The sequence below is a fragment of the Engystomops pustulosus genome, chromosome 9 (assembly GCF_040894005.1).
Source record: "Engystomops pustulosus chromosome 9, aEngPut4.maternal, whole genome shotgun sequence".
NCBI classification, from domain to species: Eukaryota; Metazoa; Chordata; class Amphibia; order Anura; family Leptodactylidae; genus Engystomops; species Engystomops pustulosus.
The window spans coordinates 77,664,092-77,808,270 of record NC_092419.1 but is presented as its reverse complement, the minus strand read 5'-3'; the positions used below and the strand labels follow the sequence as shown (position 1 = coordinate 77,808,270).

General features: G+C 43.6%; 2 protein-coding genes across 6 annotated transcripts in view; both read right to left on the bottom strand.

Annotated features, from left to right (window-relative positions):
* The window catches only part of LOC140077178 (serine protease 23-like), a 22,358-nt gene extending 6,801 nt beyond the window's left edge, over positions 1 to 15,557 (bottom strand). For all 4 annotated transcript variants that reach the window (XM_072124130.1, XM_072124131.1, XM_072124132.1 and 1 more), the window contains exon 1: positions 15,500 to 15,557. The gene's annotated coding sequence lies outside the window, so the exon portion shown is untranslated. The remainder of the gene's footprint in view (positions 1 to 15,499) is intronic.
* Positions 15,558 to 24,679: 9,122 nt separating this feature from the next.
* SLC7A3 (solute carrier family 7 member 3) lies at positions 24,680 to 88,204 on the bottom strand. Of its 2 annotated transcripts, none has more exons than XM_072125575.1 (12): positions 88,058 to 88,204; positions 54,551 to 54,936; positions 47,993 to 48,151; positions 43,969 to 44,137; positions 43,082 to 43,194; positions 41,398 to 41,620; positions 39,541 to 39,680; positions 37,028 to 37,130; positions 35,881 to 36,086; positions 35,607 to 35,773; positions 35,306 to 35,414; positions 24,680 to 29,877 (listed from the first exon to the last, which is right to left on the bottom strand). In XM_072125575.1, the coding sequence occupies exons 1-12, from the start codon at positions 88,180 to 88,182 to the stop codon at positions 29,765 to 29,767; spliced, it is 2,013 nt and encodes a 670-aa protein (XP_071981676.1). In that variant the 5' UTR covers positions 88,183 to 88,204; the 3' UTR covers positions 24,680 to 29,764. The 2 variants fall into 2 exon arrangements, with proteins under 2 accessions (XP_071981676.1, XP_071981677.1); XM_072125576.1 differs by having other exon boundaries at positions 88,000 to 88,152.
* Positions 88,205 to 144,179: the final 55,975 nt, after the last annotated feature.

The following is a 144,179-nucleotide window of genomic DNA, read 5'->3' as shown; positions in this document are numbered from 1 at the left end:
AGCCTGCACTTGCATCCAGGCTGGTGATCAATCCCTGTAGTTCCCTCTCCAAGTGCATCCCCAGCATTTTCCTATTTTGTCAAGATTCGTTTGGGCACGTTTTCCACTGTTCCTGTTGGTTCCAATAAAGAACTGTAAGTTCTGCTCCCTGCTACTACGGCTGTCACCAACACAGGCACCCTATCCACTACACAGAGACTCATACTCCAGACCCCAAAGGGTTGCCCCAGGGAGAACCACTATAATAGTCTCTCCCTCATCATTTCTTGCCAACACCACCTGCAGGAGACCTGCCAGGCTGTAGGACAGCCCTCCGGTCCCCATACCAAGCACCGTGACACTAGCTTGCCTAGGGCGCTACCGCCAGCCACTCAGGTACTGCGGGCCCCAGCTGTCTCCAAGCCCCAAGAGAAAAAGGCTAGGCCCCGGTGGGGGATGTTGCATAAACATGAACACAGCACCTAAAAGTGCCACCCACCTCTCCACCCGGCGATCGCAACTCCCGTGACAAGTATGGGGGGTGCCAATCATCTCTATGGCAACCCTGAGGTCCAATGAAGGATCCCAGAGCTGCCTTACATGACTGCCTTCTGGGTTAGACCCGGCAGTGCAGATGTCAGCATATACATTTGCATAGGCTGACTGGCATAATACACTACCATACATCAGTATAACAGTGTATTCATTTGAACAAGTGTTCAGATGATGACTTGTTTAAGTCCCGGGGGGGGGGGGGGGGACAAAAAAAGTGTAAAAAAAGAAAAAAAGGTTTAATAAAAATGTATTTTTATACAAAATAAAAGTCCCCTAAATCCCAAACACAATAAAATGTGAAAATCACCACACAAACAGCACATATTGGGTATTGCCATGTCCGTAATAACCCGTACAATAAAATAAAATCATTACTGAACCAGTATGGTGAACGCCTTAAAAAATAAATGAAAAATACAACAACCATTATGATTTTAGCTCATGCAACCAAACAAAAAACACCATAAAAAGTGAACAAAAAACGGTACATTTACTCCTGCACTACACCAATAAAAAGTACAACTCGTCAATAAATCAATAAATTACTCTTACCGGTAATGTTGTTTCCTCGAGTCACGACGGCACCACCAGAGAGAGACTGGGATCCGCTCTCCAAGGACAAGAAACCTGAGCTACTCCTCCTCATTTTGGTTACAGAGATTTTTTGGAAGAGCCGTTTAGTTAGTAGATAGAACATATATACATATTTATTCGGCATATATACATATCTTCTTAATGTCCTCTTTTTTTTTTTTCTGCGACACCAGTTAAGCGAACCTCACATAAAAAATAACACCCGTGTGGGAATACCAGGTGCCGTTGTGACTCGAGGAAACAACATTACCTGTAAGGGTAATTTATTAATTTCCCCTTCATCACGACGGCACCACCAGAGAGAATTACAGAAAAAAACAAGACTGTTAGTGGGGGACAACTGAGAATATGACCTTTCTTCCAAAAGATAGGGAAGAGGACCCCATCACATCCACCCTATAGTGATTTAGGAAAGTGTGAAGGGTAGACCAGGTAGCAGCCTGGCAAATCTGTTCCAATGTAGCATCCCTAAACTCAGCCCATGATGTAGCTAGGGCTCTAGTAGAATGGGGACGGATGGCATCCGGGACAGGAACTTCTGAAATTTCATAGGCCATTTGAATAGTGACTTTAATCCATCTAGCAATGGCTGTGGAAGATGCCTTAATCCCCTTATTCTTTCCTGAAAAAAACCCCAAAAAGACTGTCCGATTTTCTCCACATAGAAGTAGCATCTAAATATTGGACAATACTTCTTCTAATACCAAGACAATTAAAGGACCTTTCCTTCTCTGTTTTGGGATTATTGCAAAATGAGGGAAGGTTAATGTCCTGAGACCTATGAAAGTCGGATACTACTTTAGGCAAGAAACCCAGGTTTGGTTTAAGGATAACTCTGTCATCTAAGATCCTACAATATGGTGGTCTGTATCACAGAGCCGCTATCTCGCCAACTCTTCTAGCCAAGTGATGGCTGTAAGGAAAACTTTTTTTTTAACAAAAGTTTTTATTCATATCAAAAAGGAAGAAATTTTTACAAAAGTTTCAGATCACAATATATAAAACAAGAAGAGAAATTTTCATCTTTTTTATAAACATTCTAGGTCATCGTGTAAACATTTTCATCATGTAAACATTTTCATAATAAGCGTAGTACATATACATAAAGATTACCATTTCAGATACCAATTATCCAAAAGGGTGGCATCAATTTTGTGCCATTCCCTATGGATCCCTCCTATCAAGAACCTAGTGAGGTATTCAAATTTCTATGAAAGGAGAGAGTTAGGTATGTACTACATTTATGTTTATCACTTCTTCCTATGAAAAAAAAAGTAGTTCTAGAGGCAGAGGCAACTGGCTATTTTTTGCCATGGCCAACTGGCTCTAGCTATAGTACTCTATGTATTTAATTTTTCTGGAGGGCCACCTACCCGGTCCTCTGTCTTAAAAATTTTTTGGGAGTGCCACATACAGGTACTCTATGTATTTAATTTTTCTGGAGGGCCACCTACCCGGTCCTCTGTTTTAAAATTTTTTTGGGAGTGCCACATACAGGTACTCTATCTATTTAATTTTTCTGGCAGGCCATCTACGCGGTGCTCTGTTTTGAAAACATTTTTGGACTGCCACATACAGGCACTATCCAAATTTAATTGTCTCCATAGCAGCCTCACTCGGTCACTCTGTCATTGCCATGCTGTTGCCCATAATTTTGGCATAATGGTGCAATTAAGCAGCCTCAGAGGCATCCATGCATGCTGCCCCTGCTGTTTCCTGTCAATTTCCGTGGTGTTTCCATCATTTTCTGAGGTTTCCAGGTTTTTGGCCAAGCTTCCCTGTGCAGAGCCTTGGTCCCCTTGAAAAATGCTTGAGTCTCCCATTGACTTCAATGGGATTCGTTATTCGAAATGAGCACTCGAGCATTGGAAAAAGTTTGACTCGAGTAATGAGCACTCGAGCATTTTAGTGCTCGCTCATCTCTATATTTCACCAATTTCAAACATTTGCTAAGGGTCTTGCAGTGTGGGACGTTGTTTGTTTGGATGGTGTACTTAAAACGTATTTGATCATGATGATTAGAGAAAAATTACTATAAAAAGTGTTGCAATATCTCTGGTACCTGCTTTCTAGAGTTAAAAGGGTTAACAAAAGGGTGGGGGCTGGGCATCTGCGTTTTGCTGTGTATAGAGCTGACATGAAAGTGGCCTTCAAGTATAGATAACACAGGTTTTCTCCATATTGAGATGTTGGAGCATGGCCCAAACTTTACAGAAAGCAAAGAACACTGGTATAGGCTTACCATCCCCGCCGGGCACTCCAAGTCTCCCCTGATCATCCGCTTCTCGAGATACAACTGTACAATTTAAGTTATCATGCAGTAATATCAATGCCCCCGCTTTCCCATTCACAGCCCAGTACCTGTCCCACCCAGAGCTTATTCAGCCGTTGCATATCCTCCTCTCCCACATGCATCTCCTGTAGAAGCGCCACATCCATCTTTAATTTTTGGAAATGCCTCAACACCATGATTCTCTTATGTTGGGAACGAAGTCCCTTTACATTCCAAGAGACGACTCCCAAACAAGTGCTTTATAAGTCGGCTCATCCTTGAGGTTCCCCAGGTGCAATAGGGGTAGCAGAGATCACCTGAAGCACCCTTTAACAAGAACCAGTTTAACAGAAACCCCCCTTTCCCTTCCCCCTTCCCCCCAACTGTGGTTTTTGTGTCTTTTTCTGTGTTCTCCTTTGCCCTAACTCCTCCCTCACACCATAGCTGTTAAAGACCATAGCTGTGAAAAGATTAATATCAATAAATAATTGAAAATCGTCTGTAACTTTACTAGGGCAGAAATTTAGCCCCTTCGATAGTGAAGATTCCTCATCATGGTTAAGGATGTATTTCGATTTAAAAAATTTTACAGTATTAGTAGTACGTTTGTTTGCATGTGGGTTTAGACCTCTCTGGACTTGTTTCCCCTCTGTAGCTTGCTTTTTCTTTTTAGTTCTCCCTCCCCTATATCCTCTAGTTCTTTTTGTGGTGTGTTGAGTGGTATGAAATACTCCATAAACTTTGTTTTTGCTTTGTGAGTATAGTCTCTGCATACTGACCGGGTCTGCATGGGTGTGGGAGGTCTGGTTGGGCCAATCTCTAAAAAAGATAGATGTGATAAACTGCTAGCTGGAGAAATTAATGGAATGGTTTCTGCTGAAATATTGGCCCCTTTGGTGGAAAAACAGAAATCGGATACATGTTGGGAACCAGCCTGATTGGAAGCTAAGATGTATCTTGGCTGTGAGAATAGAAAGTGTTGTGCGTTGTAAGCCAGGTGGTATTGGGACTGATGGTTATGGATGGAATGGGGCAAGGAGATCGTGTTAAAGGAGGTGTCTATTCCGGTATCATTCCGGTTCATGAATTACACTGTGTGTATTTAACCTGGCACAGTACCTTCTTTTGGACTAGAGTCCGAAATTCGGTAATCATCGCCTCTCTGTTTTCTCCTGGACTTTCAACCAAGAGGGTGGAGAAGTGAGAAAATCCAGTGAGATGCCAGTGTATTGCCTGCAACACCCACTTGCTTCCTGATATCTCTGACCAAGCTTGGAAGAAATGGGTTAGTCTCCCCCCTACGGGGAGCTTGGTGTCATAATGGGCTTGGTCCCTGACGATTGGGCTCTCTGGATTGATTAATTAAGAGCCCTCTGCTTCAATTAAAGCGTCTTGAATTTTGATTCTTCTCTGGGACCTTGCCTTCCAAAAGGAACAAAAGGGCCTGTACTGGCTGCTTACGGAGGGGAATGATTTTACTCTATCTCCTGCTTTCTCTAACAGTTCCTCTAACACTTGACCAAACAACAATTTTCCATCACGTGGGGTTCCACACAGTCTATTTCTTGAGCCTGGTCAGTTTTTTAGCCAGAGGGCTCTTCTAACTTAGACAAGGCCGATGAACGAGCCGTGAGTCTTATGCATCAATAGAAGCGTCTGCTAGAAAGGCAGCCCCTTTATGCACATTTAAAATAGACAAGGCTAAAGCGTCTCTAGGAATTTTATTCTGGATGTCAGTTTCTAGTTGGTTTAGCCAAAATAACATAGAGCGGGCCACGCATGTCGCCGCAATATTAGGTTTAAAGGCTGAAGTAGCCGAGTCCCTTGATCTCTTAAGGAAACTTTCCATCTTATTATCCATGGGATCCCTAATGGAACCCATATCCTCAAAAGGAGGAGATGATTTACGAATTACTTTGGCTACGGATGCATCCACCTTTAGGGCAGAACCCCATGTACACGAAATGTCTGAGTCGAAAGGGTATTTCCTTTTGACAGATCTGGGGATGTATGATTTTTTCGTCTGGTGCCTGGCATTCCTTCTGTATCAAAGACACCATAGTTTCATGAAGAGGAAAGGACAGTTTACATCTTTCTTTTAGACCCTCAAACATGATATCCTGGACAGATCTAGGTTCTCTACTATCTTCAATATCCATAGTAACTCTGATAAGCTTAAGAAGGTGATCAGAGTCATCCATACTAAACAGTGGGCGTCCTGCATGTTCCGTTTCGGAGGTCAAAGAGCCTGATTCACTAACCAAGGCTACACATTTCTCCTCCGATCCTGACCTCTCTGTAGCATATAGTGCAGCAGAGGTACCTGGCTGCTCCTGCATGAGAGGGAATGGGTTAGGAATTAACGCTTCCTTAGCCCTTTGAACCTCTTCCCTAACCACATTTCTTAATGACTCCATCCAAATGGAAGACTCTTTAGTTAAGATTTTTGCCAATGCAGCTATTACAAGTGGTTTTTTCTTAACCGGTGGGAAGTTTATGACCATAAATTCTGCATTCTCTATCGTCTGTCTTACAAGTCACCTTTTTAGACCACTCTTCTCCCTAAGATATGCAAACAACAACCTCATTAACCACTGTATAAAAATAAACATACATATAACTCACCACCCTGCAGTATAGTTACCCAGACTGGAGTCCTGGGTGTTTCAGCGAGGTGGCGTTTGTTTGCCATACTGCAACAGCTGATTTCAGGACAGCATTCTGCAGTCCATTCTTCCAGTTTAAATTTCCCGCCAGGAATCAGTGGTCATGTCCACGACTTACTCCCGGTCAGGACGCACAGCGGTCTTTTTTACATCATTAAACAGACTCTGTATCGGACCAACTCAGGGGGAGGGCTAGTGAACCCTGAGCTCAACCCAGTTTTTTCCTTCTCCGTGTGCTTCTTCAGAGGCTGGAGACCCGATACCGGAAGTGACCATATGTATCACTTCCGTCCGTGACCTGCGACTGACATACTCCATCTTCTGGCAACCGCCAGCTCTATAGGAACCACCTGCCTCGACTTCGGGGACGATCGTTAGATAGAAGGAGGGAGGCAGCCATCCGGAAAATGCCAATCCCCACACCAGAGGATTACACTGACGGCGTCCCACACGCTTTCTAGAAAAAAGGGTTAGTGAGACACCACAGGGGCACCTTTATCACGGTGTGCCCAGGCCTCCTTCCAAGGACAGGAAACCAAAACTGAGGAGGAGTAGGAGGAGCCTCTTTTTATGCTCAGTTTACCTGTCCTTGGAGGGCAGATGCCAGTCTCTCTCTGGTGGTGCCGTCATGATGAAGGGGAAAATAAGTCCTAAAACAGCTTAATCAACAAAATAATAGAAATGGTACGCCACCTTGTAGATGCCAATGCAAAATAAAGGGATTTTTCTCTCCAAATTAGTTTGGTAGAACAAGTCAAACATAAAAAAGCTGTATAAATGGGATATCACCATAACCGTACTGACCCATAGAACATAAGTGGCATGTTAGCTATAGTATTTGGTGTATAAAACACCAAAAAACCCCTATAAAAATCAATTACAAAATAGATTTTTTGCACCCCACCCCCCACAAAAAAAGCTAATAAAGGTTAAAGAATGGAGTATTGCGTCTCCAAATATAGTGTTACGACAATCCTTGAAGGGATCTGATTTTTAAAATAGGTCCACTCTTTGGAGGTTTTTAGTGCCCTACTATCTTGGAGGCAGGGGAGGACTGGGAATTTAAACTGGGCTTGGTAAAAAATGTAAAAGTGGCCCTTTTCTGTGGGTGGGGTCAAAACAAGTAGGTGTGACCATGTGATGTGGGTGGGGTTACTAAACTCCACACAAGCTGTTTATAAATGGTCTAAATCAACAGGTGCAGCATAGCAAAGGAGACTCATATTGCCTCCCTTATACAGGAATAAGGCTTCTTTTTTAAAAGAGCACAACTTAATACTGACTTATACATACAAAGAAAAAAACAACAATACTTTCTCCGTTAAACAAGAATATAACTACTATAATCAAATGAACAGAAGGAAAAAGAGTGGGGAGTCCAGCATCCAACACAAATAGTTCCAAAGGGAAAAACAGCTGTTAAAACATATCCAAAAATGTATTCTTCATATTAAAAGAGAAAATCCATGATGCAATAACATGAACGCAGAAAGATGGTAAAAAGCATAGGGCAGACCAAAATATACAGCTGTATCGCGTGGAAGAGACGTTGGTCAGTCTGGGAATTAAATTGTCTGGCACTAACATACAAGAAGATGGGGAGTAGGAAGGTTCTCACCAGGCTGACCTTCTCTCGGTATGTCAGCTTCCAGTGCCCCCAGCTCCACACATTCTGCTCACACACGACCAGAGCCTCGCTCTTCTCCATGTTCACGGCTGAGTTAGACATCTTGGAGAAAGCTGCTATCTCCTACTGTAGAGCCACACAGTCAGTTCTAGAGGACATGTCACATCATCTGCATAGGCACAGAACTTTACTGTCTCAACTTTACTCGCAAAGGACACTTCAGTCCTGTAAATTCCTTATTGCCAAGCAACTTTCTTAAAAAGGGGTCTAAACTAAAGACATATAACAAAGGGGCTGAGAGGACCTGTAAAGTGGAGGAATGCCATACTCCAACAGCACTTGGTACAAGTAGCCATGGTGGACTCAATGGCTTTACTCTGGTCTTGGCCGACAATCTATGTCCCAACATGATGCTGCTTGACATAGGCCACCGCTTCTCTCACCAACAGTAATGAGTCCTCTATAGTCCGACCTTTCACACCACTTGTCTGGTTATAAATAGAGATGAGTGAGCATACTCGTCTGAGCTTGATGCTCGGACAAGTATTTTGCCAGCTCGAGAAAATTGGCATCTCGCAGTGTTTAGATTTTTGGTGGCCAGAAACAGAGCCAATCACAAGCCAGGAGACTCTGCAGTACACCCAGCATCACGTGGTACACTTACATGTCAATAGCAGTGGTTGGGTGGCCTGATCAGGTGACCCTGGAATATACTATCCCCTGCCCGCACTGCTCGGATCATTCGCTGTCTGGATGCCGTTAGGGATAGAGCTGCTGCTTGTCAGGGATAGCGTTAGGGTGTTCTAGTAGATTACTGTTAGGCAGGAGTGATTCTAGAAGAACCTTACTGTTTAGCAGGAGTGATTCTACAAGAACCCAACAGCCCTTGTTAGGGCTACATTAGCGATTTTCAAAAGTTAAAGTGACAGACTCAGTCACAGCACAAAATCCTTTTGTGTGCTGTCAGTGTAGGTTAGAAACTAGCCATAGCAATCATCTTCTGTGGTTGCTGTCTGATTTCTTCTGCACGTTTTGTTCTATAAAAAAAAAAACACAAAAAAAACAAAAAAAAAAATACACTTTATATTTCTGTTTTGTCTATAAAATAAACTTTCATTTTGAAAATGTTGAACCCGAGGGCTAAGGGTAGAGGACGAGGGCATGGGCATCCAATTACTGCAGGGGTCAGAGGCCGTGGTCCTGGGCCGGGTGAGACACCACCTGCTGATGAGGGAGCAGGGGAACGCCGCACAGCTATACTCCTTAGCTTCATGTCTAAAGTTACTGGGACTCGTGGTAGAGCACTGTTGAGGCCAGAACAGTGCGAACAGGTGATGTCGTGGATTGCGGACAATGCTTCAAGTAATTTGTCCACCAGGCAGTCAGTCACTTACCCAAGTGAGCACTCCTCCAGCTCCTCAACCTCCTTCCCCCCAGTCTGCCGCCTCCCAGGACAATTTGGCATTTGAGCCTGCATACTCTGAGGAACTGTTTTCTGGACCCTTCCCAGAGTCACAAACCACTTTTCAGGTTGCTGCTGATCTCTTTCCCGATGCCCAGGTTTTCCAACGGTTGCAGTCTGTGGGTGCTGATGACATTGTTGACGTAGTGGAAGAAGTGTGTAAAGAGGTGTCCAACAATGAGGAGACACGGTTGTCAGACAGTGGTGAAGTAGTTGTCAGGGCAGGAAGTCCGAGGGGGGAGCAGACTGAGGGATCGGAGGATGATGAGGTGACAGACCCAAGCTTCTGAGACGGAAGCGAGTCCTATACGAGAACAATGGAACCAAGGCCTTTCACCTCCAGCCGGGCACATCACTGCTCCTTCCCCTGTGTCATTTGCTGCCTCTGCTAGTCAGCCCCCTGCCCAGGACCCCGGCACAAACACCTCCCGCTCAAAAAACCACACCTTCGCCTTCACGATCCTCCACAGCGTCCACCAATGTCTCCATGCGCAGCATTCAGCTGTCCCCAGAAGCCAGAGCGCAAGAGGAAATACAGTTGCACCCACCCACACGCCCAAGCCGTCAACATCCACATCTCCACACGCCCCTCGTTATTCGCTCCCCAGCCACCACTACTTTTCCCGTTGTGCCGTCCCAGCCCTGCACCATCACTTGTTAGACAACATCATCTGTGCCGGGCAGGGCCACTATATGTTGCTGATGGCACATTGGGTTAACTTGGTGGATACTGGGACCGAGTCTGACTCTGGGGCCGCTCATATACTGCCGACACCAAGGATTGTGGGGCCTACCTCGGTCACGGTCTCTCAGGCCTACTATGCCTTCTCCTCCTCCCACCCTTCCTCCACCTCCTCCTCTGAATTACCATCCGTGGGCATGGCGCCATCAGTTGGTAGCTCTAGGCGCAGCAGCAGTGCCATCGCTAAGCGACAGCAGGCGGTGCTCAAAGTGCTGAGCCTAGGCGATAAAAGGCACACCACCCAAGAGCTATAACAGGGCATCACGGCCAGACCGATCTGTGGCTGGCACCGCTGATCCTGAAGCCAGGCATGGTTGTGTGTGACAACGGCCGTAACCTGGTGGCGGCTCTGCAACTCGGCAGACTGCCACATGTGCCATGCCTGGCCCATGTGTTAAATCTGATAGTTCAGCGGTTCCTCAAGACATACCCCAATCTATCTGATTTACTCACAAAAGTGCGCCGCATCTCTGCGCATTTCAGAAAGTCCAGCACAGATGCTGCCACTCTCAGGGCAGCGCAGCGCCTCCTCCAACTGGAGAGTCAAGCCAGTGAGGGGAGTGAATTGTTGCGCGTTGGAACTCTGGCGCACATGGCAGATTTCATGTTAGGCTGCCTATCCCGACAAACACTGTGACCTGTCCCCAGTCTCGGCAGAGTAGGGGTGATCTTTACAGAAAGATGCTGAGGGAGTACGTAGCTGACCATACCAACCTCCTAAATGATCACACAGCTCCCTACAACTACTGGGTTTCAAAGCTGGACATCTGGCCCGAACTGGCGCTGTACGCTTTAGAGGTTCTTGCCTGCCCTGCCACTAGCGTGTTGTCAGAGCGGGTCTTCAGTGCAGCTGGTGGCAATATCACCAATAAGCGTACACGCCTGTGGACTGACAGCGCTGACAGGCTGACCCTTATCAAGGTGAATCAAGCATGGATTTCTCATGATTTCCATTCTCCACCAGGTGAAAGCAGCTCAACCTGAATAATTCTCATGTATGCACTCCTCCTCCTCATTCTCCTCCTTTTTGTACACTAAAGCAGAGGCAACTGGCTATTTTTTGCCAGGGCTCTAGCTATAGTACTCTATGTATTTAATTTTTCTGGAGAGCCACTTACCCGGTCCTCTGTTTTAACCCCTTCCCACGCGGCCCTTTTTCATTTTTGCGTTTACAGTTTTCACTCCCCACATTCAAAAATCTGTAACTTTTTTATTTTTCCATGTACAGAGCTGTGTGATGGCTTATTTTCTGCGCAACAAATTACACTTAAAAATGGTAGTATTTAATATTCCATGTCGTGTACTGGGAAGCAGGAAAAAAATTCCAAATGCAGTGAAATTTACAATGTTATCATTTTTAGGACTGTAAGACCTTTTGATCACTTTTTATAGAATTTTTAAATTTTTTTTAAATGGTAAAAAAGTGCCATTTTCGACTTTGGGTGCAATTTTCCGTTACAGGGTTTTTTTATTATAATTTTTTTTTAAACTTTTTTTTTATTTTTACAATTTTTCAGACTCCCTAGGGTACTTTAACCCTAGGGTGTCTGTACGATCCTATCATATACTGCCATACTACAGTATAGCAGTATATGGGGATTTTACTTCTCATACATTACAATGTGTTGATAGCACATTGTAATGTATGGGTTAACCCGAAGTAGCTTAGGGTCTTCGTGAGACCCAAGGCTACCATGGCGATGGATCGCCGCTCCCCGATGACGTCACGGGGAGCGACGATCCTCAGAAAGATGGTGGCGCCGATCGCAGCAAAGACTTACCAGCTATGGAGAGGGCTTGGCCCGCGAGCCGTCTCCATGCACCGGGACCCGGCATGTGACGTACTATTACGTCACATGTCGGTAAGGGGTTAAAAAAATTTTGGGAGTGCCACATAAAGGTACTTTATGTATTTAATTTTTCTGGAGGGTCACCTACCTGCTCCTCTGTTTTGAAAACTTCTTTGGACTGCCACATACACGCACTATCCAAATTTAATTGTCTCCATAGCAGCCTCCACACGTCGTCTTTATAGGAGCCTCCACACGTTGTCTCCATTGCTACCTCCACACGTCATCTCTATAGCTGCCTCCATACATCGTCCCCTTAGCAAACGAGCTGTGTCAGGCAAACTTACCGATATTACTTCAGCGCTACTTGCGCATCTGTTTACGTTCCCCTCCCCCGCCATAACCAGGCCAAATACTTATAAAAACAGTACTACACTTGATCTTATACAAAAGGTTCTTAGAAGTGCTGTTTGTAGCCCCCGCCTATTTTGAAGATTATATTTTTTTCAAAGTAAACGCTTCTGGCCCCCAGGCCCATTTTGGGTGGGGAGTAGCCGAGAGGCAGGGGCTTGGACAGGTGAGAGCTTGCCTGGCAGCGGACCGCCAGCTCCATCACAAGATCCAACTAACATCGTTTTAACTGCAGCTCCTAATCTAAAGTAACTTAAAGTAACCTGGGATTGAAAATCTTTCCCACTAAATTCATTAGGTATGTGTGTCTCATTATCCCTCTCTACTACTGGATCCTTATCATCACAGTTAAAAAAGTATTTTCTTATGGTGAGATCTCTAATAAATTTGTTAACATAACACATACCTAATGAATTTAGTGGGAAAGATTTTCAATCCCAGGTTACTTTAAATTTGCTGCAGTCCTTGGATAGCGATAATTTAAGAGTGGGGAATATGACACAATATCACATCAAAAACCCGTCTTTCTACCCGACAAAAGAGAGAACAGAATGGCTCTTAAAGAGATTTCAGGTTGGGAAGACGTGGTGATCAGGATGTCGGACAAAGGGGGCTCAGTTGTGGTCATGAACAAAGGTGATTACATAGACCAGATGAGCCTCCTTTTGTCCGACACCATAACATACCGTGAATTAGGAGGGGATCCTACTGAAGTTTTCTCTGCAAAATTGTTGGAATTATGCAGGGAAGGTGTAGCTTTGGGGGTTCTTAAAGATAAACAAATAGAACGTCTCATCCCCACAAATGCTACCATTCCAATTCTGCATGGTCTCCCGAAGACGCATAAAGAAATACATCCCCCACCCATGAGACCGATCGTGGCGGGTATCGGATCCATCAATGAGAACCTCTGTGGATGGTTAGACCACCACCTTCAACCCTTAGTACAAAGAATCCCAGGTTTTTTGAAAGATAGCGGGGAGGTACTTGGAGCTATGCATAACAAAATATGGAAAAAAGAATTCTCATGGCTCAGTTGCGATGTGGTAGCTCTCTACCCATCAATTCTGCATAATGTAGCCTTGAAAGCATTGCATTACCATTTAATACACCACAGCATATATGATAACAACCTTTGCACTTTCTTAATGGAGACATGCGATTTTTTGTTGAGACACAATTTTTTCATGTTCGATTCCCAAATTTTTTTTTGCAGACCAGGGGTGTAAGTATGGGGGCCAAGTTTGCCCCATCCCTGGCAAACTTGGTTCTTGCTTGGTGGGAGGAAACTGCCATTTTTGGTCATAATAACCCATTTGTTGCCTGCGTGGAGTGGTATGGCAGATACATCGACGACCTGCTCATTATATGGGGAGCCGATGTGTCTGCCATACCACTCTTCGTGGATTACTTGAACAGCAACGAATGTGGGTTACAATTTACCCATTGTGTTGATCCCAAAACTATGGTGTTCCTTGATCTGAGCCTGGAAGGCACACCGAGAAATATCATTAAAACAAGTACTTACAGGAAACCTACGGCGGGTAATACTATTCTGTTGGCCAATAGCCAACATACAGTCAAATCAATCCCTGTGGGAGAAATGACAAGAGCCCGACGTAATTGTTGTACAGGCAGTCCCCGGGTTACATACAAGATAGGGTCTGTAGGTTTGTTCTTAAGTTGAGTTTGTATGTAAGTCGGATCTGTATATTTTATCATTGTAATCCAAGCCAGAACTTTTTTGTGACAATTGCATTTTAAAAATGTTGGGTTGTCATAAGAATCAATATTAACACTTAGGCTTCATTACAGACACATTTTATAATTGTTATAGCTGATCATTGTAGCCTAGGACTAAAGTACAATAAATTACCAATATCCAGAGGTCCGTTTGTAACTAGGGGTCGTATGTAAGTCGAGTGTTCTTAAGTAGGGGACCGTCTGTACAGATCTGGATTATGAGGATGAGGTGAGGAAGATTTCGGGTAGATTAAAAAAGAGAGGGTACAAAGATTGGATGCTCAAAAGAGCTAAAAGTATTACAGACAAAAAATCGAGAGAGGCATTGCTGCCCACAAATCGGAATACGGGTAATAGGAATATAACATCAAAAACAGACAGTAACAAAAAACCAACATTGGTACTTAATTATAGTCCCCAATTCCAAACCATTAAAAATATTGTTCTGAAACATTTACCTCTCCTCAATGAGAATCCGATTTTAGAGCAAATACTGAAGGGGGGATGTGGAATAGTATCCCGTAGAAATAAAACCATAGGGAACACTCTATCCCCCTCCCTGATAACAAGTTCATCCAACAATACAAATAAAACATGGTTGAACACAACTGGATTTTTTAAATGTGGCACTTTCCCTTGTAAAACATGTTTCATCATATTCACCATAGATAGTTTCCTAAATTGCAACAGTACCAATGTAATATATACTGTGTATTGTGATGAATGCCATTTACAGTATATAGGCCAAACAAGCAGAAAGTTCAAGACTAGACTCTTGGAACATCTAAAAGATATCAAAAACCCAGCAGGGAAAAATTTGTCAGGGATATCTAGACACTTTGTGATGGTACATGAGGGGAAAAACTGCCAGTCTGAGAGCACATGCATTTGAGAAGATCAGGCTACCTATACGAGGGGGCAATATAAGCACTTTATTAAAAAACAGGGAAGCCTATTGGCAATTTAAGCTCAAAACAATGTTTCCATCAGGGATGAACTATAAGAACGAATTTATGTACCACTACTGAATGTGCTGAGTGTCATCTGCTAGATAGTGTTGTGTTATGCCTTTCTATGTGTTTAATAGCCAAAACTCAGTTTTTGGGTTTTTTCTCCCTTTTTTAATTTTTTTTTTCTTAGGTGTGTAGTAACAAGTGTGTACAAGGATGTGTTACCCGGATCGAGTGCCCAGCAGGGTACCGGACACTTCCGTACACACTTTTTAGGGATGGAAAGAAATCCATTGCATATCCCACACAACTTGCTTAATGCATGTTTACATGTTTAACGTTTACACATTTGTGTGTTAACATATGTCAACACGTAAAAAAAGCTTACATGTTAACAGTTTGCATGTTTACATATGTTTACACGTTTAATGTTTACACGTTTAATGTTTACATGTTTACATATTAATGCATGTTTACGGTCACTACTTATGTGGTTTTATATTTACTCATTGTTTTTTTTTTTTAAATATCATATTTTAATATTTGTGTCTTACTCTTTGTATTTAGTTACTGGGCTAATCGGTATCCATCGATCGACCGACCAACCGATGGTACCTCGTGGATAATATTATTAACACAAAGTGTTCCCCAACGTCCGTGAGATATGCCAGGCTGGTTGGTCCTCGATGCACCGGTATATATACTTACCTTTATGAATTCAAGGCGCCACGGAATGTCTTGCTATTGAATGTATTCCGGCTGTTCACCGGTTGCTGTACCAGGTGACAAGTCACATGACCGCAGATACCAGATCAGCGTGGAGTTCCCTTGGCAACAGCTGAAAGGAACCACGGAACACAAAGAAAAACATTGTCTCTGTATTATTTAAGTTTAAATTTTATAACAAACATGATTATTATGTATAATTCTTGCACCTATAATGCCTTGCAATGGAATTTTGTACTAAGTTTTGCAAAGATTGACATATTTTATTGTTATCACATGTGATTGGTGGAATCTGAAGGGGGAGGAGTGGCCGATGGGTTATTTAACAAACAGGTTGACCACACTCATGATTAAGAGCACTTGTATGTGCTAGAAACGCGTTGACAATTATACCATGCCACCTGTATTTTATCTGATGGATGCCCTGAAAATCGAATAAAGGCGATTTTAATCTGCACCTAGCTGGATCCGGAAATTTTTTTTTGTGGACTACATCGCCCAGCAGCGAGGTGGATACGTGCTAGCGGACTAAGTTGCCGCATGATCCATGTGAGCTGGAGGACTTTTTGTATAGGGTAGGGTGGCACTATTCCATGGTCATGTTTTTGTGTGAAGACATACTTTTCATCAAGGCATAAATCTGACATGAAAGGTAAGGTGGTGCTCTGGTTCCAAAAAATGTGGTTGAGTCCCAATAGTAATATCAAAAAACATGTGAAAGGTTTTACATTGGGAAGACTATAAGGAAACTGAACGTCAGATTTAGAGAACATCTCAGGTCAATAAAGACAGGAAATGGTGCTCCGAGACTAATAGAGCACGTTAGGAAGGACCACAACTCAGACCCACGAGTCCTCAAAATAATGGGGATAGAACGAGTCCCCGTCATGAGAAAAGGAGGGGACAGACAGCGTATACTCCTGCAAAAAGAGGGTAGATGGATCTTAAAGACAGGAGCTCTGGGACCCGCAGGCCTAAATGATAAATTAGACATGAGTGTCTTCCTATAGGCTACACTATAATGATGGAATATCACATACCTGACTTCATATCTTTCAAAATAATAGTACCTCCTCTTTTCTGCTTTAAACTGTATTTGAGACAATCCATGGGGAGGACAACCATGGAGGTATATTTACCTCCAATTGGCTAAGTCCGGTCCCATGGTAACACCATATTACCGGTATTTTAACAGTTTACATGTTGTGGCTAGACGTGAATCTAAAAGCTCCCATTCCATCTTCTGCCCTTCCGTCTCTCTTTTGTTTCTCCCTTCCCCTCCCAGCATCTACAACCAGATCGTATACATTTATGCCCATAAGATAGCAGCACAACTCACCGTCAAAACCCCATATACAGCAGTCATAACACTAGACATGTTGTGATAGACACACCTCCCGTGATGACGTGCCTTGAAGGGGCATGACGGGCCCAACCTCCCTCCCCCTGGTTGGCGTTACGCGACATCATACATCGTACGCCGCCGCCATCTTGCGGATGGCAAGGCGGCCCCACACGCCTCCCGTTTACACGAGCCAGCAGGGACAAGTTCTCAAAAAAATAGCATACATCTTAAACAGATCCATGGCTATTGAGACAGCGATACATAGAGGCATTGTGGCAGTTGTAGAAAGTATAAGTTATACAGTATGTCATTTAGCCTATTACTGAGGACCAATACACCAATAGGAGTCTGATAAGGGAAGGGAAGAGGAGGAGCTAGAAGTTTAAAAAGCCATTGTCTTGAAGTGTGTTAACAAACAAGTCAGATGAAGCGCTGTTAGCGCGAAACAGCTGTCATGTGTTTGGTTGTCTCGTGAGTCTACTTGTGTCCTCCCCTACCCCTGCCATTTGGTCAACTGTTTTTAAGAGAATTTTTGTGAGTATGCATTAATAAAGCAACATTTTAAAGGAAGAAGATTGGTGAGTGCCGTTTCCACTGTTTTTTTATATTACTTTTTGTATATATACTGCTGTCTCCATAGCTGCCTCAACACGTTAGCAGCCTCCACACTTCTTCTCCTTAGCAGCCTCCAGACACCGTCTCCATAGCTGCCTCCAAAATTTGTCTTCATAGCTGCCTCCACATGTCGTCCACTTAACAAACGAGCTGTGTCAGGCTTATTTTTCGGGTGTTTCACCAGATACGTTATGGAACTTGGTCACTATTTCGCCACCATACTGTGTTATTGACTAAATATACTGTCAACCTTTTGTTCACATAGGAAATCATTTCAGCGCTTCTTGCTCACCTCTTTTGATTCCTCTCTGCCGTCATAACCAGGCCAAATACTGATACATACAGTGCTACATGTTATCCTCGCCTAAAGGAATTTTTTAAATTGGTTTGAAGCCTGAGTCCATTTGGGGTATGTCGCCATGCCACTCTCTAGCCTGCCGCTGCCTCCGCATTCCGTCCCCTATAGTGTCAGGGTCAATTATTGGGTGTGTTAGATGCTATCTCGCCTCATTCGGTCACTCTGTCATAGCCATGCTGTTGCCCATAATTTTGGCATAATGGTGCGATTAAGCAGCCCCTGCCATTTCAGTGGTGTTTCCATCATTTTCTGAGGTTTCCAGGTGTTTGGCCAAGCTTTCCTGTGCAGAGCCTTGGTCCCCTTGAATAAATGCTCTAGTCTCCCATTTGCTTCAATGGGGTTCGTTATTTGCAACGAGCACTCGAGCATCGAAAAAGTTCGACTTGAGTAACGAGCACTCGAGCATTTTAGTGCTCGCTTATCTCTATGTGGAACCCATGGGACATGTACTGGGCAACGATCTCATAGGAAAACTGCCTAGGTACTTGTGCAATAGAATTTTGTCAGGCTTTAGATATTAGGGGTAATTCCCCTCCACATTCCCCATTCCCTCCCGAATGTGTGTGTCCTGTGTCTATGTTGTTTAGTGTCTTGGTACGGGTAGTATGTCCAAAACAGATGCTTGTAAATTCTATCATGTTTAGAAGGGAACGGACTTATCCTCTTTTGGTTCAAATGTCTGTAATACATTTATTTTAGCTGCCGATTGCTACAAATCTGGAGCTTTATGGCCGAAATCCCGGTAAAAGTTGTGTATTTGTACCTTTTATGTACGAAAATTAATACAAATACAGTTAAAGAAAAAAGATGGCTGAAGACAACCTCATTAAAATGTACAAATACCTGGAACGGCAGAACAGGGATCTTTCATACCAACTTACATACCCTCCTCCTCTTTTTAAATTTGTGGGGTCGGACTCTCTTAGCTGAAAGGATGCATTCACGCAAATGTATTGTTTGATACATCCTGTATTTACAGCCGTAAACACAGGACATATGAAAAACATGACACCTGTATGACACTGTAAGCAAGTTGCATCTGTATAAAATATATGATGACAAATAATTTTCCTGCCCAAAATTTGCTTACCTGGTCAGCCAAACACAAACAGATGGATATTGAAAAAAAGAGGGCAGTTGTTTCTGATCAAACTTTTTATAAAATGAGAAATAAACATTAAACAACACCCCAACGCCCCTCAACCCAGTCCCCAAACAAAAATATTATAAATCAAAAAGTTCCCTGGTAAAGAGCCTGGCAGAACCCTGGCTCTAGGAGGGTGTGTGTGGAGGACCCTTGTAAAATGTTTGTCTACATGTTAAGGTAAACCTAGCTGACAGATCAAATCCTGTAATTTCTACTTGTCTTATTTTCCTAAAAAGTACTGTAATAGACAATGAAATTAAGATGGCACCGGCATCCTGGACTGCACCTAAAACTTTGAGGTTGAGTAATTCCAGGAAATCCCTATGGAGATGTGAGCGTGCGAAAGCAGAAAACTCTCCAATCAAGAGACTGCACGAACTGGGAGGCCCGATATGTTATGCTTTGTACACTCCTCCTCTTTTACTTTTTTCCTATTTTCTTTTATATAGACTGGTGAAACCAATAAACTTGCGCAGTGCTGACTTACCCGGCGCGGTTGACATGAGCAAGACTTGAATCAGCAGTTGTCTATTCCGCCAGAATAGTGGACAAATAGGACAGGTGTCAGGTTCGCTGGGGAGAATGCTGGGACTTCTGATTCTTCTGATGGTGCTAGCGGCGTTCTCCGACCTCCAGCGCATATCCGCGCAAACTCCACCTCTCGTCCGCTACCAGCGGTCTCTGGCGTGCGCCCTGGCAGCGGCTGCTAAGACCTTTCTAGGAGTTGTGTTCTGAACTGCTGGGACTTGTGGTACCTCTGCATGGTGCCTGCTATTGTGCTTGGTTATTCTGCACCATGAGGGATTAATTCCCAGAAATTGTCCAGCTCCTATCAGGTTCTGGCTGCATAAATTGCTGCTTCACTAGTCACCTGTGCCAGTGTTTGAAATCCCGTTTGAAATCTCTGCATTAGGTTTGACTTGCTCTGTGTCTGAATTGTTGTGATCTCGGCTAGTTTTTTACATCGACTCTTTGCTTACTGATTTTGCTCTTGACGTACCCTCTCGTTGTGACTCCAGCTAGTTAACCACTCTTTTGTGTTTTATGTTTGTCATTCTGTTCGTGTTTTCCCTTCCCACACTTATCCAGTGTATTTCAAGTCTTCAAGTAGTCGCCCCACGGTTTAGCGTGGGGGGCTATAGGAAGGGACAGAGGTTGGGGCAAGCTTACAGCACACTATCCCCTGTCTTCTGTGTCACCCAACCTTAACAACAGGTGTCTGGGACCTTCACAGGAATTAGGAGAACAGTGAGATTGTTAAGGTAGACCTTCTGATAAGACTCTGTAACTGACATGCAGTGAGCTAGGTCTCTGTAAATGGTGATCAGTGAGTTTGAAGGTCAGTCTTTAGGCCGGTGAGCAGCTGCAATGGTAAGGGTCTCGGGCAAATTATGCTGCGGTTTTGGAAGAGAAAGTACATCCTCTCAGAGGGAGCCATTGGCGCGCTAGCGATAGTTCAGAACAGGGAAGGGAAAGATGTAAGTAGACAGTTGGTTGTTGAGTTAAGTAGGACTGTTGGAAAAGTGCAAAGTTGACATAATGGAACATAAGTGCTGGTAGCATTGTGGTGAAAAGAAAAGTAGTAGTGAAAGTTTGAAGGTTTTGGGATGTGTCGAAGGATATAATGATTGCACGAGTGAGAAAACTTGATTAGATTTGAAAACCGACACTTAGAGCCTCTGGCTTTGACGGATGGACCAGGACAGAGTGACAGAAATCCTTCGGAGTGCCCATTAATGAAAGAGACAGGCGATAAGGGACATTTCAAAGTTTTTGAACTGGAAAGAAATTTTATTATATTTTCCTCCCAGGAAAAAAGATGGTGTCTATAATCCAGACCAGCACCATGTTAAACCCCACCCCTGTACCTGGTGGTTAGAGAAGATGACACGCCCTACCATCCTTCGATGGTGGCCATCTTAGAACCGTTTATTGCCTATGACTCTACTCTATTGGCAGCCATTGCTATAATTGCTATAAAAAAAGTGTTGCAATGTCTCTGGTACCTGCTTTCTCCAGTTTAAAGGGTAAAACAAGGGAGCTCCAAATCTGGGCAGCTTGGATTGGAATGCTGTGTCTGTTATCTTGTAGCTCACAGGCAGTGGTAACCTTGTAAAATGTTTACAAAAGTTTGGGGCCTCTATGCTGGGTCCAATGTTTTAGCTGACAGCCTAAAAGGCTTGACGGATTCTGCTAGCGATGCAAGAATACAGCCCTGCATGCCACGTAAAGTCCCCCTATGTACTCCACAAACAGAGTTAGATGCCAAGCAAGGAAAGGCCCCTGGCCCTATGACAGAACCTTTGACTTTTGTTTCCTTTGTGACTAAACACCAACACTTCATTTAAGTGTACCTGGCTTTTGTCTAACTTTATAGATGGCACGGAACGCTGGGCTAAAGATAGTTAAGGGAAAATCCCATATGTCTAGTTGAGAGGGTCAGGAGTTGTCTGGTCTGAAAGGCGTCTTCACTACTCCCAAATGCGCTGTGATCCGAGATTATCAATAAATGCTACCCTTATTATGATGTATCATTTCTGAACCTGTTTGTGCGCCGCAACAGACAACTCCTGACCCTCTGCATGTGCATGATCATGACCTTCTTGGCAACAGTGTCTCGATATTCACTGTCTGAAGGCAGCACCTCTACACTCACCTACGTGCAACCAAACGTTAACTTGTGTTGTGCCTAACATAGCACAACCACATCTGGTGAGCCTCAGTACAATTGTCTATATTTATCACCTCCACCCATGTTCGAATAAGAATACTACTCTAGAAGCGCTATTCCGTCTCCCCTTGTTTGCCTTTCTATCCTCTAGTTGAGATAAAGCAGAGACGTAAGCAGTTAGAAGAGAACGGCTTACAGCTTTTGGACACATGAGGTATGACCTAACAGTGTAGTGTACATCTAGTGCCCTTTGCCAGCTGTTTTGTAAAGGGTTGTTACCAAAGGTGTTAACGAACTGGTGACATCTCTGCCAGACTGACGTACAGAGGGACCAACAAGAAATGGAGACCAGGATTTCACAGACCACTGCCAAAGCGAGACAGAGAAGTTCCCCTCCCGTGAGGGGCCAGACCCAAGTGGGCGTGCTTCAACTTGCAGGAAGGAGGCATTACTGAAGTGACTGAAGTGAGTGGCCAGTCACGTGTCAGCAAGCACAACTTTCCCAAGACAGAGTTAGCTCTTTTTATTGTAGAATTGATGTGGGACTCCTCCCCTGATAGCCCGGTGAGGATGAACCCATTCCCGGTCAAGAAAAAGACCCAAAAAGAACAGCCGGATACATGTAGGATGGTCCATGACCTCCAAGCTGTCAATGAGTATACTGAAGCCATTACCAGTGGTTCCTAACCCTCACACATCACTGGCAGCCATCCCCAAGAGTGCCGCATTCACTATTGATTTGGCAATTGCCTTACTCCTTGTGCCCCTAAATGGAGATTAGCATTACCCATTTGCCTTTACCTATCTAGTATTCCAGTATACCTGGTGCAGTTTCCCACAAGGGGGAGGGGTAAAACTTGCCCAGCCAGTACCCTAAGGCCCTAGGAGGTGGCAGACTAGCCCCTTACTGGAAGATGTCCTTTTACAGTATACAGATTACCTACTGTTTCTGTGCCTCTATTATACAGGTTTGCCAGGATGCATCTATTGACCTTATGTGTTTTCTGTTCCAGAAGGGTTGCAATGCTTCCGGAGACAAACTCCAGTATTGCCAGGAGAAGGTGGTCATCCTAGGCCACTGCTTCTCAGCCACAGGCAGACACCTGAAAGAGGAAAGAAATATGGCAGTCCAGAACATGCCCCTGTCCCAATGCCCTAAGCCTCTTCCCGTGTTTCTAGGACAGGCCAGCTACTGCAGGCCAGGGATAAGGTCTTCTGCCTCAAGCCTGATGCTGCCCCTTTCTGACTGAATTACCTCTTGCCCTTAGTCAGGAGGCAATTGATGCATTCCACAGCCTTAAGCTGGCAAAACCTGTCGCCCTGGTCCTAGGCACACCCCCCTGAACCAAACCCTTTGTTTTGTTTTTCACGGAGTATCTAGGCCATGCTACAGGTGTCCTAATCCAGGAACGTGGTGGCCTCCCCAGTGGCCCACTATTAAGCCCAATTAGACTCAGTTTTGAGAGGATCCCCTCATGTGTCAGTAGCTGCAGCCAGCAATCTTCTCAGCAAGGCCATTGAGTCTATCCTAGATCCAAGAACACTCAGTTACTGTGCAAACCCCACGTGACTTGCACAGTGTCCTCACCCAATTACAGCCCAAGCATCTGACTCAAGTGTGCACTCCTGAAGACAGACGGTTTTACACTGGATATGCAGTGGTCAGTGGCGCACATGAGGTAATAAAAGCAGAACCACTCCCTCCACACAGGTCAGCCCAGTTTGTCTTAGAGGTGTAGTTGACAATCAGCACTTTTTTTGCACTTGCACTTTAATTGTTGTTTCCATTTTTGCCTCGTTACATTGACAGCTGTGGGGTTTTTTTTGGCAGACAGGCATTTATTTATTGCGTACATGTGTATTTATTTGTATTGTGTTTTTGTGGTCAACAATATTGATACAGAATAGGAATTTCTCTCTTGCACCTTGTATACGCCTTTATACCTATTGTTAGGGGTGGTGGGTGGATTGGAGCCACTGTGCTTCGTCCATCCAGTGTGTTTTTTGTGTACTTATGTACTTTTAATTGATTTTAACCCTTGTGTAGTTGTAAATTTATGAATTAATAAAGATTATTTTGTACCTCATTTTCGGTCCATTATAGCACACTTCTTTTCTTCCAATTTTCAGTTGCTTAATTGCCAGTGTGTGGACCAGTTAACACTAGAGCTGTGCTCGCCCCAATAGTCTGTTTTCTCCACACAGGTCAGCGCAGGAGGCGGAGTGACAGCACTCAGGAGGCTGAACACCAGGTACTGTGTTCCACGGGATCTCCCTTTCACAGATTTTTATCCTTGTTTGGGTCTGATATTTTTTCAAATAACTGCATATTTATTTGTAGTTTTTATCTGCTTAACTGTGTCTGGGCATGAGTTTTTGTTATGTGGTGCAGTACACATTACTGCCATTAGGAGCTGCACTCCCTTTGTACTACTCTATATACAGCTGTGTACCCTAACCTGGGTTGTTCATGCATTGTCTCTCCTGGAATTTTTTTGTACATTTTAAAGAATTAATTTGATATCGATAAAGTTTCTCTATACAGCTGATAGCACATTGTAATGAATGGGTTAATACGGGTCCCGCCTTGGGTCTTCGGAAGAGGCTGTCATGGCGAAAGATCGCAGCTCCCCGATGACATCATGGGGAGCGAGAATCCGCGGTAAGATGGCGGCGCCCATGCGCCACCATCTTTTTGAAACCGCCAGCAGCATTGCCAGCAACGAAGGGTGGGTTAACACCCGCAATTGGTGCTAGCAATATTCAGCAAAGACTTACCAGCTATGGAGAGAGTTTGACCCGTGAGCCCTCTCCATGCACCGGGACCCGGGAAGGGGTTAATAGGGGTCTACACACAGGCTCTTCACCCATGCATGAGTAAAAGTTTAGCAAGCATTTCATGCCAACCAATTAGAAAAAATTATGAAAAATGTTTTTTCCACAAAAATTGAGCTGAAAAACTTGGCTTATACTTGAGTAAACCAATTTTGGCAAAACTGTCAGAAAGTCCTGAAAAAGGCACAAAGTACAAAAAATGTATTTTTATTTGATATAAATATACATCCAAAGAGACAATTTTATGACAACATTACATTTGTAAATAGGGCTATAAAAAGATAACGGTACAATAAAGGACAGAGTTCTGCAATACAAAAACTTATATTAATTACTGTCCATAATAATTATGGCAGTGTAGGCCTGACACACAATCTTTAATAAACACTAAAAAAAAGTGTTAATCACATCGAAAAAGAAAATAAAAAGTTAAAACATAATGTGAACAAATGAACATCATTATTAAAAAGGGAACAGTCACTAGATTTCACCCCATTAAACTACTAGCCCCTCCTGTAGGGTATGAAATGTCCATCCTAGAATTATTTCTTCGGAAAAATTTTGATGTAATACCTTTAAACAAATATCTCCTCCAAAGTCATGTGAACAAGAGGTGAAAAGAGTCAATTTTGCCTGAGATGAATCTTTTTTCGAGGATGAGCCTCATTGAGGAGGTCACCTTCTTAGGTTCTATAGCAGTGATGGCGAACCTATGGCACGGGTGCCAGAGGTGGCACTCGGAGCCCTTTCTGTGGGCACCCAGGCTATCAGCAGAGAGGACTCCAGGTATCTTCCTGCAGTCCCAGACAGCCCAGGACTTGCTGTGCACAGAGCTATATTAAGGCGACAGCGCTACCTGGGACTACTGGAGGAGTGGGAAGATGTGGACAGATCTGGATTATCATTGTAGCTCCTGCTCCGGCCCTGACAATTCTTCCTGTTTATGGGACCTTGAAGGGAAACTACAATTATCATCCAAATTTCTCCTATTTTCTGCTTTATTGATGTCCTCAGGGTTCTGGTATGAATGAAAGCTGTGACAGAACAGGGAGTATAAATCACAAATTAAATTTCTATGTTGGCACTTTGCGATAAATAAGTGGGTCTTGATTGTAGTTTGGGCACTCGGTCTCTAAAAGGTTCGTCATCGCTGTTCTATAGTATCTAGAATATACTTTTGGTGTGATATTAAAGATAAGAATCTCATCTTTCAGACATACGACATATCAGGCTGGTTGTTCTGTGAGATACAGAACCAGAGAAACAGACAAAATACAAACCTAATACAGATAGACTGAATGAAAAAATACTTAGAGAGAAATGTATATATTTTTTTCTCTCTAAGTATTTTTTCATTCAGTGTATCTGTATCTCTTGAAGGATATAAATAGGCCTGGTCCTGAAGGGAATAATGGAGTAAAATCAGATGACAGTGTCCCTTTTACCCTTTCCTTTCAAAGGACATATTCTCATTCTCATACAAGGTGGAACCTCTTTGACCAAGGAAAGAGGAGATTATAGGGAGTTTTATTTAATAAAAATCACTCCTGCAGCGTTTTAACTGTTAAAGGGGTTGTCCCATCTACTCAAATTGGGCTCTATCCACAGGATAGTGCCTAACTTGCTAATCATGAGAATGGGGGTCTGAAGTAACCCCATTGCACCACAAGAGGACCACAGAAGCCAAAATGTGCATGTGCGGGCTGCCCTGTTAATCTCTATGGAGCTGACGGAGATTGCAGAGAACGGAAGTCGGCCATCTCTGTCAACTGCATAAAGATGAACGGGGCAACCTGTGCATGCGTGAGGAGCTCTTCTGGTCATCTTGTGGTGCGATGGGGTCCCATCACCAAGATCCCCTACCTTCAAGTTAAGCTTTATCCTCTCAGCTCACAAATAAAGTAAATACAATTTGATCAGCAATGTTAACCAATGTTCACGTTATTAACCCCCCTACCCAGAACTATCTGAGAACACACTTGCTATCGAGTGTTTTTTTTTTTTTTAACGTAAATTTAGTGAGGATGAACATTTGATCCTCTTTGCCTAATGTGGCTATAGATTAAGGCTACATTCACATGAACGTATGGGGGACATATATGTGGCCGGCGTATATATGTCCCCCATACACTTCTATGGCCTCACAGCGCCGTACATGAGCGGTACAGCGCAGCACACGTGTGGCACTTTACCGTTCCATAGCCCATAGAAAGATAGGACATGTCCTATCTTTCTACAGAATACGGCGCTGTGTATTCCTATGGAGAGGGGCAGGGGTGAGAAGCGCTCATCCCCTGCACCGATGTACGCCCGCATAGATCGTGTGAATGTAGCCTTACATTGCGAAGCAGAACTTTTTGTAAACTACTTTTTATAAATTATATGTAGTTTAAATACACACACATTCCTGAATAAAGTTTTAATTTCAAACCATTCCCTAATAATTTTTAGCAAAATTATGGCATTCTTGCGCAAATTCTTTTGAATCTCAGAAAGTTCCGTTATTGCGCTAATACAATAGAGCACATATTACACCACTCTAAAAGTGACCTTTGTTATGTCAGCTTGGTTTATGGATATATAGTTTTTTTTAAAATTAGGGTTACCGTTGTGTAAGGGAGTGGACAATAACATCGGTATGAAGCTCAGTTCAATTTTCTGCAAAAATTGTTTGGTGTACCCTGTTGATTTAACGTTCCCTTTGCTGCACGGCATATTTTGATTTTGTGTGTTGTGGTATATAGAATTCTGCTCACTTTGACTTATTTTTACATCTCTATTTGTGGGTAAATTTCTGCTTTGATGAGAGTTTAAAAATGTATGGTTTTCATTGCATTTTTTTAATTATTTGTGTGTCACAAAGTTGCATGCTGGTGTTCTAGGTCTAAGGGGTGCCTTTACGTTTTAAGTGCTATATTTTGCAAGATGCATCTTAAAATTTCTAGCTCAGAAGCAGATTGTTATTTCAGTTTTAGTAATTTGAGGATTTATTCTTGTGAACATAGCACTATGAGGTATCACATGTTCATCTATTACATTTAGGAGGTATAAAGCAAATTATTTTCTGTTTGAGGCACATTTTTTGTGATCAAAGTCAATTTATATGCATTTGTTAAATAAAATTGTACACTTAAAGGGAACCTATCACCAGATTCACTAATAAGCCTAATAGCAGGTTACCATACCACTATACTAATTTGTGTCCACACTGTTTTTAACTAAAAGAAAATGCAGTTCACATCCCCAGAAAATGAAGTTTGTAAGCCTACCTTGCACCCTGCTTGAAGTAGCAGGTTGTCCGAAGGGTATGAGCTATTCATGCAAGGCATTGTGTCACTCACTTCATATCTGCTGGCAAGTCCCCCCTCCCTTGCACTGATGAGTCAGCATGAGGTGAGAGACACACTGCCTGACATGAATAGCAGAAACTCTTGGGACACACTGCTCCTCCAGGCAGGGGGGCAAGCAGATATATACAAGACTTAATTTTCTGAATGAAAAACTTTTTTTTTTTTTTTAGCCAAAAGCATTGTGGGCACAAGTTAGTATAGTGCAATGAGAAAATGGGAACCTGTTATTAGGCCAATTAGTGAAAATCTGGTGACAGGTTCCCTTTAATGCAAGTTTTGAAAACAGGTCAAGGGTCTGCTTTCAGAAAATATAAGGTTGTTGGGGTTTAGTATAATTTTTTTATGGTGCAATTACAATTTTGACATGTACAAATAAAACAGAAAATATTGCTCTGGCCAATAATGCAACAAAATTTCCAGAAATGTATGGGTTAAATACTATAAGCCCCATAAAAATAAATAAAACCGCATGTACTCAAACCATTGTTTTTACAGTAAGAACAATTTCAATTGTTTCATCAAAGCAGCATATTACTACCATGTCCTTCTTGTTGGATGCTTAACTGATAATCACATGGCTACTACAGTAACAGAGTAGTAAGAGTAGTTTTATTACAGCTTCTTTTACCAGGACACATCACATTACTGTAAAAGAAGAAACATTGTCGAGAACTACTATTCTGTTCCACTTCATTTTCTATTCAAGCAAAGCAGTACAACTAAAAAAAAACTTCAATGATTACATATTCCATTCTTCAAGTATCAATAAGAAAATGTAATTCTCTGTGCACATTGTGCAGTGGTTTCCACGTTACAAATTAAATAAAATTCTGCATTTGTTTTTAATGCATTCACAGAAATCTAAAAATAACGTGGTGCTGATAATTTTCTATTCCAAAGATCGATGGCCTTTCCCATTAATAACTGAACCAACACCATTTACATCTCTCTAATATATGGTCTCCGCAATTTAAAATAAGATATATGACATAAGCCCATTGCTACAACCTCGAATGTGGCACAGCTAAAAAGTATAAAAAAGTGGATAAAAATACAATAAATATTTCCTCTGTAAACTTAAAATTCAAGCATTCAATTATAGGCATTTCTAAATCATGCCCATCTAAGTACTTTTCTGAAATCTTTACATTCAACTATCTGAAAGGAATATTTCCATCCTAAAAAAATAATTCAATATATAAATAACTATGTTGGCACAGTTCACTCAGAATATATTCCTACATCACAATACATTACAAAGATGAAGCTTCGGATAATATTTCTCTCTTCATTACACTTGACAATAGCAGTTGATAGCAAAAAAAACAATACATTGTAAAAATATCCAGAAAAGAACAAAAACTTCATGAATTCCTATTTGCTATACCAGGACTATAACTATTTCTCGAGTAACAGAAAACATTCAAAGCGGTGTGTATTTTATTCCGTGTTAAGCTGGTTGAAAATGGAAAAGGTTCAGAGTTCAGATTTCTGGATCTCTGCAATGATTATATATTGAAGGGGTTTTCCCACGAACTACAGTTAGGCCCTATCTGCGGGATAGGGTCCAACTTGCTGATCAGTGGGGATCTCAGTGCTGGGCCGTGATCTCCGTCAGCTCCATAGAGATCAATGGAGCTGAACAGTCATGCATGGCCGCCCGCTCCATTAGTCTGAGGAGCAGCGAGGGGTCCGACAGACCCCTTTTTCGTGATCTGTGGGGCTCTCAGCACTGAGTGGATAGGGCCTAACTTTAGTTCTTGGGAAAACACCTTTTAGCAAGGAAACCCCACATAAAGCTAAAAAAATTGGAAAACAAATGAATATAGAAGTAAGATACTGAGAATAGTTGAGCTAAAATTCTAGGGGCCAAATTTTACCTGGATGGCCACACATTTAAGAAGATAAGTCAAGACAAAATGGTTATTATACAACGGTTGCTGAATGATCCTTGATAGCTGGACTGTTGCCCTCTTTAGAGGACTGTTCCTTTTCCTCGGTGCTGTTCCAAATGCCATAGCTGAAGTAGATGATGAAGCCTGAAGTGTAAAATAAATAACATTACTGAGGGACCATTCAGAGGGTCATATTCAGCCCAAAAGAACATTATCCCCTTATGGACGCAGGGTTTTTCGGCTCATTTCTCGCTCTCCAACTTCAAAAATCCATAACTTTCATTTTTATGTGTACAGACCTGTGTGAGGGCTTATTTTGTGTGTAACAAATTTTACTTTCCCGTAATGTTATTTATTTTAACATGCCGTGTACTGTGAAGCTGAAAAAAAATTCCAAATGTGGAAAAATTGAAAAAAAACTGCACGTGCGTCACGTTCTTGTGGGCTCAGTTTTTACGACTTTCACTCTTCGCTCCAAATAACATGCCTACTATATTCTTTGGTTCGGTGCGATCGCGGTGATACCAAATTTATATAGGTTTTATTGTGTTTTAATACATTTTCAAAAATTAAACGAATGTGTACAAAAAAGAAAAAAAATTTTTTGCCATCTTCTGACGCGAATAACTTTTTCATACTTTGGCGCACGGAGATGTGGGAGGGGTCATTTTTTGCGAAATGAGGCGACGTTTTCATTACTACCATTTTGAGGTCTGTGCGACATTTTGATCATTTTTTGTGTTATGTAAAAAGGTGTAAAAGTCGCATTTCGGACATTTGGGCGCCATTTACCGCCTCGGAGGTCACCGCCGCCCGTAACCGTTTTTATATTTTGATAGATCGGGCATTTTGGGACGCGGCGATACCTAATATGTTTGTGATTTTTACTGTTTATTATGTTTTATATCCGTTCTAAGGAAAGGGGGGTGATTTGTGATTTGAACTTTTAATATTTTATTAATTTTTTTTATTTTTTAAACTTTTTTTTTTCACTATTTTTTAGACCATCTAGGGCAGTGATTTTCAACCTGTGTGCCGCGACACAAGGTTGAGTGTGCCGCGGGGGAAAGTTCCCCGAACTAAGCTGCCCCGGTGTCGAGCTGCCGCCGCGCCCCCGTATTTCTGCCCCATACTTACCTCCAAGCCCCGCGTCGGCGATCCGCCCATCTTCTGTAGCTTTGCACCGCGCGGCCCATGTCACGTGACTGACGCGACCTGACGTCAGGTCGCGAAAGTCACGTGACCAGAGGCGCGCGGTGCAGGAGCTACAGAAGGTGAGCGGATCGCCATTAGGAGTGAAGGTACGCGGAAGAAGACATCAAGGGTAAGTATATAGGGCCTTTTATTAATTAGTAAAGGGGGGCCTCTAGGGCCTTTTATTAATTAGTAAAGGGGGGCCTCTAGGGCCTTTTATTAATTAGTAAAGGGGGGCCTCTAGGGCCTTTTATTAATTAGTAAAGGGGGGCCTCTAGGGCCTTTTATTAATTAGTAAAGGGGGGCCTCTAGGGCCTATTAATTAGTAAAGGGGGGGCTCTAGGGCCTTTTAACTAGTAAAGAGAGGCCGCTACGGGCTCTTAATTTGTAAAGGGAGACCGCTAGGGTCTTTTAATTAGTAAAGGGGGGCAGCTAGGGGCTTTTTATTAGTAAAGGGAGGCTGCTAGGGCCTTTTTATTAGTAAAGGGAGGCAGCTAGGGGCATTTTATTAGTAAAGGGAGGCATCTAGGGGCATTTTATTAGTAAAGGGAGGCATCTAGGGGCATTTTATTAGTAAAGGGAGGCAGCTAGGTCCTTTTTATTAGTAAAGGGAGGCAGCTAGGGGCTTTTTATTAGTAAAGGGAGGCTGCCAGGGGCTTTTTATTAGTAAAGGGAGGCAGCTAGGGCCTTTTTATTAGTAAAGGGAGGCCTTTTATGACTGTTTTAGTGTCATTTTGTGCTATTTTGGTTGGTGGTGTGCCTCAGGATTTTCTAAGTATAAAAAGTGTGCCGCGGCTCAAAAATGGTTGAAAATCACTGATCTAGGGTACATTAACCCTAGATGGTCAGATCGCTCCTACCATATACCGCAATACTACAGTATTGCAATATATGGCATTTTTGCAGGTCATACATTACAATGAGCCACTGGCTCATTGTAATGAACCTGCATAAGCCATGTAGCCTCGTGTCAAAAGAAGACCCGAGGCTACCATGGTAACCGATGACGTTCGGGGGCGCAGCGATCGTAAAAAAGATGGCGCCGCCCGCGCGCCACCGTCTTTTAGACTTTGCCGGCGGCGTTGAGAGGGTTAATAGCCGCGATCGGTGCAAGCACCGACCGCGGTTATTAGCGGTGGGGGTTTTGTGCAAAATGCAAAAACCCCCCACCTTTGTATGAAGAGGATTCAGCCCGTGAGCCCTCTTCAAACAACCCTTATATACCTCTGCGCCGTAGAGCTACGGCGCAGAGCGTTAAGGGGTTATACATAGAATTGTGCCTATGGTCATAATGGATGTAGTAAAGTATCATTCTAAATTATTCTAGCACAGGTAAAGTGGCTTGCACCCAGAAGAAAATATTTAGGGGGAAAAAAAAAAAATCTCATAACAAAATAAAACAATCATTTATGTATGTATCTGGTTTCAGTTACTAATAAATGGGCAACACATGAGTATTACAACCTGATCTTTGAAAATCATTCGGAAACCTTTACAACAGGAGTTTCAAACTCATTTTTACTTGGGGTAACAACTACCCCAAGGTCATTGGTGCCTGAATATCCAGGTAAGTTTTTGCAGTTCTGTACTTTAAAAGACTAATCATAACTTTTAATTTGCTTTTTTATGACATACAAAGACTTTAAAATTGATAGAATTATTTTATTAACACTTTTTTTTGGAGAATTGGCAGATAAACAAAAAATATATCCTCATTAAAAACTTTAACCCCTTAACGACTTGGCCCTTTACTTATGGATTTTTGAAGGGTGGAGTGAAAAATAAAAATGCTAAACTTTTTCAATTTTTCGCTGTAAAAAAGCTGTGTGTGGGCTTGTTTTCTGCGTAACAAACTGTACTTTAAAGCGACAGTATGTAATATTCCATGCAGTGTATTGGGAAAAAAATAAAAATGCGGTGAAATTATGTTATAAACCTTTACCAAAATATTTGATAAACATGTACAGCGCCAAAACATTCACCGTTTTCCGGGATCAAAGACAGAAGCAGTGGGTGCATGTACGTTTGCAACATGTCTGCTGCAGCTCCTTATGCTTTCTGCCTTCAGCTGAATGGTGGTCCTTTTCAATTTAATGACTTTCACTGTAAGCTCCATATAACAGCTCTACTTTATGGTCAGTACGATCATGAGAATACCAAATTTTAGATATTAAAAAATTCAAACCTTTTGTGCATTTACTGATGGCAGGTGTCAGTGATTGATGTTTGCTGCACACTGCAGCTAACAACCACCATGTATTAACCCCTTAACGCTCTGCTCACGGGCTGAGTCCTCTTCATACAGAGGTGGGGGTTTTTGCATTTTGCACAAAACCCCCACCGCTAATAACCGCGGTCGATGCTTGCACCGATCGCGGCTATTAACCCTCTAAACGCCGCCCGCAAAGTCGCGGGTGGCGTTTAAAAGACGGCGGCGCGCGGGCGCCGCCATCTTTTTTTCGATCGCCACGCCCCCGAACGTCATCGGGGGGCGGCGATCGGTTACCATGGTAGCCTCGGGTCTTCTTTTGACACGAGGCTACATGGTTTATGCAGGTTCGTTACAATGAGCCAGTGGCTCATTGTAATGTAAGACCTGCAAAAACACCATATATTGCAATACTGTAGTATTGCAGTATATGGTAGGAGCGATCTGACCATCTAGGGTTAATGTACCCTAGATGGTCTAAAAAATAGTGAAAAAAAAAAAGAAAAAAAAAAGTTTAAAAAATAAAAAAAATTAATAAAATATTAAAAGTTCAAATCACCCCCCTTTCCCTAGAACGGATATAAAACATAACAAACAGTAAAAATCACAGACATATTAGGTATCGCTGCGTCCCAAAATGCCCGATCTATCAAAATATAAAAACGGTTACGGCCGGCGGTGACCTCCGAGGCGGGAAATGGCGCCCAAATGTCCGAAATGCGACTTTTACACCTTTTTGCATAACATAAAAAATGAAATAAAAAATGATCAAAATGTCGCACAGACCTCAAAATGGTAGCAATGAAAACGTCGCCTCATTTCGCAAAAAATGACCCCTCACACATCTCCGTGCGCCAAAGTATGAAAAAGTTATTAGCGTCAGAAGATGGCAAAAATTTTTTTTTCTTTTTTGTACACATTCGTTTAATTTTTGAAAATGTATTAAAACACAATAAAACCTATATAAATTTGGTATCACCGCGATCGCACCGAACCAAAGAATAAAGTAGGCGTGTTATTTGGAGCGAAGAGTGAAAGTCGTAAAAACTGAGCCCACAAGAACGTGACGCACATGCGGTTTTTTTTCAATTTTTCCACATTTGGAATTTTTTTTCAGCTTCGCAGTACACGGCATGTTAAAATAAATAACATCACGGGAAAGTAAAATTTGTTACGCACAAAATAAGCCCTCAAACAGGTCTGTACACGTAAAAATGAAAAAGTTATGGATTTTTGAAGTTGGAGAGCGAGAAATCAGCCGAAAAACCCTGCGTCCTTAAGGGGTTAAGAGGTCTCAGCCAGTGACCTTAATTCATTAACAACGTACATCGACATCATAATGCGCTACGGGCTTAAAGTTACAGTTGGGATTTTAAAATCGCATTTTTTATTACAACTTTAACAGTGAATATTTCTGGTTCTTTATCAACTATAAACACAATTCTGATATTATATTAAAGGGGATATTTAATGACACCAGAATTGTATTGGAAATTTTGTGGACATCAGCCTTTTGAGAGCAACCACCATTTATAATAGCCTTTTTTCTCTAGCACCCAATGTATGCCCCCTCTATTCAAATCACCAGTCAACCTCCATTTACCGTGAAAAAAAACACATATACTCAGCTTTCCCCACTCCCCTGAAGCAGCAATCATCTTCTCTTCTGTACAAGCTGAGGAGAAGAGGACTGCAGCTGTTTAAAGAGTGAAGAAAGGAGAGTATCGGAGCACTCTAGGCCTTACCTTATGCTGCTCTCCTGACTATAGCAGCATAAGCGCAGGGAGAAGTACCGGCTAAAATAAAGTTGTTGGCTGGCTTGTTTTGCCCACAGGTGATTGTTTCACTCCATGCTTTACATGACACACATTAAAAGAAGAGGATTGGAGTTTAGGAGGAGTTACTGCAACAGTTATTAGTGGATTTGTTTCTTTGAAAATTAGCTATAATGATTCATTAGCATTTGGTATACCTGCGATTAACCCATTACAATAACCTGATCACCAGAAGGAGCAAAGAAAATAATTCCATCTTGTTTAGTTCAGTTTAATTGATTGGGTTAAATCTGCTGACCCTGTTAGATTTTTTTGATAATCTGGTTTCTCTATCCAGTCACACAGTTCTGCAGAAAATGTGCGCAAATTGAAAGCAACAAGAAATGAACTTTACCTAAGACCATCCAGATAGCAAATCGAATCCAAGTTTCAGCAGTAAACTGTACCATGAAATAGAGGTTGACAAATACACTAAATAAAGGCAACATGGGGAGTGCTGGCACCTGTCGGATAAATGCATAAATAATTTAGAGGAAAAAATATTTTAAAGTCAAATTTATTGTTTCCTTGTAGTCAAAAGAAAGGGAAAGCTGCACACACTGGATGCATTCAGTACTACTGTATAGCACACAAAAACACTGCTACACACACACACAAATATATACACACAAACATTCTTCTTAGATTTAACTTACTTTAAATGACAAATGAGTTTTGCTCTCAGGTTGTTTCCAGATAATAAACGTAACAGCAGCAGACGCTGCAGACAGAAGGCTCAAGACCGTGATCCAGATGGGACTTCCAGTTAGAATGTCACCAAGCTTCTGACCAAGTATCACACACATGAAGATAAACAAAATTGCTGAAAAAAAAACAAAAAAATAAATAAAAAAATTCACACATAATGGGACGTTTCTAATAATAAACATGTGTCCTGTATGAAAATGATCTACTGTATGATCTACTCACAAATTACTGACACACAGCCGTATACAATGCGTCCTGAAGTTTTGGTGGGAACATCGCTGCTCTGGGACACAAGATTCCTGATGCTGAATTTATCATTTTTAGTCATGGTAACTTGAAGATCAGTGTCGGTCTTCTCATTATCTTCCTTATTCAGTTTCACCATCTCAGTGGTTTTGAATGAGCAGTTTGGTCTCTCTGGTTGGTACCTGAAATCCCAAGGCAATAAAGTTATTTGCCACTTCGTTTCTTTCCCACATAAAGACAGTCCTGAAGATTAACACTGCAGGGACAGGCTGTGTAAAGCAATTGGTCCAGGAGCAAAAAAAATATGTCTAGCTTCATCCAGCCCCTGTACAATCCATGTATCATAATGGTTTAATGCAACTTTAACACCCCTACAAATGCAAAGGGTTAGGTATGTGTTGCAAACGTGTCCCTCTCGATTTCAGAAGCTGTAACACGGGAAACTTCGTAATTGCAGCTTTAAGACACAGATTGGAAAGTGCTAGTACCTGACTAAGGGAGTATATAAACCCCTGGTGGGCAGGAGCACAGGAGGAGAGAGACACTCCATCTTGGAGAACGTCAGCTCCAATAAGCAGAGGAGAGTCCCCAACCGGAACTCAGCTCCATCGCTACCAGTGCAGCCTGAAGTTATTACCATGCTGTGAATAAACCTCCCTGTGGACTAACTATCTCCATGAGCCTTCCAGCTTGCCGAATCTGTTGCTATCATTTGGCCGTTGCCTGTTTAAAGTTGAAAAAAGAACTATAAATTGATTTGCACAATGTTGCCTCTGTCTAATCCCTGGATAAGGCTGCTTACCAACACAGGCTCCACATCCATCTCACAGGGATTCATCCTACGTACTTCTGTGGGGTTGCTCCAGGGAGAAACCATTGCATCAGCCTCTGTCCATATTTCTTGCACACACCACCTACTGTAGACATGCCAGGCTGTAGGTCAGTACTCCGACCCCCATACTAAGCACCATGACCACAGCGTGCCCTAGGCTGCACTAGCCAGCCACTCCGGTATTCTGGGCCCCGGCCCACAAGAAAAGGCTAGACTTCAGTGGGGGATGTTGCACAACACATCTCTACAATACAAATATAAATGGATAAGGCATGATACTATATATCTTACCTAAGAATAACAACACAGGCAGCCACCAGGGAGTAGGCAAGTAAGGTACCAATAGACATCAACTCAACAAGGACTTTCAGTTCAAAAAGGAAAGCCATAATTGCTGAAAATAAATTAGAATGGAACAGAACAAAAGCACATTAGCACAGAAGTGCACACACTATATAAATATAAACACATTTACTATGCAGGCAAGTCCAGTCAGTTATACATAAAAATTACATCAAAATGCATGCACCAGCTTTTACACCATTAACCCCTTCATGAGTGCTGTTTACGTCCCATTTACACAAAAAAGGGCACCAAGGACCACCAAGGGTCACAAAGAGGTTAAACTACCAGTCCCCTCAGGTAGGGGATGTAATGTCCTTTCTAGAATTCCCTCTTATGTGAAATCTCACATGATTTTGGGATTATATTAAAAGAGTAGCTCATCTTTCAAGTTTGTAGTTCTGAGAGCTAAACAATCAGAGATACATATTTTTTTTAAATGCAGGAATTTAATTATATTATTTTTAATATGACACAAACTATTTTTCTATATACTGTGGAGCCAAAGATAGGGGTGTCTAAAGATATCCTCCCACTGCAGCCTCAAAAATCTGACTCTTCTCTGCTCGTTTTCTCAGGACTTCGATGGATATTTTTTTATATAGGAAAAAAGACAAGGTTGCACATAAAAGTGGGAGCTATTAGTTTAGTGGAGTGCAATCTGGTGACACCTTATCTTTAAGTCTGATAAGATTGTATTATTGGGCTCTCCTCTCTAAAGGACTCTCCAGTGTAGTAAATAAAAAGGGAATCCCAAGTAAGGAACTCTATTAAGGCCATAGAACCTGACAAGGATCTGTATTGGAGAAACTTTTAAGAATCTTCTGGCTCCAAAGCCCCACCTAAGTGAACCCACGATTATGTAGGGCACTTTAACTTTCCAGGCATACCGTACTTTTTCAGTTTCTTGAATTATACATACAGTATAGGGAAACATGTGTTTTTAATCTTTATGTAAAGAGCTGTGCACCACGGAATAAGCAAGGTTGGCTTTCTTCTAAGTGGGATGTCGATTGTTGAGTAAAGGAGTGGTGTAGAAAGTATAAAAAAGGAGAAAAAAAAAAAATGGATGCACCAAGTGAAAAAGAAAAAAATGCATTTATGGTGCACAGAGAAGGAAAGCTGAAAATATTGGAAAGGAGTGTCTAAAATGCGCACTATATAATGCAGGTTTTAGAAGTCGTTACTCGGTAATGTCTATTTGTATATGTATTCCATGACTTCTAAATTACGCTGGAATATGATGGTACTATAATAAATTATATTTGTAATATAATATATGCATAGCCAGTCAATGTCTGAAGAGTAGAATGTGACATGATCTCCATTCTTTTCTCTCTCCTGTCTAGAATATACAATTGCATTTGCTCAGTTTCCTCTCTGAGAAGCAAAGGAAATACAGCATCTTCAGGGGCAGAAGCATATCACACCACGGATTCCTCCACTTAGATGTATGTAGAAAAGAAACAAGTCTCCGCATGAGTGTCCAACATGGCACATTTAGTCAGGTCGATGTAGTTGTGGTTATTCACAGAAAGAAAAGATGGTGTTGTACTAACTCCCCCTGGGATATTAGCATTTTCTAAAGTTTCCAAAACTTTTTAAAATCATCTTTGAAACCCACAATAATGTTGGAAGGAAAAAATCAGGCTTTCAATGAAGTCTAAAGTTATTGACCCACTGATTTATGCAAATTAATTTGTTGAATTGTTACATACCATTTTAAGCAGCTATAATGAGCAAGGACCCCATGGACACGACCATATAAAACTGACCGTATACACGGCCATATATACGGCCGGACTATGGCCACATGCATTCCAATGGGCAATACAGCCATCCATGTACATGGCCGTATTGTACACTGTACCGTACGTAAGCTGTATAAAAAAATATATATATTTCCTATTTTCCACCATATTTCCGTTTCGTACGGCCCATAGAACTTTGTGGGAACGTATAAAATATGGGCTAAATACGTGCTGCGGCTGTGCACATATATACGTGCAGTATCCAGAACCAGTGGGAGATGCAATCTGTCAGCCAGCCATCCATCATTTGCCAAACCACTGTATTATACGGTATGGATACTGTGCAATACGTTGATATATATATATAAGCAAGTCCCTATTAATGACCAGAATACAGCCATATATCCAGAACAGAAAAGAGCATATGGTCGTGTGCATGAGGCCGAAGAACAATCGACTCAAATGTTATTTTTTCATTCTCCAAACTTAACCTCATGACCTTAGTCAACATGGTAAAAAATAGCAAGCAAAAGGCTGCCATAAATTTACTGTAAAACCGTTTTTATTGTATTGTACTATAAAGGTAGTGTAGCCCTTTTAAGGTAGCGTGAATTGGCCACTTCTAAACCCTTTAAGTGAAAACACTGGTTAGCAGCTACACAAGAACATAATTCACAATATTTTTCTGACATATTTTGACTTGTATCTCACCTGACACAATACCAGAAACAATGGTTGCAATCAGTGGAGTCTTCGTTCTTTTATTGACACTAGCAAGAAACTTAAAGAGGAGTCCATCTTCAGCCATTGCATAGATAACACGTGGCATTGGAAACATTGAACCCAATAAACTGTAGAAGTGAGAGTAAATGTAAAATGTAACCTGGCACCTTTATATCCACACTTATTATGCTTCTGTATCTCCACCTAACAGATCTAGTAAAAGAGAACCTGCCTACTTTTACCCCTCTAAACTAGCAGCCCCTCAGGTAGGGCATGATATTTCCTTCTTAGAATTCCCCCCCCCTTTTACGTGAAATCGTTTACTTATGAAAAAAAATAAAATTTCTCCAAATACTTGCAGAAAACCATCGTATTTTGCAAGAGATGAGTCGGGCTCAGAGGCTGAAGGGCTAATCGCACTTTAGTTGCCTATATATTGAGCTCTGAAGCAGCTACAGCCACGTTTCTGGTATCAGATTAAGGCCTCATGTAGATGAATTTGAAATGTAGCAGCTTGCACACGTCCACATACTTCTACGGGCTCATGCCTATAGTTGTGCATTTTACTGCCCCAGTGCAGTCTTTTCCTATGGTCATCAGCACATGAGTGGAGCGGTCACGCAAATGCTATTCTGAGTGTCAACATTAAATGAATGGCGTAACTTAAAGTGGTAGCAGCCATAGCAACTGCTATGGGGTCTGCAGTGTCAGGGGGCCTCGGCTTCTTAAGTATTCTAGGTGTATTGCGGTGTGCATGCTGTATGTGGTATTGTGTCAGTGTATGTATTTGCTGTATGGGTACATATATGATATGCATAAGCTGTAGGTCTGTGTATATGGTCCTATATCTACATATATATTCTGTGTGTATAAACTGACTGAGATTTATCAAAAATAGTGCAAACTTCACTATCTGCAGTTTGCCTGTGTAGTGTGCAAGGTGTGACAGATTCATGAAATGTGTTGCACGATTGTTATGAATCTGCCGCTCCCTACAATGCTCTGGCAGAATGCACCAACTTCTTTTGGTACAACCTTTTTGGTCTCATGGTCTAACTGTTGCATCAGGTAAAGTGCAGCCACAAAACAAATGTGTTTGTGCCACAAACATGTCTGGGACACATTTTGTGCAAGCAGTTTGCACTAAGAAAAAAAAAAAACTGGTTCAATAAATCTGGGCCACTGTAAGTGATTATAACTCCCATTGTGAGTATACAACTCTGTATATTTTTTAAAAGGGGGAAGTGAAGCCTGATTCAGGAGTCTGCTAGGAGGCTCTGCCTCTCCTAGTTACACCCCTGATTAAATGCTCAGTCTGTTGGTGTATATAGTATACAGAATGCTAGGCTGTCAAATGTCTAATAAATTGATGACTAAGCTCTGAGGAATATGATATAAAATACAGACATGCATCTGTTTCATGAATGAGAGTCTGCACCTGTGAGAAGTGGAGTGTGAGAGTGTAGAGAAGTGGGCTGTGCATCACAGCTCTCTCCCAATAACACATTTGGAACTTCCCAAAGGCCCTTTAGATTCTTGAGCAACTATTTTCAGAGCTCTCAGAAGCAAGAGCACCTCTCCCCTGAAGTCACCTGCAAGATAGAAGTCAGGCGACCCAGACTCAAAAAAGGGAAGAGTGGCAATGGCATTGTCAGAACATTTATGGCATATCTTGCGAATATGCAATAAATGTTTCAATGGGAATTTCCCTTTCACAGCAAAGAAGAAGAAAAAAAAAAAAAAGCTTGTGTGCCCCTCTGCAACAAAATCTATGAGTTGTATATACCAATTGTATACCTAAAGGGGATTAACAGTTAACAGTTTTTCCAACTAAAGAAACTTTACCTTGTTGAAAGGGCACAGAGGGATCCAACAGACACAATGTAACGAGCAGGTTCCCAACCCACATGCCCAAATGCTGCTGGCAGAGGGCTATCTTTATTAAGTAGAAAGTAAGGCATCATAAGTGTTAGTGCAGCAGATACTCCAAAGTAAGCCACAAAGCAGACCAAGAGTGATACAATAATACCAATTGGGATAGAACGTTGAGGGTTCTTGGCTTCTTCACCTGGAGGAAAAAAGGGAAAAAAAAAAAAAGAAAAAGAAACACATTGTAGAAATAATACTGACCAAATGGGAAACATTACCAATTCTTTGTATTTCCACCTATAAGTCCTATTCCCAATAAAGTGACAGTACAAGCATTTAGACCACTAAACGCGGGGCATAGAGAGTTGGACTAGTTGGGTCCCTACTCTTGAGTCCATCATCTCGCACTCCAAGCCCTTTCTGTGGGCACCCAGGCCTTCACCCCAGCACAGAATTTGCTAGCTGTGACTAATGGCTTTCTCCTGCAGTCCAAGACAGCCATGGACATGCCATGCTAAAGCGACACCTCCTTGGCTGCCAGGACTACACAAGAAGCGAGAAGGTGTGGACAGAGATGGATTATCATTGGAGCTCCTGCTTTGGGTCCCCTAATTGTTTCTCTTCAGTGGAACCTGGAAGGAAGCTATAATTTCTTCATCTTCTTTCTGTTGCATTGGTTTCCTCAGGACGCCAATACGATTGAAACTTGTGATACAGTTGGGATCAATAGGTTACTGCTTAAATTGTCATGTTGGCACTTTGCAACATAAATGTAGGTTTTGGTTGTAGGTTGGGCACTCTGTCTCTAAAAGGTTCGCCATCACTAATCTAATGCAATAAAAATATGCAGTGTTCTGGGATCTTGTGGATTGATTGCACAATGTGACCTTTTAACGCCCACATTAGAAGTCATCTTAATAAAGATCTATAATCTTTTAAGGCACTTTAACGTCTTGTTTTCTGCAAGTCTTCAAGTGTTGGCCCTTTCCTCCACGCAGATCTCTTCTAGAGCAGTGATGTTTTTGGGATGTTGCGTGGCAACATGGACTTTCAACTCCTTCTAAAGGTTTTCTATGGGGTCAAGATGTGGAGACTGGCTAGGCCACTACTGGATCTTGAAATGCTTCTTATGAAGCCACTCCTTCATAGTCCTGGTGATGTGCTTGGGATCATTGGCATGCTGAAAGACCCTGCCATGATTAATCTTCAATGCCCTTACTGCTGATGGGAGGTTTTTACTCACTCTTACCAATTAATTCTTTCATGTACAGGGATAGGTTGTCCTGGTTCCTTTGCAGAGAAACAGCCGCCGCTTCACAGTAGAACAATGCAAAAATAAATAGCTATGCTTATATACAAAAAAACGGCATTGGAGCCGTAGTCATATCCTAAAAATGAATAGAGTTTCTATTCCTTCCAAAAATTCAAGACACAGAATAAAGACGTCACAAGCTGTAGTGTGATGGCACTGGTATGACCATACTGGACACTATCCATTTCTTCCTTTATATATGCTGCGCTTCCAAAACCATCTAAACCAGTAGGTGGTGGGGGTTGGAGAAACCCCAAATGAGCCCCCATAAAAAAAAAAAAAAAAAAAAAAAATCAAACAAGTCTCCATAATTCATAGACCACCGTCTATTATTGTATATTTACTAACCTGTAGTGGCTATGCAGTCAAATCCCACAAATGCATAAAAACATGCTGCAGCTCCAGCAGCAACTCCACTAAACCCAAACGGCGCAAAACCTCCGGAACCAAATTCACCGACACTGTAAACAGAGCAAGCAATGGTTAGAAGTTTTCTATCCATTATTTATTTAACCTTTTAAGCATATGCGAAAATGTTAATGAATATTTGAAAAATTATCTTCATATAATTTAATATTTAACTTGTACTGTATTGTTGAACTCTATGGGGCATATTTATTAACCTGCAAGGTTATTGCTAGGACTTGCAATGATTTAGTTCACTCTGCCAACTTCACGTCAGTGGGGCGTGAAGGGGCGCGGCTGGCATGGGGCGTTACTGACCCCGCGCCTGCGCACTCGCTGCAGCTGGTGAATTTTCACATGTAAAAAGTCACCGGCTGCGTTCATTTCTACCCCAGGGCAAATAAACGCTGTGCAGCACCCCACCGGATATATCAAGAGGCTTCAGCCTCTTGATGTAACGCGCGACAAAAAAAAAAAAAAAAAAAAAAAAAAAGCGCATTAGCGCCGGTGTATGACAAATATCCCCCTATAAGTTAACATTTCTTAGCGGTTAGCCATTTACAAAATAGTAGTGCAAAATAAAAATATTATTATTATATATCTCAATGCCCTAGACAATGGAAAAGTAAAAAAGTGGGCCCGACCTCACTTAATATAGGGGAATGTTTCCTTTTTTTTAATGTAAAAGACAAAAAGGAGGATGGGGTTCAATTGCTGTTAAACTTGCAGCCCCCTATAGATTTTCATTATGTACTAATCCCTGCAAGAAAATACAGGTCACTTTGCCCTGAAAAATAAATTTTTCTAGACGTCTAGGTAAATGGTCTCACCTGCCAGATGCATTAGATGTGAGATTATAATCTTCCAGTGTAAGATTCCAGTTTTTGAGATCACCTTTTAGAAAGCCAGACAGGATGACAAAGGCCAACACAAGAAGATTGACAGCGGTGAAAACCTTGTTAACCAGCGCTGACTCACTAACACCGACAGCCAATAACACTGAAGAAACAAAAGTTGTTTTGTAAACATCAGTTTCTCAAAAAATGGTTACAATTATTCATAGGGATAAACTACCACCTAGTGATTGTAATAGGTAAAAGGAATACAGATCCACTAGCAAAAAGGAGAAAAGATGCTGCAATGATTTTACAAAACCAGATTTATAAAAGGTCCTGGAATTTAATTGTATTGTAAAAAAAAATAAACAGGTTGATTTTCGACATCCTGTAGCTTTGAAATGAAAAATACTGAGTTTCAAAGTAATATAAAATGTTTTATATGTGAATACAATCAGATAGGTCAAAGAAAGTACAAAAAGCTGAAAGGAATAAGTGATCTGGAAGAAAGGAAGAAAGGAAGAGCAGATCTGTTCATTCATTCCATCGCATTTGGGTTCTGGTCAGTAAATCAACTAATTTATAAGCCATTCAAAAACATTTTTTTTTTAAAAAGCTGACCCGAAATTCACTGCACTGCATGCAGAATAGCCTTCATTGGCGTAATGAGCTCATTATTGTTCATTAATTTTTGCTGAAAAAGCACAAACAATTCTAATGGCAATTAACCATGTATAATGTGATGGGTCACTGCCACAAATAAATGATTAGAAAATGAATTACTGGAAGTTCTAACGAAACAAAAGTTTATCCCCAATTCAATTAATTCCTGTTATGTTCCTTGCCCTGGTCACTAGATAAGAATGTGACATACTGTATTAAAAAGAAAAAAAAAAGAATGAACATTAAAACTAATTATTACAGATAAAAAGGAGATGTATAATGAGATTCCCATGCTTTTTACACTGGGAATGAACAGGTTGTATGTGTAGATTACGGTGGAATGAACATCATGTACAGAACTCCCTGAGTAACATAAATGAGGAATTTATAGGTTATATGTATAGAGTATAGTGCTATGGACTTTTATTATACATATTCAGCTGTGTGCAGAATTCCTTGCACATCCCAGATAGGAAATGAAGAGGTTGTATGTATAGATTACATTATTATTACATATATTCTGCAGTGTGCAGAATTTCCAGATGCACCAGAGATGGGGAAAGAACATATTCTATATGAAGATTACACTGCAATGAACATAAGTATACATCCGTAGATGTGTACAGAATTTCATGTGCATCCTACAAGTTAGAATTTAAATTTTCTGAATAATCTACACTTATAACCTGTTCTTCCCTTATCTAGGATGCTGAGGGAATTGTCTACAAAGCTGAAAAGGTGTTTATTCCACCATAATCTACACAACTAATCTGTGTATTCCCCTTATATGATGCTCAGGGAACCCTGCAAGCATCTGGATAGGTCTAATATACATTCATTCCACTGTAATTTACATAGATAACCTGTGCATTACACATTTAAAATGCTCAGGGAATTCTGTACACAGACGCATGTGTTATACATGTTCATTCCCCCATAATCTACACATACAAACTTTTTATTCCCTATGTATGATGTTCAGAAAATTCTGTTCACTGTTGAATGTGTTATGTTACCATACCCTATAGATTTAACCAGTTCAATCCTTATCTAGGTTGCTCATGGAATTCTGCACACAGCTGTATATGTGTAATACATGTTCCTTCCACCATAATCTACCAATACAACTTGATCATTCCCAACAAGGGTGCTCAGGGAATTATGTACAAAGTTTTACATGAGTTATCCATGTTCATTCCTTTATAATCTATATATGAAACCAGTTTATTCCTCTTCTTGGATGCACCAGGAAACCTGTACAGGGCTAAATAATTGTAATATATATTGATTCCACAGTAATCTACACATACAACCATTACATTCCCCATCTAGAATGTTAAGGGAATTCTGTACACCTAAATATGTGTCATATAGACTGCTACAGAAGAGGAGGTGCCAGGAAACACTGGGGAACACCTGCCTAGTCTCTGGTGTTAAAGGGGTTATCAGAGTTTAAGAAATAATTTAGGGTCAGGCTGGGGTGGCGATGCTGACATTTTTTGTGCTGAAAAACTCTGCTTATACAAGAGTATATACTGTGCCAACATACAGAGGTCCTTCTGTAAATCAGGTGTTCGTCTGTAGGGGGCTGTCTGTATATTTATTCCACCATATTCCCCATCTAGGATGTACTCGAAATTCTTTGTGTAATATGTATTCATTCCACCTGTTTGTTCCTTATCTAGGATGCTTAGGGAATTCTGAACACAGATGTAAATGTGTTACCAATTTAATCTACCCATACATCCTGTTCATTCCCCATTACGAATGTACAGGAAATTATGTACACAGCCAAATATGTGTAATGTATGTTCAATTTCACCATAATTTACACATATTTCACCAATATACAACCTGTTCATTCCTCATCTATGATGCTCAGAAAATTCTGTACACAGCTCTACATGTGTAGTTTGTGCCCATTCAAGTATTATCTACACATACAACTTGTTCATTGCCCATTTAGGAAGTATGGGAATCCCCATTGATGTCAATGCCCCAATATTGACAGTGACCTCACCGCGTCAATATTTAAATGGGTATTCCAGGAATCAGCATAATTCATATACAAATGGGTACTCAAAATATAAGCAAATATGTATTTAGTTATTTAAAATTTTGCTCCCGTTAGCAGAAAAATGCTTATGACATACACTGCGATGGAAAATTAAAATGCTACTGGCCTTTTAATCAGTCCGTTAATTTCCTCCGCACGGTCCGTTGTGGAGCAGACACCGGACAGAAGATGGCCGCTGGTCACATGTCCACATCACATGTCCTGCACCTGCCTGGGGAGGTCATGTGATCAGCACTATGTTTGTCTGTAGTCAGTTGGTTGCACTGCATCTAGTATGGCCAGTGTTGTGGTGATGGCAGTTACACATCATTACTATGGTAACAGAGCAAGAAAGTCTGTCATATCATCACTGGGAGCAGAGCCTAAGATGGAGGAGGAGTTACTGAGAACTAAAGGATCATGGAACTTGTAGTTTCCAGTGGCAGCCATCTTAATGATAACTCCACCTACCTTAGAGGCCATAAATTTTGTAAATCATAAAATCAAACTATTTAAGCTCGGTTTTGTGACTAATGACATTGAGTATTGTTGTATTCATTTATTTATATCATCATGGGTTTTTGTGTCAAACCTTCATATTCCAGGAATACCCTTTTAATACAGTCATTATGAAGTGCACAAAAAAACAAACCCTCACACAGCGTTTTCCATGAAAAAAAAAAAAAAAAAGATATGGATTTTTGAAAGGGGGGGGGGGGGGGGGTTTGGAGTGAAAAATGGAAACGTAAAAACGAAAAAGGGCGAATTCGGTAAGGGGTTAACTCCTGGACAACTCCTAACTTGACCATATGCATTAGACAAATGGTATACATTTTGAATGAATCCCATTCAAAATATAGGGGGGTGGGGTATCCCTACTGTTCCCAACTTCAGATAATGGTAAGACATACAAGATTTTAAACTTTCATTAACAAATGTATGCTTGGCTTATAGGTGAATTGGGAATGGGTGGGGAAAATAATAGCAGTTCGCTAAATTGCTGGTATAACCTACCTTCAATTTGCTCAAGTCAGTGGGGATACATCTGTGTCACATGAGCACTGGATAATGGCTCTACCTGCACACATGATGATAAGCTGAGAAATCATGGGATTGGAAGCTTAGTAAAGTGCAAACAATATAAGGAACTCAAGCTGACCACTCTAACAGAAAAGGACACTGGATTATAGGGAAGGCACGCATATAAAATGTCAAAAAATTTAAAGCAATTATGGATATAACAGAATGCAATAAATTTTGCTTTCATGCATTCTATATCACATATGCATTAGTACCTACCTGTCAGCAGAAGGACAAGTAAAAGAGCAAAGAAATCTGGGTATTCTGCCAGGACATTTTCCACTTTTATGTTTACTCTCTCTATGAAGAAATTTTTAATATGATTGCCAATGATATCATCAAAATTGGAGCTCCAAGCTCTTGCTACACTGGCAGTACCTGAGGTGGAAAAATAAGAAAAATTTACAGTTTGAAACATAATTTACTGTTTGTAATTTTTCATGAACTCAATGGCATTAAAATGGGGCTAAAATGCAAAAAGGTTCAGCAAATTACTTTGCATAACTATATTTTTAACTACCGTATTTTTCGGACTATAAGACGCTTCTTACTATAGGACGCACCCCAGATTTAGGCTTCCAAAAAAAAAAGAAAAAAATATTTTTTACACCAATTAAAATATCCCTGTTGACACACACACACACACACACACAGCTCACAGCTCACCTACACACACACACACACACCTCACCTACACACACACACACACACACCTCACCTACACACACACACACACCTCACCTACACACACACACACACACACACACAGCTCACCTACACACACACACACACACACACACACAGCTCACCTACAAACACACACACACACAGCTCACCTACACACACACACACACACACCTCACCTACACACACACACACACACACACACAGCTCACAGCTCACCTACACACACACACACACACACACACACACACAGCTCACCTACACACACACACACACACACACCTCACCCACACACCTCACCTACACACACACACACACACCTCACCTACACACACACACACACACCTCACCTACACAGCTCACCTACACACACACACAGCTCACCTCACCTACACACACACACACACACACACACACACAGCTCACAGCTCACCTACACACACACACACACACACAGCTCACAGCTCACCTACACACACACACAGCTCACCTACACACACAGCTCACCTACACACACACACACACACAGCTCACCTACACACACACAGCTCACCTACACACACACAGCTCACCTACACACACACAGCTCACCTACACACACACAGCTCACCTACACACACAGCTCACCTACACACACACACAGCTCACCTACACACACACACACACACACACACACACAGCTCACCTACACACACACACAGCTCACCTACACACACACACAGCTCACCTACACACACACACAGCTCACCTACACACACACACACACACACACACCCACCTCACCTACACACACACACACACACACACACACACCCACCTCACCTACACACACACACACACACACACCCACCTCACCTACACACACACCTCACCTACACACACCTCACCTACACACACACACACACACACCTCACCTACGCTCACCTACACACACACACAGCTCACCTACACACACACACACAGCTCACCTACACACACACACACAGCTCACCTACACACACACACACAGCTCACCTACACACACACACACAGCTCACCTACACACACACACACAGCTCACCTACACACACACACACAGCTCACCTACACACACACACACAGCTCACCTACACACACACACACAGCTCACCTACACACACACACACAGCTCACCTACACACACACACACAGCTCACCTACACACACACACAGCTCACCTACACACACACACACACACCTCACCTACACACACACACACACACACACACACACACCTCACCTACACACACACACACACACCTCACCTACACACACACACACACACACCTCACCTACACACACACACACACACCTCACCTACACACACACACACACACACACCTCACCTACACACACACACACACACACCTCACCTACACACACACACACACACACACCTCACCTACACACACACACACACAGCTCACCTACACACACACACTCACAGCTCACAGCTCACCTACACACACACACACACAGCTCACCCACACACACACACACACACTCACAGCTCACAGCTCACCTACCTCACCCACACACACACACACACACACACATACCTCACCTACACACACACACACACACACACCTCACCTACACACACACACACACACCTCACCTACACACACACACACACACACACACCTCACCTACACACACACACACACACCTCACCTACACACACACACACACACCTCACCTACACACACACACACACACACACACACACCTCACCTACACACACACACACACCTCACCTACACACACACACACACACACACCCCTCACCTACACACACACACACACAGCTCACCTACACACACACACTCACAGCTCACAGCTCACCTACACACACACACACACACAGCTCACCCACACACACACACACACAGCTCACAGCTCACCTACACACACACACACAGCTCACCTACACACACACAGCTCACCTACACACACACACACAGCTCACCTACACACACACACACACACAGCTCACCTACACACACACACACACACACACACAGCTCACCTACACACACACACACACAGCTCACCTACACACACACACACACACAGCTCACCTACACACACACACACACACAGCTCACCTACACACACACACACACACACACACACACACACACACACACAGCTCACCTACACACACACACACACACACACACACACACACACACACACACACACACACACAGCTCACAGCTCACCTACAAACACACACACACACACAGCTCACCTACACACACACACACACACACACCTCACCTACACACACACACACACACACACACACACACAGCTCACAGCTCACCTACACACACACACACACACACACACACACAGCTCACCTACACACACACACACACAGCTCACCTACACACACACACACACACAGCTCACAGCTCACAGCTCACCTACAAACACACACACACACAGCTCACCTACACACACACACACACACACAGCTCACAGCTCACCTACACACACACACACACAGCTCACCTACACACACACACACACACACACACAGCTCACCTACACACACACACACACACAGCTCACCTACACACACACACACACACACACACACACACAGCTCACCTACACACACACACACACACACACAGCTCACCTACACACACACACACACACACACACAGCTCACCTACACACACACACACACACACACACACACAGCTCACCTACACACACACACACACACACAGCTCACCTACACACACAGCTCACCTACACACACACACACACACACACAGCTCACCTACACACACACACACACACACAGCTCACCTACACACACACACACACACAGCTCACCTACACACACACACACACACACACACACACAGCTCACCTACACACACACACAGCTCACCTACACACACACACAGCTCACCTACACACACACACACACACACACAGCTCACCTACACACACACAGCTCACCTACACACACACACACACACACACACACACACAGCTCACCTACACACACACACACACAGCTCACCTACACACACAGCTCACCTACACACACACAGCTCACCTACACACACACACACACACACAGCTCACCTACACACACACACACACACACAGCTCACCTACACACACACAGCTCACCTACACACACACACAGCTCTAAATTTTGGCATTTAGCCTATTTAGGAATTTAGGATGCGGTCCCATTTTTCAAATCTGCCCTGTGTCGCTATAAGTGCTTATATCTTTGGAATCCTATAAGATATCCAGGGTATTTTGAGATAGTTTAAAAATTTTAAAAAGTTTTACATCCTCTACTTTTGATGCAGATAGTCATAGCTCCCAAACAAATTCATAACTTACATTTCTCAAATGTCTGCTTTATGTTGGCATGGTTTTTTAAGATTCCACATATTTTGCCAGAATGTTATGAGGCTCAGAATTTGGGTGCCATTTTTCACACTTTTTAGAAAATCAGTAAAACCCATATTTAGATGGACCTGCTCAACTTTTAATTGACCGTGAGAGGCCTAAATAATAGCTACACTCTTAAATGACCCCATTATGGAAACTACACCCTTCAATGTATGAAAAAGAACTTTGGAGAAGTTTGTTAACCCTTTAGGTTTTTTTTTTTAGGGGTTAAAACAAAACGGAAGTGCAGTCTACTAATTGTAATATTTTTTTGACAATACACAAATTTTAGTGAGATTTTATTAACCCTTTGTTGGTGGAGGAAATGAAAATAGTAAATTTTTTGGAAGATTTTTTGTACCATAAAAATAGTATATTATTTGTATTCTATGGGTCGCCACCATTAAAATACCTCATTTATATAGATTTTATTTTTTTCCAAATTTTACTGAATAAAAAGTACCGTATATACTCGTGTATAAGCCGAGATTTTCAGCACAAAAAATCTGCTGAAAAACCTCACCTCGGCTTATACACGAGTCAACAAAAAAAAAAAAAAAAAAAAGAGAGTCAAAAAAATAATAATACTCACCCTCCGGTGTCCGGATCCTCGGCGGCAGCTGCCGATTCTCGGCAGCGGCTCCGCTCCTCTCTTCTTTCTTCACTGGCGGCTCCCGGTCTCTTCGCTTACTTCGCTAGCCGGCAGTCGCGTCCCTGCGATCTGCCGACGGGCGCACACTAAGATGCGGTGCTGTCGCCGCTGATGACGTCGGCGGCGACACTGCCGCATCATAGTGTGCGCCCGTAAGCAAAGAGACCGGGAGCCGCCAGTGAAGAAAGAAGAGAGGAGCTGCCACCGAGGTTCGGAAGCCGCCTCCAGGACCGGGAGCCACCGCGAGCATCAAAGGTGAGTATCGTCAGAGGGTGAGTATTAAGTTTGCTTTTTTTATTCACTTGGCATACTGGGGGCAGGCTGGCTGTATACTACCTGGGGGCAGGCTGGCTGTATACTACCTGGGGGCAGGCTGGCTGTATACTACCTGGGGGCAGGCTGGCTGTATACTACCTGGGGGCAGGCTGGCTGTATACTACCTGGGGGCAGGCTGGCTGTATACTACCTGGGGGCAGGCTGGCTGTATACTACCTGGGGGCAGGCTGGCTGTATACTACACCCTCGGCTTATACTCGAGTCAATTGGTTTTTCCAGTTTTGGGTGGTAAAATTAGGGGTCTCGGCTTATACTCAGGTCGGCTTATATTCGAGTATATACGGTAATTTGGCAAAAATGTTAATTTTAGCATCACCGTCTTTTCATATGCATAACTTTTATTTTTCGGCTGAAAAATCTGGTTAAGGGCTTAATTTTTTTGCAAGATGCGTTGTTCATTTTAGATTGCGTGACTTTTAGCATATTTTATTTATTAATTAAAATAAAACCTTTTCATACATCTTCATACTTTTATTATTCTTATACTTTAAATACTTTTAAACTTTTTAGCTGACGAATCTGGTGAAGGGCTTATTTTTTGCGAGAAGAGTTCTTTTTAGTGGTCTTATTTTAGAGTGCGTAATATTTTTTAAATCACTTTTTAGAACATTTTTTTTTTAAATTATTAAAAATTATTTTTTTTCTGAACCTCTTGTTACAGAGGTAGCAATACCAAAATATGTGTTTTTTTTGTGCATTTGTGTTTTTATACGCTATTAAGTGTATTTATGGGAAAGTGACATTTTTATGTATTTATTTTTTATTCTTATGTTTAAACTTGAGTGTTTTTAACTTTTATTACTTATACAAACTTGAACCAGCGATGCTCTGATGGCTGGTTCAAGTCCAATAAACTGCTCTACAGTACTTATTCATTCAGTACTGTTCCGGAAGGGGTCTGACTGCTCTGGAAATCTTTCGAACCCCCGGGGCATTGGCAGACCTTAAGGCTGCCCAGAAGAGGATGATCGGATCCCTTCGGTAAGCGGCACGGGGGATCCAATCCATGGGGGTGGGTGACCCTTACACGCCGCAGTGTGTAAGGGGTTAACACTCGCCATCGGAGCCTACTCCGATCTTGGGTGTTACATTGCGGTGTCAGCAGTAATAGACAGCTGACAGCCGCTGCCCCTGGTGCCAGCTGCATTCGTGAGCCAGTAACAGAAGCGGGATGTTATAGAACGTCCCGATGCGGGAAGTATCTACCTACTATAACATGGTGCGCGTAGGGTTAAAACTATACTAAATTGTACCTTTTCTTGTTTTCATACTGTGTAAAATAAACATGGAGCTTTGTGATCGTTTATTTTGTTAAGGAGGAGTTGTATTTTATTTGGTACTGCTACATCCGACTTATTGATCAACTTTTACATTTTACTTTATTTTTTTCTATCAAGGTGATTGGATATAAAGAAACAACAAAAAATCCCCAGCATTGTTTGTGTTAATGTTATACTTATACAAGAGCTGCAAGTTTTTCAAGCCATGCATGTGTGAATATACACAATATAATTATTGGGGCAGAGGTATTGCTTGAGCTTTTATTTTAGACCTAATACAAAGGATTGTGACACAGCTCCAGTAACAATCACAATGCCATTTATACTAATAAAATAAGAGACACTATATTTTGCAAACTTTGGAGTGTAACTTACCCAAAACATACGAAAGTATTAAATTCCATCCAGTTGTGAATGCCCAGATCTCTCCAACGGTAACATAGCTGTAAAGATAGGCAGAGCCAGTCTTGGGTACCCTTGCACCAAACTCTGCATAGCAAAGACCAGCAAGCACAGAAGACAAGGCAGCAGCAAGGAAACAGAGGACAATTGAGGGTCCAGCTTTCTCTTTTGCAAATTCACCAGCAAGAACATAAACACCAGCACCCAGTGTACTTCCGACTCCCAGTGCAATAAGATCTAATGTGGTCAGGCAGCGAGCAAAAGAGGACTGTTCATTGCTGAGGTCCAGGTCTCTCCTGCGGATCAGTTTCTTTCCAAATGATGACAACACTCCACAATTCATCTTGCTGTTGTAATACCTTTAAAGGCAGAATAATTCAGTTAGCAATAAGACAAAAGCAACAATTAAATCAGCTCTGCATTTGCATACATGCATAAGGCCCCAACACCCATCTGAACCACCAGAGGACATATTTACACATCCAATTTATTTCTCAGGATGCTGGTTGCGATTTTCAAGGGCAGCATGTTGACCCTCCATTTCATTTCAGATATTTTCCACCGATTCGTGAAAACATTTTTAGAAACTGTCCTATTTACGAGTTTGCTCATCATGGACAACAATAGAGGTCTAGAAGACGGCACTCAGCACAATCCTCCCTCCCAATATACACTTAACAAAAATGTATAAAAAGTATATACAAATGGTGTGTTAGTGGAGGTGCTATCAATAATGTGCAGGGGTCCGACCGGTACCAAACAAATAGACAACCATAAAATAAATACCAAGCACTAACTCGCACTACACCAGACACATGATGCAAATCTGGAACAGATATTTATTGTTTTAAAAGAATTAAAAAGTCAATAGTGACCTGATAACAACTAATTGCCTTATTTAGCTTTGTGGCTATAGATTCTGACATAAGCTGTATTTGATAGGTAACAGAACGACACAATATAAATACATGAATGTACCTGAATTCACCTATAGGCAAACAACATTTTATATAAAACAAAATAACACTTCATATAAAACATAAAATGAGATCTGTGTAGACAATATAAATAGGATCACAGGTGGGCTATAATGAAAGGTGGCACTGTAGGGCACTAGTGCTGACCTTTTCAGGGGAAAAAAAAAAAAAAAAGTTAAAGATACTTAATTACTGAATTTTTATTAAAAAAAAAAAAGTGTGGAATATAGTAGAGCGATATATGAATGTCCTTCACTTGCAATGTGGTGAATTGTTGTAGAGATCTTCATAGGCAAAAGAATAACTTGAGTTGACTGATATATAGTGGCCTTAGTCTGTGCATCAAGCATTTGTTTGTACGTCTTAAAGTTTATACAACTCACTTCTGCTGGCCACAGTCAATATTGTTATGTCATGAGGCATTGGATATAGCATAATCTCCTCTATAAATGTAAAGACTCATGGTTCTTGACATGCGGCACAATCCGGACTCGTTTTTTCTGTTTTCTGATCCAATTCTGTTAATCTCTTGTGTGGTTCTGGGATCATGGAACACAATATATACAGGCTGTGAGAAGCCCTAGTAGTTTCATTGCTTCTCTGAGCAAGTTTGTCTGCTTTGGAATGTCCCTCAGAGTCATGCGTTTCAGTGTTTTTTCTTCTGAGAGGAGTGAATACTGACGTACCAAGTCCTGCAGAATACCCAAGAATTTCAGTCTGGTGCTGGGTTGAAGATTTGACTTTTAGAAGTTTATGAGCATTCCCAGATAATCCAGGATTTCTATAGTTGTCTCTCTGTACTATCAAACTCTTCCAAGCTGGCTACCAGGAGATGGTCGTCTAAGTAAGGAATTAACAGGATGTTTTTTAATCTTAACATTGCCAATACCTCCGCCATCACTTTGGTGAATAGTCCGAGCGCTGAGGAGATCCCGAATTGTAGAACTCTGAATTGATAATGCATTACCCTGTTTACTGGAGATAAGACCGCAAATCACAGGTATTTTTGAGAGTTGGAGTGGATTGGGATGTGGTAATACGCATCTGCGGTCTATGGTGCAAAGAGCTGCATTTTGAGGGATTAAAGGCGTTGTCCATTTTAGACAATCCATCTTGAACTTTTTGTACTTGAGGTGCCTCTTCAGGTTTTTAAAAATTATGATCATCCTGTAGGACCCTGGCTTTTGGATTAGGAAGAGGATGAGGTGGTACAGGAGAGATTACTTGCTAGGTTAGGCGAGTTTTTTGGCTAGGAGAGTTTTTACTTCTTCCCACGTTAGATGATGTTGTGGTAATGAGATTTGTTGTCACAAATGACTGAGGAGGTAATGTTCAACAAGAAACTTGTATCCTACTACTCCCAGAATCCAGGCATTTTTTTTATCTACCATTCCATTGGGAGAAAAAAAACAAAAACAAAAAGAGAGAGAGACAGAGTCTGGCTGGCGGTGAAACCTCTATCCCCTTTTAGGTTACTCCACTGTCCCCGTTTACCTTTCCTGGGATAGATTTCCATCCTACCGAGGTTATCACGAAAAGGACAGTCTCCTCCAAGTCTTTGGTTCTTTTTATCAGGCGCTTTCTCCAGGATAGTGTCTAGCTCCAGATCAAAAAGAAAATCACATGTGAAGGGTACAGTCATGGCCATAAGTTTTGAGAATAATACAAATGTTCATTTTTACAAAGTCTACTGTACCAGGTTGTATAATGGCAATTTGCATATACTCCAGAATGTTATAAATAGTGATCAGCTTAACAGCAATTAATTGCAAAGTCAATATTTGCCTAGAAAATGAACTCCCCCCCCCCCCCCCCAAAAAAAACACATTTCAACTTCATTGCAGGCCTGCCTTAAAAGGAGCAGCTAACATCGTTTCAGTGATTGCTCCATTAACACAGGTGTGGGTGTTGATGAGGACAGGGCTGGAGATCAATCTGTCATGATTGAGTAAGAATCACACCACTGGGCACTTTAAAAGGAGGCTGGTGCTTCGCATCATTGTTTCTGTTCTGTTAACCATGGTTATCTCTAAAGAAACACGTGCAGTCATCATTGCACTGCACCAAACTGACGTAACAGGGGAGAGTATTGCAGCTAGAAAGATTGCACCTAAGTCAACAGTCTATCGCATCATCAAGGAATTCAAGGAAAGGGGTCCCAATGTTGCCAAAAAGGCTCCAGGGTGCTCAAGAAGGACCAGCAGTGCAGAGCTTGCTCAGGAATGACAGCAGACAGGTGTGAGTGCATCTGCATGCACTGTGAGACTTTCGGAGCAAGGCCCGGTGTCAAGGAGGGCAGTAAAGAAGCCACTTCTCTCCAGAAAAAAAAAACCATCAGGGACAGACATTCTTCAAAAGGTACCGGGAGTGGACTGCCGAGGACTGGGGTAAAGTTTTCTCTGATGAATCCCCTTTCCGATTGTTTGGAACATCTGGAAAACAGCTTGTTCAGAGAAGACAAGGTGAGCGATACCACCAGTCTTGTCTCATGCCAACTGTAAAGCATCCTGCAACCATTCATATGTGTCGTGGCTTCTCAGCCAAGGGAATCGGCTCTCTCACAGTCCCGCCTAAAAACACACCCATGAATAAAGAATGGTACCAAATGAAGGTGATAGCCGACTTCAGGAGAGGAAGAGACTTGTAGCTTTTCTTTTGGAGCCCCACTAATGATATGGTTTTTTAGACTATTTAACCAGCAGATCATCGTTCTGGCGACTGAAATGGTTGTGACAGTCTCTTTCAGATTCAACATTGTGGACTCCCATGTCTTTTTTAGGACACCGTCTGACTTCTGGTTTATAGGGTCTTTCAGCTGGGTCGCATTCTCGAAGGGAAGGTCACTTTGGTGACCTGAACATCAACCTTTGGAATGGAGTCCCAGATTTTTGATTTTTCCATTTCAAAGAGGAGTCCGTTCCTAAATTCTCTGGCTTCTTTCATTTTTTCACAAATAAGGTCCTCTAAGACACTATTGAATAGAAAAACTCTTTTTCTTGGATCTTAGACACCCAAAAAGGTAAATCTTGCAGATTTTGTTTCCACAGGATCCTGAATATCCAATATCTCTCTAACCGCCTTGAGTAGTGTGTCTAAATTGTCTAGAGAAAAGGAATCTAGATTCAGACTTTTTCTGACTCTCTAGGATCTGTTCATCCTCATCAGCAAGATCCTGATCTGAATTTATTGCCTGAGTGGATTCAGGGCTTTAGAATTTCTTTGGAAGAGGACTTTCTGGAAAGGGGGATGCTACCGTACTCTTTACTTTATGGATAAGCCAAGATCCATGTTTCAGTCTGAAGGATGTTTTTTCTTCACGCATAATATCAACACAGTCCTTGCATACTGGTATTTTATAAGAGTCAGGCAGTTTATTAAAACACATGTTGCATCTTCAGGATTGAGAGGTCTTAGGTTTAGACTAGTACTTTTTTCACCTAGGAGTGAGAAAATCTATAGTTTAGAAGAAGGGGTAGAAGAAGAGGGGTAATCCTCCAGGTGGGCCATCATGTAAAACATTTTTTGTGGCTTTTGTTTTGTGACACATATGGGTAGTTAAAATCTGTTAAGAGTTTTTTTTAATTGTAAGTATTTTTGGAGGTTAAAGTTAAAAAAAAAAAAAAAAAATGGGTTAAAACTTTTATAATGTGTATATACAGACATAAATCCAAAATGACCATTAGAAAAGAATTCCTTAGTATGTGACTGTAGTTTTGAAAGAATAGGTATAGTCTCACGCAAACGAGGCAATTATGGCAGTATTTTCTAATGTTTAATCATCAAGGATTTATAATGTGTATTTTCCTAACCATTACAACAAGAATCCTTAGAAGAAATACTCAATTTCTCACTAGTTTATGACAACTATGAAAGATCAATGGTATTATCGAGTGTAAGGATCACAGAATATAAATTACATGTCAGACATTGCTACAGACCCAATCAATACAGTTTAAAAATAATTACTCTTCACCACTGTGGCAGATGGAGATCAATAGACTGATATAAAACACACAATACTGACTTTACTTCAATGCTGCCAGAGTTTGCGATCACACATTATAATAGTGGGTAGTCACACCATCCTCCCTAACCTCCTCAATGTGTTATTAAAAAATGTTCATATGAAATACTGAAGAAAGGACAAAGCTCAAAGCTGCCAGCTGAACAGGTATTTTTCAGTAAAGACTTATACAGTAATACATAACGTTGAGGATTAGCTTTGTTAGATACAAGTATATGTGCTATAACAGAACGAGGCAGAGTGAGTGACAGAGTTAAGCAGTTGATGCTTTATTAACCCCTTAACGCTGAAGCCACTTTTCACCTTTCTGACACGGCCCATTTTTTTCAAGTCTGCCCTGTGTCATTATAAATGGTTATAACTTTGGAACGCTTTAACATATCCAAGTGATTTTAAAATTGTTTTCTTGTGAAACATTGTACTTCAGGTTAGTTGAAAAATTTTGGTGGTATGTTTTGCATTTATTTATGAGAAAATCAGATATTTGGTGAAAATTTGAAAAATTCTTGATTTTCGAACTTCAAAATGTTCTACTTTTTCCATACATAGTCATAACCGCAAAAATACTTAATAACTAACATTCACTAAATGTCTACTTTATGTGGACATGGTTTTTTATGCATACTCTTATTTTTGTAGGATGTTATGGGCCTTTGAACGTTAGGTGCTGCTATTGAGGGACCTGCTCAGGTTTCAAATCACTTTGAGAGGCCTAAATAAAAGTAAACCCCATAAATTACCGCATTATAGAAACTACACCCCTCAATGTAAATAAAACAACTTTTATGAAGTTTGTTAACCCTTAAATTGTTTTACAGGGGTTAAAACAAAATCTGATGCAATTTTGAAAGGGAAATTATTTTGGCTAAATGAATGTGTTTTTCAAAAAATGTACAAATTTTCAGTGGATAAAATACCAAAACGCTCCACAAAATTTGATACCCAATCCCTCCCGCGTATAATAATACCCCATATGTGGTGGTAACCTGCTGTATGGGCACACTCCAGGGCATCGAAGGGAAGCTGTGCCATACAGAGCAGATTATGCATTGTCACTTTTTATTGGCTATACAATCTTTATTTTTTTGGCAATTTGGACATACAAGGGCTTATTTTTTGCGACATGAGATGCACTTTACAAATACTTCATTTTCGTGGGTCATTAGCTTATTGATGAGATTTTATTAACTCTTGAATGTATGGGTGAAAAGAAAATTGTCAATTTTGGTTTAGTTTCTTTTTGTATATTTTGGGGGTCGTACACCGTACACTAAAAATATTATATTATTTTCATTCTATAGATCACTACGATTACGGTGATACCTCATTTATATCGTTTTTAATTTATTTTTACAATTTTACAGGATAAAAACTAATATACAGGAAATCTCATTTGTTTTTGCATCGCCATTTTTTCGGAGACGTAACTTTAATATTTTTTGGTTGACAGAGCTAGTTTAGGACTTATTTTTTACGTTTTGAGTTGTTCTTTTCAGTGGTACCATTTTTGCGCACATAACTGTTTTTGATCACTTTTTAGAACATTTTTGTGTAGAGATTTTATCAAAAATGTACATTTTTGGCGTGTTTTTCGGGTTTTGTTTTTAAGGCGTTCACCAAGCGGGTCCAATAATGTTTCTGAGTTATTGTACGGATTGTTACGGATGCGGCGATACCAAATATGTGGGGTTTATTGGCGATTTTGTGGGGTTTTTTTTCACTTTATTGCATGTGTATAGGGAATATTTGTGTTTAGGGGACTAACTTTATTTAATTAATTATTTTTATTAAAAAATTATTTTATGCAATGTTTTTAACATTTTTTATTAACTTTTACAGGTTAGCTTGAACAAGTGATCCACTGATCACTTGTTCAAGCTCTTCTTCACATTACACAGTGTAATACAGATGTATTACACTGTGTAATGTAACACACTGAGCGCAACCGTGGCGTCTCAGGGGTTAACACCAGCGATTGGAGAAATCTCCGATCGCGGGTGTTAGAGGCAGGTGTCGGCTATAATATATAGCTGACACCTGCAGCTTCTGGCGCCGGCTCCGTTCAGGAGCCGGTACCAGAAGCATGACGTAATAGTACTGCATTTTGCGGAAACGCACCTCCCGCAATGCAGTACTATTACGTCAAATGTCGGGAAGGGGTTAAAGGAAAAAAAAAAAAAAAAGGCACCCAGTCTTTCATCTGCACATCACAAAACCTGCATGTCCGAGCTCTAACAAAACAAGTTAAAGGACACCTGTCATCAGGTCTGTGTCACTAGTCCTGTCACCTCTACCTGTTGGAGCAGCTCACAAGGATCCCATCCCTGCCTTTATCTAGTTATTTCATACATTATTCATTGTAAAATCATCTATTATTTATCATGTAAATGAGGCTGGTCACATGGTCAGAGGCAGTGATGTCACCCCTGTTACCCCTCCCCTCTCCTCCCCCCTGCTCATGTCTGTGTGTAATGTATAGTAAAGCATGGCTGGTGTCTGTGCTGCATCTGCTGACATGCTGCATCCTCCTAATATACAGGTGAGAGACACAGACATCAGCTACACATGAATCTGACATGTTCTGCTGTAACATGGCTGCAGCCTGGAGCTTCTGTATCTCTCCTATACACACACACATGCACACACAGGCTGCAGGGGGCGTGGCCACCAGCACCAGGAAGCACATCATTATACAGCCTCACATCATTATACAGGCTGTCAGTCAAGCACTGGGGGTGTGGCTGTGCCTCCCACTCATGAATAGAGTGGACAGCTTGAATATGCTAATGCTTCATTGGACATTTCACAGGTCATTTGCATACAGCTTTAGGACCTCATTGCTTAGGTTTACAGGCATGTAGAGGGACAATAAAGGGATAGAGGCAATGCTCTCTAATGGCAGTTTATGAAAATATATTTAGTTTAGGGGGGTTATTTTGCATGACGGGTTCTCTTTAATCCTGACTATACTGGAGACAGAGTGGGACCCACAGTCTGTCCCATTTTATGCACCTGATTGCACAGACATGCGATCCAAAGGCCTGAGATGGACCAGGGCTTTGGACCTGTCCTCTCTCCAGCTTCAGGGCCCCTTTACTGTGGCCTTTACTTAAAGCCAGCCTTAGAAAGTCTCCGCTTTCCATTAAGTACAACTTACCTGGAGCCTAAGTCTTCAGTGTTCAGGTTTTCAGATGCAGTTCCCGATGTCCAAACCAGGAGTGCGGTGGAGGGGGGGGGGGGGGGAGATGAGTAGTAGCACCTCTCAACAATATGTTCTCACATCTGCTTTTTGCTTTAAAAAGTACATCTGAAAAATTGTGTAGACGCTCCTTCAGACACAGAGGGCAGAAACCTAGGGAAAATACATCTACCCTTAACAACTTTTTCCATCACATTCGTACAATAGAAAGCAAAATAAATTGAATAGAAAACTAGGAAGTCCCCCATTTAGGGGACGGAACGCGTGGGGAGCCCTCCACCTCCTTCACACCAATCATAGCACCCTAATGCTATCTGACATGGGATGCCGACTGAGACTTCCCTGACGTACACTTGGACATGTAAAGTATTGAGACCAGTTCACACTTAGGACTTACCTCTGTTGACCTTTTATTTTTTTCTACATCAGGTTCTGTGTATTGTTCAGGTTTCTACTCAACATTGACTCTGAATACTAGGGATTATGGGTGCTTTTGGAGTACTGTTATAGTGCAGGAGGTGTTTTGCCAGTTATTCTCACAGGGAATGCTGGCCAATGAATTTACTAATGTACTTGGTACAATTTTAATTGTTTTTAATCTGTCTTTCTTGTCTATGTCTATGGGGTACAAATAAATTTCATGTATGCCTTTTTGTTACCTCAATAAAGTGATTTTGTATATTGTCAGATGACACATCTTTTTGTATATATTGATCTTAAAGGCACAGTGTTAGCCTATGCATGTACATGCTAGACATGTCATTTGGGGTGCACAGTGAAAGCCGTAAAATCTAAGCCCACAAGAAAACATTGTAAATGCGATCTTCCACAATTTTCACTGCTTTTGGAATTTTTCCTGCTTCCCAGTACACGACATGTAAAGAACTCTGTGACTACTTGTTTTCTGCTTAACAAATTGCAGATTTTTATAGGTGGGGAGTGAAAAATGGAAATAAATAAACGGGCCAGGTCATTAAGGGGTTTAGGTAAAAATAAAAACAAAATAACAATCATGTGGATAACCAAAAAGTATATAAACATTGTTAGAAGTTACAAAACTAACAATTCATAGAATATATATAAAGAATAATTTCCTTAATAAATGAGGAATTCCATGCTCCAGTAATACAGAAATCAGGTCAATTTTAAAGTACAGAAATGTGAAGAAAATAGCACCCTTAAGAGCAATAGCTCAGAAACGATGAGCCCAAAGCGTGGTCACACTACACATGATATTTGGAACGCAATCAACCAAATGGTTTAAAAATTACAGGGGTCATTTATCTCATTTCCCCTCATCTCTGAGCTCTATTTGCATCTTTTGCGAGTATTTTTTGCACTCAATTTGTTCATGTTTGTCTAGCAAACCATCAGGAATCGATACAGAAAGTTTATTGGAATAGTGTATAACTTTTCATTAAACAAAACATATGAAATATTTTCTGAAATTGGACAACCCCTTTATGGTAAACAGACATAAACCGGCTAAAATGCCAACATAATGTGGGAGAAACATTGCACCTATATGCAAGTTGTCAAAAAGTTAGAATATTCAATAATCTCTGTTTTTATTGCATTTAAAAGCTGCAGAAGCCAAAAGTGATAAGTGACAACATGGGAGGATGGGACCAGGAAGAGAGGCAAGTAAAGGTTCCTATTTAATTTTTAAAGCACCACCCCTCCCCAGACATATTTAAAAAAAAAAAAAAAAATCACATTCCCGGACAACCCATTTAGAACTACAGGCAGTCCCCAGGTTACATACAAGATAGGTTCTGTAGGGTTGTTCTTAAGTTGAATTTGTATGCAAGTCGAAACTGTATATTTTATCATTGTAATCGCAGCCAGAACTTTTTTGGTCTCTGTGACAATTGGATTTTAAAATGTTTGGTTGTCATAAGAATCAGGATTGACAATAAATCTTCATTACAGACACCTGTGATAACTGTTATAGCTGTTTATTGTAGCCTAAGGCTAAAGTATAATAAATTACCAATATCCAGAGGTCCATTTGTAACTAGGGGTTGTATGCAAGTCGAGTGTTCTTAAGTAGGGGACCGCCTGTACAGCTCTTAGCTTGTTTAAATTTCACACACAGTGCAGCTACTGTATACTACAGCAGCTTAGCTATTTGCAAATACTGAAATCCACCACAACTTTGTAGAGGTGAACATGCACATTGCAGCCATGCCTGCACATTGGTGAACATCCAGCTACTTCTAGGGCAGTGATGGCGAACCTTTGACGCCAAGTGCCCAAACTACTTCCAAAACCCACATATTTTTCGAAAAGTGCAGATGCGACAGTTTTAAACAGTAGCTTAATACTCACTGCTCTGTCACAGTTTTAAATTGTATAGGCACCTGAGGACACCAATACAGTAGAAAGAAGGAGAAAAAGATTTGGTTATCATTGTAGCTTCCTTCTACGGTCCTAAGCTGCCTGGGGTGCTAGAGGCCATGAGTCCTGTCTGGCGAAGTCTGCGGTGGGGTTATGGTGCCCATAGAGAGGGCTCTGAGTGCCACCTCTGGCACCCGTGCCATAGGGTCGCCACCACTGTCCTAGGGGAAGCGCCAGAGGAGGTGCATGGTAGACGTGCAGTCAGGGGACAAAAGGCAAGAACCTGAATGGGTTCTGGTAATGTCCCCCAAGCACTCCTGCCTCATTTATATAAATATAAAATTATGTTTTAATACAAAGGATCCTGCTGATCAACAATGTAAAGGTATAGCTGCAATGTGGACCTTCACCACTAGAAAGCTTAAAGGACACCTGTCATCAGGTCGCTGTCACAATTTTTGTCACCACTACCTGTTGGAGCAGCTCACAAGGATCCCATCCCAGTCTATCTAGTCAATTCATGCATTAATCATTGTAAAATCATCTTTTGTTTATTATGTAAATGAGGCTGGTCACATGGTCAGAGGCAGTGATGTCACCCCTGTTACCCCTCCCCTCTCCTCTCCCTGCTCATGTCTGTGTGTAATGTATAGTAAAGCATTGCTAGCATTCTCACATCTCAATCACCTAGAGATGTTAACACAATTTACTCGGTTTTATTGAGGTTTTCGCTCCTATCATTCTCTATCCTGTGTGGGTGAGGCCTCACTAAGCAGACACATTACAAAGAAGTTACCAGGCTACATGGTTTATACATGGTGCACTCATCTGTCTTCTGTCATTGTACTAACACACTGACACAGAAAGAGAGATGAGACATAGCAGAGATTATGAAATGCCTATAGCACACAGCTCTGCTACATCTCACGGATCATGAGATCCATTAGATGCCTATTACACACACAGCTCTGCTACATCTCACTGACAGGTGCCTGCCTGCCCCTTCCCATTGATCACTTATCTCCTTGTAGCTTGAAGCTTCTCTCTGCTCACCATGTGCTAACATGATGTAATCAGTGAGCGTCTCTGAGCTCCGGGAAGGGGGCGGGGCTAAAGCCACACAGCATAGACAGACATGTCATCCGCACAATCTCACACAAAAATCCAAGATGGCCACCACCTGACCCAAAGTCAGAAGTTACTGGATTGTGTCTCGGGGAAACTGAAATTGTGTACAGCAGGACTGAGAGAGACAGGTCATTATATTTGAAATGCTGCATTTTTGTTAGTAACAGTAAATTAGAGAATGTGTTATTTTGTTATGCCGAGTACATTAAAAAAAACTTGTCTTTGTGGTAATACCCCTTTGAAGAGCATCTACCATCAGGATGAATGACTATATGCAAATAAGCCAAAGGGTCTCTAAGCTCTATAGGTTTTAATGGTGCCTGGAGCCTCTCAGGCTCATTTGCATACAGTCTCATTCTGGTGGAAGGAGTCCTTTAAGTTATTCTAGAAAATTAAAAAGTCAGCTATTTTACAGGATTATTATAGACTTTAAAAATACCAGAAATAAATGGGCAAAATGAAAAGATACATGTACTGAAAAAATATCAAAATGTAAACTAAAAAAAAAAAGGCATAAAAGAAGTCTCTTTCAATGTAGAACTAAAAAATATATATACGGTATATATATTCTCTTTACTGAAAATTACAAAGCAAAGAAGCTTTCTCAGTGATCCCAACATTGAAAGGGAAGCTGTACTAGTTAATAAGGGCGCTCAGATATGAATTAAAAAATAAATCAAAAGCAGGACACTGATTGTCACGATACTGGTGATATATTGCTGGAATCCAATAGCAGGGACTAGACAGGACACTGAAAGCACCAAGGGTGGACACAGGAGGTGCAGCGAGCAGACTGGGAAACAGTAGTACTACAACAGGCAGGTAATCAGAACTTGCAAAAGCCAGGAGAACAATCTGGGAGGAGTAGTTCAGCAAGCAGAAGGGAGGAACAATCCGGAGAAGGAGTTCCCAGCAAGAGGACTGTCCAAGCAGGAGCTATACACAATACTCAAGCAATGTCTACTGAGCAGGACAGGAAATATATACAAAACAGGAAGTAAGATGGCACCCGGTTGAGACAACATCCACCATCTTAACTGAGGGCAAACTTGAGGGCAAGGCAAACTAAATGGGGAAAGGCAGACCATGCCTGACATTACTCCCACCTCAACAGCGGCCTCTGGACGGCACTTGATTCGGCCTATTAGGATGTCTTTGATGAAACTGTTTGATCAGTCTAGGAGCATTAACATTATTCACAGGTTCCCAGGAATTCTCTTCAGGTCCATAACCTTGCCACTTAATAAGATACTGTAGGCGGTTCCTAAAAATTCTTGAGTCCAAGATTTTCTCCACCACAAACTGTTCTTCTCCGTCTATCTCCACAGTATTCGGAGGAGGAAGTTCACGTTCCGGAAAAGGATTGGGTATGACAGGCTTTAAAAGAGATACATGGAAAACAGGATGAATCTTCATAAATTGCGGGAGTTTGAGTCGAACAGCTACTGGACTAATTATCCCCATAATCTTGTAAGGTCCGACAAATTTCTGTCCCAGTTTTGATGAAGGAACCTTAAGTTTCAGATTTCTGGTGGACAGCCATACCTTATCCCCAATTTTAAAAACTGGTGCTGGTCTACGGTGCTTATCTGCAGTCTTCTTGTAATTGTCTTGGGCGGTCTCTAGTGTTCTTTTCAATAATTCCAAATTTTGCTGTAGCATAGAAATCCTTTCCTCTACCGCAGGAATAGATGCCATGGTGGGAAATTTTGGAAGGATATTTGGATGATAGCCTACATTTGCAAAAAAGGGAGTTTGTTTGGTGGAAGCGTTTTGAGTGTTGTTATAGGAAAACTCAGCAATTGGGAGCAGATCTATCCAGTCATCTTGCAAATGGCAAATATAACACCGGAGATACTGTTCAAGAGTCTGATTTGTGCGTTCCGTCTGCCCGTTAGACTGAGGATGAAATGCGGTTGATAAATTGATTCTGATATCAAGTGCCTTGCAAAAACTTCGCCAAAATTTTGATGTAAATTGCACTCCACGATCCGAGACAACTTCATCAGGGACTCCATGAAGACGGAACACATTATGGACTACTAAATCAGCGGTGTGTTTCGCAGAAGGTAGACCCGTACATGGAATGAAATGTGCAGCTTTGGTGAGCCGGTCCACTACTACCAGGATAGTATCTTTACCTTTAGAAGGGGGTAGATCTACAATGAAGTCCATAGATATAGAACCCCAGGGACGAGAGGGGACTGCCAAAGGCTGTAATAAGCCTGTGGGTGAGGAACGTGGTGTCTTGCATCTGGCGCAAATATCACAGGACTTGACATATTTTCTTACATCCCCTTTAAAACTGGGCCACCAGAAGAAACGGGCTAAGAATTCTTGGGTCTTCTGTACTCCTCTGTGACCAGCTAATTTTGAATCGTGGACTAATTGTAGAATCTTTAATCTTACTGTTTCGGGTACATACAGCTGTTGCCCATGAGTCCACATCTTGTTTTTAAGCATTAAATGTAAGTCATCTGGTGGTCGAGATAACAAAGTGTCGGTGTCATAGGCTACTCGTATTTCTTCAAGCAAGTCTTTATTATGAATTACTCCAACAAAATTAGATTCAGGAAGGATGGTCTTTGGTGGAACTGTAGAAGAGTCATTGGAGAATATTCTGGACAAAGCATCAGCTTTACCATTACGGGAACCAGGCCTATATGAGATCACAAAATTAAATTGATTGAGAAATAGACTCCAACGAGCTTGACGAGGGGACAAACACTTGGCAGATCTCATGAATTCCAAGTTACGGTGGTCAGTTAGAACTATTATTTGCTGTGAGGCTCCCTGAAGAAGATGTCTCCATTCCTTAAAGGCTGCAATGATGGCTAGCAATTCTTTGTTCCCCACATCATAATTCTTTTCAGCAGGTGATAAGCGTTGGGAAAAATAAGCACAGGGGTGCAATAAGCTTTTCTCTCCTCTTCTCTGTGACAGAATAGCTCCTATGGCGCAGTCTGAAGCATCTACTTCTATGATGAAAGCAAGTTCTGGATCGGGATGAACTAATATAGGAGCTGTCGTAAATTTGGATTTTAGCCGAGAAAAGGATTCCTGTGCTTCAAAAGACCATGTAAAAACGTTCTTTTTCTTAGTCAGCTGTGTGATAGGGGCGATTACTTCTGAGAAATTTTTAATAAAACGTCTATAAAAATTGGCAAAACCTATAAAACGTTGTACGTCCTTCAAGTTCTTAGGAGTAGGCCAGTCAATAATTGCTTTGATCTTGCTGGGGTCCATCTGTAATCCGTGAGGCGAAATTATGTAGCCGAGGAATTGGATCTCAGTCTGATGGAATTCACATTTTTCAATCTTAATGTAGAGATGATTTTTTCTTAATCTTTCTAAAATGAGCATCACATGACGTTGATGTTCTTCCACCGAGTTGGAAAAGATCAAGATATCGTCTAGGTAGATAACTACAAACTGGTCCAGAAGATCTCTGAAAATATCATTGACAAGATGTTGGAAGGTGGCTGGGGCATTACATAAGCCAAAGGGCATAACGAGATATTCAAAGTGTCCATAACGTGATCTGAAAGCTGTCTTCCATTCATCCCCGGGTCTTATGCGGACTAAATTATAGGCACCACGTAGGTCTAATTTGGTGAAGATTTTAGCATGTCGTACTCTCTCTAGAAGCTCGGGGATCAGTGGTAACGGATAACGGTTTTTAATAGTAATTTTATTTAGCTCACGGTAGTCGATGCACGGTCTTAGTGAGCCATCTTTTTTCTTTACAAAGAATATGGGAGCCCCTGCTGGCGAGGAAGATGGACGGATGAACCCTTTAGCTCGATTCTCTTCTATATAGTCCTTAAGGGCCTGTAGTTCTGGGCCTGCCAAAGGGTAGATGTTTCCAAAAGGTATAGATGCACCAGGAAGCAACTCTATGGGGCAATCATATGGTCGATGTGGAGGGAGTTTATCTGCATTTTGTTTGTCACAGACATCTGCAAATTCCTTGTATACAGGAGGTAATTCTTTTGTCTTGACATCCTGTACTGACTTCTCACGACTTTGTTCAGACTGGTGTGCCAGAGGAGAATCACCTGTTGGGAAACATACTTCCTTAGTTTCCCAGTTGATAACAGGATTCTGTGCCTGTAACCAGGGCAAACCTAGGATAACCGGAAAATGTGGAGATGAAATCAATAGGAATGGTAGAACTTCACGGTGATGGGGTGTTATAATGACTTCAAGTGGCTCTGTTTCTTGATCCACTGGCCCTGAACTCAGTGGAGAACCATCCACAGTCTCCATTACCATGGGTGAAAGTTTTTTACAACACTTTACCCCATGCTTCAAAGCAAAAGAGAGGTCCATGAAGTTGCCACTAGCTCCGGAATCCACCATAGCAGAGGTGGGTATCCACTGAGAATTAATCAGAAGCTTGATTCGCAGAAAACAATGGGAGTCTTTATTCTCTTTCTTAATATGAGGAGCCACTGAAGAAATGGAATGGATTACTGTATTCTCAGGTAATTCAGCTTCAGAAGCAGTTGATTCCACCTCAGAAAAGTCAGGATCCGCAAGGGCTGCTACAAACTTCCGTGGGCGGCTAGGGCAGTTGATAAGGAAGTGGTCAGACTTCCCACAGTAAAGGCACAAGTTCTCCCGCAGCCTACGCTCCCTTCGGTCACTGCTTTCCCTTCGAGATACGGAATCTACTTGCATAGGCTCACTCACTGGTTCCCGGGAAATTTTCCTTTGGGGTTCCCTGGAGATAGAGACAGGGAGAGAGGAAGGTTGATTAATATCATGATTCCAGGTAGCCCATCTCTCTTGTCTTCGTTCAGACAGTCGGGTGTCAATTCGAATGCAATGGTTAATAAAGGCATCCAATTCTACGGGGGCCTCTGCACGAGCAAGTTCATCTTTTAAGGAGCTAGATAGCCCTTTTCTGAAAAAAGATAATTTTGCTGCATCATTCCAATCAGTGTCGATAGCCCACCTCTTGAAATCCATTGCATATTCAGTGACTGGGCGTCTGCCCTGGCGTAAGGCTAGTAATGATGCTTCAGCTGTGGCAGCACGATTGGGGTCATCAAACATCTGACTCATGGCATCGATGAAGTACTCTAAGTTGTTCAGCCGGGCATCTTCAGTCTCAATTAATGGATTTGCCCAAGCGATGGCTTTATGTGTCAACAACATAATTATACACAAGACTTTAGATTTGTCCGTAGGAAACAGAGTAGGATTTGCAGCGAAGTATAAGCGACACTGGTTGAGGAATCCCCGGAATTTGTCGCGGTCTCCACCAAATCTGAATGGTGGCAATTTAGGCACTGTTGTAGCTGCTGGGATCTGTGGTGTAGTCTGATTCTCCAAATGGGCTATCCGATCAGACAGCGTCTGCACAGTATTGCGTAGATCTTGAATTGCTTGTCCATAAACCTGGGTGTTGTGATTGGACTGTCCTTTAAAGGCATCATATGCATTTTTGAAAGTCTGCATCTCAGTATGCATATTAGTCACAGTAGTTTGGAGTTGTTTAATATGAACCTCCAAGTTTCCAGTCCCGGCGGACTCCATCTTTAGGGCTTGAGTATCCTGTCACGATACTGGTGATATATTGCTGGAATCCAATAGCAGGGACTAGACAGGACACTGAAAGCACCAAGGGTGGACACAGGAGGTGCAGCGAGCAGACTGGGAAACAGTAGTACTACAACAGGCAGGTAATCAGAACTTGCAAAAGCCAGGAGAACAATCTGGGAGGAGTAGTTCAGCAAGCAGAAGGGAGGAACAATCCGGAGAAGGAGTTCCAAGCAAGAGGACTGTCCAAGCAGGAGCTATACACAATACTCAAGCAATGTCTACTGAGCAGGACAGGAAATATATACAAAACAGGAAGTAAGATGGCACCCGGTTGAGACAACATCCACCATCTTAACTGAGGGCAAACTTGAGGGCAAGGCAAACTAAATGGGGAAAGGCAGACCATGCCTGACACTGATCTAGTCTGAGTATCCTAGGAAACAGGATCAAAAGACGACAAGATGGGCATCACACCAGCATTTCAGGTCTATTGCCTTGATAGTGACAAGTAGCTATAATCTGGAGATCTTTACATAGTATAAGAGAATACGAGAAGCCACCTAATGTACTAAGAAATAAAATGTGGATAATCTATATTATATGAATATAAGTGATTTCAAGTGTAAGGGGATTTTGGCTTCCTGTTGCATTTTCAATGCCAATGTTTCTGGTACATGGAATGCTTCGAAAAAACATTTTTTGTATTTGTTTATAAAGAAAGGCCATAATCATTTTGGGTTTTTTTTATTTTTTTTATTTTTTAAGTTTCAAGGCTTTCTTTTATTAATATACGGTGGGTAACAGTATTGCAATACCAAATGTAGCTTTCTCTACTAACTACTTTGGAACACTAAAGAACTTACAGTAAAATACATGTATGTCATTTGTCATTATGTTCTCAGTCAGTGGGAGATGGGGGTGGGGTGGGGGGGTTGCTTTTTGCCATAATAAAATATATTCAAATGAAATATTTCTTTAAAAACATACATTTTATTAAGAGGGGTTTGCCCAGGAAAGAAAGTTCTCAAATTTTAGTCCCCTATATATGTTTACACAATACAGGTAATTTTTAACCCCCTTACTTTACAATTTTATTCAGTTTTATTGCCGTTTTAGCTCGAAACATGCTACTAGTATCTGACACATGGAAAAAGATGACAGATCAAAGATTATGAGATCCAGGAGATGGACAAAACACACAATAAAACTTTAGCTCTTCTACATCTCTGCGATAAAACACAAATTTCCTCCCTCTACTAGATAAAGACCTAATTTTATCTATTGCCTGTAGAATAAACTCTGCATGCTGGAACTCTGGAAATGTCTGTGAGCCTGTCTTGTATTGCGGTGTACAGACAAGAGAAGCTATTCTTGAGAAGAATCTGCCCTGCCCGACCATAGTCAGAACATTTGCGGTCGAATCCCAGAGCAACCGAAATAGTGTACATCAGGACTGATAAGACACAGGTTGGAATTTTATCTGTGACATGCTGTACTCTTGTTAATAACATTGAATTAGAGAATGTGTTATTTTGTTATCTTGAGTATATTTAAGAATCTTGTCTTGTATTTTATACCAGTCGGACAACCCCTTTAATACATAAGTGGAATCAGAAGGAGGATATTGAAAAAAATTGTAAAATTAAATGGGTATTCCCACAATGTCCTCCTGCCGATTACACTTATGTATTAACGTAAAAACTAGCTGCCCCTTGAAGGAGTTTAAAAACTAAGCACTGCTCAGCTAGGGAGTCATGGAACATTAGGCAATCTGGTCACTGTGCACACACCTGATAACTTCAGAACACAAGTCAGTGCCGGCGCCAGTTTTCAGTAGGCCCCGGGGCAACAGAGCCTCAGTGGGCTCCATTTCAGTGAACTCACGTGGCAGCATTAAAAATTCTGAAACTAAAACAGTCCCGTTTCTTAAACTCTAGGCGCACCTGGACATTATAGTACGTCCCTGCGGGTAGATATAGCACGTCCCCGTGCGGGAAGTAACGTCCTGCTTCTGGCACCGGCTCACGAACGAAGCCGGCACCAGAAGCAGCGGCTGTCAGCTGTCTATCACAGTCGACACTGCGCGCCTGCATGCTCAGACAGTTTACACTGCTCTACAATGAAAAAGTATTGTAGAGCAGTGTATTGGACTTGAACCAGAGCATTGCTAGTTCAAGTTTGAAGAAGTAAAAAAAGTTAAACACTAAACATTATAAATAAAAAAAAAATAAATAAAAATACAAGCCCCTTATATATGTCCCTTTCCATTAAAAAAAAAAAGCCACATATTTGGTATTGCCGCGTCCATAATCTGTATAATAAAACAGAATTGTTACTGGACCCGCACAGTAAACTCTGGGGGAAAAAAAAACGTTCCAAAAAGAGATCATTTTTAAATTAATACCTTATTAGAAAATGCTCTAAAAAGGGATTTAAAAAAAATGTTATGCACTTCAAAATACCGTATATACTCGAGTATAAGCAGACCCGAGTATAAGCCGAGACCCCTAATTTTACCATCAAAAACTGGGAAAACCTATTGACTCGAGTATAAGCAGAGGGTGGGAAATGCATTGGTCACAGACCCCCCCCCCAGTATGTAGCCAGCAAGCTCCCAGTAGTATACAGCACTGCCAGCATTAAAAAAAAATAAACTTATATACTCACCCTCCGGTGGCCCATAGAATAAAAATAATATACTATTTTTATGGTATGGTAAACAGCCAAAAAAAAAAAAAAAAAAAAATCTTCTTAAAAATTGATGATTTTAATTTCCTCCAACAAGAATTAATAAAATCTCACCAATTAGCTGTAGATGGCCCAAAATTACGTATCAAAAAAGTGTACCACCACATATAGGGTATTGGTGTACTCGGGAGAAATTGGGTATCAAACTTTGTGGAGTTTTTTTTCATTTAATCCATTACAAATGTTTAATTTTCCACCCAAAATGAATGTATTGTCAAAAAATATTACAATTTGTAGACTGCACCTCCATTTTGTTTTAACCCCTATAAAACACCTTTTAAGGGTTAAGAAACTCCTTAAAAGTGCTTTTTCGTACGATGGAGGGGTGTTATATCCATAATGGGGTAATTTATGAGTCTTGCTATTATTTAGGCCTCTCACAGTCAATTAGAAGTTGAGCAGGTCCATCTAAATACGGGTTTTGGTGATTTTCCCAAAATTGAAAAATGGCACCCAAATTCTGAGCCTCATAACATTCTAGTAATATATGTGGAATATTAAAAAACCATTGCAACATAAAGCAGACATTTGCACCCAAATGAATTCATAGCTTACATTTCCCAATCTGCTTCAAAAGTAGAGAATTTAAAAATAAAGAATTTTACAAAATTTTGGCTAAATTTCATTTTTTTTCATAACTAAACACAAAAGATATCATCCAAATTTTTAAACTAATTCGAAGTACAATGTGTACCCGTGGATATCTCATAGCGTTCCAAAGCTATAAGCACTTATAGTGACACAGGGCAGATCTGAAAAGCGAGAATTAGACTCACCGGTAATTCGTTTTCCATCTAGTCCACCATGACGGCCCACCTGGAGGATTACCCCTTGACCTCTGCAGGGACAGGAAGAAGAGAGGTTAAATGTCCCTCCCCCTGCATCCCTCGCCAGTGTTCTACCAAATAATCACACCAAGGAAGGATGCAAGAGGTTTTATTAGCATGTTACTCCACATACAATGAAAAAACCAGATAATCACGTTTTGTAAGGGTTGGGAAAAAATTCCAGGCCGTCATGGTGGACTAGATGGAAAACGAATTACCGGTGAGTCTAATTCTCGCTTTCCATGACGTCCCCCATGACGGCCCACCTGGAGATATACCAGATAACAAAAGGAATTTTTTAGGGAGGGACTACTGTTTGCAGAACTTTTCTACCAAATGACAGGTCCTTGGTAGAATGTAAGTCCAGTCTGTAATGTTTCGCAAAGGTTGTGGAACTGGACCAGGTTGCGGCTTTACAGATTTGGTCCAGGGAAGCTCCTGCCCGCTCTGCCCAGGAAGTGGCTACTGCCCTGGTAGAATGGGCCTTAAGATTTGTAGGAGCTTCTAAGTTTTGGATAGAATAACAGTCCCGGATAGTCTGTCTAATCCAGCGGGCGATGGTGATCTTTGATGCTTTTCTTCCTCTGTTCTTGCCCTGGAACTGAAGAAACAAGTTTGAGTCTTTCCGCCAGTTATTAGTTGTTTCGAGATAGTGTAACACTATTCTTCTCACGTCTAAAGTATGCCATTTAGCTTCTCCCGAGGTTTTTGGTTTTTGGCAAAAGGAGGGGAGAATAATTTCCTGGCTACGATGGAAATCTGTAGTTACTTTGGGCAGGAAATTTGGATCAAGCATCAGGGATATTCTATCATCCGTAATTTTAAGGTAAGGTTCATTAATGGAGAGTGCCTGGATTTCTCCTAACCTTCTAGCAGTTGTTATAGCAACAAGAAAGGCAGTTTTAAGGGTGATATTTTTTATGTTAGCGTCCTCTAGAGGCTCGAAGGGCCCCTGTATAAGGCCATTCAGGACTATTGATAAGTCCCAGGGAGGAGTCCTGACAGGACATTTAGGACTTAGTCTAGAGGATGCTCTAAGGAATCGTCTTACCCACCTATGGTCAGCCAGAGAGACGTCAAAGAAAACGCTGAGGGCTGAGACTTGGACCTTTAGTGTGCTGGTCCTTAGGCCTTTGGTCAGTCCTGCTTGAAGAAACTCCAATATCTGCTGTATGTTAGGAGAGGACAGATTAGGAATTTCAGGATGGCAAAAGGATACAAATCTTTTCCAAATTTTGTGGTAGATTGCTGAAGTAACTGGCTTCCTACTTGCCTGTAATGTTGCAATGACTTCTTCTGAGAGACCTTTAGCTTTCAGCATTTGTTTCTCAGGATCCAGGCTGATAGATGGAGTGATTCTGGATTTGGATGATGAACGGACCCCTGGTATAGGAGATCCTTCCTTAGAGGGAGAATAACTGGTTCTTCCAGGGCCAAGTTCTTCAGTGCTGGAAACCAACTTCTTTTTGGCCAGAAGGGTACTATCAGGATAATTCTGAGATCTTCTTGTCTTATTTTTTGTACTGTTCTTGAGATCAGAGGAAGTGGAGGGAAGGCATAGGCCAGTCTTGAGTGCCAACTGTGGCAGAAGGCGTCTAGAAGATAGTCTGGGGTATTCTTCTGTAGGGAGAAGTAATGGTCTGCTTTTTTGTTTTCTCTGGTGGCAAATAGATCTATTTGCGGTACTCCCCATTTCTGGGTTAACTGGAAGAAGATTTCCTTGTTTAGGCACCACTCGTGGGGATCCAGAGTGTATCGGCTTAGGAAATCTGCCTCTTTGTTTTCTGACCCCTTTAGATGGGTTGCCGTCAGAGACAGGACATTTTCTTCCGCCCAGAGAAAGATCTTCCTTGATATTTTTTGGAGAGATGCTGATTGTGTGCCCCCCTGGCGTCTGAGATAGGCGACTGTGGTCGTGTTGTCCGATAATATTTTTAGGTTTTTTCCTTGTACTTGATCCGAGCAGGCCTTCAGGGTTTCCCAGACTGCCTTCAGTTCTTTGTAATTTGATGATCTGCTTATCTCTGACTGGGACCACTGACCTTGAATCAGTTTCCCCGGAAGTTTCGCTCCCCAACCTGTCTTGCTTGCATCTGTTAGGATTGATGTTATTGGCCAATTGTTCCATTTTAGGCCCTTGGAGAGGTTTTCCACTGTCTTCCACCAATTTAGTGAACTTTTTACCCATAAGGGAATGTTGGTTTTTCTTTCCAGGTGGTTTAGATTTTTGTCCCAGGACGAGAGAATCCAAATCTGAAGATCTCTTGTGTGACTTTGAGCCCAGGGGACAGCAGCTATACAGGATGTGAGAAGGCCCAGGAGTTTCATAGCTTCCCGGATTGAGCACTTCTGTTTGGTTTGGAACAGAGATACCTGTAGGGTGAGATTTTTGATCTTCTCTTCTGGGAGAATTGAGTGTTGATGTACTGAGTCCAACAATATTCCCAGAAATTTTTGCTTGGTACTTGGCTGGAGGTTTGATTTTTCGAAATTTATAATCCAACCTAGGCTTTTTAGGATTGCCAATGTCATGTCTCTCTGGGATAACAAGGTTTCTTCTGAGCCTGAGACTAGGAGGAGATCGTCCAAGTAAGGAATCAGTAGTATGTTTCTTTGTCTCAGAACTGCTACCACCTCTGCCATAATTTTTGTGAATAGTCTGGGAGCTGAGGAGATCCCGAATGGTAGAGCTCTGAATTGGAAGTGTCTTACCTGGTTTTCCGGGGACCGGATGGCAAATCTCAGGAATTTTTGAGAGATGGGATGGATTGGGACGTGGTAATACGCGTCTTTTAAGTCTATGGTGCAAAGAGCTGCCCCTTTGGGGATCAATGGTGTTGTGGATTTTAGGGACTCCATCTTGAATCTTCTGTATTTGATATGGGTATTCAGACTCTTTAAGTTTATGATCATCCTGTAGGCTCCATTCGGTTTCTGAACTAAGAAGAGGGGGGAGTAGAACCCTTTCCTTTGATGGTGGGGAGGTACAGGAGAAATGACATTTTTGAGTAATAGGGATTGAACCTCTTCCCACATGAGCAGAAGCATTTGTTGAGAAGATGTCTTTGTTGTTACAAATGTTTGAGGGGGAGGGGTATTCAATTCGATCTTGTAGCCATCGCGTATGACTTGTAGAATCCAGGCATTCTTTATGCTTTGCTCCCACTGAGAGGGGAAAAGAGCTAGTCTTCCCCCCACCCTGGCGTCATTGCTTTCTGGCAGGGTTGGGTTGGGTATTCTGGAAGGAACTGTAACCTCTACCTCTACCTCCTTTGGTATAGCTCCATCTGCCTTGTTTTCCTTTCCCACGATAGGATGGAACTTTGTCGCGGGAATCACGAAAGGAATGCCTTTTCTGTCTAGGTTCTGGAAAGCCTTTTTTTCTATCTGCAGCTTTCTCCAGGATCGTGTCCAGTTCCGGACCAAATAGGAATTCGCCGGAAAAGGGTATGCCACATAGGTTAGATTTAGAACGGAAGTCACCCGACCACTGCTTGAGCCAGAGGGCTCTGCGGGCAACGTTAGAGAGTGCTCCTTCTTTGGCGGAAAACCTGACGCATTCCCCTGATGCATCTGCAATGAAGGTAGTTGCTAGTTTTAGCAGTGGCAAAGACTCCAGAAGCTTCTCTCTCGAGGTTCCGCCAATAATTTGGTTCTCTAACCCATTTAGCCAGCAGGTCATTGTCCTGGCGATAGATGTGGTTGCGACATTTGCCTTCAGATTTAGCATTGCCGATTCCCAGGTCTTTTTTAAGACGCTGTCAGATTTGCGATCCATGGGGTCTTTAAGTTGGGTCGCATCCTCAAAGGGGAGATCGGTCTTCTTAACCATCTTGGTAATCTGGATATCCACCTTTGGGATTGAATTCCAGTATTTTGACTTCTCCTCGTCGAATACGAGTCTGTTCCTGAAATCCCTGGTCACTGATAGCCGTTTCTCTGGATCTTTCCACTCTTCCCGGATAAGGTCTTCTAGTACATTGTTAACTGGGAATACCCTCTTCTTTTTTGCTCTTAAGCAACCAAAGAGTTCGTCCTGTACAGACTTAATCTCCACAGGATCTTCAATGTTTAGTGTTTCTCGGACTGCCTTTAGTAAGGTGTCCAAGTTGTCCATAGAAAAAAGGAATCTGGTGTCGTTTTTTTGTTCTTGGCTATCTAACTGTTCTTCCTCGCCTCCTTGGTAGGAACAGGAAGCCCTGTCTGGGTCTGAATCCATCTCCTCCGGATTTGGTTCAGAGGGTTTGAACCTTTTAGGAGGAATTCCTTCAGAAAAGAGGGATGCAACTGTGTTTTTTACTTCGGATTTGAACATGGATCTCATCTCGTCCATGAAGGACGCTTTTTCTTCCCGCATTATGCTGTCAAGGCAGTCTCTGCATAGCGGTTTTTTATAGGATTCTGGAAGTTTATTAAAACACATATTGCATCTGCGAGATGGAAGGGTTTTAGTCTTAGACTTGTCTTCCTTCTTTTCCTCTTTTTTATCCTCTTTCTTCTCTTTGTCTTTTCTCTCCTACATGTGAGAAGAAGACAAGAGGAAGCATAGGGGATGTATATATATATACAGGGCCCCCCCTCCACGAACCACCCTCCAGACCCCTTACTTACAGATATCTGAGGAAGGGGAACTGGGTCCATGCTTGCCTGTGGACAGGGGAGGAGGTAGAGGTGTAAGTGGAGGTGTAAGTGGAGCGGTGGTACAGATAAATGATCAGCCATCGTGTGTTTCACTAACCTGTCTGTGACACACTTAGATCTGCAATAAATCACCTGCGGATATCTCAGAGGCAAGAGAAGGTCTCTAGTAGACTCTCTGCCTTTTAAACTCACCGCTCCACGCTCCTGACTCCCGAACGCCAATGACGAGCGTCACTTCCGGTGCGCGCGGACCGGAAGTCGTCATCCGGCCAGTGGAACGCAAAACCGGAAGTCGTCATCACAAAACCGGAAGTCGTCATCGGAGGCCGGTGGAACGCAGCTGCGCCTCACCATCGGGAGCCGGAACATGTGGTGCTGCCGTGGATCAACGCAGGACCGCAGGGATCACACCAATACCTCCCCATTTAGATGTCAGCCAGGAAGGAGATCGATCGAGGCCAGGAGAGGAGAGGATCTTAGTACCAGGTACCGCGCCTCATAAAGGCGTCCCCCTCCACTCCCACCCCCCTAAGGAGATGAGAAGGAGAGAGACCCTCTCTTCCCCCTGCCTGTGTAGGGACAGGAAGAACACTGGCGAGGGATGCAGGGGGAGGGACATTTAACCTCTCTTCTTCCTGTCCCTGCAGAGGTCAAGGGGTAATCCTCCAGGTGGGCCGTCATGGGGGACGTCATGGAAAATGGGGTTAAAATATTCCCTAGTTTACCATCCCAAACAGCCCTGTCATGGTTATTTTATATACAGCCACCCTTAACCCTCTCCGGGTGCTGCCAGGCTGCTGGGGACTGAGATTTGTATGTGTGGCCCCCCCCCTAGAAGCTCTGGGCCATGGCACTTGTTCCGGCCCTGGCAAGTGTTCTCTTGCACAGGAAGACAAATATACTTTTTCCTATTTGAATTTTGAGACAGTAACAGTCACAGGTGATTCAAATACAAATCCTATGTTTTTCTGTATTACCCCTATTAGGTGCAGTCTCTGACAATACACAAAAAGATAGATTTTCCTGTGTCTTCACCTAATCGGTCTTATATTTGAAGTATCTTAATGTCGCAGTGTTAAAGCTAATCCAGCCCCTTCATTTGTGTTTAAATCAGTTTTGATGCAGGTGATCGTCGTCTTAGCCATAACACTCAGACAAGCATCCATAAGTATTGATAAGGCAATAACTGGGAATGTGGACTTTGATAAGAGGCGATTGCAAAATGACACTTCTATAGCTGCAAATACTTTTTATTAAAGGGGTATGAAGACAAGTTTCTTAAAAGGTACTCAGTATAACAAAATAACACTAATTCACTGTTAACAAAAATACAGCATTTCACAGATGTAAGCCCAACCTGTCTCTATCAGTCCTGCTGTACACAATTTCAGTTGCCCCTAGACACGACCCTGTAACTTCTGACTTAGAAAACCAAGATGGCTTCCCAAACCCTATCCGATGGCCGTGGAGCTGAGATTTCTGTCTCTCTCTCTGCCTCTAGTCCCTACCATTTCAGGACGGAGCTCTCACACTGATACACAGACACTGAGGTCCTGCCGACAGCAGCGTGAGGAGTGTAAAGCTACAGACAGATAAGTTCTTTAACTGGGAAGAGGGAGGAAGGAACAGCAAATGTGTTATGGAATAGAAGAAAATGTAGGAGAGCTGACTCTCATGTGTGTAATAGGCATCCCATCCCTGATGTTTCTCATCTCTCTGTGTCAGATATGAGTACAATGCTCAGAAGCTAAAGTGTATATAAGCCTATACCCTAATCATCTAACCACATTTTCAGCTCACAGAATTAGATGGAACTGCTTAGAGAGTCCCCGTCCACAACCTGGAATTTTGCACTGAGCAGCCTAGGGAGTGATGGGAGCTAAAACAACAATAAAACTGAGTAACATTGTAAAGTAAAGGGTTAAAATTTATCTTTGTGTTAACATCACTAGGGGATTGAGATTTGAGAATTTTCTTTCATGGGAAAACCCCTTTAAGCGCTGAAGTATTCCAGATCACAATTTCTCTGTTTTTCTTCTACACTTATTTAGGAACAAGATCAAATATAACACAGCAGCCAAGCGTGTGACAGGAGGATAACCCTGTCAGTCATCCCATGCGTTACAAGCCCTTAAGAGGGCAGCAACTTGAGTTTTGAAAGAGAAAAGAACATCTTTTATAAAATGGATCCGGATTGAAATCCTGATCATTAAACAGAAATAGAAGTGATAAAATGATGTCATTTTCATTAATTATGGAGTTTGGCGACACCAAGGTTATTTACTAGCAATATTATCAAAAGGAATATTTACAGACAAAGATCTTAAATTAGATTATAAAAGTTACATTAAAGCCACTTTTACACCATGTCACAATGTTTTGTACTATGACCTTTAGTCAACCGCAATTGTACAGGAATGGGCATACCATTAACCCTTTAAGGATCTGGCCCTTTTTTGTTTTTTCATTTCTATTTTTCACTCCCCACAATCAAAAATCTATAACTTTTTTTTTTTACACATAAAGAGCTGTATGACTGCTTATTTTCTGTGTAAAAAAATTCCAAATGCAGTGAAATTGGTGAAAAACAGCATTTGCGCCGTTTTCTTGTGGGCTTGGATTTTACAGCTTTCACTGTGCGCCCCAAATGACATGTCTACTTTATTCTTTGGGTCGTTGAGATTACGGGGATACCAAATTTGTATAGTTTTTTTTAATAGTTTTCATACATTTACAAAAATTAAAACCTCCAGTTCAAAATTTTTTTATTAGATTTTGCCATCTTCTGGTGCTAATAACTTTTTCATATTTTGGTGTAGGAGCTCTGCGTGGTGTTTTATTTTTTTTTTGCGACTTCTGATGAAGTTTTCAATGCTAGCATTTTTAGGGCTGTACGACCTGATCACTTTGAATTTTTAATATTTTTCAAAATGGCAAAAAAGTTTGGGCACTATTTTCTGTTACAGGGTTAAACGCAGTGAAAAACCATCATTTTTTGATAGATCAGGCATTTTCGGACACGGAAATACCCAATGTGTTTATTACTTTTACTGTTTATTTATATCAGTTCTAGGGGGGTGATTAGAATTAATAGTTAATTTTTTTTTAAACTTTTTTTATTTTTACTGTTTTTCAGACTCCCTAGGGTACTTTCACATTAGGTTGTCTGATCCTATCACATACTGCCATACTACAGTATGGCAATATATGGGGATTTTCATCTTCATACATTACAATGTGCAATTAGCACACAGTAATGAATAGGTTAAATAAAGGCTGTCATGGCAACCGATTGCTGCTCCCCAATGACGTCACGGGGAGCGATGATCTCCAACAAGCTCCATCGCGGGTGTTACCGCTAAGTTTTTGCTGCATTATGTAGCAAAGATTTACCGGCAATGCAGAGGGCTCAGTCCGTGAGCCGTCTCCATGCACCCACAGCCAACCCATGACGTGCTATTACGTCACGGGTCGTGAAAGGGTTAAAAGAAAAAAATTCTATTATACACACACAATGTATACAAATATTTCAGAATATCTTTAAGAAGTTATTTTTTTAATTGAATTACTGAAAATAAAAAGAAATATTATACAGTCTTTACAAACAATGTGAACGTTTTCAAGTGTTTATTTATGCTAATGTTGATGATTGTGGCTTACACCCAAGGAAAACCCAAAAGTCATTATCTCAGAAAATTTGAATATTATATTTGATCAACTGTAAAAAAAAAATAAAAATTTTGAACACAGAAATGTTGAGAACTATGTACTATGGTCTGGGCACTAACCACATCAGTGCGGCATGGCATGGAGGTGATCAGCTGATGGTACTGCAGAGGTGCTATGGAAGCCCAGGTTGTGTGATAGCTCAGTTTGCTGACCAATTAAACACAGTTATTAAACCAGGTTTGGTACTTTTGGCAGCGTGGAAAGGTGCCAAGTCCTGCTGAAAAATTGCATCAAAAAGCTTGTTAGCGTAGGGAAGCATGAAAATTTCTTGGTAGATGGCTGTGCTGACTTTGATCTTGATAAAACACATTGGATCTACAGCAGCAGATGACATGGCTCCCCAAACCACCACTGATTGTGGAAACTTCACACTAGACCTGAAGCTGCTTGTATCGTGTGCCTCTCCACTCTTCCTCCAGACTCTGGGACCTCAGTTTCCAAATAAAATGCTAAATTTACTTTCATCTCAAAACAGTACTTTGGACCACTGAGTAACCGTCCAGATTTTTTTCCTCGAGTCAAGTAAAATGAATCTGAGGTTGTCCATTGGTCAGGAGCTGTTTGATACATGGAATGTGACAATGTAGCCCATGTCCTGGATACGTCTGTGTGTGGTGGTTGAAGCACTAACTACAGCAGCAGTCCACTCCTTGTGAATCTCCCCAAAATTTTCTAGTAGCCGCTTCTTAACAATCCCATCAAGGCTGCAATTATCCCTATTGCACGTGCACCTTTTTCTTCCACACTTTTTCCTTCCACTATCACTATACATTAATATGCTATCTAAACAGCCAGATTCTTTAGCAATGTCCTTTTGTGGCTTATCCTTACATCTATCAAGTCAGCAGTCTTCCCCATGATTGTATCGCCTACTGAACCATATAAAAGTACACAAGTTTAAATCTTTTTTTTTTATTTTGTAAAGCAAGGTCATAAAAAGCTCAAAGAGGGGGCACACACCAACAATTAACCCTTCCTGACACTCGCCGTAATAGTACGGCATGGCTGGAAGGTACCATTACGGCACACGGACGGAGCCAGCACCATACAAAACGACACCACGCGGTAACACCAGCGACCGGAGATTCGACCGCATGTGGATCGGACAAACTCCCTCGGCGCTTACTAGGGGAGTCCGATCCTCCCCGGGGCTGCACTATGTTGTCTGGAAGCTTCTCAATATCATCAAAACTGCTTTCCTGCGTGGAAATGATTTGCCTCATCTGACCCAAATGTAGGACAGCTATCAATTTCATGCTTCAATCTACCTCTGCAAACACATTTTATGAAAATGAGGTCTCGCTCTCTCATCATGAGAGATTGCTGCACTCTGGAGCCTCAACACATCTAGCTGTAAATGTGGAGGGAAAAAAAAGATTGCTTACAAGCTGCCCGCTAACAAAAATGCTTAAAAAGACGATTGTGCAGGTGCAGCATTAAAAGGTTTCCAACCATTTCATGGCCTTTACATAACAGTGAATAATACAAGGACAAGGTAATTACAGATAGTCTAAAACAACTGTCTATGTAAAAGGACACCTGCCATACTACAGCCGTTACATTAAAATATTAGTACATCCTTTTTGTTAGTTCCTGGCACATGTATCTTACATCATGGCAGGCCTACAATAACCGCAGATGTGTAATTTGAGATCTTTTATCAATGTCAACAACATTAATTACATATGGATATATCCTGCACAGCTCCTGGCTTGATAGGATAAAGGGGCAGCGTACAGGAAACAGACCTTCGTACGCAATTGTGACTGGAAAAAAATGAACTCATCCATCTTCATTACGTTATGTTAACAGGAAATGTGCAGCAAGTGAAAAAAGAACGGAAATAACAGACTCCACAAGCCTGATCCACACTGAAGTTCTTAAAAATAGTATATAAATAAATAGTGTTAATATTATAAAACACAGTGATTTTGTAATGGAGGTATACTTTTACAACAATTTTACTGGCCCACTGTCTACAATGATATAAAGGAACTTTGCAAACTTTGATAGACAGACATACATATTGTCAAAGAGTCATACAGCAAACATTGCGTAGGGCGACCCTGCAGTCTCACCTGTCTTGTAAAGCATAGGGAACATGACTGCAAGTAAACAAGCAGTCATGCCCTGGTATGGGCCCATTTCTGTGGGCGGCAGATTTGGGCCCAAGAGAAGAAATTGTATGTTTGTCATTTAGACACTCAGAATTGGTTCAGCGGGACGTCCCCGCACTCTACCTGCCTGTGATCACTATAAAAGGGCGGCCGTGATGACATCTTTCACGTTGCAGTGCGCAGAGGCCGGCAGAGTGCAGGGACATGCCTCTGCCTGCTTACCAACAACATTAGGAAAGGGGAAGGGGGGTGAGAGAATTTTCTGAAAAGTATTATCATTTGGAGGGGGGGGGGAGAAGGAGTATCTCCTGTACAGTATATCATTAGGGGGGATGGGAATCTCCTGGACAGTATATCATCGGGGGGCGGGGGTCAGCACCTGAACAAGTTATCGTTATGAAGGAGTAGGAAACTGCTAGAAAAGTATATTATGGGGGGGGGCTCCTGGACAGTATATTGTACAGGGGTTTCGAGGACCACATAATAGAAGACTGCTGGACAATTGAAGGCTGGTAGACAGAATATTTATAACTGCTGAACAGTATATTTATGATCTAAATTAATTGAATTAACTAGTAAGAGGGGCCGATATGCAACTTATTAATTAATGGGGCACTGCTGACAATATATGGTTTGGAAATGGGGGCTGCTCTTCTATTTTAATGATGGAGTGCAGTGTTACATATACATTAATGGCTTTATTAAATATTAATGAATGGGACAAAAATTAATAAGAGGATGTTGCTGTATATAATGTGTATTAAGTATATATGGTGCTCTGTTTATACATGTATGTGTTATGCATATATAGTGCATGTGTGCATATGTCTGCGGAGTGTATACATGGTATATGTGTATTCTGAAGTATTACATGAAGGATGGTGATGGCAGTGAGGTTTGAGGTATATGGGCGCACTGGGGTCTTGTTACACCGCTGTACACAAGACCAGTTTGTTGTTATCATGAGAGTACACAGCAGCTGTATACAAAAAAGTGAAGTCCGTTTGCAAATTGCATTGAATACAAGTGATACAATTGTTCAATAGTTTAGTAAAAACTCAATGCTTTATAATGTCATTTTTAAAGATAAATCATGGAATTAAAGTTGCTTTGGTTACACAGACTTGACAACTATCTTTCTATTATATTCTAAAGTTGATACAGCTTGACCATACAATAGTTCCTTAGCTGGTGTCTTGTCAACACATTTGTTGGTCATTTATCTGTGTCTTTCACTGAAAACTTTCCTCTTCAAAAAAAATTAAAAATTAGGCATTTAAATCCAAAACAGGATCATCTTCTATCACAAAATACCCATTAGGGTTCCTGCATTTTTCTGCACCTGATCTGCGGGTAAATCAAGTTAGAAATCTGGAATCAAATGCATTAATGCACTACTGATTTAGGGCAGAATTTTGCTGGGAAAGGATTTCTCCTACATTGGACACGCGTGTCCCATCTTTATAGATTCCCTAAAATTACATCCATGAACTTTTTCCCCAAACATTCACTGGGTCTATAAATAGCAGTTCCAATCAGAAGAGTATATACTTTATTATTATTTACTCCAGATAGTAATAAAGTTTACATTAGCTGCACCCACCATGGGGCCCTGCCATCATCGAAAAAGAGGATATAATGTTACTAGAATTTCCTCCCTACCTAAACATGGTAACAATAAGGTATTGTTTGAAATTCTTGACAGTCTCAACCATTAGTAAGCTATGTGGTGACACACCACTCCAGAACAGCAGAAACACCCACTTGTCAATTTATTCATATATTCTATAAAAAAAAAATTATAAGAGGGAATACAAAACTTTAAATAAAAAAGCTAAATATACCAAAAAAATCCTTTAATGGCGATTTTAAGTATCTGTGAAAAGCAATGCAATGGCTCAGCTAGCATATGCAGCCATATCCAAAACTCCACAAATGGTCTTCTAAGTGGGTCTTATCATAGAAGTTGTCCATCTGTTTTACACTGTAGTATCAGAATCTCATTATAGAGATAAAGGCACAGACTATATATTATACTATACATACATGCGCTCCTAGAGCCACAGACAAGAAAAAGTTTCTTGAGTGGAGGAAGAAAACGCAAGTGTCTGTACAGACAGCTGCGGCCAGAGTCCTCCTTACCGGGGTGTCTCGGGCGCCGTCCTGTGCCCGGTGTGCAGGGTGTCAGTCAGTCCCTCACCTGGCGCTATGTATATTCCTCCTGCTGCTGCAGCCGCCGTCTCCCGCTCCGGTTTCCCGCTCAGCTCTGACAAGTGAGACAGTCTGCTCGGCGGAGTTATTATAATGACGTGTCACGTGGCGCATCCTCTGGGCGTGCTGCTGTACCAGTCATAGGAGGCGCAGCCGGTTCTCGGGCTGTATTTACACCAGTGTTTATTTTGTTGCAGTTGCTTTTTTTTTTTTTTTTACACAAAGTTCAATATGTTGTGTGCAGCAGAAAAAGAAAAGCCTCCAATAAATCTACTGTTACATGAGGACAGGGTAGCGTTATTAGCTCTATGTGTCAGGCATGTCTTCTGACGTCTTGTCTTTGTCTCTTAAAACATTGTTTAAACGCGTTTTTATTATCAAAAAATTAGTGGAACTGTCAGTGGAATATGTGCATCCCTTTACAGCAATATGAATTGTACTGTGTTCATCAGCGATAAAGCGCAGTACATGCAGCAGGCCTGTACATACATGCAGCAGGCCTGTACATACATGCAGGGGCGGATTAGACTGCCATGGGTCCTGGGCTGTATTAATATTTTGGACCCAGTGACACGTGGCGTTTTTGTTGCGTTTTTTGTTGCATCCTTGAAAAATGCATCATATCTGCATATTGGCTTTTTCAATGGGTTTTAGCTTAAAGTGTCTTAACTTGGTGTTTTCTCCCCTGTGTTTTTTTTGTCTGCGTTTTTTAAGGTGCGGTTTCATTGCGTTTTTTCGAAGTGGTTGCGTTTTTGAAAACACTTGTTTGTGGTCTGTGTTTTGAAACGCATGTGATTATATGCACAAACAGCAGGGAGAAGATCACTACGTTTTTAGAAATTACAAGAGACACAGCTGCATGCAATTAACGAACATCAAGCATTGCGTTTTTAAAACACAAGCAAACATTTAAAAACGCATGACCAAAAACGTGTGCGTTTTCAATGGGTTTGAAATCACAGCAGAAACGCAACAAAAACGCCACTTGTGTCACCAGCCTGAGGCCGGCGCCACACAGGGCGCTTTGTCTGCGCTTGCAAACGCAAACGCAGACAAAGTCGCGCCCACAGGGGCGGGCCTCGGCCCGATCGCATCGGCGTTTCTATGGAAACTCCTGCGATCGGGAACGAGCCGCCGGTGTTTCGCGTTAAATTAACGCAAAACACCGGCGGCGCGGACTCAACTCTCCACGCACCTGCTTCCCGTCCGACTAGGCCACGCGCATCCCTGTCTTGTAAGAAGACTAAGGCCCCTTCCACACTGGCGTTTTTCACGCGCGAGTTCTGCGCGTGCATTTGACGCGCAGAACTTGCATTGCACTCTGTCCCATTGTATTCAATGGGTCTTTCTTCATTAGCGTTGGTTTTCACGCGCGTGCTTGCGTTCGTTTTCACGCGCGTCAAAATCGCAGCATGCTCTACTTTTGCGTGTCACGCGCGGTTTTCCCGCCCCATTCAAGTCTATGGAGATGCATCAAGAACGCATTGCACTCGCAATCATTGCAAGTGCAATGCGAGTGCAATGCGTTTTAAACGTGAGGGTTGCTAGGTGACCAGAATAACAGTATTTCCCCTACTCGAGAACGATCATTTAATTAAAAAAACACAATGAAGAACAGTGAAGAATAGAATAAAAACAGTGAACACAGTGAACACAGTGACCACAGGATCATTTAAGAGAAAAACACAGTGCAGAACACAGTGCAGAATAGATTACAGATGTTCGGCACATCTGCTTACTTGTCGCCAATATATATGTGTGAAGAACACATTGCAGATGTATTTAAACATCTGCAATGTGTTCTTCACACATATATAGTGTTCTTCACATGCTATTTTGGGCGCACCGTTCCGCGCGTATCTCCCGACAAGTAAGCAGATGTGCCGAACATCTGTAATCTATTCTGCACTGTGTTCTGCACTGTGTTTTTCTCTTAAATGATCCTGTGTTCACTGTTTTTATTCTATTCTTCACTGTTCTTCACATCTGCTAACTTGTCGGGAGATAATATACACGGGGAACAGTGAAGAATAGATCGCAGATGTTTGCAACTTATCAGAAGACATTATTTTTCAATTAAATAACACATTTTAATCCCAAACCTCTGAAAAATGCTCGAGTCTCCCATTGACTCGCGCGTGAAAAACACGCCGAAAACGCAAAAAAAACGCTAACAACACGCGCGTGAAAAACGCAAAAACGCTAATTACTCCAAGGAAAAATGGAACAAAAACGCAGCCAAAAACGTCAGTTTTTCACGCATTGCACCCTGACGTGAAATGCAACGCTAGTGTGGAAGGGGCCTTACAAGACCGCTCAAGGCAATATAATTTTCGCATTAGAGGGCTGCAGGAGTCACACAACGAGACCTTTAATATCACAAGAAAGTTAATAAGGCAACTTATCCCCAACTTTTCAGGGGCTCATCTGGAGATCTATAGAGCACAATGGGCCTTGGTGGCAGCAAGGTCTGATGGCCTGCCAAGGGACAATATAGTCAAGCCTCATTTCTGCTCCATCAAAGAGGGGGTAATGGACGCAGCTAGAAAGGCCCCAAAATAATTTTTATGTACTCTGAGATACAAATCGGATTTGCCCCCTCTACAATACAAAATAGTCACACATTACGCCCTCTCCTGCAAATTTTACAGAACTGCTCGATGTGGGCATTTCCATTTAAGCTGCATTTTCATCACAAAAAAACACCAGCATTCCTTCTCGGCATTTGAAGAAGGGGAGCAGCTCTTGTCCCAACTGAAACTCCTACCAACTTATTCAGGGACAAAAACAACGCGGCCCAGAACTCCATCTCCTCCATTATCACCTCTTTGGCACTAGTAGAAGTAGTCAAGACCAGCTGATGCTCCCCTAAGGGATCAACGCCCCCGGGAAGAGTGCCCCCGTGAGCATGGACAGCTTCAACAAGTTCCAATCAGGGACACCATTTGATATATGTATGCTTCCCAAGGGGCGACAAAGATAAAAGTTTGTTTCCACCAATTGTTGCCGGGTGTAACATTACTTGTTATATGGTAATGATATAGTCAGCTTATGTAAGCAGGTCCAGACACTCCATTGGGTCTGCACCCCTACATGTTAGGCTGCATTCACACTACAGTATGGGGGACGTATATACGGGCGACGTATATGCGGCCGATATACGTCCCCCATACACTTCTATGGGCTCGCGGCACCCTACGGGAGCTAAATCATCTGATCGCTTGTTCAAAGTAAAACACTGCCACCATCCAGCCCCCCCCCCCCCCATGCTCATCTTGAACAAGCGATCATCTGATTGCTTGTTTAAAGTAATACACTGCCACACACCCCCCAACTTGGCGCAGTGGGACGATCATGGCAGGGAAAGTACTGAAGACCTATAAACACTGCAGGCATTTTTTAAACAGCTGAGATCACAGCTATTGTGATCCCAGCCATTACTTCAGGAGCTCGGCTGTCTCGTACACCGAGCTCCGATACAAAGCCGAGCATTGAATGAAAGCAGCAGATTTGTATTGTCACATTGTACAGGCTATAACATTTTAATTATTTTTTTGGTAATGCGAACATATAAGGGCTTATTTTGTGTGGGATGAGATACACTGTACAGATTTTGGGGTGGATCTAATCCATAAGATGGATTTTTAGCACATTTTTGGCGTAACAGACAAATATTAATAATAAAAATAATCTTTATTCTCTGGTTCGCTTCAATTAAGGGGATACCTCATTTATATAGTTTTTCTTATGTTTGACTAATTATATTGAGCTAAACAATATTGGAAAAAATTGCATATATTTTAGTATCGACAACTCTTCAGAGGTATAACTGCTGTATTTTTCTGTTGACAGCTGGTTTAGGGCTTATTTTTTGTAAAAAGAGTTGTTCTTTTCAGTGGTTTATTTTAGGGCACTTAACTTTTTTTATTGCTTTTTAGAACATTTTCGGTGAGGGTATTTGATGAAAATTCACATGTTATAGAATGTTTTTCATGTTTTCTTATGGCATTCACCATGCGGTATTACTATTGCTTTTGATTTGCGTACCTGGTGTAAGTTTTTTTTCCCAGCTTTCTATGCTTTATTTGATTTTTATATGAAAATGTGGTGTTTTTTTATTTTTTCTTTATTTTTTATAGTAAAAATGATTACTTCTTAAAATTACTTTCATATTTGGTCTTGAACAAACGTTTATCTGACCACTTGTTCAAGCCAAATGTATTGCAGTGTGTTTATGTAACTAACTGAGCATGTTGTGTTTTTTTAACCCATACAGAACGCACGTGGGAGAGGGCTTGTTCAAAATGCACATACGTTTCCAATGAAACGCAATCCCCATGTGTGAATGCAGCCACAGGCTTCCCATAAACTGATGCAAAGAACTATACATATATTTATGCAACATATATAAAGTTGCAGGCATCACAACTGCATAAATGGTAACAAGGTAAAGGATAAGCAATGCAGAAGAGTTTGTGAGCCACGCACACACAGGCAGCAACTCCATACACTGTATGAACATATGACCTGATGACATGAAGATGAGTGTTGCATCATACACTATTCCACCCCCACCACTGCTTGTTGCATCAGATCTTGGTGAATAATATAGGGCTTGACTTAAAACTCAGTTTCACAGTTCTGACTTCTATCATACCATGTAAAAATAAAGTAAACTATAATGAGCAGACTACTAGACTAAAAATTAAAATTTGACTCGGGGTAAACTATTTGTGTAAATGTCCAAAAGTTGGCAAATGCAAAAATGCTAATGACTCTTAACAAAACCTGACGTAATCTGCAGGCAAGTGTGAAAGAGGCCTTAGGGTGAAGACACACGTGGCGTTTTTAGGCCGCAACGTCAGGTTGCGATCAGGGTGCAATCAGGGTTTGGTCAGTGAAAAACTGTATTTTTCATCAGAGTTCAATCAGTTTTCAGTCAGAGTTTGTTCAGTGTCTCAGTTTTTCAATTTCAATGCGTTTTTCATGTCAGATAATGCACGTGAACAAGACTAAGGGCTGAGGACTATCTTTTCTATGGCAATTGATGCGTGAAAAACGCATTGCACTTGCAAGTGTCTCAGAGTGTGATGCGTTTTTGATGCGTCTCCATAGACTTGTATGGTGCATTTTTCACGCGCGGGACTTGCAAAAATAGAGCATGGCGAGATTTAAACGCGCGTTAAAAAACATGTGAGTGCAAAAAATGTTAGGCCCCTTTCACACTTGCGTTTTTCACGCGTGTTTTCTGCGCATGCTTTTGACGCGCAGAACTTGCATTGCACTCTGACCCATTGTAACCAATGGGTCTTTTCAGACTTTTCAACATTTTTTTTTAAGCACACACGCACGTTTTTTTTAACGCGCGTTTAAATCTCGACATGCTCTACTTTTGCAAGTCACGCGCGTGAAAAACGCACCATACAAGTCTATGGATACGCATCAAAAACGCATTGCACTCTGAGACACTTGCAAGTGCAATGCGTTTTTCACGCATCCATTGCCATAGAAAAGATAGAGCTCAGTCCTGAGTCCATTTCACGCGCATTTTCTGCACGTGAAAAACGCATTGAAATTGCATTGAAAATGCGCGTGAAAAACTGAGACACTGAACAAACTCTGACTGAAAACTGATTGCACTCTGATGCAAAATGCGCGTTTTTCACTGACCAAACCCTGATCGCACCCTGAGCAAACTCTGACGTGATCTGCAACGCAAGTGTGGAAGGGTGAAGACACACATGGCGTTTTTGGGCCGTTTTTACTGAGTGCGTTTTCAGATCGTTAAAAACGCATGCGTTAAAAAACGCATCCGTTTTTTAAAAATGCGTGCGGTTTTTGAAAACGCATGCGTTTTTAACGATCTGAAAACGCACTTAGTAAAAACGGCCCAAAAACGGCCCAAAAACGCCATGTGTGTCTTCACCCTTAGGCCGCGGTCACACGTACCGCTAGACGTCCGTTCATAACGCGACGCTAGCGCACAGGGGGAGGTCCTCGGCCCGAACGCACATGAGTTTCTAGAGAAACGCATGCGATCGGCTTAACAATCGCATGCGTTTCCCTAGAAACGCATGTGTGTTCGGGCCGAGGACCTCCCCCTGTGCGCTAGCGTCGCGTTATGACAGACGCTTAGCGGTACGTGTGACCGCGACCTTCTGGTGAAGACACACGTGGCGTTTTTAGGTCGTTTTTGGGCCGTTTTTAGTTAGTGCGTTTTCAGATTGTAAAAAACGCATGCGTTTTTGACCACTTTCAATTAAGATAATTGGTCAAACCTTTCAAAAAAGCATGCGTTTTCAAAAAATGCATTCGTTTTTCAAAAACGCATGCATTTTTTAATGCATGCGTTTTTTACAATCTGAAAACGCACTAACTAAAAACGGCCCAAAAGCAGCCTAAAAACGCCACGTGTCTTCACCCTTGCATGCGTTTTTGTCAGTTTTTCATTGCGCAATTTTGGAAAAACGGACAAAAACGCATTCGTTTTTAAAAAACTGATGCGTTTTTTAACGCATGCGTTTTTAACAATCTGAAAACGCACTTAGTAAAAACGGCCCAAAAACGGCCCAAAAACGCCATGTGTGTCTTCACCCTTAGGGCGCGTTCACACGTTGCGTTTTGGTCGCGTTTTCATTGCGTTTGAAACGCATATACAACAGCTGATGAGAGGTGATTTGCCTAATTACATTACCATTTACGTTTGTAAACGCAATATTAACACATGCGTAAACAAAACGCATGCGTTAACGCGTTGTTAACACATGCGTTAACATCGTGTTTACGATGCGTTTTGTAAACTAAAATGTTAACAGTGATGTAATTAGGCAAATCACCTCTCCTCAGCTGTGAAAACGCAGGTCAAAACGCAACGCGTGAACGCGCCCTTAGACATATGTGTTCGAATGCTGGATGACATGCTCAGCAGTGGGATAGGAGATTCAGGGAGAGTTTTAGGCCCCTTTCACACTTGCGTTGCAGATCACGTCAGAGTTTGGTCAGGGTGCGATCAGGGTTTGGTCAGTGAAAAACGCACATTTTGCATCAGAGTGCAATCAGTTTTCAGTCAGAGTTTGTTCAGTGTCTCAGTTTTTCACACGCGTTTTCGATGCAATTTCAATGCGTTTTTCATGCGCAGAAAATGCGCAGAAAATGCGCGTGAAAGGATTCAGGACTGAGCTCATTCTTTTCTATGGCAATTGATGCGTGAAAAAGTGTCTCAGAGTGTGATACATTTTTGATGCGTCTCCATAGACTTGTATGGTGCGTTTTTCACGTGACTTGCAAAAGTAGAGCATGTCGAGATTTAAACACGTGTTTAAAAAAACGCGCGTGTGTGCGTAAAAAAAAATGCAAGTCTGAAAAGACCTATTGGTTACAGAGTGCAATGCAAGTTCTGCGCGTCAAAAGCACGTGAAAAACACAAGTGTGAAAGGGGCCTAAAGATCCCTTTTTGAAATCTTTGTTAGAATATGAAACAGGCCCTTTGTGACCAATAAGGCCCCTTGTACACCTGCGTTTTTACACCTGCATGTTTTGGACATGCAGAACTTGCATTGCATTCTGACCCCTGGTCCACATTTATTAAAGTGTGTGCACCAGTTTTGTCTGACTTTGCACTGAAAAGATTGTGCAAACTTGCTTTGCTTTTTTGCTTGTATTTATAAAGTGTCTGTCCCAGTTTTGTGCCTCAGGGCGCATTCACACGTTGCGTTTTGGTCGCGTTTTCATTGCGTTTGAAACGCATATACAACAGCTGATGAGAGGTGATTTGCCTAATTACATTACCGTTTACGTTTGTAAATGCAATGTTAACACATTAGTTAACAAAACGCATGCGTTAACGTGCTGTTAACACATGCGTTAACATCGCGTTTACGATGCGTTTTGTAAATGGAAATGTTTACAGTGGTGTAATTAGGCGAATAACCTCTCCTCAGCTGTTGTATATGCGTTTCAAACGCAACAAAAACGCAGGTCAAAACGCAACGTGTGAACGCGCACCGACAAGACAAAAAATATGTTCCTAAAGGGGTGTGTTAGTACTTAGTCGGAGTTTGCACCACATTTAGTACTGACATGCACCACAATTGTTTAACTGCGAAACATCGGGTTCTGGTTACCGATCGCATGCAAGCCTCCATACGGTAGCGCTGCCAGCAGTATGTGTGACTGCTCCCTTAGAAACCTTGGAAACAATTGCAATCAATAACCATCAACCGGTGTCGTGCATTTAAATTATAAGAAACCAGGTACTGGTTACCGATTGTCTGAACACCCCTGTTAGCTTTAATTCCGCTATTAACCCCTTTCCGACATTGGACATAGTACTACATCACGGGCGGCAAGTACTTGCCGCATCGTGACATAGTATTTTTGCAGCTTCTGGCACCGACTGCCAAACGCCGCCATTGCCAGATGTTGCGGGTGTTGGTTATATATTATAGCTGACACCCACTGCTGACACCTGCGATCAGAGATTCCTCTGATCTCAGGCGTTAACCCCCCCCCCCCCCGAGGCGCTTACTGTGGGGGTCTTCTGCTCCGATGGCAGCCCTAGAGTCTGCCCATGTCCCAGGGCTGCGTGCTCCTCCGCAGGAGCTGGTTCCTGCCTCCTAGCAGGACCCGGCTGAGCACATGCCCAGTGTATTACATAACATAGTGTAACACATCTGTATTACACTGTGTTATAGGAATAAGAGCTTGAACAAGCAATCAGAGCCAACCTGTAAAAGTAAAAAGAAAAGTTTAAACACTTTATCAAAACATTTTTTTAATAAAAAGAATTAATTAAATAAAGTGAAAGTCCCATAAACACCAACATTCCCTTTACATGCGTAATAAAGTACAAAAAAACATACTCATGAAACCCCCCCACATATTTGGTATTGCCGCATCTGTAACAATCTGTACAAGAAATCAATAATATTATTGGACCCGCTCGGTGAATGCTGTAAAAAAAAACGCGAAAAACTTGCCAAAAATTTAAATTTTCATAAAATCCATTCACAAAAATGTTCTAAAAAGTTATGTGTGCCAAAATGTTACCACTGATAGGGACAACTCAACACGTAAAAAATAAGCCCTAAACCTGCTCTGTCATATAATATATAAAGTCATATTATATATAAAGTTATGTCTCTGAAAAGATGGCGATAGGTAAATAAATTAGATTTTCTCTATATTGGGTTTTCTTCATTAAAATTGTAAAAATATATTTTAAAAAACTTCATAAATGAGGTATCACTGTAATCATAGTGATCCATAGAATAAAGATAATCTGTTATTTTTATGGTATGGTGTACAGCCCTCAAACAAATACAAGAAGAAAGGAAACCAGAATTTATGATTTTCGTTTCCCTACATACATTTAAAAGTTGATAAAATCTCATCAATAGGCCAATAACCAACTAAAATGAAATATTTGTAAAGTGCATCTCATGTCGCCCTTATTTATCCAAATTTCCAAAAAATAAAGATTGTATAGCCGTATAGCAAAAAAAAAATTTCTATTTCAAAATTGCACACGTTTTCGTTTTATTCCCTTTAAAACAAGTAAATGGTTTACAAACTTCATGAAAGTTGTTTCACATGCATGAAGGGATGTAGTTTCTATAATTTATGAGGTTTTACTTTTATTTGGGCCTCTTAAAGTAACTTGTAATCTGAGCAGGTTCCTCAATAGCATGATTTTGTGTTTTCTTATGAAAATGTGAAAAAGTGCAACTAAAGTTAAAAGCCCCATAACATCCTACAAAAATGAGAAGATGCATAAAAAACCATGTCGTCATAAACCAGACATTCGGTTATTGATTTGGATATTGATTTTGTCATTGTTTGCTGACCTGGTTTGTGTATTTGTTTGTCTTATTATGTGTTTACATTTGCCATAGGAAAGGAATGTCACCCACTTATTGGCCACCATTTAGGGAGGACCCAATAAGAAGGCAGGTGAGAAATTGGCGGGGCTCACTGTCTTTGCTTGTGCTATTAGATTTTGACCAGCCTCCCTAAAAATCATAAGACTAGGTTACTTGTTACGGCCTTGGTATCATAAAGGCTATTTGCAATCAAATACAAGGCCTTGCTCTGCTGGGAATGCATACGCTAGGCCACAAACTATGGAGTCCGCTAGTGCGCTAACTGCTGCTGATCTCCTTCAGCAAGTAATGGAATGGGTGGATAAGGTGGAGTTAAACCGGCAACAGCTGCTCCAGTCCTTTTCCAAATGCCTGGACTTCCTTCAAATGCGCCAAGTAGCACAAAGTCCGGCACCCCCACCAATATGACGGCAAACCCTCATCAACTTTGGTTTCTGCTCCCTGCAAAGTATGACACGGATTTCAAGAATTGTTGGGGGTTCTGCGCCATTTTGAACTGCTTCCAGGAGACTATGTGACAAAACTAAAGTGGCCTTCATTAGCTCTCTAATTGTCAGGCTTAGAAGTTGTGGATCCTCTGAACCACTGCGGACGATGGCACAAGCCACTACCTGGGACCGGAGTCTAAGTGGTACCCGGTTTTCACCAGAGCCCGCCGCAAAGCGGGTTGGACTTGCTGCGGCGTGGTACCACCAGGTCGTTCCACAGGCGTGACTTGTCCGCAGTGGCAGCCAAGGTCGAGGTACAGAATCGGCAGGCAATCTCGTAGTCGGGGTCAGGCAGGAGGTCAGGACGGGCAGCACAGGTTCGTAGTCAGAGTCGTAGCAACAGGTCAGGACAGGCGGCAAAGGAGCGTAGTCAGAAACGGAACTGGGGTCACAACAGGAAATCTCAAGAACAGCACAAGGCATCAAATACAGCTTTCTCTAGGGCGCAAGGCACAAAGATCCGGCAAGGGTTACAGGAAGAGGCAGGGTTAAATAGTTTAAAGGGAAAAGACCAGCGCCAATTAGTGGCGCGCTGGCCCTTTAAATTTGCAGAACTTGCCGCGCGCGCGCCCTAGCTGTCGGGGACGCGCGCGCACAGCCGAAGGGGACGGAGCAGCTGTGGACGGAGCCGATGCCGGCGGGGCAGGAGCCGGGACCCGTGAGTAGCGCTTGCGGCGCGCTGGTGGGGGACCGACGGCACGGGTAAGCCCGCAATCCGCGACGGGGATCGCGGGACCACCCGTGACAGTACCCCCCTCCTTCGGCCTCCCCCTTTTTCTGGGCTGGAGGAATCTCTGCAGGAGGTCCTGGTCCAGGATATTGTCCTCGGGCTCCCAGGATCTCTCCTCTGGCCCGAACCCCTTCCAGTCAACCAAGAAGAACCGCTTACCCCTTACAGTCTTGGCATCAAGGATCTCCTTTACCTCATAGATGTCAGAGGAGTCGGCCAGCGGAGCAGGAGAAGACAGCTGTCGGGAAAAGCGGTTCAAGATGACAGGCTTGAGCAGGGAGACATGGAAGGAGTTCGGGATGCGCATGGTGGGAGAAAGGCGCAGCTTATATGAGACTGGATTGATGCGCTGCATCAACTCGAAGGGACCCAGGAAACGAGGACCGAGCTTGTAGCCAGGAATTTTAAGCCGGACGTATTTGAAGGACAGCCAAACCTTGTCACCAGGAGAGAAGAAGGGGGTAGGCCTGCGTCTTTTATCGGCTTGAAATTTTGTTTGAGTTGAAGCCTGTAACATGGAAAGGCGGGTCTGCTCCCAGATGGTTTTTAAGTCCTGTACCAAAACCTCAACAGCAGGAACATCAGAAGCCACAGGTAGAGGTAGAGACGGGCGAGGATGGAATCCATAGTTGACAAGAAATGGAGCGGAACCCGCTGATGCAGAGTCCAAGGAGTTATAGGAGAACTCCGCCCAAGGCAACAGTTGGGACCAATCGTCCTGACGGGCAGAAACAAAGTGGCGTAGATAGCAGCCCAAAGTCTGGTTAACTCTCTCCACCTGCCTGTTCGACTGGGGATGATAGGTGGAAGAGAAGTCCAACTTCACCTGTAGTTGATTACAGAGAGAACGCCAAAATTTCGAGACAAACTGTACTCCACGGTCAGAGACTATGTGTCGTGGAAGTCCATGGAGTCGGAAGATGTGGTGAAAGAACAGGTCGGCAAGACATGGAGCAGCTGGCAAACCTGGCAGAGGAATAAAATGGGCCATCTTAGAGAACCGGTCAGTCACCACCCACATGACGGTATTGCCTGAAGAAGAAGGTAGATCCGTGATGAAATCCATAGCAATATGAGTCCATGGACAGCTGGGTATCGGCAACGGCAGAAGAAGACCAGCAGGCTTAAGACGTGAAGGCTTATTCCGGGCACAGGAAGTACAGGCACCCACAAAATCCCGGACATCCCTGGCCAGGTCTGGCCACCAGTAGAATCGGGTAATGAGGGCGATAGAACGCTGCACCCCAGGATGCCCAGCCACACGAGAGCAATGTCCCCAAGACAGAATTCTCCTCCGTAGCGCAGGTCGTACGTATGTCTTGCCAGGAGGTAATAGACGAAGATCCACTGGCGCGGCCAGTACAAGTCGGTCAGGAGAGATAACATGACGAGGAACCGGTTCTTCCCCAACGACATCCGAAGCACGAGAAAGGGCGTCTGCCTTGATGTTCTTCTCGGCCGGACGAAAATGAATGAGAAAATCGAACCGGGTGAAGAAGAGTGACCAACGAGCTTGGCGTGGGTTGAGTCGCTGAGCAGTCTGGAGATAGAGGAGGTTTTTGTGGTCTGTATAGATGCTGACCGGAAACTGAGCTCCCTCCAGGAGATAACGCCACTCTTCTAGGGCAAGCTTGATCGCCAATAATTCTCGATCTCCTATCCCGTAATTCCTCTCTGCGGAGGAAAAAGACTTGGAGAAGAATCCACAGGTGACTGTGCGGCCTTTGGGACCCTTCTGCGTGAGTACTGCTCCGGCTCCTACTGAGGAGGCATCCACTTCCAGATGAAAAGGCTTTTCAATGTCGGGACGCACCAGGACTGGAGCCGAGGCAAACAAAGATTTTAAGTTCTTAAAGGCCTCCTCAGCTGCCGAAGGCCAGAGTCGGGGATTGGCACCCTTCTTGGTAAGCGCCACAATTGGAGACACCAGAGAGGAAAAACGTGGGATGAACTGGCGGTAATAATTCGCAAAGCCCAGAAATCGCTGTATAGCGCGCAGTCCCACTGGGCGAGGCCACTGAAGAACCGCCGACAGCTTGGCAGGATCCATACGAAGGCCTTTGTCCGAGATGACATAGCCGAGGAATGGAATACTCTGCTGATGGAACAGACACTTTTCGAGCTTGGCATAGAGACGATTGGTCCTTAATCGACTGAGTACTTGCCGTACTTGGAGTTGGTGGGTCTCAAGGTCCGGAGAAAACACAAGGATATCGTCCAGATAGACCATCACACAGACATAAAGCAAGTCTCTAAAGATGTCATTCACGAACTCCTGAAAGACGGCTGGTGCATTACAGAGTCCGAACGGCATCACCAGATATTCAAAGTGTCCATCACGGGTATTAAAAGCGGTCTTCCATTCATCCCCTTGGCGGATACGAATGAGGTTGTAAGCCCCACGAAGATCCAATTTGGAGAAGATCTTGGCTCCACGAAGGCGGTCAAACAACTCAGTGACCAATGGCAACGGATAACGGTTCTTAACCGTGATTTTGTTAAGACCGCGATAGTCTATGCATGGTCGGAGTGACCCGTCCTTTTTGGTCACGAAGAAAAAACCTGCACCAGCCGGAGAGGAAGACTTGCGTATAAATCCCCTCTGCAGATTTTCTTGGATATAGTCCGACATGGCTGTGGTTTCTGGTACAGAAAGCGGATACACACGACCCCGTGGGGGAGAAGTGCCCGGCAACAGATCCACAGGACAATCGTAGGGACGGTGAGGTGGCAACGTCTCAGCTTGCTTCTTTGAGAAGACATCACGAAAGTCCTTATAACATGCCGGAAGACCCTCCAGGGCCTTAAGGGACACAGAAGAGGCCAGAACTGGCACAGGACGAGGCAAATCCACACAGCGAGATTGGCAGTCGGGTCCCCACCGAAGGATCTCCCCCGTCTTCCAGTCAAGAACGGGTGCGTGGAACTGCAACCATGGTAGACCCAACAGGATGGAGGATGTGGAACGTGGAAGCACATAAAAGGACAGGCTCTCCTTGTGCAGCACACCGACTTGCACAGACAGTGGCTTGGTGCGGTAGTGGACCGGGTCAGAAAGGATTTGTCCACTGACGGAGGAGATGACCAACGGCCTTTCAAGACCACAGGAAGGTGATGCCGGGAGACCAAGGCGGCATCCACGAAGTTCTCCGCGGAGCCTGAGTCCAAGAAGGCAGAGACCTGGATCTGGGTGCCGGTGCCCACGCTGAGAAGCACCGGTATCATCAAACGTGGAGAAGCTTTGCTCACACCTAGGGACGCTTCTCCCAAGAACCCTAGGTGCTGGCGTTTCCTGAAGGTTGGGGACGGATTGGGCAAGACCCCAGGAAGTGTCCAGGACTGGCACAGTAGAAGCAGAGGTTTCCCTGCCGCCTTCTGATACGCTCCTGGGAAGAGAGTCTGAGCCTGTCCACCTCCATTGGCTCCTCCACGGGTGGTACATCAGGGGCCTGGAGCGGTCTTTGAAAAGCAGGAGCCAGGCGAGGAAATCGTCGTGGGTGAACTTGCGGTTGCTCTAGGCGTAATTCCTCAGCACGCTCTCTAAATCGCACGTCAATCCGGGTGGCTAAGGTGATAAGACCACCCAGGGTAGACGGCAGATCCCGAGCGGCCAGAGCGTCTTTAATATGAGGAGCAAGTCCCTTCTTGAAGGTTGCGGACAGGGCCGCATCGTTCCAGGAGAGTTCCGTGGCCAAGGTACGGAACTGGACCGCATATTCTCCCACGGATGACCCTTCCCGGCGGAGATTCAACAGCGCAGTCTCAGCAGAAGAGGCCCGTGCAGGCTCCTCAAAAATGGACCGGAACTCCGCCAGAAATGCAGTGAGATTGTCTGTGACCGGGTCGTCTCTGTCCCAGAGAGGAGTAGCCCAGGCCAGGGCCTTACCAGAGAGAAGGCTGACGATGAAGGCCACCTTGGATCGTTCCGTGAAGAATTGAGTCAGAGTCGTAGCAACAGGTCAGGACAGGCGGCAAAGGAGCATAGTCAGAAACGGAACTGGGGTCACAACAGGAAATCTCAAGAACAGCACAAGGCATCAAATACAGCTTTCTCTAGGGCGCAAGGCACAAAGATCCGGCAAGGGTTACAGGAAGAGGCAGGGTTAAATAGTTTAAAGGGAAAAGACCAGCGCCAATTAGTGGCGCGCTGGCCCTTTAAATTTGCAGAACTTGCCGCGCGGGCGCCCTAGCTGTCGGGGACGCGCGCGCACAGCCGAAGGGGACAGAGCAGCTGCGGACGGAGCCGATGCCGGCGGGGCAGGAGCCGGGACCCGTGAGTAGCGCTTGCGGCGCACTGGCGGGGGACCGACGGCACGGGTGAGCCCGCGACTGCACCCTGCTACGGCTTTGCCAAGAATCTCAAACTGTAGCTCAGTATGTTATTCAGTTCCGGACTTTGGCCCCTGAATTAAGGTGGAATGAGGAAGCTCTTGTGTCAGTCTTCTGGGAGGGGTTTTCTGACCCAATCAAAGATGAGTTATGCTCTCAGGAACTACCATCTTCTCTGGATGAACTCTCTATGTAACAAAGTGGACCTCATTCAGTGGTACCATTGAAAAATAGTGGTCCATGTGCTACCAAGTTTCTGGCAGCCCCGAGAGGAGCCTAAGCAAACTCTCGCCAGAAGAGAGAACTGCATCAAAAATCACCTGTGTCTGTATTTTGTAGGTTCTGGGCACCAAGTGAAATATAGCCCTAAGAGGCTGGAAAACCTAATGAAAAAAGCAATGCAGGAGAGGATTCCTGTCATGAGTGTCCCCGCGACCCGCATCTTGGGTCAAGGGAACACCTGTGCTTCGCTCCAGTGCCCCAGCTTACCCCCTGTACTTCCTTACCTCTCCACACTCCTGCTCTGATAGCGTGGCAGGGACGTGCGCACGCCGACACTCGAATATTTAAAGGGCCAGCACACCGCTAATTAATGCTGGCCATTTCTACGAATTTTATCAAAGCTGTCCACTTCCTGCATTCCCTGCTGGATCTTTGTGCTTCATGCCTCAGAGAAAGTTTGTTTGGTCACCTTGTGCCTGTCTGCTGATTTCCCATTGTGACCCCAGTTCTGTTCCCAACTTTGACTCCGTGCTGCCTTGACCTCCTGCTTTGCTCCTGACATTGATCCCGTGCTGCATTTCTCAACCTCTTGCCTGTCCCTGACTAGGATTCTGCCTGACGACTTTGTACCATGCCTTGGCCACCACCGTGGGCAAAGTCACGCCTGTGGAGCGACCCGGTGGTACCCTGCTGCAGCAAGTCCATCCCACTTTGCGACAGGCTTTGGTGAAAACCAGGCGCGGTAGTACAGAGGATCCACTACCTCAGATCCTAAATGTGCCCCAATTTCTCTTCTGCTCATTATCCACAATACAACGCGCAAACCATGTAAACCATGACAGGGTAAATCAACACCCAGGGACGTTCCTAAAGTTGTAGTTCTGTCATGGATGCTCCTGCGACCCATGTCGCAGGTGCCACCCGTGTGCCTCCCTGTGCCCCCTCACGCAGCTTTACCATCTTCTACAGAACCCAGACTGCAACTATTCACGCCCTCCAAGTAGAGATCCCAAGTTGTGCAGGGGATTCATCCCACAGTGCTCTCTGCAAATCGAGCTGATGCCTACACAGTCCGACATGGAGATGTCTAAGGTGGTTTTCGTGGTCAGTCTGCTCTCCAGGAAAGCCCTGGCATGGGTTACCCCTCTGGGACAGGGATGACCCGGTTATGACTAACATCACCACATTCCTTGCTGAATTTGAGGAACCACAGGGTCCGGGAAATGCACACACCTAGGGTTCTTGGGAGAAGCATCCCTAGGTGAGAGCAAAGCTTCTCCAAGTTTGAGTATCCCTGTTCTGCTCAGCTTTAGGACAGGTAGACAGGTCCACGCTTCTGCCTTTTTGTATTCCAGCTCTGCAGAAAACTTCATGGGTGCTACTCTGGTCTCCCAGCATCATCTCCATGTGGTCCTTCTCTAGAAGCCGCTGGTCATCTCCTCAGTCAGTGGGCAAATTCTCTGTGATTTGGTTCAGTACCACACCGAGCCTCTATCTCTGCAAATTGGGGCTTGCACAAGGAGAGACTGTCATTTTATGTGCTCTCGGTCTACGTCCTCTGTGCTTTTGAGCCTCCCGTGTTTGCAGCAGCATGCTCCAGTCTCGACTGACAGACTGGGGAGATTTTTTCATTGGGAACCGGAGTGCCACTCTCACTGTCTCATGGCTCTCCATCCGGTGTCCACCATGTCTTTTGCGGTGCCCTCCAAGCCTCTGACGAGTCTTCCCGCTTCTTGTATGTACTTCTCAGAGAAGCAAGCGGAGATTCTGCCACTACACCTTCCCTACATTTACTTACCTGGTCCCGCGGAGATCATGAAAGTGCATTTTCTGACAATAATGCACTGTGCTCTGAGTCACTAAAATTGTTCACCTGATATCCTGCATGTGTCGCTTCCTCGCTCAGGTCCAACGGAGTTCACCTTCTTCTTCCTGATGTATGCAAGTGTCTTGCGATACAATTTGAAAGTCAAATCCCACGCTCAGTCCGATCGTCCGACAGCCCACCCCCAATTTGTGTTGCATGGAAGTGGGCGCAGCTGCGCCAAAATCTGCTTGCCTGCAACACAATCCCAGCGCAAACCGCTGTAAAAAACCTGTCAAAGCTGCGCAAATGCAGAAAAACGAGAACAGTCATACAAAAGTGTGATACGCGACCCTTAGTACATAAGCCCTATTGTCTGTGCCCGAAACCATGGCTGTTAGGAAAACCCATAACTGGAATACTGTAAACAAAAGCAACTACAATGCAAGTCTAGCTACAGGCTGACAGAATGGAGAGAAAGGGCGAACTTACCCTCTGGTGCAGCAACCTATCTACCCTGCAAGGCCCTAGGAGGTGAGAGGAACCCAAATCTGTCAGCCGCAGTGAGGTGGTACAGACAGAAAAGTATGAGGGTTAGGACAGTATTCAGACAGAGGGAAAAACAGGGTTTAAGACAGCAAAGAAATCTAAACCAGACGCAAGAAAAGAGAACTAAAGATGAACAGACACAGAACATAGAAGAGAACCGCCAGGTAAAACCAAGGAGTACGTCAAGGTCAAAAACGCTAGATAGAAACAAACTGGCGAAATACAATACCGGGGAGAAACCAAAAGCGCTAAGGGAGAACAGGAGACCAGGAATACAGCTAGGCTGAGAGTTCCAAACACTTGCTGGGAGTTCCAAACACTAGCACAGGTGGAAGGACTAGATACAATTTATGCACCCTGAGACTGCCCCGATAATCCCATAGGAGCAGGAACCCAGGCTGATTCAGAAGACAGACAGCATCAAATTCCCTAAAGCTCACGCGTCCTGGATGCCCGCTACCCGGAGCGTACAGCAGAGATATGTGAACGGGAGGTGGAGCTACTGCAGAGACGTGCAGAAACTCAGGGAAGACCGCTAGCATTGTCAGCACAGAGGGGGTAAGGACCGGCAGACACAGTGTCCCTTCCAGGGGATCTGACAGGGGTTTTGTCGGGCTACGCCAAGGAGAATTTGCAGAAGGGATTCATCTGCAAGTCTTTTTCCCCTGCCGCTGCTGGATTCTTCTTTGTGAACAAGAAAGATGGTTTTCTTTATCAGTGTATTGACTATTGTGGTCTTAACAAGAGCCATTATCCACTATCTCTGATAACAGAACTTTTTGAGCACATGCCCCGAGCCAGATAGGACCTACGAGAGGCGTATAATCTCATCCGCATTTGTGAAGGTGAGGAATTGAAGACCGCCTTGAATACTCATGATGGGCACTTTGAGTAACTTGTTATGCCATTTGGACTCTGGAACGCAGTAGCCGTGGCCCAGCGCAGTATGACTGCGTGCTATCTAGAGATTCCTGGGCTTTGCTAACTCCTACTGGCAGTTCAAACCGCCTTTCTCCTCCCTTGTGTCTCCCATTGTGGCATCAACTAAGAAAAACACTGATCCTAGACTCTGCCCTCCGACGGCTTAAGAAGCATTCTCTAAGTTGAAGTCTGCCTTTGCCTCCGCTCCTGTTCTCACGTGGCCTGATACAGAATAAAATGTTCCAGCATGAGTTAGACGCTTCCTCTGTAGGAGCTGGAGCTGTTCTCAACCAGAAAGGGCCCAAAGGCCAAACTCTTACCTGTGGTTTCTTCTCTAAAACCTTCTCTGCAGCAGAGAGGAACTTCTGGAAGAGTTGTCTTCTGGAAGGAGCTTGTCATCCGGTCTGTGTCTATACAGGTCACAGCAACCTCCTGTATCTCCAGACTGCTCAGCATCGCAACCCACGACAGGATCGCTGGTCCCTCTTCTTTTCTCATTTTAATTTCCTGATTTACTCTTGTCCAGCAGAGAAGAACGTCACAGCAGATGCCCCTTTCGTGACTCTGATGTTATTGGAGAAGAACCGGCTCCTCAACATATTGTTCCTCCTTAACAACCTGTGGACCTACAGCAGCTTCCTCCTGGCAAGATTTATGTTCAACCAGCTCTTTGAAAGAGGATACTAACTTGGGACATTGCTCTCATGTGGCTGGGCACCTTGGGGCGAAGACATCCATTGTTCTCATATCTCATTTCTATTGGTGACCAGATCTGGTCAAGGATATTTGAGATTTTGTGAGTTCCTGCACTTCCTGTGCCTGTAACAAGTTGTCACGTCTCAAGCCAGCAGATCTGCTTCTACCTTTGCCGATTCCCAGTTGCCCATGGACTCACATATCCATGGACTTTAATACGGATCTTCCGCCATCTTCTGGTAATACCGTCATCTGGGTGGTCACAAACCGTTTTTCTAAGATGTCCCACTTCATTCCTCTGCCTGGTATACCCTCATCCCTATCGTATTTTCAGTCTGTTCTTGCTAAGCTTCTTCTAGCTATATGAACTCCCTCTGCACATCGTCTCACACCGAGGGGTCCAGTTTGTTTCCAGGTTCTGACATTCCCTGTGCAGCCAATTTCAGGTTAAGCTGAATTTCTCCTTTGCATACCATCCGCAGTGTAATGGACAAGTGAAGAGAGTTAATCAGACCCTGGGCTGCTACCTCCGCCATTTTGTCTCCGCTTGACAGGACAACTGCATAGCTCCCAACCGTCCCGATTTTGACGGGACTTTCCCGTTTTTCGTACCTCTGCCCCGTGTCACGGGCAGCTATGAGATTGTCACGGATTCTCCCCCCCAGGTCCCGCTGTGTCCCCATAGTAAATACTTTGAAAGCCTGAACTCACAGTACAGAATGGCTTCTACAGACATCGGGAGGGAATCCTTTTCAGAGAAGTGTCGGGCTTAGCGGAGAGAGTAGAGACCACGTCATCAGCTTCAGATCACCATCTGTCCATATATGGTCACTGCATCTCCTAGGGTTTCCCAGAGCAGACATCGGGAGGGAATCCTTTTCAGAGAAGTGTCGGCTTAGCAGAGAGAGCAGGGACCACGTCATTAGGTCAGATCAGCATCTGTCCATATATGGTCTCCAGGGCTTCCCCAGACACAAGCTATTTATTTAATTAAATTAAATAAAGATTTGGCCAGGCTGAGATTCGAACCTGGGACCCTCTGCACTGCAGACAGGAGCTTAACTGACTGAGCTACAGCCAGGGAGAGATTGGGGGTGTGGCTTAGGGGGATCGCCCCTACGCGTGCCGCCATTTTGTCCCTCTTTCCTTTTCACAAATGTTGGGAGGTATGCAACTGGTCCATTTTTCTGCCATGGGCAGAATTTTTCTACAATTCCTTGGAATCTGCCGGCTCTGCTCCTTTCTCCATCGTCTATGGACAGCACCCACGTCCACCTCTTCCTCTTTCAGGCCCTACTGATGTTCCTGCTGTGGAAGAATTAATTCAAGATCTCAAGTCCATCTGGAAGCATACACGTCAATTTCTATTTCGGGCATCCACCTGCACCAAAACCCAGGCTGACAAGAAACGCAGATCTCCAGTCTTCTCCCCGGGTGATAAAGTGTGTCTGTCTTCTAGGTACATTCGCCTGAAGATTCCGAGCTACAAACTTGGTCCCTGTTCCTTGGGTCCATTTGAGGTGCTGAAGCACATTAATCCCATGGTGTATAAGCTTTGTCTTCCTTCCACCATGCGCATCCCAAACTCCTTCCAAGTCTCTCTCCTGAAGCCAGTCATCCTGAACCACTTCTCCTGACAGGTACCTCCTCCTGTTCCTGAGGATGATGACACCTATGTCTATGAGGTAAAAGAAGTCTTGGATATGAAATTGGTCAGAGGGAAGCGGTTCTTTCTTGTCGACTGGAAGGGGTTCGGCCCAGAGGAGAAGTCTTAGGAGCCTGAGGACAACATCTGGGAATGTGCTGTTCTGCAGAGGTTCTTTCAGATCAAGAAGAGGGAGAGGCCAAAGGAGGGGGAGGGGGATACTGTCACGGGTGCTCCTGCGAACCCATGTCCTGGGTCTCCTGCCTTCCTGAGCCCCCTAACTCCAGCAGCAGCTTTTCTCACCTGTCCTCGGTCCAGAAGCTCTGGCGTACAAGCGTCCTCACACCGATGATTGGCACTGGACGGTCGCCTTCCTTGTTAAATATCTGGCCACGTCCTTTGTCCCCTGCCGGATCTTAGTGCCTTGTGCCTCTGAGATAGCTTTCCTGTGTTATTCCTGCGATTATTGTGATTTCCCGTTGTGACCTCGATTCCTGTTCCTGACTCTGATTTTCTGCCAATTGTCTTGACCTTCTGCCTCATCCCTGACTCCACTCCTCTGTCGCCTGTGCTGACCTCCTGCCTGATTACGACTCTGCCTCCACCTCACTGTTCTGTACCTCACCTTGGCTGCCACCGGGAACAAAGTCACACCTATGGTGTGACCTAGTGGTATCATATCGCAACAAATACAACCCGCTTTTCAACAGGATCTGGTGAAATATCTGGTGCCACTCCACCCCCAGGTGTCGGCTTACATCATTGCGGTGGTATAGTGGGTCCACTACCACTGAATCCTGACAAACTTTCCAGCCCAGAAATATTGGATAGAATTACTAGCATGGGCTTAGTTTGCACACAAAAATCTGTTCCATTAAACTTCTGCTAAATCTCTTTTTTGTTATCAACTATGGTAAGCATCCTCATTTACCTACTCTTCTGACCATGTCTTCCTCTCATGTACCTGCTGCTGATTCTGAGATTAAGAAGTTTAGCACCATCTGGTAAGGTCCGGGCTAGTCTGCTGGTACAAAATTCATGGGGATAAAAAAAAAAGAGAGGCACGGTTCTGTTATGGTCTATTGGAAACAAAGTCTGGTTATCCGCTCTCTTTATCAGACCCCAAGTACCTAGGATGATTAAAGGTCCTTTCTCCATGAATCCTGTGACATATCGTCTTGCTCTGCCTTGGATCTCCAATGTTTTTCATGTATCACTTCTGAGGCCATTGATTCTCAATAGATTATCTACGTCCACCCAAGCCAGTCCTCGTGGAAGACCAAGAAGAATTTGAGATTGATGATATCATAGACTCCAAGATGTCTAAAAGGAACTTTCTCTATCTTCTTGTCAATTGGAAGGGATATGGCCCAGAGGAACGTTCCTGGGTGAAGAAAGAGTTTGTACATGCTCCTCAGCTTCTGAAAAGGCTTTTTGAAAAAAAAAAAAGAATAAAAGTAAGATCACTTGTGACACTTGCCATATAGAAAAGACTCCATTCCAAGTTCCATTGTGAGCTGTACAGTGCAAAGTCCCGCTCAGTGGAGTGGAGGTGCAAGGTGTGCACCTGAGGACGCCGGCGCATGTGCTATATTTTGCAAGCAATGCCGGAGGTTATGGGTCACACCTCCCTCCTGACGCGCTAATACTGTACATAGGTGTCACGGTGAGGGCGCCACTGCCTCGTCACGTGACTTTGGGTGCAACTGCACAGGTTAATTTAGCCTACTCAAACTTGCGCTTACCTTTCACTCAGAACACAAATTGAGCAATTCATACAGCTCCAGCACCCCAATTATTAATTCGCTGCCACACTCTTGCTTCTCAAGTAGTCGCCTTGTTACACCACTAGACATGCACACTTTAGCAGTCACACAGCTAATCACACTTTACAAGGCTATGAGTTCGCAGAGCATATAGGGACCAGAATTAAAGTAAATGCTTTATTTACAAAAGAGAAAAAAAGAGAAAAAAACAACAGAAACTTACAAATTACAGAAAATCCTGATTCACTGGAGGTGGGACAAATATGGAACACACTCAGCTTGTCAAGCAGCCCCCAAAGAACACTTTTTCCTGTATCTCATATTGTTTTATAAGATCTCTGTTTAGTTCAGGTTTCATTGATCAATTAGTCAACAGGGTGATTCAGGATTGGACAAAGTGTTAATGAGGGGGAGAGTCCAGGAATATTTAAACAGTTCTTTGTTTCCAAGTCTGGATGCAGGAGGCGACCCCCCCCAACCCCCCCGCCCCCCCCCCCCCCCCCCCGGGAGGTGCGAAATGTCCTTTGGGGTCTGAACAGACAAGTCTTCAGGTCAGAGTTTATCAGGCTGTAAAAGCTATAGGATGTCATAAAAAGCTGCGTGGACACTTCAAAATATTGTCATATATTTCAACAAAGTTAGTAATTGCCCTTTAGTTAAACAAATCTTACACATTCAAGATTAATATTTCCTTGACAATAGGGTCCTGTTAACCAATCTGCCTCCGCGTTGGGCTGTCATATTGGGGAACATATAGCTTATTGCTAGCACTTGTGATTGATTGGGGGGTGCACGGCCGTCCGGGAGTGGGCTGGTGCAGGCGTTACTGTCCCCACACCTGTGCACTTGCTGCAGCCGGCAAATTTTCACATGTGTAGATTCGCTGGCTGCATTTATTTCTACGGCAGGCAGGGCCGGATGCATGAAGAGGCTGAGGCTGGATTACGAAAGAGCAGCGTCAGCTATGATAAATATTCCCCATAGTGTTTTGTATCAATGGGGAGTGGACCAATCTTAATTGTTCACCTTGGTGACACACATTCCTAAATGCTTGTAGTCAGTTTTTCGATATGGAGGTAAACCTACTATAGCATTGATTAGTGATTGTTTTGATATTATGTTGTCAATTGAATATGAATAGTACGATGCACTGCACATGTATCCACCAGAGACAACAAGGAGAGGACAATGCAATCACAACAATATAGAATATTTCTCATTAACCCCTTAAGGACGGAGGGTTTTCCGGCTCTTTTCGCGCTCTCCAACTTCAAAAATCCATAACTTTTTCATTTTTCCGTGTACAGACCTGTGTGAGGGCTTATTTTGTGCGTAACAAATTTTACTTTCCCGTAATGTTATTTATTTTAACATGCCGTGTACTGCGAAGCTGAAAAAAAATTCCAAATGTGGAAAAATTGAAAAAAAACCGCACGTGCGTCACGTTCTTGTGGGCTCAGTTTTTACGACTTTCACTCTTCGCTCCAAATAACACACCTACTTTATTCTTTGGTTCGGTGCGATCGCGGTGATACCAAATTTATATAGGTTTTATTGTGTTTTAATACATTTTCAAAAATTAAACGAATGTGTACAAAAAAGAAAAAAAAATTTTTGCCATCTTCTGACGCTAATAACTTTTTCATACTTTGGCGCACAGAGATGTGTGAGGGGTCATTTTTTGCGAAATGAGGCGACGTTTTCATTGCTACCAATTTGAGGTCTGTGCGACATTTTGATCATTTTTTATGTTATGTAAAAAGGTGTAAAAGTCGCATTTCGGACATTTGGGCGCCATTTCCCGCCTCGGAGGTCACCGCCGGCCGTAACCGTTTTAATATTTTGATAGATCGGGCATTTTGGGACGCGGCGATACCTAATATGTTTGTGATTTTTACTGTTTATTATGTTTTATATCCGTTCTAGGGAAAGGGGGGTGATTTGAACTTTTAATATTTTATTAATTTTTTTTATTTTTTAAACTTTTTTTTTAATTTTTTTTTTCACTATCTTTTAGACCATCTAGGGTACATTAACCCTAGATGGTCAGATCGCTGCTACCATATACTGCAATACTTCTGTATTGCAATATATGGCATTTTTGCAGCACATTCATTACAATGAGCCACTGGCTCATTGTAACGAATCTGCAGCTGCCAGATAGCCTCGTGTCAAAAGAAGACACGAGGCTACCATGGCAACCGATCGCCGCCCCCCGATGACGTTTGGGGGCGTGGCGATCGGAAAAAAGATGGCGGCGCCCGCGCGCCGCCGTCTTTTAAACGCCGCCGGCGACTTTGCCGGCGGCGTTGAAGGGGTTAATAGCCGCGATCGGTGCAAGCACCGACCGCGGTTATTAGCGGTGGGGGTTTTGTGCAATATGCAAAAACCCCCACCTTTGTATGAAGAGGACTCAGCCCGTGAGCCCTCTTCATACATCCCTTATACCTCTGCGCCGTAGAGCTACGGCGCAGAGCGTTAAGGGGTTAATAAAAGAAATGTAAATGGGGTTTACCATAATCGGCTAATGGCTATAGAGAGATCAGGAAAACCAGGAAGGTATTCAAATGATAAACAAACAGTGAATGATGCACATAAGGGACAGTTTCCTACTGACAGTTACACCTCCTATTACATAAATCAAGCACAAAATCTGAGCATAAACATCTGCTAGTCAAAATGTGTATTCTCATGCAAATAGATGATGAGCATTTTAAATAAAGCAGTTGAAGCTATGTTGTTCATTCAAACTATAATGGGGCACACTTACTTACCGTCCAGAGGTGTTAGGGTTGGGAAACACAGAAGACAGGGGATAGTGTGCCCTGAGCTTGTCCCAACCTCTGTCCCTTCCTACAGCCCCCCCACGCTAAACCGTGGGTCGACTACTTGAAGACTCGAAATACACTGGATAAGTGTGGGAAGGGAAACACAAACAGACTGACAAACATAAAACACAAAAGAATGGTAAACTAGCCGGAGTCACAACGAGAGGGTACGTCAAGAGCAAAATCAGTAAGCAAAGAGTCAATGTCAAAAACTAGCCGAGGTCACAACGATACAGATACAGATACAGAGCAATACAACCTAATGCAGCAAGCGAGTGATGAAGGGATTTCAAACACTGGCACAGGTGACTAGTGAAGCTGCAATTTATGCAGCCAGAACTCCACCTCCAGAACCTGATAGGAGCTGGACAGCTTCTGGGAATTAACCCCTCATGGTGCAGAACAAGCAGGCATCAAGCAGAGGTACCACAAGTCCCAGCAGTTCCGAACACAACTCCTAGACAGCGCGAGATCTTAGCCCGGGACGAGAGGTGGAGTTTGTGCGGATACGCGCCGGGGGTTGGAGAACGCTGCTGGCACCAGCAGAAGAACCAGAAGTCCCAGCATTCTCCCTATTGACCCTGACAGGAGGAATTCACAGAAAGTGCATTGTCCGACCGGAATGCACTTTGCCACGATTCACTAAGATCGTAAACACACAACCATGCAAATGCACATATGTTAATTGTTCTCTGTAGACAGAAGTCCAAGCATGATAGTTATATATTACCAAGGAGTCTCCGAATTCCCACGTGACAACAGGGCAATGCTGTAATCATGTTTTTGATGTGGTGGTCCCGTGGTAATGCAAGAACTCCTTGCATCATACTCTTTAGATCTTTTCTCTGTATTTATTTATGGATTTGCATGTTTATGTATTATTCATTTACATACTTTTATATATCCTGGTACAACCAGCCATCATGTATTTTCAACTTTATGGTTTCTACCCACTTATTTTATTTATTTTTCTATACTATGTAATATGTTTTTTTTTTTAGTATATTGATACTGGACCCGATGGGGAGGACAATTCGTCCTTGAAACACGTTGTCCGCTATTCAAAATAAAAATCTTCTGCCTAATACGGGGGAACTATTCCAGCTTGAGGTTGACGCTTCCTCTGTAGGAGCTGGAGCCATCCTCACACAGAAAGGGCCCAATGGCCGAACGCTCACCTGTGGTTTCTTGTCAAAGATTTTTTCTGCTTCAGAGAGGAACTACTCTTATGGCCATAAAACTTGCCTTAGAAGAGTGGCGTTATCTGCTGGAAGGAGCTCATCATTCGGTCTACATCTAAACGGATCACAAGAATCTCCTTTACCTCCAGACTGCCCAGCGTCTCAATCCTTGACAGGCTCGTTGGTCCCTCTTCTCCTACTTCAATTTTATGATACATTTCCGTTGAGCAGAGAAGAATGTTAAAGCCGATGCGCTCTCTTGTGCTGCTCTCATAACTCTTTTCTACTGGTGGCCAGATCTGATTAAGGACGTGAGTTCCTGCGCTTCCTGTGCCTGTAACAAGTTGTCTCATCTGAAGCCTGCTGATCTTCTTCTGCTGTTGCTGATACCCAGCTGCCCATGGATTCCCGTGGCCATGGACTTTATTACGAATATCCCATCTTCTTCTGGTAATACAGTCATCTGGGTGGTAACAGATCGGTTTTCTTAGATGTCCCATTTTGTTCCTCTGCCAGGTCTGCCATCATATCCTCATTTTGCCAGCCTGTTCTTTCTCCATATCTTCCGGCTACATGGACTTCCTCTACACATTGAGGCTTATTTACTAAGGGTCCCGCGGCCGCATCTTTGTCGGGTTTCCTGACTTTTCGGGGTTTACGTCGGGGATCAGCAAAATGTGACAGAAATCGGGGGGTGGGCTGTCAGACGTCACAGGATTTAACATTTAAATTTGTGTTGCATTCAATGCACTTACATACACCAGGAGGAAGACGGTGAACTCCGGCTGACCTGATTGGGGAAGCGACACAAGCAGGAAATCGGGCGAACGATCTTCTTGAATCGTGGCAGATGTGCATTCCAGCGGACATTCCGGATCGGGGATCACACAGGACCAGTTAAGTAGATGTGCCCCATTGTCTCGGACCGTGGGCTCCAGTCTGTTTCCAGGTTCTGATGTTCCATCTGCAATCAACTGCAGGTCAAGCTGGAATTCTCCTCTCATCCTACTAACGGGCAGGTGGAGAGAGTTAATAGAAGGTGAACTCCGGTGAACTTCAGCGGATCTCGGCGCAGCAGCAACACCTAGTGGATATCAGCGCACGGACCTTAGTGAATCCCGGCCGGACCCGAATCAGCGTTGGAAACCCCGCCACTGGATCGCGACTGGACCGGGTAAGTAAATGTGCCCCATTAAGTCTATCTGGGAGCAAACTCGCCATTTGTTATTTTGGGCGTCCACCCGCACCAAAACGCAGGCCGTCAGGAAACATAGGCCTCCTCCTGGCTGTCCTCCAGACATGGGCGGCTACAAACTCATTTCTCGTTTTCTGGACACATTCGAGGTACTAAGGCGCATCGATCCTGTAGCATACAAACTTTGTCTTCCTTTTACTGTCACAGTCTATGGGAATAGTCCCTTGGGACTATGGCAAGCTGGAGCAGCTCTGGGAAGCTGCGGAGTCACTGGAGCAGCTCTGGGAAGCTGCGGAGTCACTGGAGCAGCTCTGGGAAGCTGCGGAGTCACTGGAGCAGCTCTGGGAAGCTGCAGAGTCACTGGAGCAGCTCTGGGAAGCTGCGGAGACACTGGAGCGGTTTGTGGGGAAGCCAGAGCAGCTCTGGGAAGCTGCGGAGGCTGAGGCACCGCTGGAGCAGCTATGGGAAGCTGTGAGGCTGAGGAGCCACTGGAGCAGCTCTGGGAAGCTGCGGAGACACTGGAGCAGCTTGTGGGGAAGCCAGAGCAGCTCTGGGAAGCTGCAGAGGCTGAGGCACCGCTGGAGCAGCTATGGGAAGCTGTGAGGCTGAGGAGCCACTGGAGCAGCTCTGGGAAGCTGCGGAGTCACTGGAGCAGCTCTGGGAAGCTGCGGAGTCACTGGGGCAGCTCTGGGAAGCTGCAGAGTCACTGGAGCGGCTTGTAGGGAAGCCGGAGCAGCTCTGAGAAGCTGCAGAGACACTGGAGCAGCTTGTGGGGAAGCCAGAGCAGCTCTGGGAAGCTGTGGAAGGCTGAGGCGCCGCTGGAGCAGCTCTGGGAAGTTGTGAGGCTGAGGCGCTGCTGGAGCAGCTCTGGGAAGCTGCGGAGGCTAAGGCGCCGCTGAAGCAGCTCTGGGAAGCTGCAGAGGCTGAGGCGCCAATGGAGCAGCTCTGGGAAGCTGCGGAGGCTTGGGCGCCACTGGAGCAGCTCTGGGAAGCTGTGGAGACACTGGGGACACCAGAACCAAGCTGGACAGGCGAGGTAGCCGAACTTGAGGTGGTTCAAACCTGGACCGGATTTTTGCCAGGAACCTGGTATGGGTAACCATGTCCAGGTCACCACTATCCCATAGAGGAGTAGCCCAGGCCAGGGCCTCTCCAGAGAACAAACAGTAGATGAATGCCACCTTAAAGTGCTCGGTGGGGAACTGGGAGGACATCAGTTCAAGGTGCTGTGAGCACTGGGAAATGAATCCCCTGCACAATTTGGGGTCGCCATCAAATTTGTCCGGCAAAAAGTTTTTGGGTCCAGTCTCTACTGCCAGAAAACATAGCAGGGTGACTGAAGCAACGGGAGGTAGAGTCGCGGAGGGTGGCAGCGAGTTTGTCCAGTAGTTCTTTTTGGGTAGCAATCTCTTGAGACTCAAAGGAAGAGAGTGAACAAGATAAGGTATCAGAGGGAAGGGGATTAGTGGGGGGAGTGGATTGAGCAATTATTTCCTGACGAATGCAGTCAATTTTGTCCTGGTGGCTGCACCTTAGGTGTTAGTAAGGAGTGAAGAGTATCAAAGAGCCTTTTGGGGTTGTTAGAGAGAGAGGATATGAGATTAGTAAAATAGACCTGTTTAGCAAGGTGAAGGGCAGAGTTATAGGTTTTTAGCATAAATTTGAAGTGTAGAAAGTCTGCAGATGTGCGCGATTTTCTCCACAGACGTTCGGCAATCCTGGAGCACTGCCAAAGGAAAACGAGTTTGCTCGGTGTGATAAGGTTGCCTGTGTCTGTGTTGAAAATTTCGGATAGTGAGTGGTGCCATCTAATCTAGGGCGCTTCCGAAAGTATGATCATAGTGGTTAGTGGCCAGGTTTGGACAGGTGAAAGAGGAGATGGGGGACAGTGCAGACTGTAAGTTTTCTGTTATTGGTGAGTATCTATTGCACGTGGGTTCATGTATGAATGATGGGTGGAAGGATTCTGAGAAGGTGAAGGATTAGATGAAATTAGATATTGAAGATGGTTGGGAGAAGACCAAATCGAGTATGTTTCCCTCTTTATGAGTAAGAGAATAACAGAGTTGTGAAAGTTGAGAAGTAGTTACTGCTAAGAGCTGAGAGGCAGGAGGGGAAATGGGAGTTTTAACAGGGATATTGAAGTCTCCCAGTATGATGGTTGGAATGTCACAGGATAGAAAGTGAGAGAGCCAGGAGGCAAAGTGGTCAAGGAACTGATAGGGTGAGCCAGTAGGACAGTATACTACAGCCACATGAAGAGAGAATGGGCAGAAAAGTCTGAGGGTGTGATGGGAAAGTAAGAGAGGGTACAGGAGGAATGACCTGGAAAGTGCATTGTGGAGAGAGGAGTATGCCTACCCCTCCTCCCTGCCTATTCTCAGGTCTGGAAGAGTGAGAAAAGTGTAAACCGCCATAAGACAATGCCGCAACCAAGGCAGAGTCATCCTGTTGTATCCATGTTTCCGTGATGGCAAGCATTTCAAAAGACTTAGAAAGAAAGAGGGGAACTGATTCTAATTTATTACACACAGAACGGGCGTTCCATAGGGCACATTTAAGAGGGGTTACGGGTAGAGAAGGAAAAGAGGGGATACACTGAATCTTTATAAGGTTAGCAGGGTTTCTGTGTGAAGTGTTAAAATGAGCCGAAGGAAGGCCTGCGTTAGTAGAGATGTCCCCTGCACCAAGCAGAAGGAGAAAGAGAAGAGACAAAAGATGCTTTATAGATTTATAAGAAGTTAATTCTTGCTTCACAGCAGAACACTGTGATAAGTTAGTATGGTTACATAACGTATAGAGTGTTTGAGTGGTATAGAAAGGTGAGTGAAGAAGGGAGGCATTGATATGGATAGTTGTTACTGGTGGAATAGATGGACGGCAGGCAAGTAAAACAACCATAGCAAACAGCGCAAGTGACTGGTGATTGTACCAACCCAAAGAAGAAAGTAGACATATCATTTGTGGCACGTGGTCATAGTAAAAGCCGTAAAATCCAAGCCCACAAGAAAACGGTGCAAATTATGTTATTTCACCAATTTCACTGCATTTGGAATTTTTTTCCCGCTTCCCAGTACACGGCATGGAATAATAAATACCATCACTATGAAGTGCAATTTGTTAAGGAGAAGACAAGCCATTACACAGCTCTTTAAGTGTAGAAAAAAAAAGTTATAGATTTTTGATTGTGGGGATTAAAAATGGAAATTAAAAAACAAAAAAGGGCAATGTCTTTAAAGGGTTAAACGCCTTATCTTTCTCGCTCATTGCTCTCCTTGCAAGACCAGTTAACCACATTGGCTTTTTCTTGTTTCTATTATGCTTTTTCCCATATGGTATGTGTTCCTCACAGGCCTTTTTTAGAATATTTGTAAAAAAGTCCCATTTTCTGGGGAGGCTTTTGTCTTTGAGAACATGACCTTCAGGAAGCATGACCTTCAGGAAGCCTTATGACATGATGCAGGATTAAAACCAAACCAGTATATCTATTCCAGAAGGAACAGATTCCCAACTCTTGACAGCAGTGTTTCAACTTGGTTGGGTCTCTTCAGTGCAGCTTAGCCAACTGGTTTGGGCGAGTGAGAGGCTGTTGACTAGGGTTAGGAAGTAATAGTTCTCCTTAAGGAGACTGAAATTTAATGCCACCTTGTAGGCATGTGTAGACTTATAGCCATTGACTTTCCACCAAGGGATTCTCGGAAAATATGCAAATAAGTAACACACATGCAAATTACACACATAATCAATTTCATTTACATCTATATATTAAACAATACCAATAAACCTATTTCCCCAATCATTATTATCCAAACCCTTGCTTTCCCATTACCCATCTCAGAAGCACCAGTCTACTAGTATTCAATAACAGCAACACTTTCTTAGAACCTAGCTTTTTACCAAAGCCTAACCCTTCCCACATTTTAGCTGAAATCCTCTCCTCCCATTCCTGGATTCCAGGTAGCCTTACCGACTTCCAATTATACAGAATAACTTTTCTTGCTATCATAATAGTCAATAAATATAATTCTTGACCCAATAAACCAATTTTGTACCCAAAATGCACAACTTTGGGTATATACAGATTAAAGATTAACCCGTACAGGACTCAGCCCTTTTTCATTTTTGCATTTCTGTTTTTTAATCCCCTCATTCCAAAAGCAATAACTTTTTATTTTTATGTTTTTACATTTACAGAGATGTTATCTGTGGGACAGATTGTACTTTTTGACAAAAAACACATTTGTGGTGTTTTCTTGGGGGCTGTATTTTTTGGGTTTTATTCTGCATTTCAAATGACACTTTCTCCATATTCTTTTGGTCGATTTGATCACAGGATACCAAATTTATATAGGTTTTTTAAAAATGTAAAATTTAAAAATTAACATCTTTTGTACGTAAAAAATATTTTCCATTTTGCCAAATTCTGAGGCCAATAACTTTTTCACACTTTGGTGTATGGGCCTATGTAAGGTGTAATTTTTTGCGGTATGTGCCACCATATTAATTTATATCAATTTGGGACCTAAATGACTTTTAGATTTTTTTTTTTAATTCAAATATACTGGGATGGAAGAATGGTGAAAAAGTGGTGACAGGTTACCTGCTGCGATTGGTGCCACCAGGTTTCATACAGCTAAAAGCCGCTGTGTATAGAGAGAGCTTAGCCTTTGAACTCTCTCGTTATAGTACACCCTGGTGCGCTTAGGGGTTAATCTTAATCCATCCACTCAACCCAATATCTGTGCAGTTTTGGCCATTTCTATAACATATGAATTAAATCTAAATCTAAGTCTAATTTGAAACCTATTTAAGGCTTTAGGGGTATAACATACCCCTAATATAACATACTCCCGAACGCTGCACCGCGGGAGTGAACTGACATGCTGAGTTCACTCCCGTGGTGCAGTGTTCGGGCCGTGCGTTCCCGGCAGGATGCGTTGCGAGTGTTCATCGCATCACACTTGTAAGTGTGGAACGGGCCTAACAGATCCTTCTTCCATTTACTGTAAGTATGTGCAGCCAGACAAGACACTTCTAGATCAGTCAAAAGTCTTTTATTATCCATAACTTAATGTAGTCTATCCAACATTGGAGGACTTTCTTTTCTTAAATCATCATCTCTAAGGGAAACTTTAAAGCTAAACAAAATAAAACCAGTCCCTAGCGTTTAAATCATATAAACACAAAGCTCTTCAAATGACATTAAACCACTATCCCAAACTATCTGATGAATATACAAAATACCCTTTTCTCTCCACAAGTGTGAATTCTCTACCAACCCCCCAGATTGGTCTTGTTTATTTGGATTCGAAATGATACTCAAAATCAAAGTGGAAGATCACATTTCCGGCTGACCCAACTTCAGTGGAAATTCCTCAAGACAAGGAAAGAGGGTTCAGTAATTTGTGTGTCCTACTTGTATGACATCCCTACCAGATCTGGGCATCCTATTGCGGTGGGGAATACTATTCTGACACATCTTCCAAACCTGAATCAAAGGATCAGTCAACTCCTGGAAAGTTTGTGGTGCAACATGGTCTTGGTGGATGGAACGAGAAATGTTGTCTGTTAAATTTGCACATCAGGAGAAATTGGCAGTTATCAGACTTGCTTATTAAGGGGCATGACCTTTGTAACAGAAACATGGCCTTGCAGGAAATAGCTCACGCGTCAGAAAATTCCATATTGTGATACTGCAAACTAGGCCAACTCATCGGAGGTGCAAAGTATGAATCGTCAGTTTTATACTGCACCAGATTAAATCATCCAGCATCTGTCTATTTCTACTCTGCACTGGTCTAAAGACAAATACATGTATGCACCCACCCATTGTGTTAACACTTTCGCGACCGAGGATGCAAAGGGTGTATGGAGAGAACTCACGAGCTGAGCTCTCTCCATACACAGCGGGTGACGGCTGTATAATATAGCCAACACCCTCCTGTTACTGCTTTAGTCAGTGCTGGAACCGATTGCGGCAGTTAACCTGTTAAGTGCTGCGGCAAACCCGACTGCGGCACCTAACTTACCATTACATGGGCACCTTCTTGGATGGCCGATCACCGCCCCCTGTGATGTCATCGGTGGGCGGTGATCGGTTGGCATGGCAGCCTACAGTCTTACTGGCAAGTTATTAGAAATCATAGTAAAATAGCTATTGTGGGAGATTTGGCCCAGTAGAGACTGTGGTAGCGGGGTGCTGTGATGCAGTTCAAGACAGTGACACCAAAGTACAGTCCAAAACAGGTCTCGCCTGCGTTTATTGTAGCAGCAAAATAAAACAGCCTTTACATTCAGGCATTAAACAAACAAAATCCTACCCGTCAGGGTGCTAACTATACAGGTGTTCACTAACTCACCACTATACAAAATCACTTGGCTGCTCCAGGCACAGAGGTCAGTGCTGTGTGCTCTCCAGCCTCCTTCCAGAGAGAGACAACCCTTCCAGCTCTGCTGAGCAGTTTTAAAAAAAAGACTGATTGGGCTGCTCCCATCACCTGTGTCCAAGGTGCTGGACACCCAACCTCAGCACTAAGGCCTTGCATAATAGCAAAACCTAGGGGAAACATACCGCCCATCCACAGTTAACCCCTTCAGTGTCTCACATACCCTCCCCCTCTGTTTGACCCTGTGGGGGCGAACACTTTTGGCCATCAGACAGTGGGTACGAGACAGGGCATCGGCATTCCCATGCAGCTTTCCTGCTCGATGTTCTACCGTGAATTTGAAATTCTGCAACATTAGGAACCACCTTATGACCCTGGCGTTCCTCTCTTTGGCCTGACTCATCCAGGTGAGGGGAGAGTGATCGGTCACCAGTGTAAACTGTCGCCCTATCAAGTAATACCTCAGGGATTCCAGAGCCCATTTTATCGCCAAGCACTCCCTCTCAACTATACTATAGTTCTTCTCAGGGGGTGTGAGCTTGCGGCTCAGGAATGTCACGGGATGTTCCTCACCCTCCACTACTTGGGACAGGACAGCCCCTAAGCCTACGTCAGAAGCGTCAGTCTGCACAATAAAGGTCTTGGTGAAGTCAGGGGTGATCAGTACCGGTCCCTCGCACAAAACCGTCTTAAGTCGCTGAAACGCCCCCTCAGCCTCTTCACTCCACTTTACCATCACCGCCCTGCTACCCTTGGTCAGGTCAGTCAGGGGTGCTGCTATGGTTGCAAAATCGGGGATAAATCGGCGATAATAGCCCACTATGCCTAGGAAAGCCCTCACTTGCTTCTTGCTCATAGGTCGTGGCCACTGATGGATCGCCTCCACTTTATTTACTTGGGGTTTGATGACACCTCGCCCAATACGGTACCCCAGGTAACGGGCCTCTTCCAGCCCCAGTGCACATTTTTGGGGGTTCGCTGTCAGCCCTGCTGCCCTCAGGGAGTCTACCACTGCTTGTACCTTGGCTAGATGACTCTCCCAATCGTTACTATAGACTATGATGTCATCCAGGTAGGCCGAGGCATATCTCCGGTGAGGTTTTAGCACGAGATCCATTAACCTCTGGAATGTGGCGGGAGCCCCATGTAGCCCAAAGGGGAGTACCACGTACTGAAAAAGCCCATCAGGAGTAACAAAAGCGGTCTTCTCTTTGGCCCTCTCAGTAAGGGGTACCTGCCAATACCCTTTCGTCAGGTCAAGGGTGGAGAAGAATCTAGCCTGTCCAAGTCGTTCTATCAACTCGTCAACCCTGGGCATGGGATAAGAATCAAATTTGGACACCTCGTTCAACTTCCTAAAGTCATTGCAGAACCGTAGGGAACCATCAGGTTTGGGAATCAACACAATAGGACTCGACCAGTCACTTTTAGACTCCTTGATAACCCCCAGGTCTAACATCTGCCTGACTTCTTCGGATATGGCAAGCCGGCGCGCTTCAGGGACCCGGTAGGGTTTTTGGTGTACCCGGATGTGGGGTTCGGTTATGATATCATGCTTGATGACTGAAGTACGTCCCGGTAACTTAGAGAACACATCCACATTTCGGAACACAAACTCCTTCGCTTCCTGAATCTGGGCCCTGGAGAGGGACTCCGAGATCCGTACTTCAGGCACCTTGGCATCGGGTACACCTACCTCCGGTGTCACCTTCTTGGGGACAGACGCTTTTTCTACTCCCACGGCCATCAGGGACTCTCTTTCCCTCCATGGCTTTAGGAGGTTCACGTGGTATATCTGTTCGGGTTTCCTCCTCCCCGGCTGAGATACCTTGTAGTTAACCTCCCCCACTTTCTCCATGACCTCATATGGTCCTTGCCATTTTGCCAAGAACTTGCTCTCAACGGTGGGCACCAGAACTAACACTCTGTCGCCTGGGTTAAAGGTCCTGAGTCTGGCTGACCTATTGTAGACCCTACACTGGGCCTCTTGTGCCCTTGTCATGTGCTCCTTTACAAGGGGCATTACCGCCGCTATGCGGTCCTGCATAAGGGAGACGTGTTCTATCACACTACGGTGGGGGGTCCTCTCCTGTTCCCAGGTCTCCTTGGCTACATCCAAAAGCCCACGTGGGGAACGGCCATATAACAGCTCAAAGGGTGAGAAACCCGTGGAGGACTGGGGAACTTCACGTATGGCAAACATCAAATAGGGCAACAAACATTCCCAGTCCTTCCCATCCTTGCTGACCACCCTCTTTAGCATCCCCTTCAAGGTCTTGTTAAACCTCTCGACTAGGCCATCTGTCTGAGGATGATACACAGAGGTGCGGAGCTGTTTAACCTGCAGTAACTTACACATCTCCTTCATTACCCTAGACATGAATGGGGTACCCTGGTCAGTTAAGATTTCCTTGGGGAGGCCTGTGCGTGAGAATACCTGGAACAGCTCCCTAGCAATATTTTTGGAGGAGGTGTTCCTTAATGGAATCGCCTCGGGATACCGCGTAGCGTAGTCCAGGATAACCAGGATGTATTGGTGCCCCCTTTAGGATTTGACTATGGGGCCAACCAGATCCATTGCAATCCGTTCAAATGGCACCTCTATGATTGGTAGCGGGACCAAAGGACTCCTGAAGTGGGACACTGGGGCAGTAAGTTGACACTCAGGGCAGGAGCTACAATACCGGTTTACCTCCTCCCACACCCCGGGCCAGAAAAATCTCTGCAGGATCCTCTCCCGGGTCTTCTCAGCACCTAAGTGCCCTCCCAGCACATGTTTGTGTGCCAACTCTAGCACCAGCCTACGGTGAGATTGGGGTACTACAAGTTGCTCAACCTCCTCACCCCGTATCTGGTCGACCCTGTACAACAGCTCCCCAACAATCACCATTCGGGGGTATATTTTGTCAGCCCCTGGTATTTGGAGTACCCCATTTATCACCTTAACATTCTCCCGTGCTTTAAACAAGGTAGGGTCCTGTAGCTGTGCAGCCCCAAAATTCTCCTCGTGGCCCTCGACCTCACCAGCTAGGACCTCTAGGGGAGAGAATTCATCACATGGGGTAACCCCTACTGCTGGTGTGGGTACATCGGCCTCAAAGGGTTCAGGGGCCAAGGCCGGACATACCTGTCGTTTATTATGTGCAACAGCACCTGAGGTGGGTCTTCGTCTCCAGAGGTCCCAAAACACCGGTAAGTCTCTGCCGATAATAGCCTCATGAAACAGGGTCCCCACCACCCCCACTTCATGGGTAATAGTACCACAAGGGGTATGTAGGTTGATGACAGCAGTGGGATATTCGCGAGTGTCCCCATGTATACATAACACTCCCACTTTACGCCCACTGTACAGTCCAGGATCAACCAAAGTTCCCCGCACCAGGGTAACCAGACTCCCTGAGTCTAGCAAGGCTTCCACCGTGTGACCACCGATTGTGACCACACACACTTGGGGTTCTGCATCCGTAACTGTCTCGGCAGCCAGAACCGGCCGGGCAAACAGGGACATTCGCCGGGTCTGGTTGCAGTCCATTGGCTCCACTGACAGGGGACAGTTGGCAGCAATATGGCCCATTTCATGGCATCGCCAGCACTGGATACGGCTATGACCTCTGTCACGAGCCTCACTGGGTTTCTGTGTATCCAAGCCCCCCAGTGGACCCCCTCCCAACCTGACCTGTTTCCCTTTTTCTGCAGTAGCAGTCTTACCAGCTGGTTTAGTGGCCTTGTCACTGGCACTGCTTCGTGTGGGAGGGATAAGTAGAAGATCCTCTGTAGCCCGATACCTCTCTACTAGGGACACAAGTTCCTCAGCATTTGTGGGACCGGCCTGTCCAACCCACCGCTGGAGCCGAGAAGGCAGAGAACGGGTGAACTTGTCAAGAACCACTCTCTCGACCATCTGTGCTGGGGTGCAGTCCTCGGGTTGTAGTCACTTCCGGACAAGATGGATCAGGTCATGCATTTGGGAGCGCGGGGGTAGTTTTTCTGAGTAAGCCCACTGGTGGACCCGGCTGGAACGAACTTGAATGGTGACCCCAAGACGAGCCAGAATCTCCGCCTTTAGCTGGGGGTACTCACGGGCCTCCGTTTCACTCAGGTCGTAGTAGGCCTTCTGCGATTCGCCTGTCAGGAACGGCGCCAGGACATCTGCCCACTGCTCAGCTGGTAACTCCTCTCGCTCAGCTACTCGCTCGAACACAGTGAGATACGCCTCCACATCGTCGGTCGCCGTCATCTTTTGTAAAGCCTTCTGCACTGCAGCCCGTGCGGAATGCTGGACAACCGGGTACCCTTGCAAACCAGTATGGGACCCCTCAGTAGTCGTCGCTTGCGGTGCTGCCATAACGCCAGCAAACTTTTCCATCATCAGCTGGAACATGGCTCGGGACTCTTCCTGCTGCTGGCGGGATCTCTCCTCCTGCAGCTGGAACATGGCTTGCTGCTGGCGGGACCTCTCCTCCTGCTGCTGGAACATGGCTCGGGACTCTTCCTGCTGTTGCTGGAGCATGGCTTGCTGCTGTCGGGACTTCTCCTCCTGCTGCTGGAGCATGGCTTGCTGCTGGCGGGACCTCTCCTCTTGCTGCTGGAGCATGGCTTGCTGCAGCTGTCGATTAGCCTGGGACTCCTCCTGCTGCTGGCGGGACCTCTCCTCCTGCTGCTGGAGCATGGCTTTAATAAAGTCCTCCATCTTGGCTTTATCCTGCAATTTGCCTGCTGCTTTCACCCAGGCCATGCAATGTTGCAGGATGTAGCGAGCCTTTCAGGTGTGTGTCTTTTGAACTGCCCGCATCCTCCACCATATGTGGGAGATTTGGCCCAGTAGAGACTGTGGTAGCGGGGTGCTGTGATGCAGTTCAAGACAGTGACACCAAAGTACAGTCCAAAACAGGTCTCGCCTGCGTTTATTGTAGCAGCAAAATAAAACAGCCTTTACATTCAGGCATTAAACAAACAAAATCCTACCCGTCAGGGTGCTAACTATACAGGTGTTCACTAACTCACCACTATACAAAATCACTTGGCTGCTCCAGGCACAGAGGTCAGTGCTGTGTGCTCTCCAGCCTCCTTCCAGAGAGAGACAACCCTTCCAGCTCTGCTGAGCAGTTTAAAAAAAAAGACTGATTGGGCTGCTCCCATCACCTGTGTCCAAGGTGCTGGACACCCAACCTCAGCACTAAGGCCTTGCATAATAGCAAAACCTAGGGGAAACATACCGCCCATCCACAGTTAACCCCTTCAGTGTCTCACACTATATACTGCAATACAGTAGTATTGCAGTATATAGTATTAGCAATCGGAGCCTGCAGGGTTAAATTACCCTGGAGGATCAGAAATAATGATATATAAATATTTAAAAAATGTAAAACAAATATGAAAAAATAGTAAAAAAAGGAAAAGGAAATAAACAGTAATCATAAACATGTTTGGTATCATCGCGTCCCAAAATGTCCGATCTATCAAAATATAATAACAATTTTTCCTGGTGTTTAACCCCATAACGGAAAATAGCGCACAAAGTTAAAAGTGCCACATTTTGAAAAATATAAAAAATTCTTTAAAAAGTGATCAAAAGGCCAGACAGTGGTCAAAATGATAGCATTAAAAACGTCATCAAAAGTTGCAAAAAATGACACCAACTACAGCTCCCTACACTGAAAAAGCGCCAGAAATGTTATAATTACGTTTTTTGTACAGAAGGTTTTTAATTTTAGTAAATGTATGAAAACATTATAAAACCTATACAAATTTGGTATCATCGTGATTGTAAAGAAGAAATGTCATTTGGGGCATTTTTTCATCATTTTCACAGCATTCAGATTTTTTCCTCGCTTCCCAGTACACGGCATGGAATAATAAATACTGTCACTATAAAGTGCAATTTGTTACGCAGAAATAGATTTTTGAAGGTGGGGAGTGAAAAATGAAAATGCAAAAACGAAAGAGAGCCACATCCTAGAGGGGTTAAAAGGAACCTACCACCACAAATCTACCTATAAAGGTAGTTCGGGTGGTAGGTGGATCAATGGGATGTGAGGATAGCCCTTTTAAGGGCTAATCCTCACGTCCCCACACTTTTTTGTTAACTTTTATTAGACTTTTATGCAAATTTACTTATGCGGCTACTGGGACGTGGAGTAGCCGCATCTGAGGTTACAAGAGGCAGTTACTCCACGCCCCGGAAAGCCTCTTTTCCTCTCCTACCTACCCATCTTTGGCGCGCAGCTCCGCGTAGCTGCGCGCTCTCATCCGGCGATCCTGCCGTCTGCGCATGCGCAGAAGAGCAGGCCCGCACCTGTTTCGGAGCAGTGACCGCGCAGGGGAAAAGAGGCTACCGGGGCGTGGAGTAGCCGCCTCGTGTAACCTCAGATGCGGCTACTCCACGCCCCAGTAGCCGCATAAGTAAATTTGCATAAAAGTTTAATAAAAGTTAACAAAAAAGTTTGGGGACGTGAGGATTAGCCCTTAAAAGGGCTATCCTCACGTCCCATTGATCCACCTACCACCCGATCTACCTTTATAGGTAGATTTGTGGTGGTAGGTTCCCTTTAAGTTTTCCCTTTATTTTTTGAGCAGTGTATAATTGTGATGTTTAGACTCCCATCCATGATACAATGGGGCACATTTATTTACCCATACTGCGTGATCCCCGAAAGTGCATTTTCTGACCGGTATGCTCATCTGTCGTGATTCACGAAGATTGTGTGCCCTATTTCCTGCTTCTGTCACTTCCCCGCTCAGGTCCGCTGGAGTTCACCTTCTTCTTCCTGGTGCATGTAAGTGAATGCTTAATACCTGTCACAGCTGTGCAAATCCCAAAAATATCAAGAGGTCCGACAGAAATGCGATCCACGGACCCTTAGTAAATAAGCTCCAGTGTTTGGTCTTTGAACTGCGACACCCCATGGTCAGTGTTTCATAGATGAAGCTCGTTTGTGTGGGTAAGCTATACATTTCAATATTATGAGAAAATAATTGCTTTTATTTATTTATTATTTTTAATATTCAACTAGTACACCCCCATAAATAAAGCATATGAAAATGTAAGAGGAATTTTGACCTTTCTTATACGATTTGTACAGAGATTAGTGTTAATTTTATCAATGAATCCACAGCTTTTTGATAAGAGGAAAAACCAGCAGCAAGAACCAGCAAAACAAGAAAGACACAGAAATAAAAAAGTCACAAATGGGACAAGTGGCTCCAATGTATTTCACATCTTCATAGCATTGTTTTTCTGATGCAATTTATTGCTTTATCTCCTCTAATGTGGATTGTGATACTATCTTAATGAAGTATTATTACAAGTATACCGTTTTGGCAATGTGCTGAGATCCGATGCTATACCAGGTTTGTATTTTTCCCCCCAAAAAACAGATAATATCAAATATAATAAACTCTGTGCAATGTTTCATTTTAAATGGAGCCTGTATCAGTCGGTGTATGAAAATATACAATGAAATTTCCTTAACACATTAATCCAGAAAATCTGATCCTTTGGTCCTTTGATTTAAGAAAAAAAAGTCGATTTTGTGTAAATTTCTTATTAAAAGGGAAACATATTAACTGTTATCTTTTAATAAAAAATGACAAGCAGCTAACAGGAGCTTATCTATCAGGCAGTCTCTAATCCAGTAGATAACTGAGATGTTGTGAAATTTCACAAGATGAGCACTGAGAACATCCTATTAAGAGATTCCTCCAAGAAAAATAATTTAAAAAAAAGCAGAACACAGTTCCTTAAATTTGATCCTTAAGGACTGGAGTGTTCTTTTTCTTTTATGACCAGACAGTTTTTAGTAGTTACTATTTTAATGACTATAAGCCCCAGAGTACTTCCCATACCATCTCCTGCACTCCCTTTCCCGTTATCTGCTGGAAATCTCGGGAGCACAGAGCTAACTGATGTAACTAGAGGGGAGGGGGAGTAAACCTTAAAGTATGAATGAAACGCTCACCATGCTGTTATTTGCTATTTAGCAATTTTTCTTTATCAAAAATATAGCGATTGTTACAAGTATTTAAGGCTAAACATAATCACCCAAGTGTGAAAGGTCATATAATCCAGCGTGAACTTCAGGGAGACGGTCTGAGCACAACATGTAGTTACCCCATTAGGGAGGACGGGATCCAGCACATCATGTGACGTTACGGGGCGTGTCTGTTCTTCAGACATGCATAGTGACAATCCCACCACTAAGATAAATACAGCGGTCAAAATGCAAATTACTCTAAAAGACACAAAGATTTAAAAACAATTGGCAATGAAAAATTGTCTGATAAACAGCATAGAAGTGGTGCTATACATCAATGGCAATTAATATTCAAAGGTTATTTACCAATACCAGCATATATACCTAAAGTTGCAAACTCCACCTAATCACAACATTTACAAAGGTTTACCAAAGTTTGCAAAAGCCTGCAAGTTTACAAAAATGTAAAAAAGTTTGCCAAAAGTTTACAACAAGTTTGCAAAAACTTTACAAAGTTTACAAAAAGAGACAAAAATTACAATTTTCATTCATTCCTTTTGGAGCGAGGGTGTGCAGGCAAAAAAATCCAATATACTTTGCGCTGTAGCAATTTTATAACTATGGAACCCTGATTAATCCCTTCAATCTCTTCCAGCACAGCCCACTGGTCTTGAATAGTAGCACAATGGGATAAAGTAAAAAAAAAAGGCACTAGACAAATGATTACCAATGCGGAAAGGGAAGCTATTAAAAACTTGTCTGGTGATGACACTATTATATTTTATATCACTAAAAATGTGGATAAGGGGGAGGGGCACCGTAGTGTGGGATAGGGAAATGTATATAAAGGAAGCAAAGTCACAGCTATCTTATCATAAAGTAAATTGGAATCTGACCCTACAAATATATTTAAGCAAGAAATTGCTGTCATACTTTGTGATGCATTGGAAGAGGGACTTATCCAGGACACGCTATTTAAGAGGCTGGTCCATGATTCCCCAAGGGTGCATGTGTTGTATTTGCTCCCCAAAATACATAAGGACATGTCCCATCCTCCAGGGCGCCCTATTGTGTCCGGAGTTGTTTCAGTACTACACCCTCTGTCGATCTATGTAGCTTCCTACAACCGCTCTTAAAAAGGTTACCTAACTGATTGAAGGACCCTACAGATTCTTTAAGAAAGAATCAGAGCACAGGATTTGACAGATGTCACTCTGTTTTGTAATTTAGATATAAAGAGCCTCTATACCAATATTCCACTGTTAGTAGTAAGAGAAAAATTGGGGCAGGATCCCAAGTTGTCTAATGCCTTTATCAACTTCATTATGGATTTGTTGGATATTATCCTTAATAGAAACTATTTTAGATTTCAAGAGGAGCATTACTTGCAGCTACAGGGGACTTCTATGGGGTCCACTGCGGCTCCAAGTCTGTGTTTGAGGATCAGTACCACTCTGGACACAGACACAGCCATCTGGCCAAAATTTGGCTTAGGTATGTGAACGATGTGTTTGTGTGTTGGAGAGGTACAAAAGATGAATTGGAAGAATGGATGGTGTATCTTAATTTCTGTCATGAATTAATTGAATTTTCAGCTGAGGTTCAGGAGAATCAAATTTGTTACCTGGACATTGAGGTTAAGAGACAGATGGATGGCACTGTAGCCACAACCTTATAGTCTATGCCGACAGATCGTAATAATTTGTTAAACAGGAGAAGCTTTCATAACCCACAAGTGTTTAAAGGGATCACTAAAGGCCAGTTTGTTAGAGCCCGAAGAATCTGTAGCTCTGATGAAGATTACCATATTAATAAGAACCTGTCACCAGGAACCTGTCACCAGGAAACCCATTTTTAGCACTCCCCCAGTCCCCATAGAGCATAGTACATATACTGCCAAAGTGTTTTTGTATTGAAAATTTTACAGAAAAAAAATATGTTATATAGTACCTTCCATTAGCATCTGCTGTGTGACTAGGCAGTTGCCTTATGGGAGGGGCTGGAAAGGAACAGTTCCCCCCCACCCTTGGGAAACATGTGACCTTTTCAAATAAATGAATAACTCCCACCACTCGGGATTGGCTATAGAGGAGCATAGGGCGTCGCTAAGCCAAGTGATGGGTGTTTTCATATATTTGAAAAGGTCACATGGAGTAGCTGTTCCCCAGGGGTGGGGGGAACTGCTTCTTTCCAGCCCCTCCCATTTGGCAACTGCCTAGTCACACAGCAGATGCTAATGAAAGGTACAATATAACATATCTTTTTTTCTGTAAAACCTATTTTTAATACAAAAACACTTTGGCAGTGTCACGGGCACCCCCGCGATCCATACCATGGATCGCGGGTGCACCCGTGCCTCCGTTGCGGGCACCCCCGCGATCCATATCGCGGATCGCGGGTGCACCCGTGCCTCCCTCCGCTGCCCCAGTGCCGCTCCGGTGCACTCACCTCTCCTGGCTCCCGCTCCCGTCCGGACTGGGTCTCGCGCGCGGCCCCGCTCCCTAGGGCGCGCGCGGCACTGTCTCAAGATTTAAAGGGCCAGCGCACAGGTGATTAGTATTGGTCATTTCCTGTTTTGTATATAACCCTGCGTTCCAGTGTATTCCTGCGTTCCAGTGTATTCCTGTGTGTTCCCGTTCCTGAGTCCTGTGTTGCCGTGTTACCCGTGTTCCTCCCTGTCGCTGTGTGCCTGTGTTCCCATTCCCTCCTGCCTGGACCTCCTGTTGCTGACCCCGGACTTGAACCTGACGTTGCATCTCTGCCGCCTGCCCTGACCCTGTGCCTGGACCCGACTACGAGTTTGTCATCCGTTAAGGTACCTCGACCTCGGCTGCCACCGTGGGCTAGTCACACCTGGGAACGACCTAGTGGTATCCTGCCGCAGCAAGTCCAACCCGCTTTGCGGCGGGCTCTGGTGAAAACCAGGTGCCGCTGGGCTCCGGTTCCGGGTGTTGGCTAGTTACATCTCCCGCGGTGGTCCAGAGGATCCACTGATCCTAACAGTAAGATCCGGCCATGGATCCCGCCGAGGCTCCTTCTCCCAGTCAGCCTGATCTCGCCACCATCGTGATCCACCAGTCCCGGCAGATTGCAGCACAGCGGAATCAGCTAGAGCACCGCCATGCTCCAACAACTACTTGCTACCCAACATCAGCAACAGTCTCCAGAAGCGGCCGCTGCGACCCCTGCTGCCCCGGCTTATCTTCCTGCTGCTGAACCCAGGCTACGCCTCTCTTTGCCCGGCAAGTATGATGGAGATCCAAAGATGTGCAGGGGCTTCATAACCCAGTGCTCCTTGCACATAGAACTGATGCCGTCACAATTTGCCACAGAGCGGTCCAAGGTGGCATTTGTCCTCAGCCTTCTTTCCGGGAAAGCCCTGGCCTGGGCTACTCCACTTTGGGACAGAGATGACCCGGTTGTGTCTAACCTCACTGCGTTTCTGTCAGAGTTCCGGTCAGTCTTCGAGGAACCAGCACGAGCCTCCTCTGCGGAGTCTGCATTGTTGAACTTGCGTCAGGGCAACTCATCGGTGGGAGAGTACGCAGTTCAATTCCGCACCCTGGCTTCTGAACTTGCGTGGAACGATGCAGCCCTCATCGCTACATTTAAGAAAGGGCTCTTTGCGCAGGTCAAGGACGCACTGGCAGCTCGGGATCTTCCATCTACTCTGAGTGACCTCATCACCTTGGCCACTCGAATTGATGTTCGGTTTAAGGAGCGAGCTGAGGAACTACGCTCCGAGTATCCCCAAGGCCGTGTTAGACGCATTCCTCGCCTGGCGCCAGTCTTCCAAAGGCCGCTCCAGGGCCCGCCTGAATCTTCTGCTGAGGAACCCATGCAGGTTGACCGAACCCGGCTCACTCTACGAGAGCGTTCAAGACGCCGACAGGAGAACCTCTGTCTGTACTGTGCCAGCCCTGAGCATTTCATCGGTTCCTGTCCTGTCCGTCCTCAACGTCCGGGAAACGCCAGCACCTAGGCTTCTTGGGAGAAGCGTCCCTAGGTGTAAATACAGCTTCTCCACGTCTGACTCTTCCCGTGCTCCTCAGCGTTGGCACCGGTACCCAGATCCAGGTTACTGCCTTCCTGGACTCGGGCTCTACAGCGAACTTCGTGGATGCAGCCTTGGTCTCTCGGCATCACTTCCCGGTGGTTCGTCTCGAGAAGCCATTGTCTATTGCCTCGGTCAATGGTCAGATTCTCTCCGTGCCCATCTGGTTTCGCACGGAGCCCCTGCTTCTGCAAGTTGGTGCCCTACATCAAGAGAGACTTTCGTTTTTTGTGCTGCCCCAGAGCACATCTGCTCTACTGCTGGATCTCCCCTGGTTGCAGCTTCATGCCCCTGTACTGGACTGGTCCTCCGGGCATATCCTCCGTTGGGGTCCGAACTGTGCTTCACGTTGTATGCAGATTCCCCGTCCACTACCTGTGAGGACTTCGACTCTGGCTCCCAAGTCTCTGGAGGGTCTGCCAGCTTGTTATCGGGACTTTTCGGACGTTTTCTCCAAGAAGCAGGCGGAGATTCTACCACCACATCGTCCCTATGATTGCCCTGTGGATCTTCTTCCTGGCACCACTCCTCCCAGAGGTCGGGTCTATCCTCTTTCTGTACCTGAGTCTCTAGCCATGTCCGACTACATCAAGGAGAATCTGCAGAGGGGTTTTATACGCAAGTCCTCCTCTCCGGCTGGCGCAGGTTTTTTCTTCGTTACCAAGAAGGACGGCTCCCTACGTCCCTGTATAGACTATCGTGGGCTGAATAAGATCACAGTAAAAAACCGTTACCCCCTGCCGTTGATTACAGAACTCTTTGATCGCCTACGTGGTTCCAAGGTGTTCTCCAAGCTGGACCTCCGTGGTGCTTACAATCTCATCCGGATCCGCAAAGTTGATGAGTGGAAGACGGCGTTTAACACCCGTGACGGGCACTTTGAGTACCTAGTGATGCCCTTTGGACTGTGTAATGCCCCTGCTGTTTTTCAGGAGTTTGTGAACGACATTTTTCGGGACCTTCTTTATATTTGTGTCGTGGTCTACCTCGATGACATCTTGGTTTACTCTCCAGACCTTGAGTCCCACCAGGCACACGTACGACAAGTTCTAGGTCGACTTCGTGCCAATCACCTCTATGCCAAGTTAGAAAAATGCCTGTTTCACCAGCACTGCCTTCCCTTCCTTGGTTACATAATTTCCAACAGAGGCCTCCAGATGGACCCCGCGAAGCTGTCTGCAGTTCTTCAGTGGCCACGTCCAGAGGGTCTCCGAGCCATACAGAGGTTCCTGGGGTTTGCGAACTATTACCGTCAGTTTATTCCCCATTTCTCCACTCTGGTGTCCCCCATCGTGGCGCTCACCAAGAAGGGTGCCAATCCACGTGCCTGGTCTCCAGCTGCTGAAATGGCCTTCTCCAAGTTAAAGTCTGCTTTCTCCTCGGCTCCCGTACTCTCTAGGCCAGATACGGACAAACCCTTTCTTCTGGAGGTGGACGCATCCTCCATAGGAGCTGGAGCGGTGCTCACTCAGAAAGGGCCCAAGGGCCGAACTTTGACTTGCGTTTTTTTTTCCAAGACTTTTTCCCCAGCTGAGAGAAATTATTCCATTGGAGACAGAGAACTATTAGCCATCAAACTTGCTCTTGAAGAATGGTGATATCTTCTGGAGGGAGCTCTCCATCCTGTTTGTGTGTACACTGACCACAAGAATCTTCTGTACCTCCAGACAGCCCAGCGCCTGAATCCCAGGCAAGCCCGGTGGTCTTTGTTCTTCTCCCGCTTTGACTTGCTGATTCATTTTCGTCCGGCAGACAAGAATGTCAAGGCTGATGCTCTGTCCCGTTCGTCAGATGTTGTTGGAGATGAACCAGTTCCTCGGCACATAATTTCTCCTGATCAGCTTGTTGTTGCAGCTCCGGTGGACCTTCGGCAGCTGCCTCCTGGCAAGACGTATGTTAGACCTGCTCTCAGGAAGAGGATTCTGTCTTGGGGACATTCTTCTCGTCTGGCTGGGCACCCTGGGGTGCAACGCTCCTTGGCCCTCATCTCCCGCTATTACTGGTGGCCAGACCTGGTCAAAGATGTTCGGGAGTTTGTGGGATCCTGCTCCTCCTGTGCCCGCAATAAAGCCTCTCGTCTCAAACCGGCTGGACTGTTACTCCCGTTGCCGATACCCAGTCGCCCGTGGTCTCACGTGGCAATGGACTTTGTTACTGATCTGCCTGTCTCCTCGGGCAATGCTGTCATCTGGGTGGTGACGGACCGGTTTTCCAAAATGTCCCATTTTGTTCCCCTTCCAGGTCTTCCGTCTTCTCCACAGCTTGCCAGTTTGTTCTTCAAACATATCTTCCGTCTGCATGGCCTTCCGCTTCACATTGTGTCCGATCGAGGAGTCTAGTTTGTCTCTAAATTCTGGCGTTCTTTATGTAACCAACTGCAGGTCATCCTTGACTTTTCTTCTGCTTACCACCCTCAGTCGAATGGTCAAGTAGAGAGGGTGAACCAGACTTTGGGCTGCTACTTGCGCCACTTCGTCTCAGCCCGTCAAGACAATTGGACTGACCTTCTACCTTGGGCTGAGTTCTCTTACAATTCTCTGGACTCGGGATCTACTGGTTCGGCTCCGTTCTTCGTGGTCTATGGACGTATTCTTCGCCCACCTCTCCCGATGTCTACTCCCTCTGTTGTCCCTGCGGTGGAGGATCTGGTGCAGGATCTCAAGGCTGTTTGGGACCAGACCCGCCAGTCCCTTCTACGAGCTTCAGACCGTACCAAGACCCAGGCTGATAAAAGACGTCGAGCTCCTCCTGTCTTCTCTCCTGGTGACAAAGTATGGCTATCCTTCAGATACGTCCGGCTTAAGATACCCAGCTATAAACTTGGGCCCCGGTTCCTTGGCCCCTTTGAGGTAATCAAGCGCATTAATCAAGTGGCATACAAGCTCCGCCTTCCTCCATCTATGCGCATCCCGAACTCCTTTCATGTATCCCTCCTGAAGCCAGTCGTCTTGAACCGCTTCACCCAGCAATCCCCTCCTCCGGCTCCTGAGGCTGATTCTCCAGATGTATATGAAGTCAAGGAGGTTCTGGACATGAAGTTCGTAAGGGGTAAGCGGTTCTTCCTTGTAGATTGGAAGGGGTTCGGGCCTGAGGAGAGATCCTGGGAGCCTGAAGAGAATATTTTTGATCGGACTCTCCTCCTTAGGTTTCTTGGGACCAAGAAGAAGAGGGGGAGGCCGAAGGGGGGGGGGGTACTGTCACGGGCAACCCCGCGATCCATACCACGGATCACGGGTGCACCCGTGCCTCCCTCCGCTGCCCCAGTGCCGCTCCGGTGCACTCACCTCTCCTGGCTCCCGCTCCCGTCCGGACTGGGTCTCGCGCGCGGCCCCGCTCCCTAGGGCGCGCGCGCGGCACTGTCTCAAGATTTAAAGGGCCAGCGCACAGGTGATTAGTATTGGTCATTTCCTGTTTTGTATATAACCCTTTGTTTCCCATCATTCCCTGCCGGATCTTTGTGCCTCTTAGCCTTAGAGAAAGCTTCCTAGCGAGTATTGCTGTGTTCCTGCGTATTCCTGTATTCCTGCGTTCCAGTGTATTCCTGTGTGTTCCCGTTCCTGAGTCCTGTGTTGCCGTGTTACCCGTGTTCCTCCCTGTCGCTGTGTGCCTGTGTTCCCATTCCCTCCTGCCTGGACCTCCTGTTGCTGACCCCGGACTTGAACCTGACGTTGCATCTCTGCCGCCTGCCCTGACCCTGTGCCTGGACCCGACTACGAGTTTGTCATCCGTTAAGGTACCTCGACCTCGGCTGCCACCGTGGGCTAGTCACACCTGGGAACGACCTAGTGGTATCCTGCCGCAGCAAGTCCAACCCGCTTTGCGGCGGGCTCTGGTGAAAACCAGGTGCCGCTAGGCTCCGGTTCCGGGTGTTGGCTAGTTACATCTCCCGCGGTGGTCCAGAGGATCCACTTATCCTAACAGGCAGTGTATGTACTATGCTCTGTGGGGAGTGCTAAAAATGGGTCTCCTGGTGACAGGTTCCCTTTAAGGAAAAAGGTTATGATAGATTAGAGTTAGAAAAGGTGGGGGAGGAAGTTGGTAGAACAACTAGAGAAGAATTTATAAAACAGGGATTAAAGAGTAATTAAATAGACCAAAAAATACTGTTTGCCTCTACATATGATAAGCATGCTGAATTTATTAAACATACAATAAAAAAGCATTGGTCTTTATTAAAATATGAACCAAAATTTGGACATTTGTTCAAACATCCCCCTAAATTTATTTATCATAAAGGAAAATCATTGGGGAATAGTATGGTTTGGGCAGATTTGAGAAAAAAAATTTCAAAAATTTTTTGAGGGAACCTTTCCTTGCTTATCATGCCAAAACTGTAACAATATGGTAAAAGGGGACAGGATGGTACATCCCACAAAGGGGATACCCATCCCTGTTAAGGGTTGGTTTACATGTAATACAAAAAACATTTAACATATGATTAAAGGGGTATTCCCATCTGGGCATTTACATTTAATTTAATTCATTTGCCATATGTAAACATTTCTTCAATTGGATGTTATTAAAAAAAATGTTCCATGTGAAAATAATTTCTCATAAATGTAGTCATAATTTCTCATAAATGTTGTCATAAATCATAAGTCATAAATGTAGCTTCCTGGGATACAACCACCTCACACTCTGGCAGCGGTGGCCAGACATGCGCTATGGCTTCAGCGTTCATTACCACAGAATGGCTGTGGGACATACAGTAACTCCCAGACATTTCATATGAAAAAAACTTTTGTTTCTTAGGTCAATCCCTCCAGCAGAGGTGGTCATATCCAAGGACACAGTCTAGTTTCTAAGAGACCATATCACTACATTTATGAGAAATTATCTTCACACGGGTAATTTTAAAAAAAAATAACATCTAATTGAAATAATGTTTATATATGGCAGATTAATGAAACTAAATGTTAGACTCCAGACGAGAATAACCCTTTAAGCATCCATGTGGACAGGTGAAGGACACTACAGATGTTCTGGGCTGTGTGGAGGGGGTCCTCCTTGACTCAGACATGTGGTTGGTTACTTGTGAGGGTGAGACCCCGCATCCCGTGGTCATGGCACATAGAACATCTAAATGCCATGACCACGGGATGCGGGCGTCAAAATATTTTTTGGAAATGTCCAATATAGACATGGACCTGGTTGAATATATTATGCTTCTTTTGGACTTTGTTTTAAAAAATATTTTTTTTGTTTTCCACGATCGACTTTTCCTACAGCTCCAGGGAACAGCTATGGGGACGACTTGTGTGCCAATCTTTTCCTGGAGCTGTGGGAGAGAGAAATCGTTGATAACACTCCAGGTTACAACGCCGTAATCTCGTGGTCAAGGTATATAGATGATATACTATTTATTTGGCAGGGTTCTGCCACTGATTTGGATTTATTTTTGCAGGGCCTCAACTTCAACCACCAGAACATTACGCTTACCTGAAAGTACAGCCAAGACCAGATAGAGTTTCTTGACATTTTAATTGGAAAAAGCTAGGAAGGCTTTGTTACCACAGATGTGTTTCGAAAAGAGACATCTGTAAACTCTCTTCTTCATGCATCTTCCTCCCACTACCCACAGTCCAAAAAAAGCCATTCCGGTGGGACAGTTCCTGCGAATGAGACGTATCTGCTCCAGCGACCATTCCTTTGAAAAACAGGCTAGTGATCTGACTAAACGATTCCGGGATAGAGGCTATAGAGAAGCTACGATTAAACGTGGATACAATCGTGCCAAAAATGAAACTCGCAGCTCCCACTTGGTGAGTAGACCAAGGGAGAAAAATGTGATGGAACCAGTGAGATTGATCACTGGTTTCAACTCTCAATGGAGGGGGATTAGGGAGATTATGGGCAAGATCTAGCACAGAGCCTCACAACGAATCCTTCTATCACTTGGTGAAAATCATGTAACATACGGGACATGTTGGTGCGGAGTCACTATGTTCCCCATATAAAAAAGAACTGGTTAGGAAAGAATGGTCCAACATGGGGTTCGTACTGCTGTGGCAAATGCAAGGCATGCCAATATATGGAGCGCACACAGAGGTTCACCGACTCCTGTTTGGAAAAAGAATACAAAATTGTATATCACATTAACTGCAATACAGAGTCGTTGGTCTACTGCCTGCCCTGCCCCTGTGGGAAATTATATGTTGGCATGACAACCAGACCTTTGAAGGTACGTGTCCTTGAGCATATTCGGCGCATAAGAGCAGCCAGGAAAGACGATAGCTCCGGCCCTCTAAAAGATTTAAAATTGCAACCGGTCCCGAAGCATTTCCATGAGAAACATGGCTATAACCCAAAGGGACTTACAGTACGAGGGATAGATAGGGTCATCATGGGGTCTGGGGGGGGGGGGGGAGGGAAGAAGAGGTTTTTGCAAAAAGAGTTGAGATGGATCACCCTCCTGGACACTCTGCAGCCGAGAGGTCTCAATGAGGCAATGAGCTTTAAACCTTTTTTATAATGTTTTTTAAGTCAAATTGATGTTGTGTCTAATTTTTGTTTTCCATTTCCACTTGTAGATGTCATAAATGGTTTTAAATGATTTGATATATATACAACTTTTCCACCTCGGGCACTTATCAAGACTGTAGAATACTTCTGGATGAGGCATCCACAAGAAAAAGGCTTGATTGGAGACACCTGTGATGATTGATCTATATGTGCACCCAAACTGTCATACTATGGGTGCTCATTTATATATGTGTCCATACACCAAATGTGTCTTGGGTTGATTTTATCATTGTGATTTGTTTTGTAGTGGTTCACTTTTTGATGGATTATCCATCTTGATGGTTTGTGTTCACTATGTTTCACTGGGAAGCTTATGGTTTCAGTTTTGGCAGTATAATCCATATCCGGCTGTTTCACACCATTAGTTATGTATAGTTTTGTAGCTGGTTCACTGCTTGAACACTCTTTTCTGTATTGCGCTGCAGCATATGCACTTTACTTATTCACCTACATAGGCAGTTGGTTTACATCATATGAGGGATAGAGGCTATGTCGTACCAGATATAGTCAATGCATGGGCACCTTTATTGTTCACATATATATTAATGATGACATGTTTGCACTTTTTTGCACAGTAAAAAATATTTTTATATTTTTTACAGCATGGTACTTGGTTTACATTATATGAGGGATAGAGGCTATGTCCTACCGGATTTATAGTCAATGTATGGGCACTTTATTTTTATTGTTCACATACACTCACCGGCCACTTTATTAGGTACACCATGCTAGTAACGGGTTGGACCCCCTTTTGCCTTCAGAACTGCCTCAATTCTTTGTGGCATAGATTCAACAAGGTGCTGGAAGCATTGCTCAGAGATTTGTCCATATTGACATGATGGCATCACACAGTTGCCGCAGATTTGTCGGCTGCACATCCATGATGCGAATCTCCCGTTCCACCACATCCCAAAGATGCTCTATTGGATTGAGATCTGGTGACTGTGGAGGCCATTTGAGTACAGTGAACTCATTGTCATGTTCAAGAAACCAGTCTGAGATGATTCCAGCTTTATGACATGGCGCATTATCCTGCTGAAAGTAGCCATCAGATGTTGGGTACATTCTGGTCATAAAGGGATGGACATGGTCAGCAACAATACTCAGGTAAGCTGAGGCGTTGCAACGATGCTCAATTGGTACCAAGGGGCCCAAAGAGTGCCAAGAAAATATTCCCCACACCATGACACCACCACCACCAGCCTGAGCTGTTGATACAAGGCAGGATGGATCCATGCTTTCATGTTGTTGACGCCAAATTCTGACCCTTCCATCCGAATGTCGCAGCAGAAATCGAGACTCATCAGACCAGGCAACGTTTTTCCAATCTTCTACTGTCCAATTTCGATGAGTTTGTGCAAATTGTAGCCTCAGTTTCCTGTTCTTAGCTGAAAGGAGTGGCACCCGGTGTGGTCTTCTGCTGCTGTAGCCTCAAAGTTCGACGTACTGTGCGTTCAGAGATGCTCTTCTGCCTACCTTGGCTGTAACGGGTGGCGATTTGAGTCACTGTTGCCTTTCTATCAGCTCAAACCAGTCTGCCCATTCTCCTCTGACCTCTGGCATCAACAAGGCATTTCCGCCCACAGAACTGCCGCTCACTGGATGTTTTTTCTTTTTCGGACCATTCTCTGTAAACGCTAGAGATGTTTGTGCGTGAAAATCCCAGTAGATCAGCAGTTTCTGAAATATTCAGACCAGCCCTTCTGGCACCAACAACCATGCCACGTTCAAAGGCACTTAAATCACCTTTCTTCCCCATACTGATGCTTGTTTGAACTGCAGGAGATTGTCTTGACCATGTCTACATGCCTTAATACACTGAGTTGCCGCCATGTGATTGGCTGATTAGAAATTAAGTGTTAACGAGCAGTTGGACAGGTGTACCTGATAAAGTGGCCGGTGAGTGTATATATTAATGATGACAAGTTTGCACTTTTTGCACAGTATTTTCTATTTTTTATCTCTACAGTATGGTACAATGTATGTTTTATGCATTGTATTAGTCGGCATATATTATAATATCTTTCAGAAGGATAAAAGTGGGTGTATGTGGTCATGTATGTTTAGACTACTTCGATATAAATATAGAGAATATATGATTTTAGGTATTTAATTATCGATGTTCAATTTATATATATTTTTGGTTGCCAATGTATTCATTACATATACTGTTTTTGATTGGGATCAGAGATGGTGGATCTATGTGATATATATCAAAATTGTGTTTAAAATAATACACACCAGCCTATTTTTCCACGCCGACTGTTAATACAAGTGTTTGTTTTTATTTCGATTTTAATAATTTATGTGTTATGTACATACCGATTGTTGCACACCGCGACGTCATGTTGACGCGCCTAGGCGCATGAGCCATGTTCGCTCATGGGGAAGTGTACGGAGATGGGATGCGTCTCCATGGCAGTGCTGACCCGATCATGTGACGTGTATCCGATGCGCAACCTCAGTGGCCGGACGCATCACGTGATGGGCGCGTCTCTAAGCAGACATGTCGGTGTGGTGTATTTAATGGTGGGCACAGCATATATACTTCCTGACGAAGCATCTGTGCGAAACGCGCGTCGGGCTGTGTCTTTCGGCCTCCCCTCTGACTGCCCTCTGCCTCCCTTTTATTATGCTTGCGGGTAAGTGTGACATGGATTCCTGGAACTTTTAATACCGGAAGGTACCTCCGGTTTATCTAATTATCGGTGTTCATTGCATTATTGTCACTTTACCCCCATTTCTGTCCTATTGTTGGACACATTACGCCTTGATATTCAAATTTGGCATGCTTTGAATTTGGGCCATACGGAGGAGGAGGGGTCGCAGATACTCTGTGGTGGTCCCATTTTCTACCTGGGACATCCTGTTTCCCCCATATTTTGTAATTTGCATTATTTGGAATGTTAATAAAGAAATATACTTTTTCTAAATATTTTTC

What these genes read in the sequence shown, in the direction of transcription:
- SLC7A3 (XM_072125575.1), bottom strand. Translation starts at nt 88,182, where the DNA reads ATGCGCCACGTGACACGTCATTATAATAACTCCGCCGAGCAGACTGTC. An exon ending in ACTTGTCCTTCTGCTGACAG is followed by an intron (nt 44,138 to 47,992) that starts GTAGGTACTAAT and finishes TTGTTTCTTCAG; the next exon opens with TGTTATTGGCTGTCGGTGTT. An exon ending in CGGCTGTGTGTCAGTAATTT is followed by an intron (nt 35,774 to 35,880) that starts GTGAGTAGATCA and finishes TTTTTTTTTCAG; the next exon opens with CAATTTTGTTTATCTTCATG.